Here is a 144,179-nt window from a genome sequence, read left to right as displayed (position 1 = left end):
TACCCGATGGCAGGTTTTCTGTGGAAACCGCATCTGACGAAGGATGCTGAAGAGGCCCCACTAGCTCTTTCTCCACCAGGAACTGGGGAGACTCTGTGTTGCACAGTCTTGGGGACGGGGAGGTGTCTCTTAGCCGGGTCAGCCTCCCTCAGGCTTCTTCTCCTTGTCCTCCCAGCCCACTCTGCACACGGGGCTTGTCTTTCTCCTCTACACATCCTGGGCTCCATCTTCCATCGCACGGCCCTTCCCCTTCACCGCTCTCCTCTCACAATGAAGCATCTGTCTCCAGCCATCGCCACCTTTGTCAGCCTGCAACTGTCATAGTGACACTCGGGCCCATGCCATCACCCTGTCTTCTCTTTGACTCTGGGCTGGCTCCCTGCCTCCCCTGCCATGCTCAGACCAAAGCAGAACTTGACACTGCCACACGCATTCTTACTTACTCCTTCTATCCCTTTTGTTACCCATAAATGTCTTCAGACAGAGGGCATGCACCCCCATATGTCTTCCTAGATTCTCCCAAGAGTCCTTGCAGCTTTGGGGGGACTGCTCTCCAGCCACACTCTATAGATGAATGCTCTGCAGAAGTGAAAGTCTGAGTAGCTTCCATGTCAACATCAGATCCCTGGAGGCAGAGCCCTGGCACCTCCCAAGGCTCACACGAAGGAGGTCCCTTTCAGCTGTCTGCATGGCTTCTCATCTTCATTTTAGAGTGAGCCTATAACAAATACCAATGCATTTTAGAGTTTTCCTAATAACTGGGTAACATGAGTGCTTAATTAAATAACTACAGTGGTCATCTTGAGTAACGGCAGCAGTTCTGAGTACTGTGTGCGTGTGTGCGTGTATGTGTGTGTGTGTGTGTGTGTGTGTGTGTGTGTGTGTTTCAGATTTGGCGTGGGAAGGCTGTGAATTTGTGTATGGTATACTAATGACTATGTGATGCTCACACCTATAACACCTATGTGTGGGTTTACATGCATATGTGTGGAGGTCACAGGCTGATGTTGGGCTCCTCCCTATCAGTTCTTCATCTGTTTCCTGAGTCTGGGTCTTTCACTGAGCCCAGAGCTTGCCTGAATATTCTAGCTGCCCGGTTTACCCTGGGGATCCCCTGTCTCTGCCTCCTTCACTGGAATTTCAGTCAGGCCGCCCGCCGGTCCTCACGTGTGAGTGACAAGCACTTGGTCCACTGAGCCATCGACCCAGACTCCACTCTGTGTTTTCATTGTTATTATAGTGTGAGAAAACCAACTACGAGTCTCAATGTTCCATATTTAAGTTATCTAAGCCATTTACCTTACCACAAGTTCTTGAATGTCTTTCTTGGACTTCTCCCACAAACGGATGCTCATCTGATTCTGCTCTTATCTCTGATGACTTCCTTCGTGTATCCCGTCACCCAGCTCACCCCAACCAGAGTACAGAGGACCCTGAGCAGCGTGAGCTGGTGCCCTTGTCCTCTTTTCTTCCTTCAGTCCCAGGCTGAGTAATTTCTCTGGACACCTGGATGAATTCACTCATTGCTTTTCCTTCCTGCATTTTTTTTCAATCTACTATCAATCCCAACCAGGAAGACTTTCATTTCTAGTAGTCTGCACTTTAGTAATACAGACATATAATTTTCTCCCTTTTGGCAGTTTCACTTCTCAACTGAAGACACAGCCACACTCATTCACTGTGTACACACCTTCCTGTAAGTCTCTGAAAACCTACCAGCGGTTGCACCGGGGCGTCTGTGTTAATGCCGGTACGTGTTTCTCGATGGTGTGTTTCCCCTGCTGTATTAGTTGCTTTCCTCACTGCTGTAATGAAGTTCTTGAGTAAAGCAAAGAAGGGCTTCTCGGGGCTCAGGACCGAAGAATGCAGCTCACCACGGCAGAGAAGACACGGGCATGAAGTGAATGATTGTGCTGCGCCCGTGGTCAGGAGACACAGAGAGATGGGGATGAAGCTCGGCTCTCCTTCTCCTTTCCCTCATCCCAGAACCACAGCGCAGTTCTACTCACGACCCCTCAGCTAGCTCTCCCGAAATGCCCTCACGGACACACCCAGAGGTTTGACATCTTCTCATTCTGACAATTTCTCCTCATCCTGTACTGTCCTTATTACTTGAGAAGTCCTTACGTAGAACAAAGGCACGGAGGGGCCCAGCATGTCTTTTTTTTTCTTTAAACTGCTGCGACTCACCATATAGTGCATACATTCCTCATCTTTACCGGTGGAACACTATTTCCAAAATTCATTAATTCATCCTGACTATAACTTTCAATCCCATTTAATGCTTTATCAGCCATCTGTGTCACACGTCACGAGGCTTAACCGAATGCTAAAGGCGCGACTGGAAAAAAGGAGAATAAGGCAACATTGCCTGACTCACAGGCCCGGATGCTAATAATCGCATAATGTTTGAAGCCGCCTCTCAAGGACTGATGGTGTGGTGTGCTGTAGAGACCTCACCTAGCAATGATGAGGGCCTGTGATCCAACCTCAGCACCAAAGTAGAGAACTCCCTCATCTCACTCTTGCTCTAAGCTGAGGAACAAATTGCAGTTCAGACCCAGTTTCTGTAGAAGAATAGAAACTCCAGTTTACTAAAATCCTTCAGCACGGGGTTTAACACGCGGAGCGTGCTGCCCAAGAGCTCAGCCTAGTCCCGTTGTGTCATTTCATTCCGGTATCTGTGTTTACGACCACTGCTTCCCGAGGATCACCCTAACACCCATAAAGGGTTCTTAAGATCTAACGAGACAGAAAAAAAGACAGGAGTGCAGCATATTGGAAGCGAGAATAAAGTGAGTTTGTAGCATATGACAGAGGGTCCTGATGAGAACGTGTGTTTATTATGAGCCTCGCTCTCTTGTGATTTTATCGGCGCTGTGGTGGCTTTTGTATTTACTCTTCGGAAGACAAGCAGGCCCTAAGCTTTAGAGTAGCATTTACACAGAGTTTTCAGGGTTGGAGAGGTGGTTCAGTGGTCAAGAGCACTCACTATGCTCCCTGGGGACCGACTCGATTCTGAGCACCCAAGGCAGTTAGCTCCCAACCACCTGAAATTCCATTTCTCCCAGCTAGAAAGGGGAACTAACCGGCTCTCAGATGGTTTCTCCCCAAGCCAGGACCTGAAATGTGGGTCTCTGGGGGTCCACGGAACCCCGCTTTCCTCTGTCCTGGCTGCAGTGGGCTTCTTGCTGCGATTTGGCTTTGTAGTTTCTCTTGCTGCCGGGAATCCCTTGAGTCAATGGCGCTGCCGCGGCAGCCACTCACCCATTCTGCTCGACGGCGTGCCGTTTTCAGCAGGGAAAGCAGACCCATGATCCATTTCTGCTGTCCCATGTCAGCGACCACAGGAGGTGTCTGTGTCAGCCAGCGTCTGGTGTGTAACCAATGACTCCCAAAGTGAACAGCTTAAGGTACCGTCTCCTCTAGTCTAGTCAAGACTAGAGTGGGAAAGGAATCTACACACAATGACGGTCACTGTTTCTCTTGAGTTTGCTGCGGGGGTCCTGGCTCAAGGAGCTGTTGCTAGCAAAAGTCTGACGGGCTCTCTTCCGCTGGACAGCAGCAGACATCCATGATGGCCAGGAGGTCTACAGTCATGTCACACGACAAAGCGCCACACCGGGGAGTCATGAGAAGACTCCTGGGCGTCTCTTGGCAAACAACTGAAGGGTTGCAAAATAGATGCAGCTGGCACTGCCCCACAGGGAGGTCTAGAGCCCATGGGTGGCAAGAGTACGCAAGACTTGGGCTCAGTGTAAAGGAAAAGATTCCTATTGCCCCACGGAAGTGGGCCTTCATAGTTAGGTAGACAGAGTCTGCTGGGTACCCAGTGTCTGCACACCTGCTTCCTACACTACAGGTGTGGTCAGGAGAGAGGGTGTGCTGGGGTGAGGCAGAGAGCTCACTGGGTGCCTGTATCTGCCAACCTGCTTCCTTTTGTGAGGCTACAGTCACCCAGATACCCAAACCACACAAAGATGCAACAAAGAAAGAGAACTGTAGGCCAATCTCCCTCATTAACACCGATGCGAAAGTACTCAGTAAAATAGTGCCAAACTGAATCCAAGAACACATCCAAAAAAAAAAAAAAATCAGCCACCATGACAAAGCAGGCTTCATCCCTGAGATGAAGGTTTGATTCAACATATGGAAATCTGTCAATGCAATCCACCATGTAAACAAATTGAAAGAAAAATAAATAAAAAACCCACCACATGATCATCTCATTAGATGCTGAAAAAGCCTTCCACAAAATCCAACACCCCTTCCTGATAAAGGTGTTGGAGAGATCAGGAATAACAGGAACACACCTAAACATAATAAAAGTGATTTACAGCAAGCCTCAACAGCCAACATTAAATTAAATGGAGAGAAACTCAAACTGTCTCTTTGTGACACGCTGCTCTGTAGAGTGCATATGTTAATGTGGGTGGGTGCACACGTATGTGTGTGTGACACAGAGGTCAGAGGTAAAATGTGGGTCTCATTCCTTGGCCTCTTCTCATCCTGGATTTTTAGACAGGGTCTCTCACCGGCTCAGAGCTCATCCACTCAACTAGGCTGGCCAGCAACCCCCAGCTTCCTAATTGCTGTGATTACACAGGGGCGCCACCACGCTTGGAGTTTTCACATGGGTTCTAGGGTTCAAACTCAGGTCCTCCTGCTTGCGGTCAACACTTCTCCACTTGAGCCATCCTCCCAACCCCTCAACCAGAATTTCCTGATGCCCCTTATTATCTTTGGAGTGAAGCCCAGACAGCATAACTATACAGAATGGAGGCTTGACACTCCCCGCACTGCTTCCTGGCTTTTCTCTGCTCCTTCCTCATTGTCTAGATTAGACCAGACACCTCAGCATTCAACAAGTGTGGAATCGTGTAAACACTACGGGGTGTATTTAACCAGAGAGTGCTGAGACACAAGCTCTGTGATCAGGGGCCTGGTTAGTGTGTGGGATGAGGCACAGAGACAAAAAAAAAGAAAAAAAGAAAAGAAAAAAAAAACAAAGGAAAAAAAAGGCTTAGTATCCTGGGAATGGAAAAAAAAGTGTCTCTTGCCTTAGAAAAGCAAGAATTTTCTGGAAAAATTTGTAGAACTTGAGCAGAATGAAATGATGGAACACAGTTTTATCTAGACTCAAGAACTACTCTTTCTAATGGTTGAAGAAGACCTAGGCTCCTGGAGTCATCTGCATTAACAGGACCCATCCACGTGAAGAGAGCTCAACCCTGACTGTTCTTCCAGGAAATGGAATGTCAAACACAGTGCCAGCAGAACGGCCACGTATCTAAGACTCATGTTAAACAAAGTAGTATTCTGATGTAGACACTCAAATGTGATAACTTACCCTCTGAAGACATTGTCAAAATTCTAAATGCTGAGCCCCTCTGTGAAGACAAGTCCAAAGAAAGTGCCCTTCCCCATCTCCGTGGGAGGCAGGAATGGAGCTTCGCAGCTGTGGGAACTGAGACCAGATGGGCGTGCCATGAAGATGGCTTCCTGGGATGCTCTGGTAGACTGCAGTCATCACGCTTACACCATCCCAGAAGTTGTGGGCTCTCAGTGTAGGACAGCTCCCATTTCTCCGTGAGAGACATGTCCCAAGGGGACAACTGGAGCTCTACAGTGCCCAGCCCCTTTAAGACAACAGTTTAATTAATAAATCAGGATGGAAAGAAGTTGACAGCAACACCTAGTGATAAATAAGATGACCGTCACCTGCACAGCATGACAAAAGTGATGGGAGTGAACTCGCTCTTTCTTCCAACCACCCCCCCCATTACCTAAATAGCTCACGTCACTGGACTCAACTTTTTCAGACCATGGTTGAACACGGTTGACCATGCATAACTTTAACCACAGAAAGTGAGATCATAGGTAGATAGCTGACATGACAGAAAGAGTAAGAAGCCAAAATTCCACCGGAAGATTAGCAGCCGTGGGACTGGGGTGGGACAGAAACTGCCCTAGGCGACAGCGCCCAGCTACACTGAATCATGTATTAAATAATAACAGCAGCAATAACAATAGTACATTAAACGATGATGATGAAGGTGATTCTCCTGCCTCCTCTACTTCCTACTGTCCCTCCTCCTCCTCTTCCCTCTCCCCCCATTCCTTCTCCTTATCTTTCTTCTAAGACATCCTAGGTAGGCCAGCCTTGAACTCACCCATGATCCTCTGGCCTTGGCCACCCGTGTGTAGTGTGGTTATATGCACGAGCCCCTTGAAATTCCTTAAATTCTGACACTGATAATTGTGGCAGTATCTTCAATACAGATGAACATGTCTAAAACTCCACTGGCATAGTAACTAAAACTAGAATAATTTTAAAGTTTTTAAAATTTTCAGTCTTTTAAGCTAGCATCATCTTGCAAATTGCCAGAGTAGCAAACAGTGAGACCACGCAGATATGCTGGTAGCTCAGCATTATTTCCGAGTGAGGAGCCCCCATGGATGTGCACCTGTGACATCAGATAGACAAGGCGGCTGACCAGGCATCAGAGTGACATGGAACATGGATTCCAACCAAACCATCACAGGACACTGACACCTTGACTCAAGTTCCATTAAAATCCACTGAAAAATCACCCCTCACCCCAAATATCACACGTGGCACCTCTTACGTGGGGTTGAAAAGTTAGATCAAAGTCAAGGCACAGATTTGATTGTTTGCTACTTTGGTCAAAATTTGTCAACACTACCCAGGGATCCTGAGGACTCGGGGCGAGAAGGAAACCTCTGGCAGAGAGACTACGGCAGGCTCTGGCTTTGATCAGTCAGTGCTGATTACTCTCTGAGCCCTAAATTATGTGTTCAAAGCTTCCTGTTCCTTCCACATAACACTGTGACTCCTCCCTTCCTTCCCCCTCCCTTCCTTCCTGGCTAGAGTAGCCTTTGGAATACAGACAGGCTCCCCAAGTAATGACAGAAGTTCTTAGGAGACGTTCCCAGTGTATATGATCTGGTAAGAACTAGGAGACCTGCCTCTCACCTAAGGCAGGTGGGACCTGTGGCCCAGACTGACCAACTCAGCTGCCTCCAGGCTCACAGCTGGACCCTGGGTTGGCCCGTCCTAACGTCTGCCCCATCTAGGACCTGCTGGAGCTCATGAAGGAGATATCTACAGGATCTCCAAAATTCAGGGCGAAAACAGAGAATACCCCAGAGGAGTTCCAGAGAAGACCAGTGATGATGCCGTACCAGAAACAAGAGATCTTGAACCAAACCAGTGACTCATTGCAATGACCATTTGATAGCGGAGCTGTGACACACGGAGGCCACCAGGACGGATGAAGAGGCAGTGGAGAGGCAGGGAAGGAGGAGCAAAGGGGGGGGAGTGCTGCAGGGGAGAGGGGAGGATATGGGGAGCTGGGAGGGGAGCTGGATTGGGGTTCATGATGTAAAACTCCCCAAAAATCAATAAAGAAGTTTAAAAAGAAGAATTAAGAGACCCAACGCATAACTGATCCATAAGTTGATCTTTTTCATTAACTAGTATATCAGACATTCCACGGGAATGCTTTCCCTACCCATCTGTGAACACCTTTTTCTCTTCCTGTAGTGTTACAACTGGGTGACCACAGAGACCCGGGCTCCTCTGGGCATGTGCCAGTTGGGTCTTACTCATGCTCTGCATGCTTCCTGAAAACTGACCTTCACAGTAAGAGTGTCTTTGCTACGTTAAACTCACCCAGGATGAGAGTGCAAGGCTTGATAAATACCCCCAGTTGAATCCCGTTCAGAATGTAGGCAGACGCCTGGACGTGCATCCGAGTGCTAACCCTGCATCTACTCACACTCGTTTCTGCTGTCGGCTGTCGCTGCTTACAACTCTGTACTGCGTCCTGTGCCATGCTGGGCAAGGTAACGAAGCGTTAAGTCTGGCCAGGGGTGAAGGGCAGCCCTGTCTCGGCTTCATGCCAACCGGGGAACATACATCAGAGAAAAGCACTACTGGAGCGGCTGGTACGTTTTCTTGACAATCCCCACAGCAGATTTTATGACTTAAATCATTATGAATATCTGCATGCTCCAATATGTTGTCTTGAGTAGCACCTTACAGACATAAGTCATATCTTTTGTTCACACATCTACATGTGTGTGTGTGTTCATGCATGTGGAAGCACATACGTGTGCTTGTGGCTGTGGAGGCCACAGGATAACCCCGGGTGTCGTCCATAAGAATGCTGGCCTCCTCCAGGAACACTACGTCAAGTACCACAGTATGAAATTCACAGAATCCTTTCAGAGAGCTTCCAGTATGACTCGGCCAGTTTTTGTGGGTACTTCACAAAAGTGCTCCTGTGTGTGTGTGTGTGTGTGTGTGTGTGCACGTGTGTACATGAGGAGGGTAAGCTCTCACTGGGGATCTGGGGGTGTGGATACCCACGTGTGAAGGCAATGGATCAAACGCTAGAGTCACTTCTGAATGCTGTTTACCTCGATTTTGAAACGGGATCTCTAGAGCACTGGTCTAGAACTCACCTTCTGGGTGGCTTTTCAGTCCAGGTTGATGCCCCCCAACCCAGTGCCAGCAGGAAGCATGTCCACCCACACTGAGAATTTTTATATGGGGGGATTGAACTCAGGTCCTAATGCTTGAAACTTAAAGACTTTACCAACTGAGCCATAACCCCAGCCCCAAAGCATTCATTTTAGGCTTTGACTTTCCCTTATTTCTTAGTGGGTGTCTATAATTAGGATGTCAGTGGTCAAGCACAAGTACCATCAAGGATAAAGTCAATCAGCTTCTAGAACGTTCTTAAGTCACTACACGCTTAACACTTCTTGGCGCATAAATATACTGTTGTGATCAAACGCATGGAAAATAAAAATAGCTGAAGGAAAAAGAGGGGTTCTTCTGGCTCCCGATTTGGGGGTACAGCCCACTGTGGCGGAGAATGGGAAAAGGAGGCTCACATCCTGCGCAGTCCGGGAGCGGGGAGAGGAGTCCCTGCACGCAGCACCTCACTTCCTCCCTTTGTTTCTCACCCCAGGCTCCAGCCAACGCGAAGTCCTGCCCTCACTGGTCATCTGGGAAGCACCCTCACAGACACACCCAGAGCTGTGTCTCCAGGGTGACGCTAAGTCCAGTCAAGTTGACAGTGAAGACGAGCAGTGCCAGATGGGCTACAGAGTTTTAGAGTAAATGCAACCAATCTCCATCCAGTTGGTCCCGTCTCTCCTCTGTGCCTTTTCCTTGTCTTAAAATCTGCCTCCCCAGTGTCCCTCCCTCCCTCCCTCCCTCCCTCCCTCCCTCCCTCCCTCCCTCCCTCCCAGCAAAACCTTTATCTGTCCTTTCCCTTCTCTTTTATCAAGATATCTTAGATGAGGATATTTCCAGCAGCCATCCAGACTTAGTATAAGCTGCAGTGAATGACTCATCTTGACGCATCCACGGCGTATGACCTCCCTCTGGTATCCAGATAAAAAAGAAGAGCTTTGTAAAAAGAGGGGAACCCTGGACTTGCAAACTACTCTCTCAATGTCAATACTCGCTCAACTCTCTCCCAACGACTCTCTCGTGCATCCAATCTCTTGACCAACAACTGTGAGACAATTCACGAGATAAGACAAGATGACTGGGTGGTGGGGATAGAGGAGAACCTCCTCCCTGCTTGGAAGAAGCCCCCCCCAGCTCCCCCCCGAAGCCTTCTCACAGGGGGCAGAGTTAGTGTCAGGTCTTGGGGTACACGTTAGGAGCCTACTGTGTGTCAATGCAGCTAGAACAAAGAGCATGGAGGACCCTGGCCCAGTGCTGGCCACCAGGGTTTCGAAGCTGTGCGGAAGATTGGACAGGAGTAACTCTAGGCGTCACCCTGGGCTATACCTTGAAAACAACCAGTCTAGTACAAGCTTCCCCGCCCCCCTGCAGCCTCAGGCCCACCAACCAGTGCTGCCTCTGGGGGAGCCAGACACAGCCGTCTAGCATGTTCTTCCTCTTCCTCCTTCTCACTGGTCCATAACCTTCCACATCCCTGGCTAATGGAGACACAGTGGCCCTTGAGTCTCTAAGAGAAGGAAGGATAACGACATCACCGAGGGGCATCTCATGGAGCTGTGGGGACCAGGGCGGTGAGCTGCAGGCAGTATGTTTGGATTGAGCACTTTTTTATTTTCCACGCTGAAATCTATGAGTCCAACAGAATCACTCTGTTGAATTCTGACCCCCCACACCCCAGACCCCAGAAGATAAACAAGACCCAGTGTGGTCCAACCAGTTTAGGTGAGATCTATGGGTGGGTAGCCTTGTCCAACATGCTGGGGGCACATGAAAAAAGGGGCCTAGAGTACAGCTGTGCCTACAGCCACATGAGGATGGAGACAGAGACGGCGACCATCCTTTCCCAAGCCAAGGAACGTCAAAGATGATCAGAAATCCCAGAATCCTGGAACGGGTCCTGCCTCACAGTCCACAGAAGGAAACCACCCTGTTTACACCTGGAGTGTAGTGACCTCTTAGCCATGCATTTCTGTTGCTCAAGCCACCCAGGAAACTGATCTAGAATGAAGTTTCCAGAAAATCCCTCTTCTGGGGCATTGTCCAGCTAGAGGACCCTGACCAGGCAGCTGGAGGGACAGGGTGCTGGGACCACGCGGCGCTTGTGAGAGTGGAGAAGCGTGGTATGGGAGGGCTTTGGAGCCACTTGCCGGAAGGCTCAGCGGGAGGAATCCCGGGGAGAGCTTAGTCCCAGCTTTGTCACGTTCTGGGTGAACGTTACTTTGTCCACGTTGTTTCCTGAACCACAATAACAACTTTTATCCCCCTTGGGGTATTGAAGGTGTGAGTGGGGGGTATCTCAGAGTTCCTCTAAGAATTCACCAAGTCTGAGGAAACCCTCAGTCCTCCCAAATACTCCGCGAATCCGTCCTGATGTTCTAAAAGCTAACTCTCAGTACACACAGGGCTGGCCCATGCCACTGTCTACTGCTTCCTTGTCTTAAGGCTGCCAATGTCCGTGCTGACCTGAGCCATCGTCTGTGCGGGGGGGGGTGTCGGATACAGGGTTAGCCACTGCTGGCTCCTGAAGGGTGGGGCCGGGCAGTTTGAAACCCCTTCAACATCCCATGGGCCCTCCCTTGCGGCTGTGGTTTATAAACACCTCTCTCTGATAATGATTATTTTTAAGAGATGGTTTCAGAATATCACCTGGTTGGCACTTCCATGATTTTCTGTAGCACTAAAGACCACTTTTGAAAATTACAACCCTTCTTCCCACTGTATCACAAGAAGGTTTTTTCCTCCACGGTAATCACCACCTTCTCCAGGGTTATCTGCTTCATACACGCATGGAGCTTAGTCTGTTTCCCTTGATGATAACGTCAGCTCCAGGAAGGCAAGACCTGTTGGCTGCTTTGATCACCGCTGCTGTACCCTCGGGGATGAGTGACTTAGGAGATCTCCTGGCAATTGCCACAACCTCCAGGCATCTAGTTCAGTATTTGGCCCATGGTAAACACTTAACTAGGGTCTGTCGAGTGAATATATGATGATCATAACCCTGGGAACGTATGCCATTTTTGAGAATAAAGATAGGAGTTAAGGAGTCCACAAACAGGACGGGCTGGTCAAGCTCACATGGATTGAAAGTAGCATCTGCCTCCTGCTTAAACTTTAAAAAGAAAAACACCAGAAACAACCCAGTAGAAACATAGCATAGCAATTAATGTCCCGCCCCATTTGGGCTATACGTTCTTCATTCTCACATAGGGAAGCGGTGGAATTCTGAAATGTCCCCAACATGCCCTGCCTCTGTGGGTTGAGCCTTGTGGAAGCTCTTCCCCTGAGTGTAGGAAGAACTTATGGATGTGGGATCAGCTGGTGGTTGGACCACAGGCTGTGGCAAGGACAACCCAGTTGGGGTGACCCTAACTTCATCGGGGACATATATAAGACAACCCTTATCCCCGCAGACCACAGACAGGGCAGCCTGGAGGAACCAGCGACAGCCATCCAGCATCCATCCTACAAGGTCTTACAGGTGTCATAGGCGGTTTTCTCATCTCTGTCACCAAATATATGACGGTCCGGGGGGGCCACTGTTTGGCTCAGAGTCTCATAGTGGGAGGGGCATGATGGCTGGGCTGCGGCTTTGGTGCTGGACCTCACAGCTCTCTCTCATCTGGCAGACAAGTAGCAGAAAAGTCAGGCCTGAAACAGGGCTAGACTACCACTCAAAAGCTCGATCCCAAGGACCTACTGCTGAGAGACAGACAGACAGACAGACAGACATCAGCTCCTCCAAGTGAGTCTAAAGTTTAAGTAGAGGTCAAGGGCATGAGAGTCGCAGTCAAGTTGTGACCTACGCACCACTGAGCCATCCGCCTCTGGCCTTCAGTCTCGTGCTGTAAGGCTCTCTCGTAAGTTGATAGAATCGCATTCATAAGTTGATAGAATCGCATCTCTTTGAGGAGTCAAGTGCCTCTCTGGCTGGCAGCATTTCCCTCTCCCAGCCTGAGACTCTGGGGGAAGTCCCCATTCCTTTGTGGCCATCGCTTCCTCAGTCTGATATTGAGACCGAGGGACACAGTGTCTTCATTGCCGCCAGACCACTTAAAAGGGTCTAGGTTCAGACGTGAGGACGCCTCTGCGGCGTTGTGACTCCAGGAAACGCCACGGAGCTGCGGATGCGTAGGGATGGAAAAGCACACGGTACCCGTATGTACAAGTGAGCATACTTTCTTTATAGAAGGAAGGGACACAGAAATAAAGTAAAAGGTACCGCGTTACTCTACTCTTTTTATGGCTAAAGGCATTCTCTTTACAACTCATATATGCAAAATCAATTCTAGTTTATTCAAAATACCCTTTAGTTTAAAAACAAATTCTATCATGTTCTTAAAACGCTAAAAAATAAACACTGTCAAGTAACGATTGAATGCCACTGATTCACATGGTTCAGGAATTAGAAAAAATTCATGGAAATTAGTAAGAAAGGTAAAAAAAATAGCTTAAATTCCAGGAATTGTCTCCAGCTTCAAAGTACAGAGACAGAGTGGGAGAAGTGCCCAGGTGGCCCTGCTGGGGAGAGAGATGTCAGGAGGAGGGACAGACAGCATGGGCGGTGGAGAGCTGTCACACTGGGAGAGCCCTGAGGACCTCCACTGCGTCTTCTTAGGGAAAAACGGTCATCAAATGTGTATCTTTACAACCTGTCCCCCTGAGCTTGGAACCCAGCTCCCCACCCGGCTGTGTTGCAGCAACAGGGCTGCAGGTTGGGGAGAGGATGTCCCAGCGGCTAAGTGCTTGTCCTGCAGTGTGAGGCTGCTATCCCGGGACCCACATTTTAACAAGAGTCAGGCCGGTGGTGTACGCTTGTAACCTCAGACAGGCGCATCCCTGGGCCTTGCTGGACAGCAGGACAGCCTAATTGGTGAACTCTAGGCCGAAGAGAGACCCTGTCTCACAGTAGGTGGATAATATCCCTGAGGACGACACCAGAGCAACACCAGAGACTGTTCCACGGCCTCTACATGCAGCTGCACACGCACACGCACATGTGCACACATGCACATGCACACACACACACCCTTGACACGTCACTATCTTAGCGGCAGCAGTACAAAACCAAGGTCGCCGGTTGGCCCCGTGTCACCACGGGCCAGGCTTCCATTCCGATCATTCAATAGGCCTCAGCTCTGTTATTTCTCCCCAGCGAGACACTGCTTGGAGGGGCTTTCGCAAGGCCTGCCTGGTTCCAAGGCCTGTGCTTCATTCAGTACTGGGCCGCCCGTCTCTCCGCCACCTACAGTCCCTGGACGGTGGCCCACAGCCTCCTCACAGCCTTTCTTTCCAGACACTGGGAAGCTTTACCTTGTATCAAGGATGGAAAGGAAGGAGGACTCTGTCCGCTAGAGAATGTAAATAGACATCCAAAGACCCGCCAGCCCTAAAGTGCAACACCCACACTCGAGCTGGTGCTCCTTGAAATAGAAGAGAGAAGTGTTTATGGTGAAGTGACGGGACATTTTCAAACAACAGAAAGAAGAGCCCTTCTTGGAAGGAGCGAGGCCTCACTTGGTCTGCAGTGCGTGCGTTGTCACGACTACGCCAGACCGTGGTCCACAGAAAGCTCTCCACACGGCACATGCATTGCCACTCAGAAACAGTTACTCATGTTTCTAAAACCGCAATTCCTTTTTTTTCCACGACAGAATCTGTTACTTGAAAAACGAAATGAGGCCATGAAGGCTGCCGCTAGCTTCCAGGACGCTCTCCATGTCCCGAGTTCCCCTATATGCATGCACATACACCAGCACACGTGTAACCCCAGTTCTGCAAGGGCCCTTTATCTCTGGGACATTTCTGCCATGTTTTCCATAACCTGGGATATTTCTTGTAAAATTTATCTTGACAAGCTAACAGACTTTCCCAGAGAGTTGCCAAGAATAATCTTAAAGAAAAAAAAAAAAGCTTTAACCCAGTTTTCGTGTGTATTTAAGAAAAGACAGGATGTACATTTATACCCTTAAGGGAAACCATCCAAACCTTTTTTTTTCCGATATGAGTTTAAACATGTTTGGTAGAGGAAAAATAATTCAACTAGATTAAGCCTGCCATTTTACTTTGCCTGGCTATCATGGAATTTCTTAAAACTGAGAAATGAAACCCCATAAATGTAAATTATCAAAAATCCTAAGATTAGCTGGACAATGGTGGCGCGCACCTTTAATCCCAGCACCCAGAAAGCAGAGGCAGGCGGATCTCTGTGAGTTCGAGGCCAGCCTGGTCTACACAGCAAGTTCCAGGACAGCCAGGGCAACACAGAAAAACTCTGTCTCAACCCCTGCCTCCCCCCACCAAAAATCCTAAAAGTAACTTTCTGTAATTTTGAAGATAAAAATTCCAACCATTTGTTTGTACATTCAGATGTCATTTTTATCTCTCAGATTTTCAAGTTGCCTCTGCATAATAGACAACATTTACATCTAGCAAGCCTGGCTGTAGACAGAAACCCCCTTATCTTTAGAACGTAGTTTTAAAAGCGAAACTCACCTTTTAAAAAATACGTTTTTCCTTTTAAGGATTTCACACATGTAAACAATGTGTTTTGACTAAATCCACTCTTGCTACCCTTCCACAGCGCCCCCTCCCAACTGCAAGTCCTTCTGCTACTGTTTTAAATGACTGCTGCTGCGTCTTGTCAGCGCTACCCGTACGGGCACAGATGTGGAACCATCCACTGGAGCATGGGAAACCAGCCCGGGGACACGAAAGGAAACTGTCCCTTTCCAGCTTCCATCAGCTCCTAACAGCTCCTTTGCTAGGGGTGAGGGCGCATGAGCCCCTCCGCCATCCGAGGTAGAAGGCTTTTGCTAGGGGTGGGGGGGCACATGAACCCCTCGGCCATCCGCGGTAGAAGACTGCCTGCCTTGGTCTGGTGCAGGTCCTAGACAGAGGACCACAGCTGGTGTGCGCCTCCGTGTGTGCGAAAGGCACCGTCTCCAGCTGTTCTCAACACCTGGCTCTTGGGATCTCTCCACCCATCTTCTACAATGTTCCTCGGGTCCGAAGGTCTTTCCTTGAATCTTTCCAAAACCAGCCTGTTTTATTTAAATGCTGTAACAAGTGGGTTATTGTTCTGTGGCCCAACAAACAAGGAAACGTGGCTGCCGCCAAGTGCGCTTGCCGTTCAGAGGATAACTCCAAAGAGCTGTGGGTAGTTAGCACTCCTGTCTGACATTTGCCTTCCTTCTTCTCAGGAATGAAAAGCGCATGAACCTGACTTGAGGTGAAGGAGCTGAAGCCAGGGCTGCTGGCTGCCCGGTGACCCCGGGGTGGCACTTTCTGTTAACACTGTCTGTCTTCCAGTATTACCCACACTCAGACTCCAGCCTCTGGCATTGCGGTTACCACATATTCAATGGCTGGGTAAAAGAAACCTACGAAAACCTTCCCCGTAGCAGGCAGCTTAGAGAGAACCACACGGAAGTGTGGAGAGGTCCACACCTCTGAGAGCAGCTTGACCAAGAAGACGCTTCTCGGGAGCGCAGAGTCCACTTGCCTGACTTTGTAGGAGGTGGAGACCGTCTCCAGGCATCCAGGTAGAAACTGGAAAGAGGGGATTGGACTCTGAAGGCTGCGTGTCCCAGGCTGGGGCGATGGCTCAGTAGGAAAAGTGCTTATCGTGTGGACATGCAGCCTGGAGTTCAGATGCCCCTCACCACGTAGATGCCGGGATGGCAAGGCAGCCTGTGTGCAACCCCAGCACTCGGGAGACGGAGGCAGGGGATTGCCAGGAGCAAGTACACCAGCTAGACTAGCCAAATTGACAACTTCCTGGTTCACCGAAGAGACCGGCTGTGGTAAATAAAGTGGGAACATGCACACACATAGACACACACACACAGAGGCACACACAGAGGCACACATACAGACACACACACAGACACACACAAACATACACACAGACACACACACAGAGACACACAGACACACACACAGACACACAGAGACACACAGACACACACACAGACACACACACAGACACACACACAGACACACACACAGACACACACAGACACACACAGACACGCACACAGACATGCACACACACATTCACATACACACAGAGACACACACATGCATGCACACACACAGACAGACAGACAGACACACACACACACATACACCCATCCATATTCATTGTGCACACATGGATGTCCAGACACAAGGGAATATGTGTACACATATGCATACAACACACATACAAAACAATAAAGGCTGTTCCTTGTGACAGAAGGCAGGGAGGAAGGTAGGACCCCTTTTTGCTACTCTGTAGTGATCACGGGGTTCTGTAATCTGCTTAAATCAGAGTCGGGACTCTGGATCTCTGAGAAGAATCCTCTGGTGTATCTGAACATGTCTCAGCCGCACCATATAGTGCTGTGGCTTGGCGGCCCACCACACAACCTGGAGCGTGAGGCCTGCCAGGAGAGCAGACAGAAGGAGCGACAAATCTCTTACACCATGGTGCTTTTAAAAAGAACCGAAGTCCTCAGAGGAAACACCAGCGTGTTTGAGATGGTCTTATACTCATTTTTCAGGACAGCATAGTTTTCCATTGTGTGGAGGGTGGAAGCCATGGCCCTAGGGTGGTCCTTCATTCTTCCTTTTGCCTCAGATTGTTTACGGCTTCATTCTTCCTTAGACTTATGAACTTTTAATCATGATGGGGTCTCCTTCATTCCGTTCCACTTAGTCTTTAAAAATTTATTATCTGCATTCATTTAGTGTTTATTTTGTTTATCCAGAGTGTTTGTTTTGTGGGGTGTTTTTTTGCTTTTGTTTTTGTTTTAAGTTTGGTTTTTGGTAATCCTTAATGATATACGCAAGGCAACCACCACCCTCGTTCTGCTGCATTTGTTTATTTATTTATCTGTTTATTTATTTATTGCGTGTGCACTATGTACGTGTGTGTGTGTGTGTGTGTGTGTGTGTGTGGGCACCCATGAACCACAATGCCATGTGGCCATCCGAGGACAACAGAGGGAGTCAGCCTCTCATTTTACCTTGTATGTCACTGGGTTGGAATGTGGGTGGCCAGACATGGCAGCAAGTGCCTTTCCCCACGGGCCATCTCACCAGCCCCTTGTCTCAACGGGATCAGAGCCAAGGGTGGAGCCAGAGAGGACCCCCATGCCTTAGGCAAACAATCCCAGAGTCTACCTGAGACATAACAAATGCATGACAGCCATAAAGACTCCGGAGGTCACTCTGGAACTGCCTTCCCAATTTCCATGTGTGTGTGTGTGTGTGTGTGTGTGTGTGTGTGTGCTTTCTCTCTGTGCAGCTGCTGGAGTTATTATGCTTGTATCATTTTTTAATGAAGGACAACAATAATAAGTCAGCAGCATGCGAAAGTGAGACTGATAACAGGGAATTCCTAACCTGATATCAGCTCTCAGTTCTATTTTTAGTCTTTTAAGGAGACTCACTTCTCAGGTCCCTCCCTAGCATGTGTGTGGACCACTCACAGGGGTTTGACTGTGGACACTGACCTCCAGCTCAGTCCTCCACTATGACTCTGCTGTACTGTCATGAGGGATGTCATACTGCCGTGGTTTTCATGTTCACCTCTACATGTCAACAGAAAAGGAAATGTCCTAAAAACACAAAACAAACAAAGGAAAAAAACAAAATCTCTAAACACAAGAAGGCACAACTTAAGGCAATAGATGTGTGTCTGTGGGTATTCTGGCTAATTGTTCTGCATCCTGCTATTTCAGCTGCCTGTAAATATTTTTACAAACTTAAGCACTAACCTGTCTGAATGGCTGGACTATGGGAAGAACTTTAACTGGGGGGGGGGGGGGAGAGGCGGTGGTGTTGCAAGCCAAGACACTCAGTTGCTGAAGCCCTGCTACAGACCCTGTAGCGATTTCCACCGTGAGGTCTAGAAAAGATCACTCTGCCACCTATTGGCTCCCGTGTGAAGTGTGTCTGCACACCTGGCAGATGGCAGTGCTGTCCCATCAGTGATCAGGCGGGTCAGGCGATCCTCCTGGCCTCCGTCCAGTGTTTGGTGGCAGAGCACTCCCATGGTACGGTCCAAGCTCCTCTCTGATGCCTCGGCGTTGTCCTCATTCCGAGAGGGAGCACACCCCTTCCCTCAACCAGTCCTGAAGGGGACAGATGTCCACAGTGCAGGAGGCCACCCCTGTGAAGCAAACACTGGCTGGCATATCCAGGATGCAGTTGGGCCACACACTGGGCAACCTCAGATTGTCTGGGCAGATCGCACACATGGAGGACACCTCATTCTACAGGTGTGGAAGAATCCGCCTCGACCCTGATTCTCGTCCTGGAATTCTTCAAATGGACTAGAAAAAGACTTCGGATGGGAAAGGCCAGGGCTGAATAATGACACTTGGTTCTCTTTTTTAGGCCTCACGAACAGCACCGGCCACTGTGTTTTCAAAGCTACGAGTCAGGCGGCCACGCAGTCCGAGGCTTAGCACTGCAACGGCCAACACGTGGGACTCGGGGTTCACACATCTTGTTAGAGGTGTTCCTCCATCCGCTCTAGCCACAGGGCCAGCATGTGTCTTTCCCAGCTTCCCATGCCACTTGAAGCAGCTCCCACCATGGCCTTAACAAGACTCGGAATCTGATGGCAACCTTCCCTTGTGATGCGTTCTTTGGTGGCTCCCCTTGCATCAAAGGGGTCTTAGATCTCTATCCTGGGATTACAGTTCCCCTGCTCTCTTCTCCTCTGCCCTCCCCCAGTCTAACGCAGAGTGGGAGTGAGCGAGAGACGGGGAAGTGAGAGATATCGTGGGAGCATGGAAGCGTTTCGCCTGCATGTTGCTGTTCTCGGTGGAAGACGGACATTTCAAAGGCTCTTCTAAAGTCTGTGAACAGTTAGTAAAACAGGAGAAAATTAAATACAGGACAGCAAATCTTTGGCATTAACACTGGAATGGTGTGTGGGTGGGGGGGAGCACTGGAATGTAATCTCGCATTTTTCAGGAACTTGTAAAATCATGCCGGTCCTCTCAATAACTTATATTCAAAACATAATCTTCAGGCTCTAGTAACATTGCCGTCGCTTCACTGAGCTAACCCCTCCACAAGTACAGCTAGGTTTATAACATCCATCTATTAAGGAAAAAATGCACAAAAGATCAAAGTATTGCCAAGTGCATTATGGAGAATTATTTCTGTCTTCTAGAAGATTATCCCTGTGCAGTTTCACGTGATAAGGACCTGGGTTGACTTTGTTCTACAGCGTCGGAAAGCCTCTGTATTAGACGCTGTTCTGGTGCCTCCTTAAGTGCAGTTGAAAGAACAAAGCGTTTTCCAGAAAGAACGGAGCTGTATCTGTCCTCGGAGCTGCCCAGAGATCAAACGACTCTTTTAGCAGTTTTATTAGATATCTTCAGAGGCCTTCAAATAATACTCGGTTTTATAAGTGGTGAGAGCTGGTGGGTGGGGACCTCCTACTTGTAAACAAGTGGAGTTGTCAATCACGACTTCTGAAAACACACGTTATGTATTCCATAACAGGACTGCAAAGAAATGCTTCTGGGTTCTCTTGGTTTGTACGATTCTACAGTAGTTTAGGGGTCAGCTTTCCAACCACTGAATTGCTATTATTTATCTTGCTAAGCAGATAACTGCAGTGTAGCATTCTGGGTTGTTGGGCAGGAAAATGTACAAAGAAATTTCTGTCCCTGAACTTATTCCCTGGAGTGGATCTTAGAAAGGACCAGTGTTGAGTGTCTTAAGAGCAAGCCTGTGTTGTAGCAGGATTTGTTCCTTGTGAGGTTCTGAGACGAGTCTGCCCCAGACCTTTCTTAGACTCTGGAAATTTCTGCTGGCTGCCTTTGGTGTTTCTTGCATTCTAGACGCTTCACTTAACTCTGTCCCCATCTTGACTTGAGATGACAGAGCAGAGAGGGGAGGAAGAGGGAGGGAGAGGTGGAGGGAGAGAGAGAGAGAGAGGGAGGGAGAGGTGGAGGGAGGAAGAGAGAATATGCCCACTTTTCCAATGAAGGGCAGATTCTGAGGGACTAGGGGTTAGATCTTCTATACACCAAGTCAAGGCAGCCTTCACAATCCAGTCCCAAACAGCCAGGGATATGATGATGTGATTTAATGGAAGAATGTTTGCCCAGCATGCACAAGGCTCCCATTCAATCACCAGCGATGAAGAAAAGGAGATTGAGACATCAGTCACAACTGAGACACGTGCTTGTGACCCCATTGCCCGCCTTGGCTCTTGGGCCATCAGTGACAACTCAGAGCCAGCTCTAGGAGTCTGCAGTGGTAAAATACCTACACTGTCAAGACCATTCACATGCTGAGAAGGAAAAACTTAGAACAACTGAGGCTTGAATCCTTCGCCTTTTAACATAAAAATAAAAAGTCCAAAGTGATAAAACATGGAGAAAAAAATAACCATTCTGGACAAAATACCAACTATCTACAAATTCAATGTTATTTTATCACTTTTATCTAATTGCTGTTATTTAATCATTATAAATAGACGGATCAGCGCTTAAGTGAGTTCTGCCCCTTTGGAAGATGTGAGTCTGGTTCCAAACCCACAAGTAAGTCTAATTCCAGGAGGATGGGATGCCCCCTGCCTCTGCGAGCACCCACCCTCGTATGCACAGACGCACCCGCCCACAGACACACATACACAGTCAAAAATAAAATACATTTTGATAAAAGAAAGCCCCCTTGTCGAGTTGGTCCACTGACTAACTGCTTCCACGACACAGTTGCCAATGTCCAGACATTTTAAAAACCAAAGGATTAGGAACGAATAATCCGTCTTCCCAAACGATGGTTCTGATTGCGGCTCTCTCTACACAGACGGAGATCGGAGTCCCTGTCACACTGAGCCACCTCTCCGAGCGCTTGCACTGCACTAATTGATCTTTTAATTGGTTCAGTCAACACGAGGGGCTTTGCACACAACAGAGACTAATTGCTACAAGCGACTGCAGCCACGCTGGCCCAGCGCTGAGAAGACAGACGTCATCAACTGCTTAGACGCGGCAGCATCCACCCCGGGATGAGCCCCAGCGAGGCCCACTGTGCTCCCAGCAAAGGGTGTTTCCCCCAGCAATGTGCAGAGCTAATTATCAAGACGGGTGGGGCCCCACAGCACAGGAGCCCACACTGTGCTCCTAACTTACACGCACCTTCTTTTCTAATGGGATGTGACACCATTGGCTAGTCCCTGTATTCCTTCCAGCATCTCTTGTACCCCAAAACCTTAACCCACTTGCCAGGTGTGTCTGTTAACACTGTTCACTAATTGGGATCTAGAATCGTCCAGGAGGCAAACCTCTTTATGCCTCCCGTTTTCTTTCCCTTTTTGTTTTTTGTTTTGTTTTGTTTGGACTAAGTTCTCCAGTGCCCTAAATCAACGTAAAATGTTTCCACTTAAACACTGTTTGTGAGAGGAATTGTTTAAAGGAACCAAGATCGGGAACTCATCTTGGCTGGCTACCTGGTGATCTTTCAGAGGAAGACCTACATTAGTTTCAATTGTCTGTGCGGGTGTGTGTCTGTGTGTGAGTGTGCATACGTGAGTGCCGGTGTCCATGGCACCCCCTGGAGTTGGAGTTACAGAGAGTGTGAGCTTCCCAGGGTGGGCGCGGGGAACTCTTGCTCCAGGAGAGCGGTGTGCACTCTCAACACCCAGCAGCTCCCCAGCCTCCAGAGTGATCAGTTTAAAACTGGAGGGTTAACATTCATTTATCCACAAGGGCATTTAAGAGGAGGTGTTTGGAAGTTGGACTTTGACTGCTGAAAAAAATCGCTACCACACACACACACACACACACACACACACACATACACACACACAAGAAAACACACAGGAGTTGAAAAGAATGTTTGCAATGCATTGCGGTTACTTCTACATCCAGTACTTATAATTACTTTAAAATATTTTAAATCAAAGCACCGGCCACCCTGTCTCCTGCCACGCACACTGTGCCCCACATCTGATTAAACATCATGCCCACAGAGTTCCTCACGAATCAGCTCCAGCTGGCCCTCCCCCATGCCGTGTTCTTCGTCCATCAAAACCGGGGGCCGCTGTGCCTTCTTTCTCTACACCTTCCCCAGTCTCGGATGCTTTGGTAGAGCAACACCGCGTCTACTGTCACCGCTGTCCCCACTACCGCTGCTGCCGCCGCTCACGCCCGGTGCCTTCTCCCCGCTCCCTTCTCCGTATTTATAGAGTGTGCCCACCATCATCAGCTTCGTCTCAGCTTGCTGAAGGGTGGGATGGGAGCCCAGACCGTGTAAAGACAAACGAGACTGCACACACACCGTGGTAAGGACCCAGAGCTCACGGCCGAGGTTCCTGTGGGGAGAAGCTCGCTGAGCCAGGGCTCTCCAGCTGAAGGGGCACGTGGTCCTGTTTTACAACACCGTGCGTGCAGGCGCTGTCCTGCCTGAGCTTGCGTAATCCTCACAGATGCATTTTCACTTATTATTTCACAGGAGATATCTCAGGATTGGCCGGGGAAAGCTGTCTGGGTGTAAAAATACATGTGTCGGGAGTGGGGGTGGGGATTCCTGTCTCTTACTGTGCGTTGGATAGTAAGTATGAGATAAATGATTCTTATTTGTGTGTGTGTATATGAGAGAAAGAGAGAGAGAGAGAGAGAGAGAGAGAGAGAGAGAGAGAGAGAGAGAGAGTGTACATGTATGCTGCCCGTGCATATGTGCGGATACATGTGCATGGGTGCATTGTATGGAGGTCAAAGGATAACTGGACGTCCGTTCGTCCTTAGGTGCCATCGACTTAGTTTTGTGAGTGAGGCCTCTCGCTGCCTGAAGCTGGCAGATGAGAATGAGCTCCCAGAGCCCCCAGGGAGCCTCCTGCCTCTCCAAACGTCATCACCGGGATTACACTCCCACACAACCACCTCTGGAGAGAGAATATTTCATATATGAAATTGAGGCAGAGAAGTAAAGTCTATGTGGAGGTAACGTGTTTTCCACAGACTCTGATTCCTGAGCCCAATACTCAGCCACTGCGTGAATTAGAGATACATCCATGGCATCCTGTGGGGTGCACAGACACGTTGTCCAGGGGGAGATGTCACATTTGGGGACCTTCTCCTTTCTCCTACACTCCCTGGGAGCTTCATGCCTTACTCTTCTGTGAGTCACCTTCAAGGACAATCTTTAGGCACCCAGTCCTGCACTGTCGTTACATGCCTTTAAAGCCAACACGTCTACGAGGCTTTGGGCTTACATGGTTGGGAGTGTTGTATAAAACCATGGTTGGGAGTGTTGTATAAAACCATGGTTGGGAGTGTTGTATAAAACCATGGTTGGGAGTGTTGTATAAAACCATGGTTGGGAGTGTTGTATAAAACCATGGTTGGGAGTGTTGTATAAAACCATGGTTGGGAGTGTTGTATAAAACCATGGTTGGGAGTGTTGTATTAAACCATGGTTGGGAGTGTTGTATAAAACCATGGTTGGGAGTGTTGTATTAAACCATGGTTGGGAGTGTTGTATAAAACCATGGTTGGGAGTGTTGTATTAAACCATGGTTGGGAGTGTTGTATTAAACCATGGTTGGGAGTGTTGTATAAAACCATGGTTGGGAGTGTTGTATTAAACCATGGTTGGGAGTGTTGTATTAAACCATGGTTGGGAGTGTTGTATAAAACCATGGTTGGGAGTGTTGTATTAAACCATGGTTGGGAGTGTTGTATTAAACCATGGTTGGGAGTGTTGTATAAAACCATGGTTGGGAGTGTTGTATAAAACCATGGTTGGGAGTGTTGTATAAAACCGAAATTGGGCCTTTGCCTTAAGAACCTAGAGGCCAGAGTACAACCCAGATGACCAGTGTACTATCTAGACGAAGATGCGCTTGGTTTATCACGAAGGCTTCTCCAGAAGGTGTTGAGAGGTGGGGCCCAGATTGGGTAGACCGTTGGTAGAGAAAACATTGAGACAACAAAGGGGAGGCCACAGCCGAGCAGAGCGTCTAGACACAGAAAGTATGAGAAATGCTTATTGTGCTCCAAAAAATAACTTGCTCAGCTTTGGCTCGATGCCATCCGTGCCAACGTATCTATTTGAGGGTTTGTTTCCCACCTCTGAGCACCCGTTTAAATTTATAGTGGATAAGAAGAGGAAAACTAAATGTATTCCACAGCCAGCACTTTTGCAGTAAAAGATAAGAGAAACAGACCCTTTGAAATGACCACATTCGGCATGGAGGGATGGGAATTCCTTGGCCCAGTGGCTGGGGTGGCTGAGAGGCACAGGGCAGAGACACACTGGTGTTTGCTGCTTTTCCTGTGGGAGGGAAGGAAGGGGAGAAGGAAACGTTGACACAGGGGTGAAAGAGAAATATCAGGAAGCGGTCATATTGGATTACCTCCCAGGGGACAAGACAAGGAAGCAAGAGAATGCTCTCATAAGTAAACCCCCTGTTATATTTTGATTTCGAAAGACACGCTGATGGAGCTCACATTCAGAAATAAAACAGGAGCAGCCAGAACAGGGAGTGTATATTTGTGTGTGTGTGAGGGGGGGTGGGTGCTCAGGTCACAGGCAGAGTGGGGACAGAAGGAGTGGAATTCTATCTGAAGTGAGTGTCGAACCATGGTAAAGGGAGACAGAGAAGGAAGTGGGAGAGAGGAGGAAGAGAGAGGTATGTAACTGATGGTCGTGACCTCAGTTTGGGAAGAACTTACTAGGTTAATGTCTTGTGGTGAGTGCAGCACTAGCCGGGGGGTGGGGGCGGGGTCAGACAAGGACACTGTTTAACTGAGTTAGACATCCTGGAAGGACTGTGTACACGGAGGTTGGGGGCAGGAGGGGGCGGGGCCAGAGTTTTCACTGTGGGAAACGTCTTACAAGCATGTCCTGGAGGGAGGTAAGGGAGAACTCTGCAGAGGCAAGCGTGGGTTTCTAAAACAAGTGTGCTTACACAGGAATGCACGCATACCTCATTGCTGGTATGACACACACAGAGACAGACAGACAGACAGACAGACAGACACACACACAATTTGCCTACTAAATGAGCAAAGAAGCAAAGACATTTTGTTTCACAAACAGCAACCCTACCCAGACCCGTCAGTCCCACCTAGACCTTCTCTTTACTTCCCACTATTTCTGTTAGCTCTGATCAGCTATAGTCTGGAAATACTGGATGCAGAGTTCTGGAAATGAATAATTCACATCTTAGGACGCATAGAGTAGCCTAATGAGATTTTGTGTCCCCCTCTTCTGTCCACCAACGAAGGAGCATGCTTTAATCCAGTGTGTCCATCTTGCATAAGCCACCTGCCCACAGGTCCTTTATTAACTGTCTTGGCTGGAAGGCCAATTGTATGTCTGGGATTTGATATTATGCATACCTCTTGGCATCCATTGGAGATCTTGGGATACGTCTTCCAGGGATGCATAGAGAGGACTGTGTCCAGACCTTGGTTTTAGGACTATTGCCTATTCAAAAGAATCAAGAGAAACAAAAAAATTCCAGGGTTAATGCATGGTAGAGATACGAGGAGCTACAAAAAACGTGCCCAAAACAAATGAGACTATGTCACAGGGACAAGATAGCCACTCACAGGAGCTCCTGTTGCCAGATCTGGGCAATGTTGACACCAGAATAACAGAGGGAAGAACAATGAATAACTAAGAGTTAGTGAACAGAAGGGAGGGGCCAAGCCCATGGGTGAGATCAGGAGGGAAGTGGAGTTGGAAAAATAACACAGATCATTCCAGAATAATCTCCAGTAAATGCTAAATACGAGGGGGAGTGAATGACAATCATAATGTTTGTGTGACCTTAAAATGTCATGTCATTGTTTGTTAGATGTAAAGCCAATTTTAAAAATTTCAAGATCACCTTGATTGGCTAACTGATGTTAACATCAACAGAGAGGGGTGTGGAGTCTTCCCAGATATAGCTCCTGAGAGCGACACACAAAGACAGGTGTTCTATTTCATCACGGGTATCATCGCCTGAATCTGCTCACCAGGAAACATCCAAGATGTCCAAAGTTCAGATGGCTTGCCAGCAGTGGGGGGTGTGGGTGACTTCAAAATGTGTCCTGGAACACAACAGCAACCTGAAGGAGGTTATCTCGGGGTAAACAGAGAGGCTAAAGGGATGGGGTAATTAAATTACTCCTTGACTCCTAGAGGCGTGCTGGAGGGAAGTGATCCTGGAACAGAAATGATAGACCAGATAAATTATTTTTATCAATGTTAAAGTTTCTGAGAATTTTAACTGTAGGGTGGTTGTGTAAAAGAATGTCCAATGAAGAATTCAGGCATGAGATGATGTAAAACTTTCTCCAAGACAGTTCAGGAGAGGTGGTGCACGCATGTGTGTGCCCATGTGCATGTGTGCTAGTGTGTATTTGCACGTGTATATGTCTATGTGTGTATTTGTATGTTTGTGCATGTGTCTGTGTGAAACAAAGAGAAAGTACCAAAAAAAAAAAAAAGGTAAAACTGCGATTGGGAACACTGTGTGCCCCAGGAACACTTGCCTTCTGTAACTTGTCTTTATGTCTCAAGTTACTCCTGTAGATGAGAGGCTGGAAAGGACGCTTGTGCGAACTGGATGGATACGTAGGTGGTTCCAATGGGACAACACAGAAGATGAACACGCACACATGTGTGCACTCACACACAGGCATGCACACACACACACAGAGGCACACACACAGCCACACACACACAGCCAAGCATACACACAGAGACACACACACACAGGCACACACACAGGCATGCACACACACAGCCACACACACACAGGCATGCACACACACACACAGGCATGCATGCATGTGTACATGAACACATACACAGACACACACACAGTGACACATGCACACAGGCATGCATGCACACACACATGCACACACTCACACAGGCACATACACACACACACACAAGGGCGTTTCATTTCTGATGTTTCAGGCCTGCTAGTCCACTAGGGCTTTGATTTATCAATGCTGCTTTTTAATGGGCCCTATGGGACTCTCCGAGGGTGTTTTTGAGATCATGTCTATCCTGGGCACTCGACTACCTAATATACATGGCCTCCAGTGGCCTAGGAGTCTCCATTTGTTAGAATCCAGCCAGGGGACAGCAGGTGTGCCTGTTGAGCTACACACCATGTATTATCGCACTGTCGCTGTGTTTTAGGGCACATTCAAGCCATTCACCTTTTCGCCCACCTCTTGTTTCTTCACACAGACCATCACAGCCCTGAGGGCGGCTGGGGCCTCATCCACACCTGCCCAGAGCACTCAGGTAATCTCTGGACATCTTTCTCTGGCTACATCATTCTTCCCTCCAGTCTGCTGTGACTGTAAGTTGTCACATGTCCCCCTTCTTTCACTTGTGATGACCCCAGCTACCCAGGAATAAGGTCTTAGCTGTACTCAGTCCCCAAGCTCCACTACAAATTAACAAAAGTCAGAGGAGGCCTCCTTATCCCTCCAGCTGCCTCCACGGTGCCAAGTGTGCCTGCAACTTTCTTCCTGGTTCCTGGTGTGCCCGCAACTTTCTTCTTCCTTGCTTTTCTTTCTTTTCCTCTTCTCCTCCATCCCCCCCCCCCTCTGTGAGCTATACCGGAGATACATTACCCTGGTTTCATCTCGGCAATTTGTTAATCTGGTATCAATCTGAAGCATGCGTCGGTGGGAGATAACGACGGTTTCGCAGTGAGGATGGTCAGCCACTCTGGCAGCCTTTCCCCTTCCCTGCCTCCTGGGACCACCCAGATAAAGGCCGGTCTGCTACGCGGAGTAACCACAGCACACCCCCACCCCCATAGCTCGCGATCTGCCATTTTCCTTCTTTAGCTGGTAATGTCTTTGATTTTTTTTATGTCAGTTTCTGCATTTGAATTCAATCCCTAAATAAAAGCTCATCCAAAGGAACAACACAGCAACAAAAGTAGGTGAGCTCGGTCTATTTTGTGGATACTGAGCAGGACCCATGAAGTGTGCGGTGCCTCTCAGCCTACGGGTCTGGCATGGTCTGCACTGCATTGAACGTGCTTACAGCTAAAACAAGCTGAGGCAAGGTCAATAGGCTGCCTAGGAGAACAGGAAGAGGGGATGATTTTTGTTCGAGTTTCTACTGTAAAAAACACAGCTGTGAAGATTCATCTCTGACCGGTGGAGGGAAATAAGAGACCTGCCCAGAACTCATCCTTACCAACCTTCTCTCCGGCAGAACTCACCCTCACCAACCTTCTCTCCGGCAGCTACAAAACGGGGTTACCATGCAAGACCTCTGTGTCAACCCATGCGCCCATGTCAGAACACATGGCTCGCAATCCAAGTTTTCACCTGGGTTAGAGGTGACAAAAATGGAGGCACAAGGAACTGAGGATGATCCCCAAGATGATGAATGAAAGAGCCAGAGGTTAGACCAGACAGCTGGGCCCCAGAGTCACCACATCTGCCTCGGTGACATTTCACCTGTAAGCCAGGCAGGGCTCAGCAGCAAAACAAGTGTGAGCTGCTGAAAGCATCCAGAAGTCTGAGAAAAACACGACGTACACACACACCGCATGGAGCACCCGCAGGGCTCCAACTTTCACCAAGGCCTTGGTGGCCCTAGAATAGCGGCCCTTTGCTGCGTGAGACGGTGGCACAATCCCACCTCTTGCCAGGAAATGTGCACCGGCCCACTGGACAATATGTTACTCTAATTTACATAAAATCATCTACCCAGGAGTTCACCTGGTGCATTTGATAGGCCAAGCAGCGTGCCGAGGAGAGCCGGATGCCTCACACACTTTCCATTCCACAGAGACCGTGCTTGGGGATCAGGGTAGGCAGGACCTGAAGATGAGAAGCCAACACGGGTGACTGCGGTGTGGTGTTGACTCTGCAAGGCTGGGTGCTTCAGAGAAGCAGGCAACATTCTGGAGAGAACGCCCAAGGCGGCCTCCCAAAACCTGGCTGCTTGTCCCAAGGCGGCCTCCCAAAACCTGGCTGCTTGAGCTCAAGAGTCTGCGTGAACACAAGGCGTGTCCTTTCAGTTTCGGTCTCTAGCTTGAAGGGAGGAAGTGTGTGATGCAGAAATCATGCTCGCAAGGGAGTCACGCAACATCTTCCGGGCAAGTGCACGGATCTGAGGCTCACACAGTGTCGGGGGAATCTGGACAGCGGTCCCTGAACAAGTAGACACCTGATAGCTCTGTGTGCTGGGCATCCACACCTGCTGTTGCTATAATGAATACCACCCTCACACCCCTTGCTATGAGCTCAGACTGATATCACCGCTCACACCAACTGTCATGGAAGACCCTGACGACCAATCAAAACCACGGATGCTGCAGGTGACATTGATGCCTTCAAAACTGGCATAGCTTTGCCTATCTGAAGCCCGGACCCCATTTTGCAAACTTCAGGGCTGCATAACAGCTATTCTCATGCCCTACTCATCTGTCAGACAGTTTTTGATGGAGGATGGAAATTCTAGCATGTCATACATCGCTATAATGATTCTCTATATTAACTCAATATAGCAACACCCAAAACCCATACTGAGTAGCGAGGCCCTGACAGAGCTTGTAGAGATTCCTTAGATGCAGTCCTTGGTAGACTGATGATAGATAATTATTGACCTTTGGACTCTGAAAGTACATGAGAAATCAAACTTAAAAGTCTCTTTTAATGTCTTTCAGAAGGCCACTAGAAACTTCTAAGAAAAATAGTTACCCACAGTTATATACATTCTATTCTCTACGTAATAAAATTACTGGAGACTTTTTCAGATATAAAGTGTCAAATCACCAACAGTTTTGGAAAATACATTAAGCTTCCTTATATTGTAAAAAACAAACACAATCTTTAAATGCAATTTACAAAGCTAAACTCATATCAAAACTGCAACTGACTGTACCTCATCAAAATACATTTTCCTTTCTTAAAAGCAGAAAACCCTATCTGATCTCAGTTTACGTTTGTAACTTTGCAGAGTCATTATGAAAATAAACCAAGGAAGAAATCACTGACTATACCTATCAAAGTTTGGTGTCCATATGTCGCCTTCCGGGGCATATGACATGAAATTTGGTAGGTTAAATAAATTACATGAAGAATACTCTGTTTCAAGAAAATAAAACACATGCAGGTACACACTATCCTTTGCTCTGTTGATAGCATGGTCTGCTTGTTGATAATGAAGGAGGGGTAACATCATGGTGGCAGTGGGTACAAACTTAAAATGACCCCAAGTACCCACAAGTCTGCAGCACACATGCCGCTGACTTCCCCTCAGAGAAAGCCCTGGAGGTCATGGCCATTTTGAGTGACCAGAACATCACCTCATTTCACAGTTACCACACAAAACTCCGTCTATGAATTCCAATAAGTATGGCCTCTGAAGATGACCCCCCCCCCCCAGCTGCCGAACTCTTTATGGAATATTTTAGCGGGGATGATGGCATCCGTAAGTGAGCTGGGCCCCCAAGCAGCTCATTTTCAAGAACACACTTACATCACTAATTGCTCTCTCAGTCAGAAAGCTATTTAATGCTCTGAGATGCTCCGGCCCCTCCCCACTCCCCTGCCTTTCAAAGTCAGGCTGGCCTTCTCCTAAGGAGGCTGTGCTTACAGCATCAGCCATCAAGAGGCGGCCCTGCCCTCCCGTGTCCAAGCAGGGTTGCAGAGCCAGGATGTGGATGCATGCAGCAAACGACTCTCTCTTAGTGAGGAGGAAGGCGCATCGTGGCGCATCTTGACAGGGTACCAGGGCATCTCATGAAGTCATGACTAACCATGCAGGCACAGACACAGAGAGCAGCAAGCTGTCCACCAGACTTGGGTATGAAGAAATGTCTCCTAAGTGTGTAAAAATGAATTCTCTAAACAGGCAACTAGCAATTAAAAGTAAGCACAAACTAACATTTCCTACCCCAAAGAAAAGACAGCGCTGACCTTAGAGTGTTTTATGTGTTCATATACAAGTCGGAAGTCAAAAAAGAAAAAAGCGAATGATTGATTTTTATTTTGAGCATCCCAGTCCTGGTGAAAGAAAGGAAGATGGCTTGAGGGGGTGGTAAGTACATGTTTGTGGGGACAATTTGCCCTGCATTGAAACCACCTTGAGGAAGACCTGAAGAAGTTGATATTGTAGATTTTTCAAAATACTTAAAGCTGCTTCTTCTTAACACTCAAAGAGGAAATTAATAAATTGAGTGAGAACGGAACCAATAGCTTGCAAGAATTTTCTTTCATGGAAAAAGTGGGATTAAGGTTCCCTCCATCGGGAGCGTGGGAAGGCGGCACGCTGGTTAAAACTGGTTGCTACTCGGTTTTCTGCCGCACTGAGGCAAATGCATGTAGACAGTCATCTGTGGCAGCCAGCTCAGAGCCCCGCCTTCCAGAGCCAAGCGGCTGAGAGTGCTGTGCTCAACCCAGGAAGGCTGAGAACATGCTAGAAGGGATGGGGGTCATCCTCCTGCAGGCCCACGGGTCGGTTTACATGATTCCATCAGCCATGAGTTCCGAGAGATTTTACCGTCCTATAACCAGTCACAGCTAAGTGAAAGCTGAGCTGGTGGCTCCTTTGACTGAGTTCTTGCTGAGCAAGCACAAGGACCCCAGGCGGGGTCCCGGGGACCTACTGTTAAAAGGGCTGGATGCAGTGGTACTGCCTGGTAAGCCCTGCACTTGGGGAAGGCAGGGGTGGAGATCTGGAGGTTACAGGCAGATCCCTGGGGCTCACTGTTGTCATGGCTTCTTGGCAAGCTCCTGACCAATGGGAGTCTATCCCAAAAGAAGAAGAGGAAGAAGAAGAAGAAGGAGGAGGAGGAGGAGGAGGAGGAGGAGGAGGAGGAGGAGGAGAAGAAAGAGAAGAAGAAGAAGAAAAATAAGGTGGATGGTGCCTGTGGCACAGCATCTGACCTCTGGCCTTCACATGCATGTGACATACGTGTGTGCATGTGTGCATACCTATACACACACAAAGACACACAGACAGGCACACACACAGACAGACACACACAGACACATGCACACACACACATGCACACACACACAGACATAGAGACACACACAGACACATGCACACACACACAGACATACAACACACACATAGACACACACAGACAGATACACAGACAGACACACACACAGACAAACACATACACACACACACACACACTGCTATCTTTGTGTCCAGTTCTGAAACTCAGAACCAGAGTCCCTTCCCCATGGGGCTTATCAGCCTCCTGGGAGCAATGGCACAAAGCCCTGGGGATGAATATCACTTGGAGACAGCCTGGTCAGGAAGGACTTTAAAGACGGAACCACACATGGCATGGATTCCAGAGAGAATACGGTAGGAGGCCTCATACGTAGCAGACACTGGGGGTGGGGTGGGGGATGGGGGCAGGTGTGCACCGCTCCTCGCTTCTTTAACGCTTTCTTGGGAAACAATGCCATAGTTATGGAAGGCTGTTTTTACCTCTGGTCCTGACTTCTCAGTCATTGCTCTTCGTTTGCTAGTCCCGTGAACCGTCTTAGAGCAAGCTGCAGACAAACTGTCTCATTCCTAAGTACCCCAGTGCATGTTTCCCAAGAAGGACAGGCTCTTGCATAAGCCAGGTGCAGCTATCAAAACGCCGAACAGACCTTGATACGGCCCAGCCAGCTAACCACAGAGACGACTTCCCAACCGTCCTTCTGACACGTGCTCTCTGATCCTGTGGGGTAGCTGTGTCTTCAAAGGAACCAGAGAAGCGCCACACTCCTCGTCAGGTGCTAGCACTGGCCCAGAGGGAGATGGCTGGTCTCGCGCACGCGCACCATGTAAATGTGACTGGAAAGGTCTATGACCAGATGCCACTCACCCCTCTCCTGGGACAACATCTGCCTCGCTCCACAGCCCACTCCTTTCTCAGAGCTACTGAAGACAGGATTTTAGAGAGCAGAGCACAGCTGCTGCCAGAGAAGTCTAGTCAACAGTTTTTCCCTTCCTGTCCCCTGCTTCCCGGTGCCAGCTTCCTCCCCCTCCCTGTCTGCCCTGTGGCTGACACTGAAGCCACATCAGAAGCTGTGGAAGAGGCAGACACTCACCCTGTCAACACCTCTTTGGCTGCCTGACTCCAGGCGAGGCGGGCACTGTTTGTCGTGGGGGGGGGTTGTCAGGAGCAGACAGAGTACTTCTAACACCAGATGACTTAATCCCTTCAGCTGGTGAAGGGCAGGACCCCACTGTCTGTCTGCCCACCAGGTGATGGGGAATTAGGCTGGAGCAAGGGTGGGGATGTGCCCCGCCCTGATGTGACGGTCGCCGTGCCTCCTCTCGTGGGGGTCCAGCTAGCCCAAGATTCCAAACACCAGGCAGGCAAAGTCGTCAGTGGCTAATCTGGGATTTTCATTTTTAAAGATTTTCTGGGCCCTTCTGTGAGGATGTGGAAATCATTCCAGCACGCACTTGCTTCCCTACCAGACTTCGCTCCGCACCGACTTCTTGTGTTTAGTGAGAGACATGCCCTAGGGCTGGCTCCCTGGACGGCCTGCTAACCAACTACACCCACGTGACTTTTGTAATGACGCTTCTGGACCTTCCAGAACTATGAAAGGAAGAACAATCTAATGGCCAGTTCCTGGAATCAATCGCAGGTGCTTTTCCAGAACTTTCTCACAGTCTAATACAGATTTGTGCAGGATTTGTTCCATTAACACAAGGCGTAACATTTTCTTGGGCTAAAAAAAAAAATGTTGTAAAGAATGCACAAAATCAGGCAGAAAAAAAGTGCACAGGGAGAACATTTTGGTGAGGGTTGCATGTTTCATTTATATTCAGTTGAAAAGGAGACTGGGCCTGTTCGATGTGGTTTACAGCATCCAGCTCCCAGATCACCCAGGAGTTGCCAGAAAAGCACACCCCCACCCAGCCCCAAGAAGCCAACAAGCCGGAGTGGAGAAATCCCCCAATCAAGCATGGGCCACGCTACAAGTCATCAGAGACCCTCAAATCCCCCACAGAGAGCAAGCATTCCATCAAAGACCAAGTAACTCTTGTCATTTTTGCAGAGTAGAGTTACACAGATTATGCAAATAAAAACACAACGAACTCACTCAAGTTTAAAATTGAGATAAATAATGAACCACGCTCTGTTATATGCCCCATACAATGTGTGGATATTTGTAATTAGCCAGAAATCCATGCCAGCCTGGCACCTGCTGTTTAATCACTGTGAGGGGACTCCAGAGCTTAAACTTGTCTGACTCCTTCACCTGACCTTCTATAAGCCAAGCGGAAGACGACGGTGGACCAAGAAGAAAGATGTGACAATTTGTGACACTCTCAAAAGGGTTTCAGTTGTAGAACACTTAAATTTCTAAAGAAATTACCACCTAAAATAATCCTATTAAGTGTGTGTGTGTGTGTGCACGTGTGCAAGCGTACCTGTGAGCAGTCACAGGCTAGGAAAGCAAACCTTGGGTTTTGCACATGACTGTTGGTAACTCTAGCACTGGGCTGTATCCCTAACTCACAATTTTCTGAAAGAATACACAAGGTACTGACTCCAATCGTCACTTCTGAATTAACGACATTTGTGAAATTGAGGATGACCACGGCCCAGTCTGCTCTCCCAGTCCTAGACCACATCACTTCTTCGTTAACGTTTTAAATATGGTCTCCAAGAGCAAACGGCCCTGAGAGCTGGTGTCTGTCATTCCCTGGTGTGGTTTGTCATTTGGTCGTTAGTCTTTGACCACAGACTCCGTCCCTGGGACTATCACAGCCTGGGGTTCTTCATTCCAGATCACACAAAGGAAGGAAGCGCCTCTCACACCTGATGGGTTAGCCTACTGCCACGCTGCTCTGCTGTCATGCCACACGCCACGCCCTTCAGCTAGCCTTTCCCGAGGGCTGCGAGTGAGCAAAGGAAGTCTTGGTCAGGGAAACCTGGGAAGCCAAGACTTCCCTTTACTTCCCCTTCCTGGGAAAGGATCTCGTCCAAGACTAAAGGATTTCTCTAAAAGACCTTTACTTGTCTGCATCTTTCCTTCCTGGCATCTGAACTCCATCACGTTCACCGGGTGTGCCTGAGACCAAAGGCAGTGCCTTTGCCTACCTTTTTTAGAACCCTGGTAAACGGCCTTGGCTTGGAATTTCTCCCACTTCCTGAAACACGGAAGTTGTTCACAGTTGGAGGAAGAGTTTCACTGCTCCGGGAAAGAACTCTCAGTCACCAGCAGTCAATGACAAGGTGCCACACACTTCCACGTGTGCCTGTTTCGATATTTCAGTGTACTTAATTACTAAATGGCATTCACAACCGTGGAAAATTAAGGAACAAAATAGAATATTGTAAATAGGCCAAATCAGAGTTCCTCCATAAGAAAAATAAAAAAGACAAACATTGACAAAACTCAAGGTCAATGATTTCACAGGAATGGGGGGGGGGCAGATGCTATGTGACTAGGGTCAATGAGGGACATAAAAGGCACAGGAGGTCGCAGAAATGGAAATAATTCAACTGTGTGTTAAAAGGAAAATGGAAATAAGAAAAGCACGTGAAAGTATCCCAAGTAAGAGAAACTCTGAATTGGGTTTCTATTTAGTTGCAAAATGATAAAACCATCAGTTGGCCATGATCTCCAGAACAAAACAGAACACTGTCAAAACAAAATAAGGAAACCTTGGAAGCCCCGGCCTCCAGTTCCCATGCAACCCTAAACACACAGAACAAGGGGCAGCTGACACGCTTCTCTGTCGCAACAGGAGACATTGGATCCGGCAGAGAACAAAACAGTTTCCATCCAGTCATCTTTTTTTCCCCCAGCTGCTCTTCATATCATATTTAAAAAGTCCCCCTTTCAAGTCTTCCAAGGCCTCTAAAGACCAAAACTTGGCAGTAGGGGATGGTTGCTAAGAACCGGGAGTGGGAAAACCACGTTCTTTGCCTGTTACCAAAGTCCTGGAAGAAGGCACCATGATGGTAATAACACAGTTGCACTGGTTCATTTAAAGGGACACACACGGGGCAGATGGCGGCGGCGGCGGCGGCAGTGGTGTGGTATCTTGGAGCCAGACGTTTGGAGCTGCTGAGACCTCTGGTCTCCCTGACGCCAAGCCATTCCTGGGATGGAGTGCTGGGTGCTTGCTTTACAGGAAGACTAAGAAGGTGGCTGCGACCTAAACAGCATCCTCGTTTGACCACAGGCCCCACCAAGGACGCAAGTTTGTCGGTGAGAGTGTCGGCAACCCCAGAGGACATGTCCACTTCTGAGCATCAAACGGGGCAATGGAGCTCACGACACACCCTTTAAAACACGGCCCCGGTGGCCCACGTTTATTTTGAGCCACGACAATTGGTGATTAGCAGATGTGAGAGATGTTCTCTCGGCTGAAGTGGTGACTCCCGGGAGCTTGGTGCTGTTGTAGCAGACACGAGCTTGGTTTGTGAGCTGTTGTGACTCTAAGAGACCCAATGCCTCTCCTGGCCTCTGCCAGTACCCGAACTCGCATACGTACATGGTTGTTAAAATCAGGAAAGCAATTTTAAGAAACGAGCTTTTGGAGAATGTTTGGAGAGAGTGTTTGAACCCACACTTTTTGATTCAAAAGCATTGTTCTTCCAGAGGACCCGAGTTCGGTTCTCAGCACTACACCCACGTCAGGCGGCTCACAGCAGCGGCCGGCAACGCCAGCTCCAAGGGATCCAGCGACCTCTTCTGCCTCTACAGACGGACACAAGCTCACACATTTCACAGGACGCGTGCGCACGCATTTAAAAACTAATAAAAATAAAAGGGAATGTTATCTGTCCTGCTTTGTCAGCCTGAAGATATCAGTTCATCTTACGAAAGCAGCGCACCAAAAGGAAAAGACAGCAGCCTTGATCCCTGGAGACAAAGCAACCAGTCCACATAAGCCGGACTGACCGTAAGGACTCAGGTTCCCCCTGATCGGCTTCCAGTTGGTTCGTGGTTGCTTCCCCATAACTTACTGCCTTTCCTTAGAATGCTGTGTGCACCCCGTTTGCTTGTGCTCTTCTGCTGGTAAAATCTCTGTGAGCAAAAGTATTGACATGGATGAAACATGGCTGCATTTTCTCCTGCGGACAGTCTCAGGCTCAATGTCTGTGTCACAAGGGGACGGAAGAAAGGTTGTGTGAATACGCCCAACTCCACCTGAGTCAGTTTTGAGATTTAATGATTGTGGCTTCCTTCCAAGCCCCCGGGACTCTTCCCCATAGCCTGGATATGTTAGGACATACCTAACAAGCGTGTCAATAACAACTCCTCACCAAGAAGAAGCTAAGCTGCCACCCACGAGCATTGCATTCCCAGGGGTGTGGCCCCAGAATTTCTGAGCTTCTGACTGGAAGTCAGCCTCGGCTTCCCCAGCAGACGCAGGAGGTAAGTTGATGCAATGGGGATTCTGGGTAGGTCCCTCGGCCTCAGATCTACCGCCCTCTCTTGTTCCTAGTAATTTCCCTAATAGAAGACGACAGCTTTTCATTGCACAATCACAAAACCAATACCTCTGTGAAAGGTTACGCTAGACAAGCCCACACTTAGCTTTAAATGGTTAATGAGATTATCTTCCCCAGAAGAAGATGCTGAGGAGTCAGAGAGGACGGGGCAAGGACCCAACACGGGTCAAGCCACAGGGAGATGAATCTCCCCTGCTCCTGAGCCAGGTGAAATGTCAGCCACCACGAGGCACTCACCCATGAACCCAAGAAGAGACTCGTGCACCATTTTCTAAACACCGTGTGGAGGAAAGCAATTAGTTCAACCGTTGCTCGCAAAGAGTCTTTGAAGTTGGATGAAAATGCAAAGGAAACTGATGATTCCCATGAAGGACAGGCAGGAATTTCCACCCTTCTCAGCACCAGCTACTGTAGAATCCACGTGGCTACATCTCAGTATGAAAACACAGCATCATACATCTTTACTTCAAGACTCCTCCCTAAGCAAAAGTGTGCAAAAGTTGATGTCACCATTGGCGTGCCTCATCATGAAGGTTAGCAAGGCCTCTCCGTTGCAGCTGGGACCATGTTTCTTTTGTCAAAATGATATATTTTTATTCACGTATGTGTGTGATTATATGTACATGTGGTTATATGTGTATATGTATGACCATATGCCATGTAGGTGCAAAAGGCACCCACAGAAGCTCGAAGACAGTGTCAGATCCCCAGAGCTGGGGTTACAGGTCGAGGGCCATCCGACTGGGGTTCTGGGAACCAAAATCCTGTCTTCTGGAAAAGCAGGAAGCACCCACCCACCGAGGCGTCCCTCCAGCCCCGGACCGTGTTTCATAGGGGCGTCCGTCTGTGTGCTATGTCACTCTCTCTTATTATACTTCCATCTCTGAGCTGTAAAAGCCTCTTAGATCTTGTTTCTCCTCTTTGGAAGCCATGTTCTTCCTCCCTTTGTCATCCTGCAGCTTCACAAAAGTCAGGTGCGGACTGTGGCTTACACCTGAGTTAAGGTCTGTGGGTAGCACACCCGGGATGTGCTGTGGCTTCCCGTTTGCATCACTGCTGGTGACACCAGCTTCAGTCTCCCAGGAGGCGGTTTCCCTTCCGCGCCTTGCCTCAGAGTCTGGACCATCAGCGGTGACTGTCAAGGCCTGTGACCACAGGCTGGTGGCCCTGAGGCCGATTCCTTCTTTGTTTATTCGTTCTTCTAAACAAAAATCAAGGAGTTTACTGCCCGCCCCCAACTATTTGACTAGCCTGAGACACAGCTCTGCCTGGAAAGGGAGGCTCCATGTTTAGTTATTTTCCTTTAATAGGAGGTTTTCAGATTAAGAAATCTGATTCCTAGCATGCTTGGGGGTAGGGGGAAGCTAAGCTGGCCCAACGTTGCTGTGAACTCAGGAATCTTAACACAGGTAAGCATTTCAGTACATCGGAGACAATCATTCCGTATCCAGCATTGCATGTCCTTGCTTACCTTGGCCAGTAGGGCCTGTGCACATTGACTCCCGTGTTCTCCAAATGTTTTGCCACAGTCTGTTAACTTCTTTGCCTTCCTATGTGACAGGACACCTCGGGCTCATGGTGAACACTCCTAAGGAGCATTGGTAGGGAAGATGTGTAAAGCCAAAAGGGAAATACTGAAGTGTCTCCCTTTGGACTGACCATGAGTTCTAGGTCTCTTTGGGAGACAAAGCCAGAACATATCATTTGGAGAGGAATACATACAGAAATCAATCTCAAGATCCTTCAACCAAAATTTTAAAGTTATATGCTTTTGTTTGAATCCTTTAATTTTTTGTTTAATTCTCTTTGTCTAGTGTAAAAAAAACTTTCCTTTAAAAAAAGATTTTTATTTGCTTCTTAGTTATCCTAATGTATGTGTATCTGTGTGGGATTATGTACAAACATGAGTGCAGTGCCCATGGAGTCCAGAAGAGGGCAGCTGTGAGCTGTAGGACTGGAATCCTGCAGGCTCTGGCAGATGTCAGCTTCCTCACCACTGAGCCATATCCTCAGCCCAGAAAAACCCTGTTTTTCTATAACACAAACATAATTGTCACATGCTTTATCTTTTATGTATGAAAAAAAACCCAAACCTACACGGTTCGAATCTGAAGTGTCCTCCAGGCTCATGGTTTTAATACTTGTTCCACAACTAGCGGTGTCACTTGTGGAGGCAGTGAACCTTGTGAAAGTGGGGCCGAGCTGGCCGAGCACAGTCTTCTCGGCAACTGAGTTCCTCCTCCTGCTTTCTTATGACTCCAGCTCACACTGAACCCCGTGGTTATGACTCAGCACACACTGCAGCCACCGTGGTTATGACTCCAGAACACACTGCACCCCGTGGTTATGACTCAGCACACACTGCAGTCACCATGGTTATGACTCCAGAACACACTGCACCCCGTAGTTATGACTCCAGAACACACTGCACCCCATAGTTATGACTCCAGAACACACTGCACCCCATAGTTATGACTCCAGAACACACTGCAGTCACCATGGTTATGACTCAGCTCACACTGCACCCCGTGGTTATGACTCAGCACACACTGCAGCCACCATGGTTATGACTCAGCACACACTGCAGTCACCATGGCTATGACTCAGAACACACTGCAGTCACCGTGGTTATGACTCAGAACACACTGCAGTCACCGTGGTTGTGACTCTAGAACACACTGCAGTCACCGTGGTTATGACTCAGAACACACTGCAGTCACCGTGGTTATGACTCAGCACACACTGCAGTCACCGTGGTTATGACTCAGAACACACTGCAGTCACCATGGCTATGACTCAGCACACACTGCACCCCGTGGTTATGACTCTAGAACACACTGCAGTCACCATGGTTATGACTCAGAACACACTGCAGCCACCATGGTTATGACTCAGAACACACTGCACCCCGTGGTTATGACTCAGCACACACTGCACCCCGTGGTTATGACTCAGAACACACTGCACCCCGTGGTTATGACTCAGAACACACTGCAGTCACCATGGTTATGACTCAGAACACACTGCAGTCACCATGGTTATGACTCAGAACACACTGCAGCCACCATGGTTATGACTCAGAACACACTGCACCCCGTGGTTATGACTCAGCACACACTGCACCCCGTGGTTATGACTCAGAACACACTGCACCCCGTGGTTATGACTCAGCACACACTGCAGTCACCATGGTTATGACTCAGCACACACTGCAGTCACCGTGGTTATGACTCAGCACACACTGCAGTCACCGTGGTTATGACTCAGCACACACTGCAGTCACCGTGGTTATGACTCAGCTCACACTGCAGTCACCGTGGTTATGACTCAGCACACACTGCAGTCACCGTGGTTATGACTCAGCACACACTGCAGTCACCATGGTTATGACTCAGCACACACTGCAGTCACCGTGGTTATGACTCAGCACACACTGCAGTCACCATGGTTATGACTCAGAACACACTGCAGTCACCGTGGTTATGACTCAGAACACACTGCACCCCGTGGTTGTGACTCAGAACACACTGCACCCCGTGGTTATGACTCAACTCACACTGCAGTCACCGTGGTTGTGACTCAGCACACACTGCACCCCGTGGTTATGACTCAGCACACATTGCACCCCGTGGTTGTGACTCAGCACACACTGCACCCCGTGGTTATGACTCAGCTCACACTGCAGTCACCGTGGTTATGACTCAGCACACACTGCACCCCGTGGTTATGACTCAGCACACACTGCACCCCGTGGTTATGACTCAGCACATACTGCACCCCGTGGTTGTGACTCAGCACACACTGCACCCCGTGGTTATGACTCAGCACACACTGCACCCCGTGGTTATGACTCAGCACACACTGCAGCCACCATGGTTATGACTCAGCACACACTGCACCCTGTGGTTATGACTCAGCACACACTGCAGTCACCGTGGTTATGACTCAGCACACACTGCACCCCGTGGTTATGACTCAGCACACACTGCACCCCGTGGTTGTGACTCAGCACACACTGCAGCCACCATGAACAGACCCCCTCCACCATGCCTACTCCACCTTGGTGAGGCAAAACCACGAGCCAAAAGGACTATTTCTTCCTTGAGTTGTTGCTATCTGTCATGCTGCTTACACTGATACGGAGGTCGTGACTGCAACATCCGCACAGGGGCTCGCTAACGGCGCACTGACCGAGGCAATTTCAGGTTTCTTTGCAGTCAGGTTGTGAGGCATGGATCCCACTGCCGATAGTCCAGCCCAATGCATCAAGGGAGGTCTAGTCCATTTTGAGTATTGCTTCTTTGTGGTCACTACTCGGTGCACTCGTTTAATTTTTCCTTTGAGTTAACGGATTGCAGCCTTTGCATTTGTTTTGCAATTTCGTAAAGCACTGGCATGCTTCCAAATGTACACAATAAAAATGCATACTTGTTATTTTATTTTATGCACATGTTTTGTCTGCATCTGTGTATATGTGCCACATCCCTGCTCAGTATCTGTAGGTGCCAGAACAAAGGGCATTTGATCCCTTGTAACTGGAGTTACGGATGGTTGTGAGCCACTGTGTAGGTGCTGAGTCTCCAGCCTAGGTCTTCTGGAAGAGCAGCCAGTGCTCTTAACTATTGAGCCAGTTCTCCAGCCGCCAAACGCATGTTTTAAAAGCTTTCAAACTTATTTTAACTGTTTTCTCCTAGGAGAACTCAGAGCTGCTGCTGTGTTTTGTGCCTGTCACATCATGTTTAGTATGTTCCATATATAGCCACTTTTCTTAGTAAAAAGGTGGCAGACTGCAATACTACACAAGCTCATCCTTGCTGTTCTTAGTATTTACATGTGAGTACCATGCATGCATGAGGTATGTACATACATGCTCACATGTGTGTGAGTGGTATGTGAGTGGTGTGTGTTTAGGACTGAGGGTAGACTCACTAGCATGTATATACATGCTCACATGTGTGTGAGTGGTGTGTGTGTGTGTAAGACTGAGGGTAGACTCCACTAACATGTACATACATGCTCACATTGTGTGTGAGTGGTGTGTGTGTGTGTGTGTGTGTAGGACTGAGGGTAGACTACACTAGCATGTACATACATGCTTGCATGTGTGTGAGTGGTGTGTGAGCAGTGTGTGTGAGTGGTGTGTTTGTATGTAGGGTAGACTAGACTAGCATGGAGGTGAGATTTGCGTTCAATGAGCTCTCCTAAGGAAAAACCTATGGAGTGAGCAGGTCATCTATCATTGGCAGAAAAGTAAATGCTCCATTAGTACCAAACTAAGAAACGGGCATGGATTTTATATATACATGCCTACAACATGGATGGGTATACCAGATGGCAGAAAGAGACCAGCTTCCAAACTCTGTCTTACAATAGTGGTTTCCACAAACTGTCAAATCAAAACCCACCAATAATTGAAGGGGTTATTGCTCTTCTCTTCTAATTTTTATGAACTTAATCAGATACATATATGGATAAAATACAGTATCAAATGGGACATACCACCTATTAGGTTCTGGAAACAAATGGAATTTATTTCAGTCTGGCAAGATGGCTCAGTGGGCAAAGGTGTTTGTTGACAAGCCTGACAATCTAGGTTCAACCCTTAAGAACTATATGGCAGAAGGAGAGAACCAACTCCTACAAGTTTTCCTCTGACCTCTACAATTGTACCAATCATATCACACACATTAAAGAAGTGAAAAGTTAAAAAAGAACCCATTCAATTGGCTTTTTTATGATGTCAAATCTCACCACATCGACACCTTTAAGCATACAGTTCACTGGAACTGACCCCACTCAAATCATGGTGTCACTTACATGATAATTATCCAGCCTCAGAACCTTGCTCACCATCTCAACTGACCTATAACACACTTCCCCATTCTTCCCTCATCCCAGACCCTGACAAGAACCCTTTGGCTTTGCATATTTTTGAAACAAGGTCTTACTGTATGTCCCAGTTTGGCCTATAACATGCTAAGAGCTCCAGGCTGGCATTGAGTTCAGTCTTCCTGCTGGGACTATAGCCATACACGCACCACACCTGGCCTCACCCACATAAATTTACTGCCATAGCCCCTGCATGTTAGTGAAGTCACGTTATTATTTGGACTTTTGCAGCTGGTTTCCTTCTCTTGGGATAGTGTCCTCAAGGTTTGTCCACATTGTGGCATGTGTCTGAATTTTATCTTTTTGTAACGTAGACTAATATTCCATTGTCTGGTTCTACTCCTTTGTGCTTTTCCTAAGAATGTTTACGGTATTTACAGAAATTACTGAATAATAAACAAGCCCACAAAGGAGATAGATGGGGGGGGGCGTGGAGGCGGGGAGAGTCCTAAGAGACACTAAGTTTTGACAGGGCTCTCACATTCAAGTCCCTGTCTGTAACTAACAAATGGTCAGCACCCCCCAGAGCAGTAAGTTTCTGCAAAGGTGTCTCCTTGATTAGCTCCTTGAAGAAACAGAGGTTCCCCCCAGCATCCCAGAGGCAGAGTTGTGGGCAGCGCCATCTCCACACACAATACCACTCCACCTATATGCCCTTGCTTTTATTTTCACTTACAGGTAATTTGCTTGATGAAGGCTTAACTTGGTCCTCCTGGATACATTTTCAAGCACTTGCGCTCTTCATGGCAGTCAGTCTCTATTCCTGAATGCAGAACCTTGGCGGGATGTCTCACACTTCGCACAGAAGCATTTTCAAAGGTTCCCATGGTGACTGGGCAAGGATGGTTCTCTTGATGTCTGTGTCGCTATAGTGAAGATAGTGAAGGCCAGAGAAGTTGGAAACTGGCCCGGGGGACATGGGGCACAGCCAAACCCAGGTTGGGGCTGCAGAGCTCCCGGGGGGGGGGGGGGGATTCCATCTGTTTGTGAGCTGCCTAACGCCCCACACTCACGCTTCTGCTGTAAGAAGTGCGTTCTCTAAATTCCAGCAGACTGTCAGCTCTCCGAAAGTACTACTTCATGGGAGACGGTGTTCCACGGATAGATATCAGCTGGCTGCTAAACCCAAAAGCCATTTGGAGAAATTGTGTTTTCACTTGTTTGTTTGGTTTTTTTTTTGAGTTGTGTTTATTTGTTATCGTGCTGGAGACAGAGCACACGCATTTCACATGCAGCGGCTGACACTCAGCTCAGCCACTTGCAGCTCTCACCCGTCAGGCTGGGAATAAGGAGCAAACGCTGTCGCGGATGAGAGGGGAGAAGAAACCTCAGCCTGTGTCAGACGTGGACACGTGGCAATGGTGTTCAGAGTCAAGTAGCCATTAGAACTCACCAGGGAGCTGAGGGAGCCCCAGACTACAGGACCTTAGATTCAGTAGGTCTGGAGTGGAAGCCAAGAGTTTTCATTTCTGGCAAATTCTGCATTGTGCCCCTGATGTCACTGATATATGAATCACACCGGAGACACACCTGCCCAGTGTCAGCTTAGTTCGTGTCTCTGGCAAATGGGACTCAGAGACACCTCCTCCCCCCGACACACACCCAGCATACGTGCACACCAGAGTTTACACAAGTTAGAGTACCCAACCATGATTTGCATGGGATGGTTAGTATTGTCAACTTGACAGACACTTGATGACCTATGAAACAAGCCACTGGGCATGCCTGTGAGACGGTTCCTAGATCAGGTTACCTGAGATAGAAAACCCATCCCCTTAGCTTCCCATCTGCTGCTGTGATAAAATGCCCCCAAGAAGAAGCAACTTAGGAGGAAAAGGTTTTTAGCTCACAGCTCCTGGTCACTGTCCACCACAGCAGGGAAATCAAAGCCGTAGGACCTAGAACCACACAAGCAGAGTAGTACATCCATGCCATATTCCCTACGCATGTGTGCACGTGTATACCATCTGTCCATGACTGCTGCTGCCTCTCCACACGCAATATGGCCCATGCCTGCGGCACGCCCACCCTTTCCACCGTGCTCCGGGTCACCTCCTCCCCCCACTTTGTCTCCCGCCCCCTCCTTGTCCCAGTTCACATTCTGGGTGGTTTCCTTCTCTCAGAGTTTACCAGCGTGGTCATCCGGCAATTGTATATCTCCGTTTTTCTTCCCAATTCCATGTGACCTAGCTATTCTTCAGGAAAAACGTTCTTTCTGAATTCTACTCTTAAAGAAAATGTAGCAAGCATCTGCAGAGCCCTTCCTGACAATGCTTTTGACTCAATGTGTGCGGAGGAAAAATATTAAGGAAGATAACCTTGACTTCCATCCATCCATCTATCATCCATCCATTCATCATCCATCCATCTATCCATCCATCATCCATCTATCATCCATCCATCCATCCATCCATCCATCATCTATCCATCCATCCATCTATCATCCATCTATCCATCATCCATCCATCCATCTATCCACCCTTCCATCCATCTATATCCATCATCCATCCATCCATCTATCATCCATCCATCCACCCACCCTCCCACTTACTCTTTCATGCATCCACCCATCCATACATTCCCTCAAGAATAAGCCAGGTACTGATATGACTGGATACTAGAACAGCACACCCACACCACTGCCTCATGTGTTAAAACCTGACACCCACACAGAGACTAGAGTCCCTTATGGCCAATATTAATGGTGAGAGGGTTCCCAGACCCAAAAGAAGTCAATACGAATAGGAGCTATCAAAGGCACCCTCTAGAACCCTTTGAATAGCACAGAATGAGCATTCAGGCTCCTTTGGCCCTAAGGAGAGTGCCCAGACTCTGCTATAATTTGATTATTTCTGATGCTTAAGGAAACCATTCAAACTAGAGATGAGAATGCCAATGCCCATAGTAGCACCACCACCACCACCAGCAGCAGCACAGGTAAAACAAAGCCTTTTAGTGAGGACGCTTCTGCTGTGTGCTCCCCCCGCAGCTCCTAGCTGTTACCTCAGATGCTGCCATGGCTTTCCGCACGACCACACAGGGCCTCCTAACCACTAGCCCGAGGTCTTGCAGATAGTAAGTTGGGATGGGGGAATCCATCATGGATGTCTGACGTGAGTGGCTTCTCGCTATAAAGTACCAGAATGCAGAGACCCACTTCCCCATGGAGTCAGAGGTCCCAGGCTGGGGACAGTGGCAACGACATTCACAGGCACACTTCATCTCGGTCCCTGACTGCTCTGTGTCTGTTATCAGCCACATGGGAGAAGAGAGTCAGGAGGAAAGAGGTGGTATGGCTGACATTTGAGATGACCCGATGAGACCAGAGTGTTATGTCTGCTTGTTTATTTCGTTACTTACAGAAAACGCACTGGGAACAGAGAGCTTCAGCCACAGAACCCTTAAAATTGTGACGACAGACCCCTTACTTGAAGAGACCCACACGCTAGTGGTTTGGCATCACAGTGGGCAGGGAGTTGGGAGGGCTTGATTTAGCTTCCCCATGACTCGGATTTGTCCTGACATTTCTCCTCGAGCTCTATTGAGGGTGACAAGGGTAAATAGTCCCTTGGCCCGAGGATGCTCCCACGGTCATCTCCGCACTTGCCCTGTCTGCTGACCTCGGATGACAGCCAGCCCGGCAGTTAGCATCTGTGGTCCCATCAGCGGGGCTGGAGTAAAAGGTACTTAACGCAGGCAGCTCGTTTTGCAAGGTTGGAAAGAATCGATAGGAGATGTGTTTAATGCGGTATCACTATCAGGCCTCATCGTGCTTTTAAAACTGAAATACCCACGGCGGTATAATCTTAGTCTCACTGGAAAGAGAATGGGTTGAGCGTGGTCCCTGATAGACATCGCAACCCATGTGGATGACAGTAAAGCTGCATGGAGCCCTCTAGAATTACACTGCCACTATTATTTCTCCCCACTTCCTTCTTGAGACACCGTCTCCCAAAGCAGCTCAGGTTTGGTTTGAATGGTGAACTTACTCTGTAGGTCAGGCTGGCCTTGAATTTACGGCAATCCCCCTGCTCCCACCTCCCTTACACATATGTATATGTACCGTCAAACTTGGCTGCTTTTCTTCCTCTAATCTTTCTCTTTTTTGTCTTCTCTTATTCTCCACACCCCTCCCTCCAACATAATCTCCCTTCCCTCCTTCTCTTTGTCACCCGATCCCATGGAAGACAGCTTAAGGGAACCAGCTGACCCCTGCAACTTCCTTTGAACAGTAGTCAGCTACACAATTAAAGTTTGGAAGTACATCACGAAACAGAGCTGACTGGAAGCCATCAGACCCACAGTTAACACAAGCTTCCATGAAAGTATTTTGAGAAAGGAACCTGTTTGGGCAGAGCAAAATTAAAACCAGTATTCCCTTCTGGTGTTAAGCAGGGACAAGGTGAAATTCTTGAGTGAGTTTCATACAACAGGTGATGGGGAAAATATAAACAGTAGGTGAAGACTGTCTGTGGGCGGTGGAGGCACCGCTCAACTTCCCAGTGTCCATTGGGAAAACTGGTCCACGTTGAAGCCAAGTGTCAGAAAGGACAGAACCAGTGATGTCAAGCTCTAGTTGTCCACTCTGGGCCAGCCTTTGACCATGTGTGCAGAAGCGTGTCTCTCTGCTAGAACTTACCAGAGCTTTGGACACTGGGGATTAAAATTTTGACCCGCCTGGTACATTTACTCCAGGTGACCCTTCTGATGAGGACGGTTGCTGGTCTTAACTCAAATGACTAATCTGAGAGTTAAAGAGCTCTATTCATTTCCTGGTGGGGTTTTTTGTTTGTTTGTTTGTTTGTTTGGGTTTTTTTTTTTTGTAAGAAATGGGCACACAGCTCCTGGCTGTAGAAACTCCAAATCAAGGTCCCGGTGGGTTCACTTCTGAGAGCTGCTGTCTTTCTTTCTTGATGGGGGAATGTCCTTCTGTATGTATATTTCTCTTATTGATTGATGAATAAATCATGGATTGGCCAGTAGCCAGGCAGGAAGTGTAGGCGGGGCAACCAGACGAATAGAAAGCCAGGGAGAGAGGACACAGAGAGGAGCTGCCAGAGCGGACACCACGTAGCTGCTGAGGGAGAAGACTCTCTGGTAAGATGACACCATATGGAAATACTTAGCTCAATAGACGTGAGTTAATCGTTAAGAGAGAGCTAGCCAGTAAGAGGCCCAAACCATTGGCCAAGCAGGTTCTAATTAATATCAGCCTCTGTGTGTTTATTCGGGATCAAATGGCTGCAGGCTGTGGTGGGACAGAAACCTCTGCCTACACTTTCTAGCTTCTTGGAGCCTAGGAATCGTTCAACCGATAAATGGCCTTCTCTCTGTGCCTGGCCATGACTGTCATCCTTCTGTGTCTATCTGGATGTCCATTTTCCCCCACTCTTAAGGACAGCGGTCAAAGCGGATGAGGATCCACCCTCATGGACTCGTCTTTGCTCATTTGCGGGGATTCTGTTGCCAAATAAAGTCACACTCACCAGCCCTGGAAGTTCCCTCCCTCCATGTATATAGTCCAGGATCCCAACCTGGAAATGGTGCCACCCACAGTGGGCGGGTCTTCCGACCTTAATTAACTCAATCAAGATAAGCCCCACAGGTGTGCCCGGAGGCCTCTGAGAGTCTGTCCCATCGTTTAGACTAACCATCATAATCCTGTAAATACCAGAAAAAACAAGTCTTTCCAAAGGCACGGATTCAAAATGGAGGCTGGAGTGAGGCTGGGGAAGACTCTGCCCCTTCCTGGGAGGGGAACCTTCCTAGTGAGAGTAAAACGATACTGTGTAGCATGTAAGTGGCCAAAAGCTTCATTGCCACACTACACAGACTAGACATAAAAGTGAGTCTTGTACAGTGTGTGTGAGGAACATCACCTGTGTTGTCCTTGGCCTCCATTTCCAAATATACACACACGCACACACACACACACACAAACACCAAAAGTAAAGGAATAAGGAGTCAGACATGGTTTATATCTGTAACCCCAGCACTTGGGGAGACGGCTGCCGGTTCTAAACCAGTATCATGTCTGTTGTGAATCCAGCCTGGACTACAGTTTGACTTTATCTCATAAAAACAAAAAAGAGCAGCACACACACAAAGTTTCTAGCAGGCTCGTAAAAGAATGTCTTTACCCTGAAAGAGACAAAAACTCTGCGTAAAGGAAGATTAGAAACAACGGAATTGCTACCAAACCCCGAGGAAGAAATATACAGGAAGGGAACTGTGTGTCTTTAAGAGTAGAGACTTCCCCCATTTTGGGTTTCATAGTGAAGACCTACTGTCCAGAATAAAGGGAAAAGATGTCAATATTCCATTCATTGTAGCAAGACAACTTAATATCCTTTGAAATATGTAGGTAACCTTGGTCCCCTTGTAGCCTTTGGTGAACATTCTAGTAAAGTGAATATGTGAGGTTGTCTTTAGGCTCTCATTATGGCCACAGCAGAAAACATTAAGTCTCTGTGAACTTATTTCCTATAATCTAATATATGCAACATAGTCAGATAAAAACATTTGGGAAACTCCCGTGTTGTCATACTGGATCCAGGTAAGTCTGAAGACTATGCAGGCACCTGGCTGGGAGCTTCTCACTGCCTGGTTTCCTGTCTCCTGAGCGACATCCGAACCGCTTTTCCTCCTTCTCTGCTCTGGCCTCACTCCCATCCAGCCATGTGGTTCTTCAGTCCAGGAAATCCCGAGTCAGCGCCGTCCCCTGAGGGGTTCCCAGTCCCCCAGTCTCCCTTGGGCTTCTCTCCATTAATCACTGGTTCCTCACCAAGGCCCTACTTGCCACCCACAGATTTCAGCCGATGTGCTCCATCCAAGATTGTTCAATTGGTGCCTGGAAAGGGGGCCACCAAGCAGGGTGACAGAGCCCTGAAGTGAGCTGCTTTGTGCCCTCACGCCCTTCCGCTATGGTTCTCTGTCCGGCTACAAGCTCAGAAAAGTTGGAACGAGGCAACCGCAAGCTGGACCCCCGCCCCCCGAAACTACAAACCAGACCCCCAACGTGCCTTCCTTATGTATTTATCACAGTGGCATCAGCGACAAAAGGCCGCTGGAAATCACATTTCTAATCTTCAAGATGTTCTCCTAGGAACACAGGAGTTGCGTGCTTGACTTTGTCATGCCAACGGAGCACTGGAGAAATGATGGCAAAGATAACATCATTTGACGCTGTCCCAAGTCAGTTTCTTCCATAAGCTTCCCACACATCTTTAACAGTTTAAGACAGCGCTTTTATTCTGGTTGAGTGAATATTTCTACTCTTTCCTTACACTTCCTGGGGAAGAGCTGACCCCCTACACTCACAAACTATTCTGACACTAAGTGAGGGGAGAAACTGTCATACTGAGTGTGTGTGTGTGTGTGTGTGTGTGTGTGTGTGTGTGTCAGGCTGAGGGATCAAACCAACCATGGTGCCAACATATTAGCCCAGTCTGTGAGTGATGGCTGTGCTCCTGAACACTAGCTCTAATCTGGGCTTCTAGGATACCCACTCGAGTTTGACAGCTGCTAAAGATATAGGAGGCCCGGCAACCTTCTCTCACAATCACTCACTTATTATAAACATGGCAAGAGCACAGACAAAAAGCCAGCTGAAAGATACAAACAAGACTGCACACAGCTACTGTGGCAAATACCTTTGCTCACACACATACGTACACACATACACACACATATACACACATGCACACACACATACACATACACACATGCACACATGTGCACACGCATGCACACATAACATGCACACACACATACACACATGCATACACACGCACACACATACACATACACACATGTGCACACATACATTATACATGCACACATGCACACATGAGCACACACACATGCACACACACATACACACACATGCACACACACATACACACACATGCATACATGCACACTCATACCCATATACACACACATGCATACACACATATTCACACACGCATGCACACACATACACGCACATGCACACATGCACACACACACACACAAAAGTGAGAACACATGTGTTAGCTTCCTGTTATTATTGTCCCAAGCTACCCAGATCCACAGAGACATGTTATCTCACCGTTCTTCAGGTCTGAGGTCTGACAATGCCCCTGTAGGTGGAGTACAGGGGTCAGCGTGGCTGTGTTCCTTGTGGCACGCTCTGGAGAAGAATCCCACTTGCTTGTCTCTTGCTGTCTGCTAGAGTCTGCCCAGGACCCTGCCTCCATCCTGGAATCTAGGGAGAGATTCCAGCCTGTTTCCTGTCTCTTCCCTGACCTCTCCAGCTTCACTTTCACTTTTAGAATCCCCTGTGCTTAAATTGGACACATCAGGGTGATCTCCACCTGAGGTATAGAGCTCCTGATGGGAGAATCCCCCAGAGGCTCTTAGAATCCGGTTAGCAGGCTTGTCTGCAGGGGTTCAGGACGGGAGGAAGTGCATCTGTGGGAGCAAGCAGGGTTTAAGACTTTTCAGCCTCGGCCACCTCCACTCCCATCTCTCTGCCGTGCACCAGGGTTTGAAGGCGTGAGCTCTCGGCTTCCTACCCCTGCCACCACGCAGCCCGCCATGGACTCTCATCCTTCTGGAACCGAGCCCAAGTAAACTCTTCTCCATAAGTTGGCAGACTCATGGTGTCTTATGACAACAATGTACAGGTACCTGACACACGAAGCCCAGCTAATGTGTAGCCTTCAGTCCATCTGCAGACTTCATTCTCCTCTGTCATCTCCAGTAACATGCTCCCATATGATCCCACAGAAGGGACTGACCCACAGAATACTCTGAGTCAAGTTATCAGAACCACATTGTGTTATCTGAAGCTAGTCAACATCTAGTCTTATAAACATGAGCTTCTTAACAACATAACAACAAAATTTTCAGCCAGAGCCCTCCTGCACCCTCCCTCCCCCCTTTCTTCAGATCAATGCATCTCTCAACCCTGATCTGAGAAGTTTCTATTTGTGAGGGACGGTGACCTACCCAGATACGCACAGCTGCTCAGAGAACGAGACTGCAGATCGTACAGCAGCCGAGAGAACATATACATTGCCTTCTTCCCCAAAGCTCAGAGATCACTGGGGAGAGGGGGGAGAGACAATCGTAAGAGCTGGAGGTGGAGGGCCACTCTAAGGACAGTGTCTTCTGGACACAGCAGAGTAGCTGTACCTGCAGACTCATGGTGGTCGTGACAGCGTGCACAAGAACTCTGGAAGCTCAAGCCAGACAGACTCCCAGCTCCAGGACGGAAGCTGGGCATAAAATTGACCAGTAGCCCTGCTGGTTTGGGCGATTGCTAGTTGCTGTAAGAAGGATAGACTGTCTCCTCGAGGAGGAAGACAAATCCCTGATAACCCGATCATATTCCAGTGGAAGGCCACCTCGCCGACGGTATTTGGGCAGCACCACTGGTGTTGATGGGGTGAAAAGGGACAACAGCTGAATGTGCAGGGGGTAGCAGGTGGGAGTGGGTGTAGGAAATCTGTGGTGGGTGAGTACGATAAACAAACACAATTCTCAAAGAACTAATAAATAAATGAGTGAAAAGCAAAATCAGAATTGTTGGCGAACGAAGCACAAAAAGCATAGTCCATATTGAAAAGACAAGACTCGCTAGAACAAAGAATAGGGAGCATTAAGGACCAAATAAAGTAAAATGAGTCCGAATGGCTGAGTATGATGATATAAGTGATAATAACCCACACCACGCATGAACTGCCACGTGAGCTACGCTATGGCGGTTAACGTTCATCGTCGGCGTCACAGACGCCAGTGCTGCTGAGGAGGCGGGCTTTTGACAGGCCTTTAGAGGGTGGCTTTAATTGAGTTAACTGAGGTGAAAGTACTTGCTCACTGTGGGCGGTTCCATCCCTTAGGCAGGGGATCCTGGACTGCATAAAAGAGAGGAAACCAACTGGGGACTGGACAGATGCATCTATGTCTGCTCCTGATCACGAGTGCAACCTCGACAGCAGCTTCAAGCACCTGCCACCTGGATTTCCCTCCACAAAGCACCGTACCCTCAAACTACTGTGAGTCAAAAGAATCCCTTTCTCTCTTAAGTTGCCTTTGCCAGAGTGCCTTATCCCAGCAACAGGAAAAGAAACTCAGCTATTCCAACATTTGGCAAGTCAGTTCGATCTAGTGTTATCACGAAGTCCTAACACATGAAATTGGCACGCATGTGCTATTAAATAGCTAGGCAAGTGCATCGTAGCTTATATCGGGAAGAAATGTAACAGATTTAATCAAAGAAAACTGGTGTGGCTGAATTCCTGTCAGACAATGGAGAATCTGACATGCTTTCTTCCCATGAAGACTTTTAATAATATTTTGACAGTAAGTAAACTCCAGAAAAGGAACATAAAAGCCTTTATATTCCAGAAACACTCCTCAAAATACAGTAGCTACAAGTGGCTGAAGGCACAGGCAGCAGGAACACGGAGACATCAGAGACATCTGTCTCTGCATTTGCACCTTTTATGGTTGAAGTGTGCAAATATGTAACCAGGTGGCGGGGGTGGGGGGACTCAGGGAAAGAACTTACAAATGACAGTAAGAATTAGTAGGCTTACAGAAAGCATGCAGAATGGAATGTAAGAAAATACACCTCTTATCAAGACTGGGTCCCATATTGGTAAACATGAATTATACAGTCATCTATGTCTCCCATTGGTCAGTAAACGGAAACATAGACAGGCTTTAATTCTTACGGGGTCTGTGTTGTGGCGGAACTGTACACTGTGCGAAAATGTATTTCTGTGATTGGTGTACTAAAAACCTGAGCAGCCAATAGCTAGGAAGAGGTGAGGCGGGACTTCCAGGGACAGAGAGGACTCTGGGAAGAGGAGGGGCAGAGTCTCCAGCCAGATGGAGTAGAAGCAGGAGTCGCAAAGATGAAAGAGGGGTAACGCCATTCAACAGAATGTAGATGAATATAAATGGGTTAATTTATTTGATAAGAGCTATTCGAGACAAGCCTACGCTAAAGGCCAAAAGCCCTCAAAAGGATTAAGAAGTCTCTGTGTTATTATCTGGGCTGGTAGCAGAAAAGAAAGGCCATCTACAGGTCTGAAAAATGATTACATTGAAAATCAGGGAAGCCATTAAATGTCACTTAGAAACGGGTGACAGAAATGCATGATATGTAGACACATCTGGGATGCCAACTAAGTTTCACACCAACGCAGATTTCTGGCTAATAGGTCTTTTATTAGGGCACAAGAATATCCTAAGAAAAAGTTAAAATGAAAATGATTTTGAAAAAAATCAGCAAACAATGAAATCAGAAAATGCATAGATAACAGAAATTAACAAATTTAAGAACTGATTCTTTCTATAAAAATGGTTCTAATCAAAGATTAAGTAGAAATAATGATATAAATGGCAGAAATGCAAATTCAGTAAAAATTGACGCAGACCAGCCAAAGATATAACTGTAGATAGTGCAAAACCTCAATCTATGGATTTTGAAAACAAACAGATTGTTACTGAGAATACAGACGATGATGAAAAAAATACAAAACCAAGAAACAGCTAGAGAAGGAAACTTTACAGATGTCTGTATTTCCCACCAAGAAAGATGCAAGACTTTTCAGTTCCTTGGACTAACTGACACATGAAAATTTCCAGAAAAATAAAAGTCTCATTCCCCCTAGAAAATATATTTTAAACTTCTAAATAAAATATTAGCATTTTAAGCTGGAAATGACTCCAAAACTACTATCTTTTATTTAAACTTTTACTGTAAGAATGAAAGAATGAAGTACTCTAAAAATGTGACAATAATTCACATTTGCTAATAGGTTAAAAGAACAGAGGCTCAGAGATATTAACTCATTGACGGAAGGTCATTTAGTTATGCTTAACATTTAATCCTGACTTTCTCAGTCTTCTAATATACTTGGAATAGACATCAGTTGATGGTAAAGAACACCGTTGCCCATTTTCAAACAACTCTCTTTACTCTAGCAAACACATATTCACAGTCCTCTTCGAACAAGACATCGCTCTTTTGAACGCGATGACTTTAGACACAACTCCTTTCCTCTGCTTCCCTGCTGTATGTCTCACATTTTCTCAGCAGAATACATTTAATATCTCAAAAGACACCCACTTAGATATACAAGTGCCCAGCAGAAAGGCTGTATAATTCTCTTTTCAATTTAGTCAAAGGGATCTATGAAATTTTCGGGGAGGTCCAAAGAAAAAAATGCACTATATGCAAAATAAGGGCCAGAATTTGGAGCCACGGTGGAGAATCAGATATGAACAAATGTCAGATGTGATCATCCCCATTCCATTTTTCGCCAAAACGTTGTACACTGGAAGGGTTACCATTTTTACCATTTTTAAGAGGTCTCAGAGACATTAAGCAGATGCCCCTGGGAAGAACAAAATTCACACAAGAGGTCACATCTTCTTGGCTTCCTATCATGTGCTAAAGCACAGGTTGGCCTCTTGGACACTTCTTTAAGATATTGTCAAATAAACAAAGGCAAAGCCTGTGTTGTGGCACAGTCACGTGACTTCGGGGAATCTCCTGACCTTACAGTAGCTTGGCTTCTTCATCAGTAAACGGGGATAACCATACTTTCCCGACATAGGCTGCAGAGTTGTTATGAAGATTAAGTACAGGGAAAGCACTTGCAGGCATAATTCATCATCATTATTATTATTAATACATGACCATGTCTATTATGAATCTATTACAGCTCAGGCAGTTCTGGGGGTGGTAAGTGCTGATGGGACCTAGGTGGGTGATGAAGAAGACACACATCTTACTAAGAAGCAATTAAAGCGCACCCTTGTTGCTGGAGAGCCAGTGTCCACGGGTAATTAGCAATCACTGGTGCACACCCAACAGTGGTTTGCCGGCCGTTATATATCAGCTCTGTGTGGCCATCCCATCAAGCGAATCTACACAAGGCAGAGTTCCCGGCGAGCAGACATGTTTGCTTTCCCAGGAAATCCCCTCTTACTTATGGCTGCATTTTAATCTTAATCATTAAAAAAAATTGAGAGAATTCCAAAGTCCATTCTTTGACCACTGCCCTCACCAGAGCCTCGCTGGAGACCACAGGACTATAAAGGGACGGTATTTCATCTTCTTTGATTCTACACACCACACACTCCCAACCAGAGGCCACTTCCTTTTCTGACTCCCCTGATGTTTGCTACCTAAGGGAGGCTCTCCATTTACAACATATGAATGAAATATTGGGTTACTCTCAGATACGTGTCAGTGGTATTCACCTAGAGGCCATATGAGCTCAGTGAGACTCGGTCCCTCATCAGTAGCCTGGGTGTCACAAAACTTGCAATCGTGAAATGGGATCTCTACTGTATACGATACACTACAGACATGAGAGGGGGCATTCTTTATTGGTTTATTTTCTCAACAGAATACATTCAACATCAGAAAAGACATCCAGCCCATCTAATGCAAGTGCCTAGCAGAATGGCCGGATCATTAAGAGTTATTCTCACACTCTTGTTTGCTTTTTACTGTGGATTGCTCTCACCTATTTAGACAGCACTCTGTTCTCCAGGGGGCAGGGCATCAGGATTAATTATCTATTTCATTTCTATGGCTGCCACAGAGAGTAGTTAAAGCTCCGAGCTTTGTGTGAGATCCTTCATCTTCAGTCGTTACAATCTTACAGTCGCTCCAGAGTGATGGCTACAGAGCCTGTAAGTGTGAGATCACTCCAGGCTGTTCCTCCAACCCCTCAAAGGAGCTGGTCCTCGGGGATGGATGGGATTTCACTGCATTTCCCCATTTCATTTGTGTAATGAAATCGTCATTTGGCCTCCATTCTGCACTTTGTCCTTTTGGTTTTAAGGTGGACTGTTCAGTAGCCCCCCCTCCTCCTTTTCTAGAAAACCTAGAGACTTTAAGTAAACGCTCATGGTGTCTCACACTTTGATCTCCCCACACCTGTCAGTAAGCCTTACTGCAGTACATATACTCCACGTGTCTCTATGCATGTGGGGATAGATTGTGCACATCGCTAATGTACGTGCTTAGTCAAACTCACATCGCAACCTGAAAATATATCTCTTAGTCATGTCATCACATTATCCTTGTGCAGTCAGATTGGAACCCGCAGAGCAGCATACAACCAAACCTGTCTTCCCTGGAATCCTCCGGGAGATTTGTTAAACTGGAGGCTACTTGGTTAATTACTTCACTCATTACTGTAATCAGTACCTGAAAGAAACAACTGAGAAGGGGTGTGTGCATGTATGCGTGTGCATGCACGCGTGCATGTGTGTGCGTGCGTGTATGTGTGCATGCATATGCACACACACGTGTGTGTGTGTGTGTGTGTGTGTGTGTGTGTGTGTGTGTGTGTGTGTGTGGTACAGTCCACCACGGAGGACAAGACCGAGTGGTGGGCCGCTGCATGGCAGAAGGAGAGGAAGGCGTGGCTGGACTGCTCAGATCTCAGGGGGCCGGGGGTAGGGTAAGGGCTGCAGGAAGGGCTCCACCACAAATGCAAAGACCCTTTCTCCGGGTTTCCATTTCCTCCACTGAGCCCCACCTCCCAAAGCTTCTACAATCTCCAGGGACAGCACCACCAGCTGGGGACCAGGTGAGTGACATTTCACATTCAGACTTAATAATGACCAGACGTCACTGCAGAGCTACTGAATCAGACCCTGGGAGGAGTTCAAAACTATGCAATCGTATAAGGGCTATCATGTTTGGAAACAAAAGTCAAACAAAAGACACTGCCTTATAGGACTGCTTCAGCTGAATGGCAGAAGTGTGTCTATACATGGACTATTTAGGAGAAAGTGAATGTTAAACCGAGAGGTCCCCCGAAAGGGGCCCCGACCTGTGATTCCAGCTATTGCTCCCCTCCTCCCCTAGCTACAAGTGGGAGATGGTGGACTGTATAAGAAGCACAAGTTTAAAAGTGGGATTCCATAATGGAGCCCGACAAGGTCATCATCTATGACAGGGCAAGACTTGTGGTGATGCAGCTCTTTAGGGGCTACCCACACTCCTGTGAGAAACGCTTCACCCATGCTCTGTAAGAAAATCTAACAAACTTATTGGTCTCACCAAGTTGGACTTTGGTGAAACAGTACTTCAATCTGTCACTGTTGCCCATCTAGAGTGAACAGACGTTCCTTCTAGAGTCCCAGAAAAGTTAACACAACAAACGCAATGACAGAAAAATGCACATGCAAAGACTGCACACGTTTAATGAACTCTCATTCTCCATGTCATCACCCTTTGAAAGGAGACTCTAGTAACGCACAGGGAAGTAGGGAGCTGCCCGGGCTTTTTACCAGCATGAAGTGAAAGCCAGTGCTTCCGTGAGACAGAAACAAGGCAGGAAACACAAATCCTCCCAGCCGCTTGCCATCCTCTCTTACATCTTAAGTCTACGGTGGAAAGTCATCTGAGTAGACACATGCACCAGGGCTTACTGAAGTTTCCTGCTCCACACTGCAAATCGTAACGGTGATCTCACGCACAAGGGCCGTCCGCCTGAATGACTGCATTCACCTTACTGACCCCTCCCTTCTTTTTCACACCAGTGACGTGAGCTGCCAGGTGATCTCAGGGGAGTAACTGCAACCTTGCAGTGCCTCTCAATCTCAGTGCAGTCCAGGAAGGACCTGGGTCACGTGTGCTAATCTCAGGTTAGGTGACAGTCTCAGATTTGATTAAGTAACAGTCGCACACAGAAGTGCGGGCCACTGTGTTCTAGACATCGAGACATACTTCCTGCAGAGAAAGGGTCCCCTCTGAGTCACTCACAGGTAGAGGCCTTGTTGCCCGTCTCCAAAGGTGGCTATCCTCAGTCAGTAAAACAGGCCAAGACCCACGAAAAAGAAAGACGTTTCTGAGTTGAAGCGTCACTTCCGCACCTGCGGACAGGAGTGGCTATTAACAGCCCTCTGTCTCCGTGACTCTCAACACGGGTCACGGGATAATTGGGATAAAAATGAAAGCACTAGAACAGGCCAGGGAAGAACGCACATGTTAGTGCTGTTTTCTTGGAAATCACAGCCAGGCCAAAAAAAAAATATATATATATATATATACCGCCATCCCAACCCACGCTTTCACATACTGCTAAATATATACGTGTGCAGGATTACCGCCAGGTTGATTAGGTCAGTGTCTCTGAGTCACATTCAAAATGGTGCTGTCCCCGCCCCCCACAAACTGGTTTCAGTACATATCCCCAATTCATGGGATTCATTTCCAAAGAACACTTGGAACTGAGTGTGAGGATTCTCTGCAAACCTACCTGGCTTCTAAAAAATCCGCGTCTGTTTACCCCCCCTCCCCGCCCCCTCCCCACTCCCTGCCAAAGCTGAAGTGTTACTCGGTACGCGACAGTGCTGACCTGTGACACACACACAGGTCAGATGCAATGCCCTGGCATGTCTGTCAGCAGATGGCAGGCAGACAGATGGCAGGAGAAGACCGCCCTCACACGCGTGGCTTACAGAACACATGTGCAAGGTTTCAGAAGACACGCTGTTGATCTATAGGCAAACTCCCTCCGGGATTAAAGGTGAACAAGAAGGAGAGCTGCCCGGTACGACACAGAGCACCCACCCGTGGTAATTAACACAGCGATTAGCGAAAGGCACAGAACACACACAAGGCATCGTGACAAGTAAAAGCTTCAGCCGGCTGGCTGTGTTCATTGAGTCCCAGTTGGGAGTAAATAAACTTAACAGTAGCAATCAATTGTAATCAAAGGTAGTAATTCATATAAATAGGTACAACTGCGTCTTAAAAACAGTAGCTGGACAGCCGAGCTGCACAAGAATTTTTCACTCCTCCCTTATAGTTACATCAGTACAAGTACAGAAGCACAGATGAAAATGAAGCCATTAAGAGCTGTGGTTCTCAACCATCCCAGTGCTACGACCCCTTAATGTAGCTTCTCATGCTGTGGTGACCTCCCACCGTAAAATTATTTCCATTGCTACTTCATAACTGTAATTTTGCCACTGTTGTGAATCATTATGTAAATATCTGTTTTCTGGTGGTCTTAGGTGGCCCTTGGGGAAGAGTCATTCGACCCCTAGAGGTAAACCCACAGGTTGAGAACCACTGCGTTAGAGTGTCGTGAGCAAGCATAGGAAAATGCCATCTCCAGGCTGGTGAAGTGACTGTCAGCTGATGGTGTGTGTCGCCACGCTGAGTTTGACCTCTGAGACCCACACATTGGAATGGAGAGACCAACTCTTACCAGTTTTCCTCGGACCTCCACATGCTTGCATAAGCCCCACCTCAACAAAGTGAATAAATAAATACAACTTTAGAAAGAAAAATCAGAATTTCTAAGTTAGAGCTTTCCATAGATAAGACAAGACCCAGAAATCCACAAAATAATTGAGCAATCTGACTGTGTCAAAGTACATCTTCACAGTTGCTCACAACTCTCTTCCTGGATACACGAAGAAACTCCCAAGGCAAACAACAAAGAGAATGGTATGTGTACAACTTTTAATGTGCAGGGATAACATAATGGGTCCTTAAAAGTCATTATTGTAAAAACCTCAATGAAGCAGTCAGATAACAGCAGATATTTAAACATTTTTTAAAACCATGTTCTGGACTAAGGGTGAGTCATGGGTGAGTGCCTGTGACACAGACCTAAGAACCTGGGTTTAGATCTCTAGAAAACCCAGACTCAGTGCATTTGTAGTGCAAACACTTGGGGACAGAGACAGGCACGTGCGGGGTGCACTGGCCAGCCAATCCTAAATCCTCAAGTAAAGACACAGAAGGATAACTCACGGTCAAAGTCTTGAGGCAGAAACATGTTACCACCATGAAGCCACAGTCTGAAGTCACTGAATTCTACAGCAATTCTTGCTGTTGGGGTGATAGTAGTGATACTCTTTTTTTTTTTTTTTTCGAGACAGGGTTTCTCTGTGTTGTTTTGGAGCCTGTCTTGGAACTTGCTCGGTAAACCAGGCTGGTCTCAAACTCACAGAGATATGCCTGCCTCTGCCTCCCAAGTGCTGGAATTAAAGGTGTGTGCCACCAACGCCTGGCATGTAGTGATACTCTTACAACTAGCTAATCAGCAGTAGCCCTGCCTTTCAGGAAACCAGCCAATCAGCAGCAGCCCAGGCCTCTGAAAACCAGCCAATCAGCAACAACCCAAGCTTCTCAAACTAATCAACCCATGAGAGGCCGGCAAACTGCCATCGCTAAACTCCACACTCAACCAATCCCTGGACATTTTTCTCACACTCAATGTTCACAAAACCGTACATAAAATCAGCGCAAACAGCAAGCAAACTTGTGAAGGGCAATGACATCACAGAACAGAGGAATTGGGAGAATCCAAATACTACTCAGGAGTGAAACCAAGAAAGCAGCTTCTTGTACCCCTGAAAGGCTTCAGGCCAAGCCGGGAGGCTCCACAGAGGCCGGAGGCTCACACAGCCCTTCCAGCCGCCTAGACGCACAGAGCAACAGGGATGTTCTCTGCAAAATCCCAAACACACGGCGCATGTTTGCTCCTCACCCATTCTCAAGCAAACCTGGTAATAAGAAAGCGAACACTTTGCTTCGTTTGAGCTCAGCTCTGTCCTCTGTGACACACTATGAAGCCAGAAAAGAGTTCACTTACAGTTCAGTGTCCAGCAGGAATGTCACACTCGCCGGATCACTCTTACAGCTTAGGGATGTGTGATCTTGGAATTCCAGTGCCAAACTGCACATTGTCTTTTCCAACTGGAGAAGTCTGTGAAGGGGGAGACAGCAGAGCAAGTGAAAACATGCTGCTTGGAGGCCAGGCCAGGCTCTGGCCGAGGATTCAACAACCACTTACATGATCCAGAGTCTTTTTTTTTTTTTTTTTTTTTTTTTTTTACGAAACAGGGTTTCTCTGTATTGTTTTGGAGGCTGTCCGTCCAGCCTGGCCTCGAACTCACAGAGATCCGCCTGCCTCTGCCTCTCGAGTGCTGGGATTAAAGGCGTGTGCCACCACCGCCCGGCATGATCCAGAGTCTTAAACAGAAAATGGCGCCCTTAATACTGACCCGATACTCAGACTGCACTGTGCTGAGCAATAGAGTCAGGTCCAGAGCTCCAGGTGCGCATCAATGCTAAAGGAACGTACAAGGTGTTTTAAAATTATTATGTCGCTTAGTATAACTTTAATCCAGACCCTCCTTAGACCTTTTCTTCTTAACACGGGTTATGTTGGTTATGGAAGAAAATGACACCATAGACACAGTTTCTCCCGCAGTTCGTTCACCGATGGTTTCACTAAAAAAACAAAACAAAAACAAAAACAAACAAACAAAAAAACTAACATGATTTGAAGGCTCCAGCAACTGCACTGAAATCCAAACTTCCTCCAGCGTATGGAGTTGCTGTTTTTAGGACCGAACTTTCAAATACATTTGTGTTTCTTTTCCTATTTAAAAAAAAAAAAAACTCATCCAAATAATCCCATCCGTTGTCCGCTGAGGTTTCAGCACCTGACCAGTCTTCCTCAATTTAAGCGGGAATTACAGCTCCCTCTGAATGCTAACATCAGATGGTCTGCTAATTATCTTTTTAAATGAACAACAGCCTTGACACGGTTCTGTTTCCGGGAGTCTCTGAGGGCTCAGCTACCACGACGCTGGCTGCAGCCTAGCATTTTGGAGGCGAAGGACTAAAACCTATGCAAAAGCCTGTGATGAAAGAATGGTAGGATAAGCTTGGGATGCCCGCCACCCTCACACAGTATTAACCAGCCATCCAAAGACATTAAATATGATGAAAATTTTGTCATGTTTTTGTTGGTGCCATGATTTTTGCATTAGAAGAAATAAGATCTAGAAGGGTGTACAACGTGATTCTTGTCTTCCAGAAATTAAAATTAAAGGTAAAATGAAGCCTTCACTTTTTGTTGTTGTTGTTCCCGCATAGGCATTTGGAACACCTGGAAGTGATGAATCTGCCTGTGAAAACCTGCAGGATGGCAGGCGAGATGGCCCAGCAGGCAAACCACACAAGCAAGGACAAGGGTTCGAGTCTTCAGCCCCCGTGTAAGTTCCGCGCAGGCATGACAGCCTTGCTTGCTGTACTCCCAGCTCTCGGTAGGCAGAGACGGGAGATTCCAGGGGCACGCTGGCTGGTGAGGCCAGCGGTATGAGCCAGCTCTGGGACCAAGTGAGAGACCTGCCTCAGTGAATGAGGAGGAGAGCGGTGCAGAGAAACTCCCACTGTGAGCATCAGGCGTCCACGCGCACACACGTGCACGCCCGCTCTCACACACGCACACACACACACACACACACACACACACGCACGCACGCACGCATGTCCCCGCACATGTACAAAAACACAGCAAAACCCTCGAAGGAGAATGCCATTAGCAGCTAGCGGGTGAAGATCAAGGACACAGCTGAACACCCTGCGGTGCGCAGGGTCATGTATGTCCCAAGAAAAAGAATGTCAGGTCCAGTGTAACAGCACGGCTGAGACTAAGACACTTCGGCGTGCGTAATGACCGCATGATGCCATGGTGATTAAGTTCGGAAATGGCAAAGAAAAGATCGTGGCAACCGGCACACCAGGCTGCCCACATAACCCGTCTTGGAGAATAGGAGCAGAGATGAGGGCTGAGTTGGAAGGAGAGGAGGTGCCCATGCTGTGATATTGTCTTCCTTCTCGGGCCCGAACCAAAGAAAACACGACCCGCCCACCAGTTTCCCATTATCCTCTGGCTTCTTCATCCTGGACCCTTAGACACAGCTCAGCGAGGGAACCTCACTGAAAACTGACTTTGCCCAGATCCAAGATTATAAGCGGAAGCTGGGGCAAACCCAACTTACAGGTCACGAAGGTTAAGGAAACGATAACTTGGCCGGCGTGACCTCTGGCAAATCTGTGCACAGCAGTGCTTGGACTCCTGTGGATAATCTAAATTAACACACGTTAACCTCGGCGCCTTCCAACCTTCATATCAGGGGTGTGGTATTTTTATTGCACTCGAGGGAATTCAGTTTTAGACAGAGCAGCAGGCCACGAATGTGGCAAGTGAGTCACTGACTTCGGACATATGAGCACACTCCTTTTGCTATTCATTTCCTGCAGGTTAACTTACATCCTTGCCAGGGAGAACACACGGCCCCCATCAGGCCCTCCTTATCCGCGGATATACATCCCAGTGTGAAAGTGCCTGCTGTTCTTCTCCTACATGTTCATGCTCGTGATAAAGCCTGACCTACAAGGTAAACACAGTAAGAGCAGTCACCAACAATAAACATGCTCAATTATAACACAGCCGTGACAAAGTCAACACGGCCCTGTGCTTGGGCTTTGAGACAATTAAAGTAAAATAATAAACTGAGGAGTTTTTGAAGACGTTTGCAAACATGAAGTACTACAAAGCATCAGGCAAGCTCTCTCTCTCCCCTCCCTCCCTCCCTCCCCCTCCTCTCTCTCTCTCTCTCTGTCTCTCTCTGTCTCTCTGTCTCTCTCTCTCTCTCTCTCTCTCTCTCTCTCTCTCTCTCTCTCTCTCTCTCTGTTCACTTCATGCATATGGAATCCAGGGAACTGCTTTCGATGCTGTCTGCTTTACTTTTTGAGGCAAGGTCTCTCATTGATCTGGGGCTCACTAAGGAGGCTGGCCAGAGAGCCAGAGGGGGTCCACTGCTCTCCACCTCCCCATTGCTTTTGATGTGGGCTTTGGGGATGAGACTACGGCCCTTGCACTTATGAGACGAGCATTTTAAAACCTGAGGCATCTCCCCAGATCTCTAAGTTCTTTCTTGCTTACAGCCCCATGGGCATCCTATGTAGCTAGAGTTGTCCCCAGCCAAGGAAGGACACAGAGGGCATCCTGAAGTAAGCCATGAAGTAGCAGCACTCAAGTGGCAAGTGGGGAGAAGCCACCCTTGAATGTCACATGTCACTTGTATGGATAATACATATAGACGAAACCCCAGGAAGCCACTGGCTGCTATGGGAAGAAAATACATTCTCTCATTTGTCTGTGAAAGAATATAAAGTTATTGTGATTTCTAACTCTTCCAGACTCCCAGCCTTCCACTGAGTTTCACACCCCTCCTCTGAAGCCCCGGGATAATCGAGAATCACTCCTTTCTCTCCATCACTCAGTGCTATTCTCTCTCTCTCTCTCTCTCTCTCTCTCTCTCTCTCTCTCTCTCTCTCTCTCTCTCTCTCTCTCTCTCTCTCTCTCTCTCTCTCTCTCTCTCTCTCTCTCTCTCTCTCCCTCTCTCTCTCTCTCTCCCTCTCTCTCTCTCTCTCACTCTGCCTCCCTCCCTCCCTCCCTTCAACCTTCGCCACCCTTCTCTCCCTATATCTTCACAGCCGTATTTTACTCTGGGGTATTTCCTCACTGGCCTCAAAAGCTCAGTGATTCTCAGCATGGAGGCACATGAGGGCTCTCTGTACACACACGTTTCTGCCCCCCTGCCTCCTTAAAGACTGACCTTCCGCAGCCATCCCTGAGACACACGTGATCCGGATCCGAGTGCTGACTTTCTGACGTCCCTTCAGTGTTGGCATCTTCTGACTCAGAGACTTCAGCATCGTTCACATGGCTGTCTCTGTCCTGTCCTGACTTACAGGGTGTACCTGGCCTCTCCTCTCCACCTGGCACGACACAGGCATAGGACTATCAGAGGAGACTCTGAGGATGGGCTCACGGAGGCCAAGGCTGCGGCTCCCCCCACAACCACTCATGGAGAGTTGGTCCTCAGTGAGTTGTCGAGGATGTACAGTGGAGGGAGGCGTCAGGACAGACTGGCAGTCTTGGCAATGGAGCCAGTCGTGGTGAATGATGTGCTTGCCCACTGTCTATTGTCCCCAAATTCATCCTAAGGCCTCTTCACATAATCAGCCCAGCTCTAGAGTACACACGAGCTTCTTGTACGTGCCTGAGGCCAGCGTCAAGGTCTGTCTATGCACACAGGCACACACATGCACACACGCCGTACACAATCTATTATCTGTGTATGTTTCACAGGGTGGACGTTAGGGCTGGGAGCTGGAGACGAGAAGCCCGTCGGAAACATCTCCTTGTCCTGCCGTGTCCCCGCGTCTGGTCTACCTTCCCTCTGCTCCGCTGAGGTGCCTCTCGGGAGCCCACCTCAATGTGGCCCTGCCAGCTTTCAGGACTGCATCCTTTGCTGAGTTGTTCACATCTCCTCTGACGTCCCCTCCTTCCCGAAGCCTCTTCTCACCACTGTCTTGCCTGTAACTGGCCCTCGGGCTCGGGCACCCCGGACATACGCTATTCAGCTTCATAATTTTTTCCTGTAGCGTAGACCACCGCCTGACACGCCATCATCAAAGCTCACTTGGCTATGGACTCCCTGGCCTGGGCTCACCCTTCCTCAATACGATGGTTAAAATTGGTCGTCAGCCTTCCAGGACCTAGGATCACCTAGGGGACAAAGCCTTGGATACGTCTGTGAGGGACTGTCTTAGGTTGGGTTGACAAGGTAAGAAGACTCACTCTAGATATGGGTGACAACATCCCACGCACTGCTGTCCTGAACTGAAGAAAATCGGTGACAGGGGCTGGACATCAGCATCCGCCTCTCTCTGCGTCCTGACTGAGGGTCTAATGCGACCAGATGCCCCCCACTGCTGCCACCCGCCTTCCGTGCCTCACGGACTGTACGCTCAGACTGGGAGCCTGGTAAACTCTTCTGTGCGGGCTGGTTTTGTGTGTCGACTCGAGACAAGCCAGAGTCATCGGAGAGGAAGGAGCCTCAGCTGAGGAAATGTCTCCATGAGATCCATCTGTAAGGCGGTTTCCCAATTAGCGATCGATGTGGGGGGGGGCCCAGACTATGGTGGGTAAGGCCATCCCTGGGCCTCTGGTTCTGGGTTCTATAAGAAGTTGGGCTGTTCAAGCCTGAAAAGAGGAGAGAGCTGACATGGACTGTTCTTCCCCAAAGAGATCCCAGGAAAGTAGCAGTGTACTCTGCAAAGGGCATAACTGGTTCAAGGAACGAGAGTGAACGGCTCACACCCAGCGATGCTGTGCGTTAAGGACCCCGGCCTCCCTCCCCTGCTGCTCGTGCCTCTGAACAGTTAACACTGGAAACACAAGCATGGTTCTGACACCTTACCCCAAGCCCCTGGGGCAATTAACCTCCTTCCTTCAAGGCTCTCATATTCGTCTTTTCTTTAATTAAATTTGCTCTCTGACAATTTCATGTATGTACATGATGCATTCTAATTGGCCTCCTCTCTCCACCCTTTCCCATTTATACGTCCTTTGTTCTCTCTTGTGACCTGCTGAGTCTAACTGGGACCAAGCGAGATCAAGGTGCTATCTATCCAGTGGACTCCTCCATTCTCCACACGTCCTTCTAAGCTCCTTGTGCGGTTTCCGTTACCCAGCCCGCGACACCATCTCACTGCTTCGTGCTTAGCTGAACACACAGTGAGCATCCCAGATGTTAGGAACAACCGGGCACCAGATATTCTCCATATCACAGCACTGAATGCATCATCACAATGTTTCCCAGCCGATACTGGTTTCCAGCTATGAGTGTGACCAAGTTGGGAGAGTGTCACGGAGACTAAACAGCTTTCTTCTTGATAATGGAACACAGCATGGCTGATCCCTGAGTCCACTCTGTCTCATTGTGAGTCAGTGTAAATCACAGCGACCCGCATGTGCCTCCGCATGGTGACCGCGCTGAGGGGCCGAGAAATGAGGGCGGTTTGGACAAGGCCAGAGCTCAGACATTGGGAGAAGCTTTCTGTTTGAGTATATGACTTACAAAGTTAATTATTTTCAGATTTTTAGCCCACCCCACCAATACTGTCATCATTTTTAGAGATTTTGTCATGTAGCCCAGGTTAACCTCAAACTAGGGACCCTCCTACCTCAGCCTTTTAAGTGTTGGGGATTTGGGCACATACCATCATACCTGACCATAATTCTTGCTTCTCTTTTAGTTTTTTTTTTTTTTTTGGTTTTACGAGACAGGGTTTCTCTGTATTGTTTTGGAGGCTGTCAGTCCAGCCTGGCCTCGAACTCACAGAGATCTGCCTGCCTCTGCCTCCCGAGTGCTGGGATTAAAGGCATGCGCCACCACTGCCCGGCCAATTCTTGCTTCTCAAAACCAAATCATACTGTTCTCTCAAGACCAAATGAGACAAAATGTGGGAAGCATATTCTTCCTGTGTCTGACCAAAAGGCGGTACATAAATGAGTCATCAACTAAACACCAGGAGGTGCCCAAGCAGTCACATACAGTGAGTACTAAGCATCCCCAGTATCAGACCTGTGAGCTTCTGTAAACAGAACCTCTTAAACTGTAACCAATGAACATCTCTGATCCACTTTGCCTTGGAAACAGGGTATCAAGGTCAAATATAATATTCCCAAATTGTCTCAGACCCAGCTACTTCCAGCCACCATGAATGCCCTTGGGGATGGCTGGGAGGATGGCAATATCTCATAGTGGCTGGTGGTGACCTTGAGCTCTTCCAGACAGTGTCAAGAACAAGGGCCCCGCCCTCCACATGAATACAGTGTAAGAACCACTGAGATTCGGGTTCTCTTAAATGTGACAGTTCCCTTTTCCAAGGAGCAGGCTCCTAGATCTAGTCTACAATAACAGTAAGCGTTGACAAACGATGGATGTGCTTTTATTTTGAATGTGCCCCCACTCAAGGCTTGGTAACCCAAGCTAGAAGGAATGCTAATGGCAATAGAGGAATCTGTCTTCTGGGTCAGCCATCATAGATGCCCCTGGAACTAGGATCACTGGTCCTCAGATGTCACAGTGATGGCTGCTGAGTGATAGATGGCTTTTACAACAGGGAAGCAAAGGAAGGTTTGTGAGGCCACTGGAGCGTGGCTGTCACTACTCATAATTCTCTCCATCATGTGGACAGAAACCTCTCACTCTGAACGCACGGAATGTCTCTCAAATGTAAGTCATTCATTTTCCTCTAACTTCCAAAACACATATTCTTCTCATAAAACAATCAAATATTCACAGATACTGTATCTCTTGCTCGTGTGTGTATAAAACAAACATTTCCTCTCTGTCTCTGCTCTCCCCATCCTCTTGTAGAATACGTATCAGTCCCGGTTGAAATGCCCCACAAGGCCAGTCCTGTCTTGTTTTGCAGTACCAAAAGCAACCATCCTGGCCTTCCAGGAATCACAAATATTTAAGATTTCGCAAGCACTGTACTTTCAAAGTTTGGAAATTCTAGATCTGTACAAAAGACTATTTCGAAAGCCCCTCCCCAAGTAACCATGAGTCAAATGCGGTGTGGAAGCGTCAGGGCAGCCTATCTAAATGGAGCAATACTGTCTGTCACACAGGCCCCGTCTTCCAGCACAAGATGCACCTGGAGACCCAAGCCGATGTGAGGCTCCCGCTGCTGTGTCTCTCTCTGAGGATCTGTTCTACCCTCACGAATGCTGTTGACAGTCTTGGCTCCTCCTCAGAAAGGGGTTCAGTCCTTGAGACACGTGGCCCTGACACCGACCTGTCTCAGTAGAACATGGCCAGGCGCACACGACTATCAAAGAGTTATACCCATGTAAGTCACAGCAAGCAGAGTCAGAGAGAGGGCTGCCTTGTAAAGGGCTTGCTGGGCAGGTATGAGGACCTGAGTTCAGATCCCCAGCACCCCTTGTCTTTGGCACAGGGGCCTCTCTCAGGAGGAGGCAGGCCAACCCCAGAAGCTCCCTAGCCAGCCATCCTAGCCTAACACTGAGGAAAGGACTGAGAATGACAACCAACAGTGACCTCTGCACCCCTAACCAACACACACACACCACTCTAAAACACACACACATACTAAACCACATACACACACTCTAAAACACACACACCTATGCATATACACACTAAAATACATACATACTAAACCACATACACACATATACACACACACTCTAAAACACACACATACTCTAACACACACACATATTGAACCACATATACACACTCTAAAACACACACACATACTAAACCATATACACACACTCTAAAACATGTACACATGCATACATACACTAAAACACACACATACTAAACCACACTCATACATAAATATACACACACACTCTAAAACACACACACACACACACACACACACACACACACACACACACGCACACCTCACTAAACCTGGAAACATAGTAAACTATTCACAGATTGTGTAAAGAACCCTGTAAGATGAAATGCCTGGGACCTGCATCTTGAGCCTGATCTGACCCAGAGCCAGAGGCCCTCAGACACATGGAAGAGTGAGTCCCTTCCAGTAACTACTTGAAGGTCTATGAAGAACCTGGCAAGACTCCACAGGTGGCCTGTAGATTACAGATCTCAGCAGACCGTCCATGTAGCACTATAGGGGAACAAAACGGGCCGGGGGACGTGTCGCTTGCTACAGTGCTGGCCCAGCAGACATGGAGCTTTGGCCTCCATTCCCAGCAGCACAGGATCCAGGCAGAGTGATGCGAGTCTGTAATCCTAGCACTTGGGAGGTGCAGGCAGGAGGTCCCTCCAAGGTAATCTGCAGCTACAGAAAGAGTTTGGGGACAACCTAGGTTACATGAGACCCTGCCTTGCAAGGAAGGAAAGAAGGGAGGGAGAAAGGAAAGAAAATTTGAAAGCAATTTATTTCCCATAATTCAAACAAGGATTATCTACCTTCTGTGTGCTCCCTCCCTCCCTCCCTCCCTCCCTCCCTCCCTCTCTCTCTCTCTCTCTCTCTCTCTCTCTCTCTCTCTCTCTCTCTCTCTCACACACACACACACACACACACACACACTTTCCAAAGTGGAAACATACTATCAAAAAGGAAACCTCTAGCTGGATAATCAAATCTCCTATCAGTAACTAACCATCTTTATTTCATATGATTTTTCCAAACTACCCACACGGACGCAACTAAGCAACTATACCATCTTTTCAGAGACTTGCTTTCAACCACCCATTTCCAGAATCCTCTTGCTCTTTCCTAACCCATGAACATCCCAGAAGAACAGAGGGATCTGCCCACAGAGAAGCCCCCGGGCCTCCTTGTGACTAGCTACGCTGGGACCAGCACTTAGGAATATGCTCTCGGTTGCCCACCAACACACCTCCTGAAGCTGTTTGCCCATCACCGTGGGAGAAGGAGCACAGAGATGTTACACGCCCACCTTTGGGGCTTCAACTGAAAGCATCCCACCCATAAACGGGACTTCTCAGGCTCCCAAAGTGGAACAGTGAGACACCTGCAGAAGACGTCATCGGAAGACATCAGGAGGAGAGCCACACGGAGGCTGCTGAGCACGGGGCTTTTTTCAGAGGGAGAAGGCAGCTGGGGAAGAGAAAAGGGGAAGAGAGAGGGGCTGAGATCATAAAGTGTCTGTTCTCCTCAGAGAACACAAACATTTCCTGGAAACCCGGGCGGGAAGTCGGCTGTCAGAGGTACTGACATTTCACAACGTCTGGGGGTGTGCAGGTGGGTAAACGGACATGCCTCCCTCTGAGACAGCATCTTCCTGGCACCTGAACTCACGGGAGGACCATGTCCACTTCTCTGGGTCACAAAATGTCTGGAGTCCCTGGCACTCGCTTCTCACGCAAAAATGCTCTCTGGAAATGAGAGCGTCTTGGAATTCATGGTGAGCTTGACTTATCTAAATCTCCCCCTGAGAATTATTTTTCAAAACGTGACAGCTTGTAATTATAAAGAAAAGTATCTACGGTTTTGAGATCATGCAGAAAAACATCGTAATATCGCATACTTTCCAATAAGCTAGCGTGTAGAGAACTCTGATTAAGGATTCTAAAATATATTTTTTGTCATTTTTCTACACCCAGGGTTTCATAAGAATAGTAATAGAAATGTAAGGGCTTAGCTAGGGGACACAACTCACATGACCGAATACAAGTGCGTACTAGCTGTAACTTAGGATCATTCTTTTTTTTGCATGTGTTTATAATGCCCAGTGGGAAGGGCATCTGAGGGTCTGGGGAGATGACTCCGTGGGTACAACTCAACACACAAACATGAGGGACTGAGTCTGGATCCTTGGAAAGAACCCACGTGAGAGTCAGACGTGGCGTCATGTTCTGTAGCCATCGCAGCATTCCACTGCAGAGAGGAGCAGCAGAAACGGGGAAACCTCTGGAAGATCCTGTCTCAGACAAGGCGGGATGTGAGGACCAGCACACGACGCTGTCCTCGGACCTTCACGTGCATACCACGCATGTTCATTCGCGTGCGTGCGCATGCACACCCAGGCACAGCGATGGGAACTGGACATGGAAACTTAGTTTAAAAAAATCTGATTTGCGATTAAGATTCTAACTGAAAGGAATTGAACGATAAGCTTAGAAGCAAAACACTGTTACCCTATTGTAATTTTCTCCAGAAGTGCAACATTTGGCAAAGGGATTTTCTCACCTAGCTGGTACTGGAAGTGACGGAGCACAAGGAGACTTTTGCCCCACTTACAGAAGCTCAGGGACATCTCTACCCAGAGACCTCCATGCGGGGTAGTGTCTGTCCCCTTGACTAGCAGGACCAGGGGGACGCGGCAGGCTGGCTTTCTCTACCAGACAGGACTTTCTTCTGTTGTTTGTGTTTCTAACAAGGGGAGCGCTTCCCAAGCTGTTTGAGGAACTAGGGCTGCTGGATGACCTCAGTGACATGTGATGGGGACTTCAGTTCTCCATCTCTCAGTCACCACAGGAGCATCAGGGATGTGACAACAGGGTACTGTCCTAAGTACACATTTCCAGCGTGTCCCTCCTTCAGTGCTATCCTCCGGAGGCGGAACCCAGTGTGGGTTCCTCTCAGCTGAGCGGGCATTCAGGACACGGATGCCTTTGGTCTGATTTCGCACTCCTCGTCCTTCTGAAATAAAACTGAAATCCATCACTTTCGGAGGTTTCATTCACTTCCTACTGTGAGAGGGAAATTAATGCCACGGGGTAAGTGGCACCTAAGACACAAGGCCAGTGCCATTTCCACAACAACAAATAGAAAGTGGGGGGGGAATATCACAGGATACCAAACTAATTAGCCAAAATATAAAGCTGAAATGGTATGTCAGCAGTGTGTCTGTATGTCTTCTCATAAAGACCAAGAGGAATCCACACAGAGAGAGACTATCTGTTAGCTTTTAAAAATCAAGGAATCATTTTAGTAAGCTCAGAGAAAAGCGAGAAAGGCCTCAGAGACAGCAGATGGGTTGAGCTGATTTTGTCTTAGACTTTACCCAAGGAAAGAGGCTGAAGAGTTGCCTCATCCTGTTATCATGCTTCTGGCTATGACAGGAAGAGACAGATATAAGAGATAAAAATGAAAGACGCGAAAGAAGTTAACATTTCTAAGAAAGGCAAGATGCACAGTCCAGTTGCAGGCCTCATTAAAGGAAGTGCGTGTCTAAACAGGAGAACGTTCAACCGTGTTCCAGTGTGGGACAGGGGGATGGACGGCAGTGGTCTGAGAAAGCCAGAGGCCCCCTGCACCATTCACAAGCCCCAGGATCTGTGTGAACAACATGATGCCCAGTGTCCCCCTTGGAATGTCTAGATATGCTATCCAAGCAATCCCTCGTGAACTTGAAAAATCAATTCCCCGTCTGAGCTGCGATGGGAAAGCAGAAATTCCACCCGATTCCAGTTAGTGCCTCAAAACTCAAGCAATGTTGCTACACCGCTCCTGTGAAACAGTCCCAGCTTCTCTGGCCTCTACCCGTGAGTCATTATCCAAATTGTAAACGATTCATTCCCTTGCACACAAGCTCCTGTGATAAGGGCTCCAGCATAGAGTCTCATCCATCCCAAGGACTCAAGGGGTTCCAAATTAAGAAAACACAATGCTAGGGATTATCAGTTTAGCATCCTCCTCAGGGGAAAGAATGTCAAGTTCTTACAAGCAACCCGACTGCCCAGCTCAGGGCAAACCCTGGGTGTGGGTTTGCCAGATGTCTGGGCCCCCCCAAGGAATGTATGAATTGGCAAATATTACCCAGGGCAGAACTCGCCTTTTCTCATAAGCCCATCTGCTCTGTTCACGTGAGACACAAGACTTCCCAGAGAGATGGACAAGTTAGCACTGGGAACAGGGGGAGCCTGTGTTCTTGGAAAAACATGATAGCAGAAAGAGGAAGGGGAAGTGTGGCCATCGTTTGTTCTGAGAGAGTGGGGCCTAAATCAAACATGTCTGATGGCTTCAATGGGGTCCAAAACAAAGACAGAAATATTTATTGCCCAAGTTGCCAGGCGGCCTTAGGATGAGCAGGGTTGTTTGGGTTCCCATTCACAGATGGAGCACAATGTGCTTTAAAAAAATCCTGTGGATAACTTGGAAAGAGATTGCCTGGCTGGTGAGAAACTCTCAAAATAGTAAATCTGCTTGCAACGACCCTTCAGCTAACTGGCTGTTCTCATTAATATTTACTTTCAAAGTGTGACCACCAATCCAGAAACAAGCTCCTAGGGTCACTAAAGCAGATAGTATTCATCTCTGTGAGTGTCACATGGGTCACTGACAATTATACCATGGCTTTCTCTTCAGTCTCAGCAGAAATTTTAAAAAATCAGAATTGGGATCTAGTGCAGCAACAGTAACCAGATGCACTTTACTTTATAGTATGGATGTGCGTGTGTCTATACATCAAGATGGATGGATGGATGGACAGACAGATGATAGATTGGTAGATAGAGATGATGGATAGACAGACAGACAGACAGATGATAGACAGACAGATAGACAGATACTTCTCAATAAAAGATCGTGACACACCTAGGAGGTAGATATGTCACATATTGCAATTCCCCACTTAAGACATGAGGACCCCCCAGACCAGAGGGATCACTTGGCTTGTTTCCCAGCATCTAGTCTAAAGTCTGGATTCTTGACCAACAAGCCTCAGATGAGTGAGCATCTTCCTGACCGACTGTAATGACACAGCAGCAACAGCTTCCATCCTGCCTTCCACGTAGGGCAGACACCTAAATTAGGTTGAGAACCTAGAGACTCAGCTTGAGCCTATCAAAAATGTAAGGTAGGCACAGTGGGGAGAAATAGACGATTAAACGGTAGCGGAAGAGGGGGTACTGAAGGGGGGAAGTGGGTGTGAGGACACACATTCCCATCCACAGATCCCATGTCACAGGCCGATGCGGTGACTCAAGCCTACAATCTGAAATCTAGAGAAGAGTAGTGACAGGAGGAACCCAGATTTCTGCACTGTGACACTGTGACACTCCTGTGAGAGACCCTGTCTTTAGACACCAGGAGCAAGAAAGACCCTACACACACACACACACACACACACACACACACACACACATGCACACACACGTGCACACACACACATGCTCACACATTTATGCACACATGCACTCACTCACATACACACATGCATGCACACACACGAGATATTACACATACATATGGACACGTATGCACACACATGACCATGCCATGCACTCTCTTAAAGGGAATTATTCAGCTGAGGTAAGAGGCACCTTCTTAGGTGATCTGGCCTGAGATGATTGATTCCACAATGGAAAAGAAAGTTTGCGTTACTAAGTCATTATCATGCAGATCCTCCTAAATTATATGTGAATGAGAGAGTCCCTTCTAAGACACGCACATTCTTAGAACTAGGTCACTGGAACACTGCTAAGAAACAGCCCCTGCCACTCCTCTCTGCTGTGACTTTCTGGTTCTCAGCCCAGGTCCTCCTCCACAGTTGCTGTGTGCTTCCTGGATATTCACGAATGATGCGGGCGCCTTCTCCTTCCTTTCTGAGAATTACACCACTACAGAAACTTGTTTAAATTGCTTTCATCTTCCACTTTCCAGGCTTATATAAACAAGATACTTTAAATGTTAATAATACTCCAGAGACACAATGTGGAGAAACAATGTCCCCACGACATTGGGCCTGAAGGTTTAGTGAGTCAGGAGTCTGTAGAATGTGACCAAAAGTTGACACATCTTTATTATTTTATATTTGCCTGTGGATTTATTCCTTCATTTGTGTAGTGTGTGTGTGTGTGTGAGTGTGTGTGAGTGTGTGGAGTGTGTGTGTGCGTGTGTGTGTGAGTGTGTGAGTGTGTGTGAGTGCGTGTGAGTGTGTGAGTGAGTGTGTGAGTGTGAGTGTGTGTGAGTGTGTGTGTGTGAGTGTGAGTACACACATGGTACTCACAAAGGATGGTCAGGTCAGGGGATAGCTGGCAAGAGTCAGTCCTCTCCTCCATGTGGGTTTCAAGTAAGAGACTTGGGACATCAGGCTTAGTGACACCTGACCTTAACCACTGAATCATCCTGACAGCCCAAGGGTGAAACTTTTGAAAGAGACATTCTTATGCGTGAGTGGCTTTGTGACATGACCAGAGAATGGCCTTCTGGTTACCTGGGTTGTTAGTTCCCATGAACATGGGCAACCTTCAGGCCCAAGGCTGACTTTAGAAACCTTCAAGGTACTTGGGGTGCTGACAACACCGTAGACCAGGCCCTTATGGAAAACCCAGTTCAATAAAGCAATAGATAGGATCTCAATAAGAGGTGAAGTCGTAGCTGATGATGTAAGAACAAAAGTAATACCAAGATTTCCAGGCTGAAGAGAGAGGCCGACAATTGGCCTCTCAGGATGTGGAGGCTAGCTTTTTGGCTCCCTTGAGTTAGAATGTTTATGCTAAGACATTTATGGAAACTCGGGATTATTAAATGTCCTCACTCAGATTCCTCACTACCAGAAAGTCAGGATTGCAGGGAGGAGTGTCTACCTGCACGGAAAGAGAAGGATTCTCGGGGAAGAATTGAAATCACAGCCAACATATTGTATAGGTTGAGGGCAGGCACCCACTAAATGTAAGGCAGGCAAGTTCTTAGATTGAAAACACAACAGAGAGTTCAACCCGGCCGGAAGGGCATGCTGGGACCGTCGGGGCAAACGCGTCAGACACTAGACCAGAGAGAACTTGCTTAGCCCTGGCCATCGGGAAAGCCCTTCTCACTGAAAATGTCTGCTCACTGATCTTCAAGCCACACCCACACGCCACTGTGAATAAACTCACGCCACCTATCGGTGTCACCCGATGGAAGTGGGCGAAACATCTTCAGAGGAGTCAGAAAAAAAAAAAAACAGTACAAACTAAAAGGAAAACGGTTGTCCCAACTGTCATGGTGGACGTGTGTGTGCATGGAGACACCAGGGATGACTCAGAACACGCAAGGACTCAGAGGAACTCATACTGCCCTGTGTGTGTGAGACGTTTCTAAGCATGGCTGCCATGATAAATGCTGTCCTGTGTGAGGCGGACACTTCGTAAAGAACAGCAGAGGCTGAGCCCTCGCCGTGAAAGTGGGCAAAGTGTCTCATCTTTCTTGGCCGGCAGACCACGCAAGAAGCCAGGCCACGTCAACTCAGAAAAGGAGTCCTTCAAAACATCACTTCTGTTTTGACTTCTCTCGTGGCTTGCTCTTGGAGCCTGTGACAGTCACTCATCAGTGTCGTCTTGGCTGGATTTAGAATCCCCATGGGCACACACCCTCTCAGTGTGTCTACAACAGAATTTCCAGGAGTGCAGCTGGTACCCTTCCGAGGGCTGGAGGTCCCAGGCTGAACACTCACATTTTCTTCTGGCTTCCTGGCTGTGCTTGCAGTATGACAGGCTGCCTCGTGCTCCTGCCACCAAGCTTTTCTGAGCCAAAATGAACATGTCTCTCTTTAGCTGCTCTTGTGGGTATTGTTGCAGCAAAGAAAATAGTAACAGATATAAAGCCCTGTTCATCAGATCAAAAGGAAACCTCAGCCATTAGAGAGGTCCCATGACATTATCCCAGCAGATTGTCTCTGTTGGGATCCCAATCAATCACCAACAATGACTTCCAGATCTGGGTGTATGAGTGACAGCAAGCATCCCAGTGACCCCACCCACACCACCGTCTGACTCAAGCTGCACGAGGAACCCAGTGGGTACACCCTGCTTCACTCGGGCAACGCATACAACTATGAGGGGGGTAGTAATGAGGTTGTTCATGGAATATTCATAGCTACTAACTTCGACACAATACTTTACATAGCAATGTATAAATGACAAAGAAAAATTTCAATGTAAAAATATCTTCAGAGTCAATGGACAAGCAATTCACAGAATCACAACACATGTGGGTGACAGATATACAAAAGACTGTTCACCCTGACTTTCACAATCTGGGGACGGGTATGAACAAGCTAAATGAACAACACAAGGCCATTTTACGCCCATCTCCTTGAAAAAAACTACGTCCAATTCTTTGATGGCCTAACAGAGTAGCAATCTGCAATGATGAGCAAGATGGCATCACATTCTGATTCCACTTATAGACTGTGTGACCACGGCTGTACACCACCATGTTACAAAATATGTTTATAATATATAGTACTCGGGATACAGTCTGCCAGGGAGGGAGGCGGTGTACAATAGTTACAACGAAACATAAGGAACAAGAGGCTATGGGCAGCTCTGAGGACTGGATGTCATCCTGGCCTAAACTTGGGGAACAATTTTAAGATCCCAAGATCCCAACAACAACATGTCTCCATGAAGGACTTTACTATTGCGCCCATGACATAGGAAGATGCCAGTACCTATGCCCCTAAAAAGATGAGAATTTTTTTCTTTCAAAGCAGCACTTTGTAACTTTTTTCAAATGGAGGAATAGTCCTAGAATTCTCAGGGTAACTTTTTAAGTAGAGTGGTGGATGTTACCGATTTCTAGGCGGGGGTGTCTCTAACCTTGAAGATACTGTCCCATTCCTGGAGCGGAGGGTACAGCCTTACCATTGAAGAGTAGCAAGAGAAGAGGACAATTCCTGTACTATCAGTACCCCACCAGGATTGTCTAGAGGAGGAGAAGGAGGGATGGAAGAGGAACAAGGGAAGAGAGGACCAATGGAGAGAAGAGGGAGGGAGGGGGCACACCATGGAACAGAGCCTGGAGCTCTTCCCAGTCCTATGGGGAGAGGTAGAGCTGGCAGATGGGTCCAGGCCAACTGAAGCTGGGACAGCAGCCTTCCCTGGGCTTTGCATGCTGTCACCCGATCTAGGCTCTCTGGCTGTGTGTCATCTTACCCCATCCCGGAAGTAGGGAGGAATTGTAAGTGTGAGCCACCATGCATTGTATATAGAAGCTCCAATTTTATTTTTGGTCTTCTATTCAATATACACAGTGGGTGAGTGCTAGCCATGGTTAGTTCTGGATTCATCAGCAACCAGCAGTAGCTACTCTACCTCTCTGGGTCTCAGTAGGAATCTTGAGTTCAAATCCCTACTATACCATACCTCTAACTATTGTGAGTTTCCTTAAACAACCTAAAGAAATAGCATATGTGACTCCAATCAAATGACACACAGATGTTCAAGTGCTTCCCGAACCCCCCAAACTATCATTTTGCTTACAATAGGATCCTTGGGGTCTTCCAATCTATCAGTCCCACTTAGTATAGCACGGGTGGGAGCATAAACATCAAAACAGCTAGAGATGATTCAACCTGGCTAGGACCCCCATTATAAAATTTGCATAGCCCCGTTTTTAGGTGGTACGCGTAATAACTAATCATATTAGTCATTGACCTTGGAGGCCAAGCTATTAAGGCAATAGAATTCTTAATTCATTTAGTGCAGAGTTTATCAGCCTGTGTACAGAGCCCACTACATCACTCAAGCATGCGGTTGGATAAAGCCACCCCCATACAGAAAACCTTATCTCGTGCCCTGCAGTTTCCAGAAGCAATTCTTCCTACACTGGAGATCTGTTATCTGCTGGCTCCTTCCTAATGTGTTTCCTGGAATAGGTCATGAGTAGTTGAGTCAAAAGCTTCCAAAGAATTGGCTCCACAGTAAGACTCACAACCCTCGGACTCACAACCTCCCAAGGCAGGCCTTGAAACTAGACTTCGCATGTACCAAAACAGACTGCACACTGCGTAATCAAAGTGCTAATGTTTGGAGTACCCCATGTTTAAAAACTATAGTACCAGAAGCACGGTACCAGGAACGTAACCGTGGGAAATGTCTTGCCTAAAGAATATTCATTTGCACAATTACGTTGGGTTACACGGCATGCTTTCCAGTTTCAGTCCTCATGCAAACCAAGTCCCAGGTGGTAAACTGAGGATGTGAAACACACATCAGCTCTTTCACACCTTCAGCAAGCTGGGTGGTACTTGAACACTTTCCTGGGGCCTGGGTTCATGGCAAACACTGATATACTCTCTCCCTGTTCCAGCCTTCCCTGCCCCTTCTTCTCTTCCCTTGAGACCTCCCACAGAAGAGTGAACACGATGTGTCTCATGGAAGGAGTCAGATGGGGACTCCTAGGGGGATGGAGGTTCCCTGATGCTTATTTGACCAAGCAAAGGGCAGGTCGAGCTGCATCCGTTGATAAACCTGCCCTACATCTTCCCTTCAGACCTCTCCCGACCCTTTCCCTGGCCCTGATATTCCTCAGATGACGCCGTCTCTGTCCTACCCCGAATCCAGAGGGCACAAGGAACAAGTCCTTCATCTTCCTTTCCTCCTGTTTCTCCACTAGTCCTTTTCTCTTTGGTGTGCTTGTGAGGGGAGAGATGGGGGCGCACATTTGTGGTCAGAGAGCAACGTTGGATGTGGTTTGAGCAACGTTGGAAGCAGTTCCTCAGGTGGTTTCCGTTCTTTTTAAGCTTTTATTATTTTTTGGCCTGGGCTTTCTCACTGACTTGGAACTCTCCTAAGAGGCCAGGCCGGCTGACAAGCAAGTGCCAGAGATCCACCTGTCTTCGTTTTTTTTTTTTTTTCTCATTACTGGGATTGAAGGCTGAGACCATCATACCTGGTTTTCTTCCCCATGTGGGTCCTAGGGACTGAACATTGGCTCTCATGTTCCCAAAGCAAGCACGTTAACGCCTGAGATAACCCCAGTCCCTTTATGTGACTCTTAACTACCCCCCATCTCTACAGCACACATCATTTTAGCAAGTAACATCTTCATCTGGGCTTTTGATTCTGTCCTCCCCTTCCCCTTGGAACCTGTCCCTGGAGATCACTCCTCTTGCTCTCCGTTCCAACCCGGAAGCACTCCCTGCCTCCTTGCTGTCCGAGAAGCCTGCTTTGTCTGGTCCATACTACCTTTGCATTTTAACTGCGTTGTGTGATTTTTTTTTGTACACATTCACACCCTCTACCCATCTCTTGCCCTTCTTGTCTTCACATTTCCCAACGAATTCCAGTCTGCCTTCCCTAGCATCCTATTGAGGGAGTTCTCTGAAGAGCTACCCACTAAGCAGTTACGGCCTTTTCTATCATACTTTACCTAGGAAACCTTTGGGGCATCTTTTCCTGTCTTCTAACCCTGGTCTTCCCACTCCTCGCCATCTCCTGCCCTTACAGCTGTTCTCTTGGCTTCCCAAACCCAGGAAAATCTGAGTCACTCCTCTCTGCTCCCCTGGCTGCTGCTTTATTCCCATTCCTCTCTATGGCCACTTTCAAACAGATCAAGGGCCTTGCCTGGCCCCCCTCCCCATTGTTCTTTCTGCCTAATAAATGACAAACATGCTCTTGACCCCAGCTATTCCTTCTCTATTCTTTCTGACAAGGATAATTTATTTTCAAAGTATTGAATACCACACACCCACCCCCCAGCCCTCAAGGTCAAGGGCCCATCTTTAAACACGTGCCTTCAGTGTTCTTGACTACTCCAGACTTAATCAGGTCAGCTCAAGTCCTGCCTCTGCCTCAGCTCTGACCCTAATGCCCCCCCCCCCGTTATTTCGCTGACACCCAGAAGCCGGTCAACCAGGGCCGAAACCCAGGACAAACCTGTACATTCCCCACATTTGGTCCCTACAAACATCTAAACCCTGAATATTTGTCTGCCAAGTGTTTGCATCTTGTTCTTGCCACACATTCTAGTTTCCTTCGTGTGGCTCTGATGATCACCATGACTGAAAGCAATGCAGGGAGGAAAGTATCTACTTCAGCTTACACTTCCAGGCCACGGCCCGTCGTCACAGGGAAAGTCGGGGCAGAAACCCGAGCAAGAGCTAAAGCAGAACGCTGCCTCCTGGCACATGGTCAGCTAGCCTCCTTATATGGCCCAAGCCCACCTGACTAGATATGGTGCTGCCCACAGTGGGCATGGCCCCGCCACACCCATCACCAGCCAAGACTAGATATGGTGCTGCCCAAAGGTGGGCATGGCCCCGCCACACCCATCACCAGCCAAGACAATCTCTCACAGATGTGCGCACAGGCTAGTGCCATCAAGTCAATTCTCCAACCGGGGCCCCTTCTTCCCGGGTGACTGTAGGCTGTGTCACGTCGACAATCGACACGAACCAGGATGCCATGATTTTTTTTTTTTTTTGTATTCCTCTCTCTGGTCTCTACTGCACTTAACCACATATTAAGGGATACTAAGGCTATCTTTTGACACAGCAATCATCTCTACTAATGATACAATTACAGAGCTGAAATATGGTCTTCTAAATCTAGTAAAAATCTGCCCGTCCTGGCTTCCAATTGCATTTTACAACCCAATTTCCCATAGTCCCTAGCATTGCCGTCACACCCTCCCTTGTCAAGTTCCTGTATTTCCTGGACTTTAAGATGGTCCTTCTGCTGTCAACGCTCACTGTCCATCTCCACCTGGACAGGTTCCTAGGCCTTTAAAAGTGAAGACAAACACTTCCTTTTCTTGCAAAGCCCATCCTGATCCTCACAGCTGGCCATTTTCTCCCCATCCTGTGCACCCAGCTGTCACTTTGGTAACCTTATTCTGCATTTTATAACATACGGATAGAGGCATCTGTTTTCTCCCCTCCCCCCACCCCACCCCAGATTAGAAAGTTCTGGAAACAAACATGTTTTTCTCTCCTGCACCCACTTCCTCCAGTGCCCTCAGCTGATGCACAATGCATGTGGACGATAGGACAGCCGTCAGTCACAGTGGCGGATGAGAGTTGAGTACAGCCTTGAGCTGACAGTAGACTCGTGAGATTCTTGAGCTGACAGTAGACTCATGAGATTTTTGAGCTGACAGTAGACTCATGAGATTCTGGTCCGATCGATTACAGCCGTCGGTCACAATGGCGGCTGAGAGTCACGTTCAGCCTTGAGTTGATACCAGACTCTGGTCCAATTGCATCAGGCTCTCTGGGCTTACTAATTATACACAGAAGATGCAAATAAAAGGATGATGAGGCCCTAAGTGAAATAAAAACATGTATGAAACCTACTGCTTAGCTTAGCACCTAGGATGTGGTATTGTCATGGATACGTATCATAAAAGCTTGTTTTGAGCCAGAGTCTCAGTAGCCCGGGCTGACCTTCTCCAGATAGCCAAGGATAACCCTGACTGTCTGACCCTGCTTCTGCTTCCAGAATCCTGGGAATGTATAGATGCACACTACTGCAGTGCCTGATTTCACGTAGCGCCGGGCAGAGAAACGGGAACTTCATGCGCGTGCGGCAAACACCCTGTCCGTGGAGCTTTTGTTCTGTGCCTTTTTAATTTTCCCAGTTCTTATCGGGAGACTGAGATTTATGTCAAGATAACTGATAGAGGGTAAAAGGCATCAAGAACAAAGCGGTGGTGGCGCACACCTTTAATCCCAGCATTCGGGAGGCAGAGGCAGGGGGATCTCTGTGAGTTGGAGGCCGGGCTGGTCTACAGAGTGAGTTCCAGGATGGATTCCAAAGCTACAGGGAGAAACCCTGTCTCCAGAAACAAAACAAAACAAGCAAAAACTGAAGAGTGAAACTCAATGGAAATGCTGGAATGAACAGAGATCCGGCTAGACAGGACTCACCATTCTCAATAGCATTCTCAATCAGGAGGGGGCGTTCACGGGATGCAGAAGGTAAATTTCAGTGGTGATTGAAAAACTAACAACAACAACAGCAACAAAAAACATCAGGAAGCTAGCATTTTCATAAACTGCCTCAAAAATCTTGTAAGTTGCTGCTTAGTTTTATTTTATTTGTTATGTCTGGGGCTTTGAGGACAGGGTACCATGTAGCCCAGGCTGGCCTGGGTCTACGGAGCTGAGGATGGCCTTGAACCCTTGATCCTCCTGACCCCATATCATAAATGCTGGGTTACAGGCGTGAGACACTCTGCCTGGCTCCTTATGCTATCTCTGTAAATGATTTCCCTTCTGGGCCACAGGTATTACCATCCTAATGAATATGCATGGCATTAGCGCTTGCAGCTCAATTCTGGGAATTTACATTGAGGGAACAAGCAAAGTCATCACCGTGATCATCACCAAGCACAGATGCACACGCTGATGCTGTGCTAATGGAGGGAAACTGCTTAAATTGCCAGCGGGATGCATCGAGGCAATAGACCCTACCGCTTCTGTAGGAAGAGGCCCTCCTGATGCCCCGTCTGGGACTCTAAGCATGTGCTGCCACACCCAGTATGTGGTAATAGGGTGGAATCCTGGCATCCACTCCCGGCAAGCATTGTCCCAACTGAGCCAGATCCCAGCACCTTACACTTTGAACCCACAGTTACTTTTGATAAGTGATCAATAATGCCGGCTACTCATATCTGTATTCATTTTCCTTTTGTTCTCGTCCTGCCTAAAAATAAATGTAACATGCTCTTGGCTCAACTCCAAGGGGATCTCAACTATATCTGTCCCCCTCAACCTCCCCAACTGTCAAGCATTCTTTCCGTGGGTTGTGGATAAAACAAATTCAGGAAAGCAAAACCAGCTAGAGGAAATTGAGACAAAACGCATGTCAAGAAGCACTCTGAGACCAAAGTCTCGCTGCAGAAAGGCAGTGAGTCCCGTATCCAGGCCGGGGTCCCAAGAATGTTGGAAACAACCCACTGTTCTGAACGGCTCCATCATAGCACAGCTGGCACTCATCGTGACGATGGAAGAAACCCCTGGATTAACGTCACAAGCATGTCCAGAAATGGGAAATCCTTGGAGATTTTACTGAGATCACGAGACAGTGGGACAGGAAATCACCCCATTTACAATGCATACATTGATTTGGGGTTATCAAGCCAAACTAATTATTAAAACTTGAGTCAAAAGTAAGAATGCAAGAGTCACTGGGATTGCATAAGTACAAGCAACGCAGACACACGACACTTCAGGTGTGGCCAATGTTCAAACTACAAGCAGTTTGCACTCCAATGCACGGAAGTGAAACTGTGTTGCCACTGACCTAGGAAGTGATTGTGTTTTGTGCTACCTCGGTACTGAGGAACAATAGACAGCCGGGCTCTTGTTTTTAAACTCTGCAGAAATGGGAGCCTAACCCAGTGCAATAAAGTAGCTACGGGAACACAATCAGAATGACCCAGACCAAGGGCAATTCAGGCACTTTTCCACGAACCAGACCCCATGCGTCCTGCGCTGGGTGACGGTTAATGCGTAAGTGACATGGGGTGGGGGGAGGAGATACCCAGATGCCCCCACTGGCCACAATGCAGTTCTGACATGAGAACCGAGGCTCCCCTGGCACGGACGAGCATGTGCCACCTGTCAGACACAGACCTAATCACTGTTATGATTTAATTACTCTTATTATTAGCCAGCCTTCATGGGCGTGGTGGTCCTTTCTCAACACATAGCAAAAGCAAGATGACTAACTATTGGGTATGCAAGTCAAAACCTAACTGGAGAAAAGCAGACTCCAAATGTGTGTGTAGGTATGCGTGTGCATGTGTGTGTGTGTGTGTGTGTGTGCATGCAGGTGTGTGAATGCTAGAGGACATCCTCTTCACCTAGTTTTAAGACAGGGTTTCTCATGGGCAAGGAACTCAAGTTCTCAGGGCTGGCTGGATCACTACGGGTCTCCTGTCCCCATCTCTCCGACTCTGGTATTGTGAGGACACGCTGCCACACACCCAGCTTTTTAAAACATGACTTCTGGAGCTCAAACTCCAGTCCTCACACTCTAACAAAAGTGATTTACCAGGTAAGCTACCTCCTCAGCCCAGACACTTCTGATTGGACACCGTCACCCATCGCTGATGGCATGGGGTTGCCATGGTGATAAACTGACGAGTAACCCTCCTTTTCAAAATCCATCCCAGACATTGGTGTCTCCTATGGAGGTCAGGAAAAGGATGTGGCCGGCCAGGGTTCACAGTGGGCAGGTGGGCACCTGTGGTCCTCACACTTTTTCTCAAAAGCGTTGAGGGAGTGGATTCTCCACTCCCGCAAGAGCCTCGGGACAAAGAGCAGCAACTCAAGGCCAAGGAAGAGACAGCCACTGGGATCTCAGCCATGGGATTCTATGCAAGCATCTCCTTCTTCCTCCAGGGCATTAGAAAATGAGATGGGGGTACAGGGGCTGAACCCCCGAAAGATGGACTTTTAAGTGCTTTTTCCCCTGGAGGGCAGAGAGGAGGAGGAGGAAGAGCTGGTGAGTGTGTAGGGGGAGGGAGGAGGGGGCAGCCTCCAGGATCCATTTAATAAATGACTGCTTGTCCCTGGGTATCTGAGCGATGTTGGAAAACAAGAGGGAAGGCTAAAGAGCAAACCGAGCCCGCTGCCCCACCTGCGAGGGCAGGCGAGGCTCTCTCACGGGGGGGGGGTTGGAGGCTGTGGGGAAGCCGCATTGAAGAACCAAGCCAAGACCCTCAGGCTGATCATTCATTTCCACATCATCCCATTTCTCTGCCCCCTTTTCAGTCATAAAATACACATTTTAATTACACTGGAATTAATAGAGACCATTTCCACCGAGGAGAGATTAAACTACCCTTCCATTTTGTTCTTGTTCCAAACAGAACTAAAATAACTTTTCAAATTTCAAGAGGCCTTAAAAACGAGTGTGCTCAGGGCTCATCTTGAGGTTGGATTTTTTTTTTTTACACAAGGGGAAATGACCTGGGAAGGTCAAAAGCCTTCCTGGTGGGAGAACAGGTGTTAATGTTTTATTACATTTATTTATTTGTTTAGGTGCGTGTGTGACACAGATCAAGGTCAGAGGGAGATTTGTCGTGGCCAGTTTTCTCCTTCTACAGTGTGGGGCTCCAGGGATTGAACTCAAGCTTGGAGACAAGCATCTTTGCAAGGAGAGCCATCCATCTTGCTGGGCTCAAAGCCTGCATTAAAAACAAACAAACAAAATAAACCCTACAACAACAACAATAAACCTGTAGCTATCCACATAAAGTCTAGTGCCAAGTAAATATCGAGGACTTGATTCTTAAATGAGTCTAAGAGAAAACAATCATGAGGTGTTTACAGTGATAGCCAAAGACAAATATGGGAAACTGAGGCTTTTTCACACACACACACACACACACACACACACACAATGGCACTTCCGACCTAAGTCATTCTTAGTACAGTTTTCACAAGGAATGTTCATGGCGCCCTACAGCTTCCTGGATACATGGCAAAAGCGGCTTGACCCTGGTGCTGATTTAGTCTTTCTTAGAGAGAGGAGACAACACAAAAAGCCCAAGATCAGATAGAAAATATGTGCAAACTCCATTACTGACACAGCTCAGCAGAGGGCGGGGGTGGGGGGGGGCTGTCTCTCGCTAAGTTACTGTGTTGTGTTGTTGATTAGGACAGGATGCATATGCCTGCATCTGCTGCACTTTCCATATTTAAAGGGTCCTGAGAGGGCACTGCATCCTGGGCTGGCTCTAGTGGCAGGCAGCTCACACCATTAGAGGCAGCACTTGGTAGCGGTGTCCGTCAGGGCAGCTGGCGTCATTACAGGATGAAATGGTCCCTAATTGGGCTATCGATTTTTCCCCCTTCTTTAATGGATTGCTCTCTCCCAATAAACTCTAAGTTGAGACTTTCCCATGCCACAGCCGTGCCGCCATGAATGCAGGTGAAATTGTTCGTTCTGAGTACATAGGACATTGTTTTGTGGGTCACTGAGCCATGAAACACCCAGCAGAATGGATCTGGACCACTGTGACTGCATTTAGTCCTCGGAACACTGTCATGATAGGGACATCCTAGTACGCCATTTGTGGTTGGACAGTAGGCGCTCATAAAGGCAAGGCGCATGTCCATATCAAACAACAAGATGCCAAGCCAGCATTTCCCTGAGGAATCTCAACCCCCATGTGTGGAAAGCAAGGGGCAAGAAAGGAAAAGAAAGAAAAAAAGCACAAACTGCGCAGTTGGTGAGGCAGGTAAAGGCTTTTCAGTCCTCACTCAAGGATGCTGCTAGGGCCTCAAAAGTCTCGTATGTTGTAGCCTTACCTCCTAGCAGGATGAGAATTAGAGATGGGAGATTTGCGAAGTGCTTAAGGTTATACTGGGTCGTGGAGATGGGGCCATCACGAAAGGATCCGTGATTTATGAAGAAAAGCAAGGGGCGAATAATCTGTCTGAAAGGGCTACAGAGAGCAGGGCAATCATGTAGAAGCCAAGGAGAATAGCCAGCAAACTCCAAGCACACTGGGGTCCCTGCTGGGCACTGGGAGCCCCCAGAACAGGGCGTGAGAAACACCTTTTCTCCAAGGCACCTAAGATCTTTGCCACCTAGTTGAGTCATTTCCTCGTCCGTGTTCAAGGGCACACCCCCACAGCCATGAGTAAAGATGAATTGTCAAGAAATTGAGTGATGTGTGTGAGCCGGGCAGAGCTCATAAAAGAGGAGAGAGAGAGAAGTATGAGTAGAAATTGCTAGAACTGACCCTAGGAGAGCCAGCCCATAGGCTTCACACTCCCATCTTTTCGAAGCCTTAGTGGCTGGGAGAGGAGGGGAGGTGGCAGCTTGGCTCTCGATTTGAGTGGAATTCCTGGTGCCTCGGTCAGCTTCAAATCCTATCCAGCGTAGCACAGAGAATACTCTGCGCCCACTCCTCACATGCTACACAGCCCAGGACACTTTTTGTCTTCAGACGAGTTGTGGAGAACACAGCCCTTTCCACGAGACCCCTACCTCATACCCTCCATGTTAACATCTTTTCCTATGGTGGTACACGTGTCACTCCTAACCCAAAAGTCACACCGTGACCAAGCCCCAGCATGTCAGGCTTCTCACTTGCTGATAAACTTCTCATGAGTCTAGACAGAGCTTTATCTGTCTATGCTGCTACAGAACAGCGCCGGTGCCCTGGAAGCGCCATGTGTGCCAACACGCTGCACTCTTCTCTCCAACCACAGGAGCACTTAGCAGCCTCCAGTCTCCACGGTCGCTCTGGTTTTGCCTCTTCTAGAATGTTGCAGAGCGAGAGCCAGACCCTCTGCCTCCTTCAGCATTGGTGTCTCTGCCCATTGGAGCCTCTTCATTCGTGGCTTCTCTTACCTTGACAGCTCAGTCCTTTTCGGGGTTGGATGCTCCCTGGCTGTGTGGATGCGCCGCCGCGGGCAGAGGATTTTTAGCACATTTTTTTTTTCGAGACAGGGTTTCTCTGTATTGTTTTGGAGGCTGTCCAGGAACTCGCTCTGTAGACCAGCCTGGCCTCGAACTCACAGAGATCTGCCTGCCTCTCCCTCCCGAGTGCTGGGATTAAAGGTGTGCACCACCAACGCCCGGCCTTTAGCACATTTGGGTAACTGCTGCAGCAGGCATCACTGTTACCGGATCCCGCGCTACATTCGTTTGGCTTTCTAAGAAGCAGCCTGATTTGCGCCATGGTTTCCTGATGCCCATTGTCCCTTGGGTCTCCATCTTCAGTGCAGGGGTTCGTGGGATCCACACTGGTCTGGTTTCTCCCACAGAGAAAACGCTGTGGGGCGCGAGGAGGGGCTGGAAGGGAAGGATGGAACCTGGGTGAGAGCTGGGTGCTCTTCGGGACTCCCAAGCAGCCAGTGGAGGGCGAGGCTACCTAGAACCCTCACCTCAGATTGGATGCTGTGGGCTGCATGGCAGGCCAGACTCTTCCAGGAGCATTCCCAGGATTCAAGAAGGGCCCAGCTGCTCACGAGGCAGAACACTCACCTTCACGCCCTGAGTGACATTAGTTTACCCAGTGGCTCTGAACTCGGGTCTGTGATCATGGACCTTGCCATTCAGGGTCAACGTCCAAACCCTAGTCTGCAAGCAAAGCTACAGCTTGATAACGATCTACGCAGTCTAGAGCTGAAGTCACAGGTTCACGTCGCCCATGGGAGACGAAGGCCAAGACAATACCCCAGCTTTGGGGCTCTCCTCTCAGAATCTGAGAAACTCCGCCGCCTCCTACCTCCTCCGTGGGTGGATGAACTTGAACGGGGATTACAATGACAACCATGCAAGCAAGGCAAAGCCCAGATTATTTTCCCATCACTACCAGGCCAGGCTAACTCTGTCCAATACAAACTGCCAATGCATCCTCTTTATTCTGCTCCCAGGAATCCACAAATCCCTCCTTTTTTTTTTTTTTTTTGGTTTTTTGAGACAGGGTTTCTCTGTATTGTTTTGGAGGCTGTCCTGGAACTCACTTTGTAGACCAGGCTGGTCTCGAACTCACAGAGATCTGCCTGCCTCTGCCTCCCAAGTGCTGGGATTAAAGGCGTGCGCCACCAACGCCCGGCCCACAAATCCCTCCTTGAAACCCCGGCAGCAAAGACTCCAAGAAATCCCACCAGGCACACGCCCGTGTGGAAACACGGCTGAACAAGTCAAGCCTCATTCCGTGGAGTCAGACCACACTGAGCTTTGCAGGCGTTGCCACAGACAAACCTAGAAATGGCACATGTGTACAGAGAACACGTGACGGGAGCACGTGAGGGCTCTGAAGCAGGGTCCTCAAAGGCACACTGGAAATGGCAGACTTTTGAGACTGGTCATCTGAGCTCGTACGTCTCTTATGAATGAGTTCCTCCGCCCTGATGGCTTGTCAACATGCCATCAGGTTTGGACGGGGGCTCCTGGGACCTCATCTTCCCTAGATACAGGCAGCTAATGGTGGCTGGCATCGCCGCCATTAGTGTGTGGTATTGCCAGTAGCAGACTGCCTCGGCCAAGTAAATGATATCCCTACCCACGCTCAAGCCCCCCTACTAAATAAAAGAGAAGTGGGCATGAAGAGACGTGTGGGGAGGAAAGGGATTTGGTGACAGTAGTAGAGGGTAAGAGACGATAATGGGGGAGGGGAGGGGGGAGCATGAACGTGGTCCAAGTATTTTGTGTATGAAATTATGAAAGAATAAATTTATTTAGAAACTAGGAAGCTAGATTTTCTCTTCCTTGTTTCATAGACGGCCATAAAAGCCCTTTGTGCTGGAACTCAAAATAGGCTTCCATACTTTCCTACTTGGAATGATTCTTGGGAATTCTGGGGCCTCTCTATGGAGCTCTGGCTCCCGAGTGCTTGAGCACACCTTTAGAAATTCTCGGGAACTGCAAGTCACGCTTCCTGGCCTTCGTGGGCCACGGCAGGCCTCGGCTTCTCTGGTGGCATGCCACCATCTAATCACTGGACTCAGAAAGCGGGCAGGCAGTGGAGACCGACCCATTGCCTCCTCTGCTCCTGCCTGACTGGGAGTGTGGGGCTCGGCCTAGCACTGTAGGGTCCAGCTGTGCCTCTGGACCCCATCACAAAGCGGGAGGGCACGGAAGAATGCGTCCAAGACTGGGCTTTTAACGTGGGCCCAGAGGAAGAAAAGCCCAGACTCCATGGCCAGCTGCTCCTGGCTCTGGAGGCCTGGCATTGGAGCTGAGGGGGCTGCCATGTGTATTGCCAGCCCATGCCCCGGCTGCACCCTTGGGCCTTGGTCGACTACAGTGCGTCCCCAGCCTGCAAGCCAGAGGCTGTTTCCCATCCCAGAGCCCTGCAGCTGGCACAGAGATGCAGCTGTGCACATGGTTACGGCTAGCACAGAGATGTAGCTGTGCACGTGGCTACGGCTGTCCTCTGATTTCATCAAACCTTACTGAATGACAGTCTAATCTCAAAGCTAAAAGATCACAATAAGCAGGCCAAGGGTGGTGACAAGTGCTTGTCATCCCAGCATGGGAGTGTGGAGGAAGGGGGTCAGAAGTTCAAGGCCATCCTTCACTATATGACAAGGCCAGCCTGGGCTAGATAAGACCACATCTCAAATATTTTAAAAAGACTGCAATAGCGTATCTACCTAATGTAGTAACATTCAATGTCCTATGGGCAAAGCCCCTTTGTGCTCATGTGCAATGAGGTTTGAAGTCCTCAGCGTCACCCAGCCACCAACCAAGACAAGTGTGGGGAAAACGGCCTCTGAGCCGATCACGTTCAGTCCATTTTTCATCTTTCTTCCTAAACAATACAAGAGAACAGCACTGACATTGTGCCATGGTTGTTAATACTCTAGAGATGACTAAGGTACAAGCAGGAGAGACAGCTCCGTGGGTAAAAGTGCCTCATGCGAACCTGGTGACCAGAGTTCACTCCCTGGGCTCCACAGCTGTCCTCCGATCTCTACACACATACTGTGGCGTGAGCACACATACATGTACTACACACACACACACACACACACATATACTGCATACACACACACTGTGGCGTGAGCACACATGCATGTACTACACACACACACACAAACACATATACTGCATACACACACTGTGGCATGAGCACACATGCATGTACTATACACACATACATGCATTGCATACACACACAGTGGCAAGAACACATATGCATGTTGTACTTCATGCACACACACACACTGTGGCATGAGCACACATACATGTACTACACACACATACATGTACTGCACACACACATACACATACTGTGGCATGAGCACACATGCATGTACTGCACACACACACATACACACACTGTGGCATGAGCACACATGCATGTACTACACACATACATGTATTGCACACACAGTGGGAAGAACACATATGCATGTTGTACTTCATACACACACACACACTGTGGTATGAGCACACATACATGTACTGCATACACACATACACACTGCGGCATGAATACACACACATGCACTTCATACACACACACACAGTGGCAAGAACACATATGCATGTACTTCATGTACACACACACACACTGTGGCATATACTTCCCATGCACACACATTTTTGAGGCTGAAATAAGGAAGAGGGGGCCCCTGCACAGGATCAAGCACAGCCATTTGAGTATCCCAGTGTGGCTTGGAACCAGTTCCCTGAAAGCACTGTGCAACTGATATGTTAGCAAATCGCAGCCCATTATCACAGCCTGTGACGTGCAGCTCATGGAGACGCTGGCTTCGGACATAAGACTCTTTTTCCCAACTGGGGGGCGTATTAGGTATCGCTGTAAGATTTTAATATTTTATTTTCATTTCCCATGCATGCCTGTTTTGCCTGCCTGTATGTCTTGTGCACCACAAGCTTGCAGGGATTGAAGAGACCAACGAGGGCATCAGATTTCCTGGAAATGGAGCTACAGATGGCTGAGAGCCACCAGGTAGGTGCTGGGAATTGAGCACAGGTCCTCTGGAAGGCCAGGCCACTTATTTTCTCCTAAATACTGTTGTTCTGGTCCTATTCCTTTGTTGACTGGATCTCACATGTATAGTGATGAACAAAAGACCCATGAACAAAAGACCACCTAACTACTGAGCTACCTCCCTGAATCCCATATATGATTTTTATATTAAAAAATATGTTAGTAAAACACTGACATGGTTATGTGAAATACACACACACACACACATATATGTAGCACACACTTACAATGTACTCATTGTCATATTTCAATTAGGCACAAAGTATAGGAACTAAAAAAATAAGTCACTATATGCTTAATATTATCAGCTAAGAAGGATCTAGAGTCACCCTGGACACAGTTTCTGGGCATGTCTGTCAGGAATTATCTAAATCGGGTTAACCCTTGGCTATGTCTCCGAGGGATTACGTTGATTGATCTTAATTAGGTTCTTGGATTTGGGCTGACACCCCCTCCCCAGAAGTGGGCGGCGGCACCACTCCCTGGACTTGGGTCCAGAACTACGTTAAAGAGAGTCCACGAGCCAGCAGCAACATCTACGTCTCTGCTTCCCAGAATCACGCGAGTGACCTTCTGGCTCAGGCTCCTGCTGCCTTGACTTCTCCACCAGGACTGTACCCTTGAACTGTGGGCCAAAGCAAAAATCCCTTCCTTAAGCTGCTTTTATCACTAAGTCATAAGCCATAACTAATTCAACCACTCTAAGCAAAGTCAGGACGAGAAGTTCGGCACAAGGGCTTTCAAAATCAACGGGAGTGCGCGCAAATCCAGCTGGGTCGCCGGGCACATGGGCATCTCCGCCATGGCGCTGGCACTGAACGCTTTGTCCTCGTGTCTAACATGCACGGTGCACGCTCAGGGTTGCTTCCCCTCGGTTAGATCCGGTGTCCGACACATCCACCACCAGCTGAAGCGTTGGAATTTCTTTACAGACCACAGTAAAGGCTTCACCTTCGGTGGCTTGTTTCACCTGCCGGCCTTGGCGAAGCAAGTGTCGCCAAGTAGCAGTCTGGGTCCCATGCAAGACCAACGCTGCAGACTCTGGCTTGCCCGAATGCTGGCCTGGGCCCAGCTGAAGCTGGGATTCCAAACAGCGCATCTCATTTCCATGTATGCTCATCGATGACAGATGGCTCGTCACTGGGCCTCCAAAGGAAGAGAGTAATACAGGCTAGAGCGGAGAAGCTACTGTGTGCATGCGTGTAGGAGCCCGTAGGAGCTCGTTGATTGACACTCATGTGTGCACACACGTGCCTGAGCCTGGAGGCTGGAGAAGACCTTCACTGACATTCCTTAAGGGCCACTCACCTCCTTAGTGGGAGACCAGGCCTCTCGCGGGCCAGGAACTTACCAATTTGCTTAGACTACGCTAGTCACAAGCCCCAGGGACCCACTTGTCTCTGCTGTTCCCAGGGCTGGGGTTCCGAGTGCACATTGCCAGGCCTGGCATTTTAAACATGTGTTCTGGGGGTTGAATTCGGTCCCTCGTGCTTGCAACACAAACGCATTCTTAAATGGGCTAACTCCACAGGATGGAGAGTTTGGAAACTGCCAGTGACATGTTCCATTAGATTTGGTTAAAATCCATACATTCCTAAGTGGGCTAACTCCACAGGATGGAGAATTCCCAGATTGCTGGTCCCTTGTCCCACTAGATTTGGTTAAAATCCATAAACCAGAGTTCAATCCCAGTCTGAGCTCTCTTCGTTGTGTGGATAGGTTCAAGGAGGTCTCACTCCTAGACAGTCTCCTCTGTGACCCACATTTGTTATTGATTAATTTGTCAACCCAAGATGTCCCCAGGGATGGGGTTTACTGGAAACACCTTTAATTCTTTTGTTTGAATGTTTCAGCCCTGCTGCTATTCATGGAAACTGCTGAGCCTTTCATTCCTGTCTGTCTTGCCAACAAAGTAAAATATGTTTTAGTGTTTGGAAACAAGAGAGGGACAATGTGTTTTAAATGTAACATACACACACACCACATGTGTGCACATGGGCACACACACACACACACACACACAATTCTCAGCCATCCCCTGAAACCAGAGACTGAGAATTTAGACTTACCCTCTGACCTCCTAAATTATCAGAGGTGAAACCCCTTTTTCAATATGATATACAGCTTTTGGGGTGTCCCTAGCCCATCTTTAGTCTGAAAAGTGTCAGTTTTAGGACATGCAAAATTCTTCCCAGGGCAAATCCTCCCCACATCACATTTTTAGGGAGGTGTTTGCAAGCATTTAATGGTAAGGGTGAAGGAGGTCTCACCAAGGTTCGCAAGAAGCCCCTCTGATGGGAAACACGGAGTTTACTGCTCGCGGGCTCTGCCCACCACCCCGTCGCCGAGGCTTACTTTAACCCCCACCGCGCTGAGCAGAGAAAGCTGATTTCACTCCCACAACCACATGACCAAATGATCATACCAGCAGCAACAATCCTTAAGAATCCATGACTTTCAACTTACAAATCTTCAATAATTTGGATTTCCAGGGGCGGGGGGGGGTATAAATATGAATTGGGAGGTAATTGCAAAGTGTCTTGTGGAAAGCCTGAGCAGTTACTGGGAGAGACCAGACCATGTGCCCATCACTTAAAGAGGCATTAACCATGTGCATACGGGCCCAGTTTCTCACAGACTTCCTTACAGGAAGTAAAACCTTACAGCAGAGGCCAATGATTGTGGCTTAGTGGGTAGAGTGCTCACCTAACAAGCATGAAGCCCTGGGTTCGATCCCCGGCATCACATGAAATAGTGCAGGCCTGTGATGAGGAACATAAGCTCAAGGCTAGCCTCAGCTACAGATCAAGTTGGAGGCTAGCCTGTTTCAAAAGGGGGGGAAAGGCTGCAAAAAGATATTACTCTTAGCACGGGATACAAATTCTTACATGAAGCGTGGAAAGTGAAGCGTGCTGGACAATTGTTTCTGAGTTATGCATTTCACTTTGTTTTCTAAACACCAGCCCTTACCCAAAGCTCAGAGACTGTGTACTAGCTTAGGAAACAATAGCAATGCTTCTAGAACTAAAGCCAGTGGGAAAGCAAGCGTTCATCAATGCTATCCTTTCTCTGTTTCAGAGTCTTTCATAAATAAGGTAGCATTTTTATTATTAGGGAGTTTATAAGATATTTGGGTATGTAAAGAAACATAATGGAGTCCCAAAGAGAAACATGTTTACACATATGGGTGTTTGCCTGCACATGCATGTACGTGTATTACATGTATGTCTGATACCCTCAGAGGCCACAAGAGGGAATCGGATCCCCTGGGACAGAGTTAGAGACGGCTCTGAGCCTCTGTGTGGATGCTGAGGATGGAACCCAGGACCTCTGCGAGAGGTCCTTTAACCGCTGAGCATCTCTTCAGGCTCCCCAAAGAAAAACTTAAAGGGGAATTCTGCGTCCTCATGCCTGCTGCACTCAACTAAGACTGACACTGATCTAGCGTTGGGAACTGGAGGGGTGGCTTGGAGGTTAGGAGCTGCTCTCACGGAGGACATGGGCTTGGTTCTCAGCACCCATGTAGTGGCCTACAACCACCTATAACTCCAGTGACAGGGGCTCTGTTGTCTTCTTCTGGCTTCCAAGGGCAACTGTAGACATGTATCATATATTCAAACACATAAACACCTAAATTTTAAAAAAATGCTTAACTCTAACCTGAGTATATGCGTGTGAACTCTGGGTGTATGAGTGTGAACTCTGGGTGTATGCGTGTGAACTCTGAGTGTATGAGTGTGAACTCTGGGTGTATGCGTGTGAACTCTGAGTGTATGAGTGTGAATTCTGAGTGTATGTGTGTGAACTCTGAGTGTATGAGTGTGAACTCTGAGTGTATGAGTGTGAACTCTGAGTGTATGAGTGTGGACTCTGAGTGTATGAGTGTGAATTCTGAGTGTGTGAATGAAGCCAGACTCCACGGTGTGCACTGTGAAATTTGGAGGAGGGGCTAACCTGCTCTAATGACACAGGTAGAGCCCTTAGAAATTCATTGACGCCAACTGGACTGCTCTGTTGAGCACCTCTCCACCTGGAACACAGACTGTAAATATGGGAGCCACAAGGAAATGGAAAGGCCACTGTGTTAAGCTGGGGCCATGGCATTGCATACCTGTGGCCACAGAACACACTCGGCAGAGTTGAAGTGAGTGGTGCCCCCTGGATCAAAACCTGTCTGTCCTTATTTCCTAATCGTTTCATGTCAGACACATTGCTAGCACAGACCACACAGTCACATACTGCCATCACCGGTCATGTGCAAGCAAGCTCGCTGCTCCCAATGTCACCTCAGTACACAAGAAAATGCAACGAAAGAAAGGAATTAATTCACCAGGTTAAAAAAAAAAAACAAGTCAAAGGAAGTCACATTCCTAACCTCCCGCGACCCAAGACTTTTTTTATAATATGCATCCAAGTACCCATGAGTTCAGACCCTCCAGGAGATCAAAAGATGCTGGGCTCCGTACAACATGGCATCTGGCAGCCCTGCTCCAGGGCACAGGGATTCAGCCACCATGCGGCTGCCAGGTCAACCTTGAGTCCTTGCAGGAAGCTCAGCCCCAGGGAACCCAGGAAGCAAGACTCCAGGGAATGGAGGTACATGCTCCGAATGTCAAAGACGCCATGTGACTCATCTACCAGGCATTCTGCACTGGGCTTATGGAACCCAAGGGAGTTCCAGTCAGAGGAGTGGCGACAATGCCCAGGAGACCCCACTGCCTTGAGCACTGCAGACAAAGCAGCGGCCACTGGAGCTTGTTTTGGGGTACAGAGCAGGAGAGAGTCCGTGACCCACAAGAAGTGTGGCCCAACATGCCTCTCCCCACCTTCCCTGAGACACATGAAGGGTAGACACAGCCCTCTGAGAATCCAGTAGTTACAGACAAAGGGTGTGGACTGTCCTGGCCTCAGTGTGCGGCACGCAGATCAGTCTTCCTTTAGGGCAGTGGTTCCCAACCTTCCTCATGCTTCTGCGTCCCTCTGATACAGTTCCTCAGGCCGTGGTGACCCCAGCCAAAAAACTAATTTCATTGCTACTTAATACCTCTAATTTATTAAGTTATGAATCACAATATAAATATCTGTGTTTTCCCATGGTCTTAAGCAACCCCTGTAAAAGGGTCGTTCAACCCTAAGAGGGGTCCCGACCCTCAGATTGAGAACCACCAGTTTAAGAGACTATGTTACTCAGGGAAAGTTTATACCCCTTGCTGCTTTTGCTCTTACCCAACACATGCATTTTGCAAATACTTGGTTCCTCCTCTTGACTCAGGACAGAAAACTTGAGGCAGGCAGGCAGGCAAGTTTGAAAGTCTACACTCCCCATTGTCTGAAAGCAGCAGCAATAAAACTGTCCGTGACATGCCAGACTTTTCAGAAACCCTTTTCACAATAAGCTTGCATCATTTACACAGCTTTTGAGGGTTTTTTCTCTCCTCTGTGCTGTTTTCGTGACAGCTTCTCCCATCACTGGAAGACTGAGGTTGTTGTTTTTACAGCTGTTTGTAGGGTACGTGTAGTTTGTGTGACTCTAAGTGACGCACCCTGCTCAGTTTTGGCCAATAATCTCTTTCTTGTTTTACGACAAGGAAAGCAGTGTCTGTGATCACCCAAGTCACCCGTGAACACGGGAGGGGCCAGCTCCCAGGACAGGGGCAGTTACAAAGGTGGACCTGCGAAGCTTCTTTGCCATTGAACTACAGCAGCCCACTAGACGGCTGGAGGAGCCAGGGTGTGGTAAAGCTACAGCGGTCTTCATGTGCCATGAATACAAAGTCTCATGCAGCCCAGGCTGGCCTTGAACTCACTGTACAGCTGAGGATCACCCTGAGCCTCTGATTCTGTGGCCTCCACCCCAAGCGCTGTGATTACAGGCTTATACCACCATATCTGGTTGACCCAGAGAACCCAGCTATTCAAGTATGCCACTGAGATATGTCCCTAACCCAAGAAGTTCTTCTGAATGTACAGAAATTGTAGAAATGGCCAGCAGGAAGAAATAAACTTGGAAAGTGGTAGTCATACATAATTAAAATTATTTAACTTCCCATTGTATCTTTCTGCACAATTTTTAGTGATATTTGAATCCTGAAACACATACAGTCCTGTCTCCCGCCTTTCTATTTGGCTTTGTGACAAGTGTTTTTGAATGTGAGACCAGCACTTCTTACAAACTGCATTATAGCGACTGTAGAATAGCCCATCCCCTGGTTACACCAGAGTTTTGCCATCGCATTGCCATCACTGGGCAGCTTCCTAAATATAAAAACCTCAGTAATGAGCTCCTGTATGAAAAAAACTGGTTTCCTGTGACTTCCCAAGAATGGACCTCACCGGCGGAGTTCCTGGCAAGGTGTATGCCTTGGTGCAGGGCCCTGGGTAGGCAGTGTCCCCTAAAACTTCAAGTGGATGAAAACTTGAGTCAAAAATACAGGTGTGTGTGTGTGTGTGTGTGTGTGTGTGTGTGTGAGTGAGTGTGTGTGTGTGTGTGTGTGTGTAGAAGAGTGTGCTTTTCACAGTGTGACTGGGGAGGTCAGAGGATAGCTTACAGATGTTAGTTCTCTCTTTCCAGCTTGGGGGGCCTGGGGATCAAACTCACATACTCAGGACATCAGACTCGGCCACAGGTGCCTTTAACACGCTGGTCCATCTCCATATCTTGTGCTCCCTCCTTCTTTTGACTCATATTAATCTACCTGCCGGCCTTCCCTATATACATCAGTCTACCTATCCGCCTGTCTGTCTGTCTGTCTGTCTACCTATCTTTCTACACTGCATCATCTATCTACTTACCAGCTCTAGACTTACATTCTGTACCTATTATTCTACACACCACGTCAGAGAGAAGGCACTTGTGTGTGTGTGTGTGTGTGTGTGTGTGTGTGTTTGAGACAGTGCCTTGAGTAGCTCCGCCTGGCCTTAACCTCACTATGCAGGAAAGGATGGCTTTGAACTTGCGGTTTGCCTGCCCCCCCCCACCTCCCAAGTGCTAGGATTACAGACATTTGCCACCCTCCTGGTTGACGCAGCTCAGCGAGCACGGACAGGTGTTCTCTTCTGACATCCAGCCACGATCTAGCGTGGGCGGACGCTTTGGGTGCCCAGGTAGCCAGTGACTTTTACGCCAGGTAGAGGTGGGAGCTGTGTCTGTAAGCGAGGGAAGTAGAAAGGGGTGTCGTTGTGGACGGGGTCATGTGTGAAGAAGGGACACTTGGACAGGGATCTGAATAAAGTGAGGCAATGTCTGAGGGCGACGCTAAGACCCAGGGAGCAGCCTGCGCAGAGGCTCTTGGCTCTGGGCACGCCATCTCATGACAAGACACAGGCGGTAAAACTCAATGGGGAGAGCCGGAGGGTCAGGGCCTTGGTGAGTTCTGTCCTGGCCTTGGCCCTGCCATTAGCCAGCTGCTTTAGGCGGGGCGGGGCAGTGGGGGGGGCGACACAGATCTCTTCTCTGCCTGTGATGGAGGTGGGCATGGCCCTCACCCGGGACAACAGAGGGGTCTCACCAGCTGGGGTTCCCTCTGTGCAGAACTGCTTTTGTTAGTGACTGTAGTTTCTCAGCCCACCCAGGCCTGCTTTGATTTTGTCTTCTAACCTGTGCAGAGGCCTTTTGCTTGGGGATGTGCCAGTAGAATTTCCCTGAAAACTCCACTCCCATGTGGCGATTCTGCATCGCCATGATCCCGCAGAGTGGGAATGTCAACGGACCAACAGAAAGTCAAAATTACCGTGAGTTATCCTTAAGGTACGTAATAGTCACTTATTCCCATCTTGATATCTGACATAATATTTTGACTAACACATAAACTCTTTAGAATTTATTAACTTACCAAAAAAAGAAAAGCCAGGTGGTGGCGGCATATGCCTTTAATCTCAGCACTGGGGAAGCAGAGAGAGGCAGATCTCTATTAATTCGAGGCCGGCCTGGTTTACAGAGTGAGCTCCAGGACAGCCAGAACTGTTGCACAGAATCCCCGTCTCAAAAAAGAAAAGCAAAACAAAAACAATCCACAGAGACTGCATCAACTTAGCAGGCCTCTATCTTCTACTAACCCCAAAGCTCAGAAACTCACACAAGCACCAGCAAACCAAGACCTATAGGAGACCTTGCTGCTCAAGGTCCCACCGGAGAATTTGGCAAATGCGTTCATTTACGACTTCCTTTGTTCTGTGACTAGTAAGACCTCTTGTGAACCCCTCTACAATGGAAGATCTGAGGGACCCTGAACCCCTGTTCCAGGCTGTGTCACTCACAGGTGGCTCCCAACAATCGCCTCTATGGAGAAGGGAGTTTTGTGTGGTGGGTTTCATGCAGAGACATGTCCTCAAGGGGCGCGGGATGCTTGCTGGGAGCTGCGGGTGAAATGCCCTCTCCTGTCAACACACTGGACCCACACGTGTTTCTACACACCCTCTGAAGAGCACAACGCAGGAGACTGTTTCCCAGAGAAACACTCAGAGAAAACTGGAGGCAGATAATTTACAGCCTCGTGTTAACAGTGAGTTGGGTGGATTCCCACAGTCATGTCCCCCAGATAAGAACTGCCTTGGAGAGTGGGCCCCACACAAATCTTAGATGTCACAACACAGGGATCAGGACCTCCTTCTCTTTGTCTCTGAAGAAAACTAAAGGCAGGCCCCTTTTAAGTGAATGCATGTAAGATACTAGATTATCTAACTTGGCTTTATCGATGAATTTTCGGAAATACTGTTGGATTTTACTCTATTTCCTTTTATCTCAATGAGGCTAAAACATAAAGGAAACTGGCAAGGTTCTCGCCAGAAGTCCTTCAGTCCTGTTGAGGATAGAGTGAAAATTCTAAATGAGAGCGAGCTCCCACCTGCTGTGGATCCGGAAGGTAGACAGAGGAGCAGATGGCCAATCTCCTGCTTCCTCTGGGCTACAATCGAGGAGGCCTGAAGTTATCTCTGCCCAAAACCTGGTTGTTGTGGCTGGCAGGAAGGAAGCAAGTTTTCCCAGGATTCCAGCAGGCAGGGACCCGAGGTCAAGACTGGGGGAGCAGGTGGATTGTCAGCCCAGCTCCCTAGCATCAGTGGGAAAGAGATTAAAGGATTAAAATTTGCAGGCCAAGCAATGGAGATCCAAACCCTCCCTCCCACCCCTCCGTGTAACTGAGAAGATAAAAGCTGTGTCCTTTCAAAGCTTCAGGTTAGAGATGCGAGTATTAGCCGATATGTAATCTTATATCTGGCACTCAGCTGGGAGCAGGGAAGCAAGGATAGCCAGTGGCAATCGGCATTTAGGGGGGAAAAATGATTAACCCTTGAAATACTGCATCTCAACATGAAGGGCCGTCGTCGCTCAAGAGATGGGTCCCGAGCAGGGAAGGATGATTGGAGACTCTGTCTGTTGTCACACCTGGAGGGAAGCTGGGTGCCAGTGGCATCTAGGTGGGGTAGATCCCACTGAATTCCTATAACACGGAGAGCTAGCCCAGTAGGAATACCGGGCCAGCCTAGGAGGTCCACAGTGCCTGGTTTGGGCTAGAGATGTAGCTGAGTTGGTACAGTGTTTGCCTTGAGCAGAAGCCCTCACTTTGATGAAAATAAAACCCTGTGTGAAGGAACACAATTGTAACCCCAGCACTTGGGAGGCCGAGACAAGAGGGTCTGAAGCTTAAAGTCATCCTTGGATCCAAAGTTTGAGGCCAGAGTGGACAACGCAAGACCCTGTGTCATTAAAAGGGGAGGGAGGGAGGCCGGGAGAGTCAGGGTTTTTGAGAATCCCAGGTGGAAGGAATCTACTCCGGCCTAAGTCCTCATTCATCCAATAGGGGGCGTGCTCCCTCATCACAGCCATTCCCAGGGACCCCCAACCTAACCCTCTAAGGGCATCCCCAGGGCTCCTTGCTGCTCAGCTCTCCTCCTGGACCACAGCACCTGGGAAAGTACACACCCGAGGATCCCCTGTCTCCCCACCCAGGCTAATTGATTGCCAGGAGAAACTGCCTTTGTGGTCTGAGAGAGAGGATTTGTGGCGCACGTGGAAGCCTAATTCGTAAACAAGTTGTTTAGCTGTCTCGGCTTCCCATCTGAACAGCTACATACTCAATCAAGACTGGGTGTTTGCAAAACAAGACCCTGCACTTACCACTTGGCTGGCGCTTTGGAAACAGACAGCTTGGCAGCATTGGCGCCAGGACAGCTTGGTGCTTGGTGTTAGTGACACCATCAGGGAGAACCCGGGACATGAAGCCTGGGGAGAGCTGTAGCTTCTGATTGCAGGAGGGCCTTCTTGCAAAGGGCCGCCAGTGGGATGGGGGGGCGCATGACAGGGGCACACTCAAGATCCACAGCAGCAGCAGGAGGCACAAGGCCAGTTGATGGCTCACAGCTCGGTGTTCCAGGTGGAGAAGCAGGAAGCCGGAAGCCAGAAGCCGGAAGCCGACAGTCCTCCATGTAGTCTGGCTGGGACTGCTTATGCAAAGATTATTGGTCTTTCTATTGCTTTAATCCGCTGAGAAGAGGAGCTAGCTACATTTCTGTGTTCTGTGTTGCTGACAGTGTTAGACCAGGACAAAACAGCATCTCTGTGCCTCTCCCTCCACAGAGCCTTGCGGACCCCTTTCTCCCTGACCGCCCCGCTAGGAGCCCCAGATCAACGCCAGAGAGGCTGGTTGTGAGCAAGACCCTCATAAGGACCACATATCACATATTTACTTTGTTCTGAACTCTGCCTTTGTCCCCTGGGGGGCGGACATTGACCCTTTTGAGAAGGAGTGGGCGAGCTACATCTCTGTGTGATCCGTTTCTACTGAAAAAGACACTTAAAGCAAAACTTGGGCTCACCAAAGCTTCACGTCTTCGTAAGCAGCTCCGCAGAAGCACTGGGAGGAAGGTTCACATTATCTGCTTGTGGGCTGCCCATTTAGTATCTGCGTATGCAACTCTGTATGGATTTATAAAACTGGCCGACTTAAAATGTGCTGTTTAACCTGCTGTCTGCCTACCACTTGAACGGTGCGCTTGATATAGTGACACAAATTGCTTGTGTCGCCTCCTTTATGGGTGTGTAGTATTGTGCACTAAGTGTGTAGGGTATCGGGTTTAAAGGGCCAGTTTTTATGGGCTGCTTGTGGCTGGCCTGATGTGTCCCCATCACGCCGCAAAGAACGTCCATTGGGGGCTGCCAGGAAGGAGTCACGTGGCAAATGGTAGGATATCTTCTGTCTTTCTCATTAAAACGTAGCAATACTTAACAGTCTGATACCACGCAAAATGGCACTTCATAAATTACAGTAACCACAGGACTTTGTGTATGCATGTGTACATGTTTGTGCATATGCCTGTGTGTGTGCGCGCAGACGCGCATGCATGCACATTTGTGTCCGTATGTATGAGTGTGTCCACACGTGCACATTTGCCTGTGTGTCTTTGTCTATGTGTGCACACACACTCAACTTAAACTTTAATTTATTTGGCTAACAGCTATGCATTCCTAAACACTAGTCTAAGAACACAGAGAAATTTCCCAGAGGAGACCCACCTTTCCCATTGCATTAGGGCTCTCCAGAGAAGACCGGGAGGAGACGTGCACTTTTACAAGACAATTCAGCAAGACTGGCTCACGCAGCTGCAGAGGCTGACCAGCTCCGCAGCTTATCAGAAGCAAGGGGAAAGCCAGGAAAACCACTGCTTAACTTGATTCATCCACGGGATCGATACCCAGAGGCTTTATGATATAAAGGCAGAAGGGGCAGGTGTCCCGGGGTGCATGGGCAGAAAGGGATGGATTCCAGAATCCACGGACAGGAAGAATGGGTATCCCCAAGGTCAAGGGTAAGAAAATATAGATGCCTGAGTCCAAGGGCAGGAAGGAATGGATGTCCTAGTGTCCAAGGGCAGAAAGAAATGAATGACCCATAGTCCATGGGCAGGAGGGGTGGATGTCCCAGAGTTCACGGACAGAAAGGAATCGATATCCCAAAGTCAAAGGGCAGGAGGGATAAATGTCCCATCTCATAAAGAAAAAAGAAAGGCCCCCTTCCTCCAACATTTGTTTTCTTCAGATTTTCAGGTGAGGGCCATCTCTACCCCTGACACTCATCCGTTCCCAAAATGCCTTTGCAGACACACCCACACATAATGTTTTACCTGACTATTGACATCCCTGAACACATCAGACTGATGCACAAAATTAACCATCATATCCAACTGAAGGGAATTTTCTTCTAGAAGATAATTCTTAGGTTTCCCTATTGCTAATAACACGAGAATGCTTGATTTTAGAGCATTATCAACTGAGTTGGGTCCCCTCCAGACTTACATACCAATGTGACCTTACCAATTAGGCTAGGCTGGCTAGTCAAGCCACACACCACCAGGCCTGGAATTTTTATACAGGTTCTGTAAGTGTTTTGTCAACTGAATCATCTTGGCAGCACCTTGACAGGACTCTCAAAAATTCAAATTTTGAAATCTTTGTCCTCACAATGATACTTTTGGGAGGACACTTTGTGAAGTAACTGGGAGTATTGTTAATGGGATTTATGCCTTTCCAAGAAGTTTCTAGTGAGCTTGTCCACATCTGCCACACAAAGTCACAGTGAGGACACCATCTTGTAAGAGGTGGGTCCACACCAGACACCAAACACACTGGTTCCTCAATCCCAGGCTCCCCAGCAGCAAGCAATGAGAGAATCAACCCTCGTTGCTTCAAGTTGTCCATTCTATGGTGCTTGTGTTAGAGCTGCCAGAGTGTCCAATGTCATTGACAGCAAAGGGGGAATGATGGAGGGTCTTGATCTCAGAGACTGTCCTTCTCTTGTCCATGGACAGACACAGGAGGGAAATAATTAGCAAGAGAGGATGTGAGCATTGGACAATGAGCCCTTATCCTAAAGTCACAAAGTGATATGAGATCAGAGAGCAGCAAAACAGTTCCAGGGAGATGTCTCTGCCAGCAAAGTGCTCACCACTCAGATGTGAGGACCTGTGTTGGGTCCCCGGCATCCGTGTGAAAAGGCTGGATGCTGTGGTGTGTGCTTGTGATCCCAACACTTGAGAGGGAGAGACAGGTGGGTTTCTCTGAGGCAAGTCAGCTAGCCTAACTGAAGCAGTGAATTTCAGGTCTGAGTGAAAGAGTCTATCTCAGAAAAAAAAGAAAGGTCTAGTGACCAAGAAACCCCTGTCTTCCTTCTATACACCCACCCACCCCACACACATACCACAACACATACACACACACAAACACACACACACATATATACAAGATACATACCACATGCACAGACATAACCATACATACCACCTACATATGTACACACATATACATACATAACACACATAAGCACATACACACAAATATATGCACACATACATACATACATAACACACACCTATACACACACAACCATATATAACACCCACAAACCCATACATCACACACAAACCTATATATCATACACACGCATGCATGCACACACTCACGCACACACATGCACACACACTCACACACATAGACACATACTCACACACACACACACGAACGCACGCACGCACACATGCACGCACAGAGCTAGGGACTCTTCCACACTGCTGAAATTGAGCTGAGGTCTAGGACTTCAGCATTGGCTCCACTCATAACGTGTGCCAAGGGGGTCTCTCTCTGCGGATGCTGATATCCTAATGAAGACAAGATATCAGCCAGTCAAAAAGGAGGAACACGAAGGAGGCCCACTGAGCTCCGAGGCTGGAGGCCCCGCTCTAATTTGAAACACGACCACCGCTCCAGGACTGTTCTAGTTCTGGTTGAGCACTTCCTGTCAGGATGTGAAGGCTGTGGGTCCCCCTGGGACATGAGGCGGAAGCCATCGCTGCTCAAAATTCAGCAATCATCCGGCTCTCCCAGTTGGGCTCATTTACAGTGAGTATCTCCAAGAGTCGGTCACGGGGAAAGAGGAAACACTGAGTGACACCCCCTAATACAGCTTATCCCCCCTCCCACCCTACCCTCAGCTTGTCAAACTCCCAGCCTTCTAGAGAGAGCCAACTCTGGCTCTCCTGTGAGACAAGAGGGGGCTCTCCATTCCTGCCTAGCTTGCTGAGATTGCTGTCTCTGTGGGGGGAGGGAGGTGTAGGCTAAATGGGTCTCCAGTGGGCCAGGGCTCCCCAGCAAAGGCCAGACCACAACAATCAGTGGGCTGGTTATTTACCATAACCATATGCAAACCACAACACTGAAGTTACCTCAGATACATCTGAGACATTCTATACCTCTTCATTAAAGCCTCTCGGTTTGTTATGGCCCAGCTTGCCCTGGAATCACAGATAAACCAGGCTTTTGGAGATAGGAACTGACATTGCACACACAGGTAGAAGCAGGGACACCCTAAAGTCGAGCCCAGAGGCCAGGAAGAAGCAGATCTGTCTCCCAACCTCTCTCACTTTCCCTTGGAACTGACCTTAACCAACACTTGATCCTTGAAGTGCACAATGATATATGGCTGTAAAATATTTTAATCATTCATAGATAAAATGTGTCCTGTGTGTCACTCTCCTGGCCTCCTTCATGCTATGGAACATAGTGACCACCACAGTACTCCTTAACTGTCAATCACGAGTTTGACTTAGGCAGAGGGAGAACCTGGAGGCTTTGACAACTGCCAGGCTTCATTGCTGTTCCAATTTGCTTGCTTTTCGTTTGTTTCTCTGATTCTCTGGCATTCTCAGAAACATTATGTAAATTGTGTCTTCTGTGACAGCAGTATCGTTTCAAGTTTAAATGCATGTTTAGTTGAAAACAATGTTCTATGGAAACTGAAGTTTTTGAAGTGATGTCCATGGGCAGAAGAAACAGTTCAGCGAGTAAAGTGCTTGCAGGGAGACCTGAGTTGGACCCAGAGTTTGGAACCCTTAGCTGGGGAGGCAAAGACAGGAGAACCTTGGGCTCACTGGCCAGCATGGCGGACCATTGGGCTCCAGGAAAAAGTGAGATCTTGTCTCAGAAAGAACCACGGTGGACTGAGAGTAACAGCCAAGAATCAAGTGACATCTGATTTCCATACACACAGGGAGAGGTACACAAGAACATGTACACACACACCTCACCACACCCCCCCACACTCCCCCCACACACACCAGACCCCCCCCACACACCACCACACACACATACACACCTCACCACACACACATACACACACGAACCACACTACACACATATACCACATAAACACACCACACACACACACCGCACATGCACACATGCACCACACACACTACACCAAACACACACACACACCACTACACACACATACACACCTCACACACACATACACACACGAACCACACCACACACACACCACACACACGTGCACACACACCACACATACATGTCACTCACACACACCACACACACCACCACACACACATACACACCTCACCACACACACATACACACACGAACCACATCACACACACATACCACATACACACACCACACACACACACCCCACGTCTCTGCTGAGAAACAACTGATCAGTGATGACCAAAGGGGCGGGGCTGTGACCGGGGGCTGAGAGAATGGGAGGTCTTGTGTTCTACTTAAATAACACTCCTCTGAAATCCTGCTGTGGGACAGGGGGCCTATTCAGGTTTGCCTGGGCCCTTCCTGGTTTTAGCCTAGCATTTTCACATTCTGAGACTCCTCCCCCGTCCCTGGAAGGGTACCCTACTACAAAAGCCTGGGTTTATGTTCTACACACATATTTTCAAACTTCATGTAAATAAAATAAAATAACCCTCACACCTCTGCGTGGGCGAGGAAATACTCCCCACTCGCAGAACAGGCTAACTATTCACAACGGCTTCTGCCCACCTGGGTTTGGTTAGCAGGAAACGGGTCAGCAGACAGCTAATTCCCAGAAGCCCCCATGGGCCCTCCTGGCACTACAGTTCTCCCTAACTGTAAGCACTGCCCTTCTGAGCTCTCACAGAGCCGCACAGGTGGAATCGTCCCTGACACACTCTTTGATGTTGCTCCCATTCCATAGGTTGATGCATTCATAAACAACACATTGCTAATAGCACGGGTTCAACCATTTTTGTGCCTGTATAGTATTCCATTGTAAGAATTATGTTTACAGTTTAGACATTCTACTGTGTGTAATTTTTACAAATGGGACTCTTAATGTTTTTGTGTATGCCATTTGGTCTACGTAAGTGTTTAACATAATTTGCTTTAAACTTCCACCCAACGAAACTCTGTCTGGTTATATACAGCAGTGCCATTCACGAGGCTCTTGGGGTAAGACTGCCTTTAAGTCTTCCACAGGCAAAGCTGATAATTTTAAGCAAAAATGAAGAGGTCGGAAAACTGCCCTAATACTTGACCTGGTGTGGGATAATGCATGCTTGAAGGCAAAATAAAGTTTCATGAATGACCTGAAAAGAGATAAGACATGTCACCCAGTGTCACCTTGTGTGTTGGACATTGGAAAGACAGAAGATGAACAGAGCCAGGAACATCTTTTAGGCTTGGTTGGCTCCTTCTAGAACGTTCTGTTCACTAACTTTCGAGATCTGAACTCATGAATTCTTGACTGTGTTGACCAAAGTCACAATGCAAATGAAAAGAACATGTTTCTAAATATACATCCTTCTGATTCTACCCCCCCTCCAAAAAAAGTTCACAAACCTCTGCCTCTCCCTTGCCCCCACCAGCCTGCTTCCCAAGGCTCCTCCATCTCCCTTGACGTCACCCTTGTTCTCCAGTGAGTTAGCCTGCTTCTGTGTATATATGTTTTCTGTGTATATAGATCCTGTTGTTTGTTGAGAGAGCCACGTTCTTACGGGGCCACAAGCGATCATGCCGTGCCTGGTTCTCTCTGCTTTTCTCTGAAGTTCCCTCCCCCATGATCTGATTGCCTTCATCTATCTCCAGTTACATGCCGGATGAAGTCATCACCACCCTTCGAACCTGGTTTAATTGTCCTCTCCGGTGTGATTCGGTCTGTGTGCCGATAGCATATCAGGAACCCCTCCTTGGAAGCAGCCACCACAGTTTTAATTCTATAGTTGACCTTTGTGTTGTTTGGTAGGGGAAAATGTGTGAACATTTGCACTCTAGCAGTTTTTGTCTCATTTTTTGATGTTTTACAATTCATCAACAATGAAGCTGTAGTTATCGAAATCTGCGTAGGTACTTACCAGAGTGCTATTTAAATAATAGGAGCTGTAAATATGACGGAGACACAAAGATAGCTTAAACATAAGTGAAGAATAGATAGAAAAAATTGGAATTTTAAGATTAGAGCAGATAAATAAATGCAAAGTCTTCTGCCAGGAAACCAACAGTGAATCATTAAATTTACAGCAAAGACATAATGGCATGCTCACTTTTATGGTCCAATAGGGAAAAGACACAGTGTTTAATATGAGATCAGATCCTGGTGGAGAGAGAAGATGTGGTCCACCACAGCCACCACACCAGCTCCCATCTGGTACAGAGTTACAAGATCTCTGCATGAAGACCTTTTGTCAAGGCTGACTGCTACTTAAGGCATTGGGTGATGAATTTTGCTTCATTTTATTTGTGGTGAAATAAACCATGTTTTAAATTGTTGAGAATTGTTCAGAAACCTTTAAATTTACTGTGATAAAACTTTTCATTTCACCAGCAATTGGGTATTGCTCTTCTAGTATGTTATTACTCTACCAAGAATTATCCATGTAAATACATTTAAATATCTATTACAGACATATCATCCAGAATAGGGCTTCCCTATGTGGTTGTTTGAAAGAAAATGCCCCCCAGAGAGAGTGACATTATTAGTCGGTATGGCCTTATTGGAGGAAGTGTGTCACTATGGGGGAGGGCTCTGGGGTCTCTTTTGCTCAAGCTTCCCTCACTCTGACTGTCAGCCAACTTCCTGTTGCCAGCAAGATGTAGGCCTCTCATCCCCAGCACCATGTCTGTCTGCACGCCATCACGCTCCCTGCCATGATGACAATGGACTGAACCTCTGAAACTGTAAGTGAGCCACCCAACTAAATATTTCCTTTATACGAGTTTCTGTAGTCATGGTGTCTCTTCACAGCAACAGAAACCCTAACTAAGACACCCCACTATCTCACAGACACCCCACTATCTCACAGACACCCCACTATCTCACAGACACCCCACTATCTCACAGACACCCCACTATCTCACTGGTCTCAGGGTCTTTTCACAGCCTGAGGCATAGCCTAGCCTCATGGGACCAGACAGCCATCAAGATGTCATCTAATTATCGTCGTAGATATTTCTAAAACTAGGGCCAGCCACTGACTTATGCACACCCTGACCTGTGTCCAATGAACTCACCATTGATGACATCCTGGCTTATAAATCATATAAAACAGAATTAGACAACTTTTAAAATTCAGAGAGACTTAAATTCTAATGTATGTAATTTTAAAAGCCTGCCTGAAGCTGCCTTTGTTATATGTAGAAATATAATTAGGGTGATCTCTATTGACCAGAGTATAGAGAATGCTCTATGTGCATATGAATCCCCATGACAGCCTAAATCTGGGCACCCAACTTAACTACCAAAAAGGTTTTAATTTACTTTTCAAAATAAAATAAGGCATCGAATATATTTTATAGAGGGGCTTCCATATTTCATCTTGGCTGGACTCCAGGGACACATAATTTTGCTCATTTTGGTTTCTTTATTTTAGATATTCCCAAATGGTTTTGGCATGACTAATTTCCTGTCCTCCATATCCCATGAGTTGAACCAGATAGGCAAATGTAGCTGTAAGAGGATGTTAATTCTAGACATCAAACCCCCAACAGGAAATTATGCGAACAACTTTTTTTAAAGCATTAGTGGTCACGTTCTGTGTTCTAATTCACATTCTCTCCAGGTAAAGCTGAGGGAATACAGTATAGTACAATTCCACTGGAAAGGAGGAAGTTACATTGAGTAAATGTCTAGAGGCAGAAAGAGCCTCCTCCTAAAAACACCTATGAGAATATTAGAAAGTGTGGGGAAGCCAGGCGGTGGTGGCACACGCCTTTAATCCCAGCACTCGGGAGGCAGAGGCAGGCGGATCTCTGTGAGTTCGAGGCCGGGCTGGACCGACAGCCTCCAAAACAATACAGAGAAACCCTGTATCGAAAAACAAAAAACAAAAAACAAAAAACAAAAAAAAAAAAAGAAAGAAAGCGTGGGGAAAACACAGCCCAAAACCACCACGGTGTGAAATCATATCTCGACTCCCTTTACTGCCTGAAGAACGCACACTCCGTGTGTTCATTACTGGGGGGCTGTGGCTGCCCTGTCCCTAACGCCACCCAATTACGTCCTCCTTCCTGACAGGGCTCCAGCTCCGTCTAGTAAATTCGTTCAGTTCTGTCAACACTCGCAAGACAAAATCTCGCTCAGTGCTCCCGTGGCCCCTCGCCAGTCCCTAAGTGGAGGAGAGATCAGCCACGACAAGGCAGAGTCAAAAGAGTCCTCCTGGTACAAAGTGTCGGAAGATGAGCTTGGTACTGCCCTCCTCCTGTGCGGATCATCTCACACCCCCGGGGCCTCATGGTCAGACCGGGTAAAACGAGCGGATGAAAGAGTCCCAGTGTGTGCCGCGAGAGGATGAAAGAGTCCCAGTGTGTGCCGCGAGAGGATGAAAGAGTCCCAGTGTGTGCCGCGAGAGGATGAAAGAGTCCCAGTGTGTGCCGCGAGAGGATGAAAGAGTCCCAGTGTGTGCCGCGTAGGTAGTGGCGGGGGACCACAGCTAGCGGTCCACGACTGTAACCCTGGGGTGCAGCATCTCTGCGGTCCACGACTGTAACCCTGGGGTGCAGCATCTCTGCGGTCCACGACTGTAACCCTGGGGTGCAGCATCTCTGCGGTCCACGACTGTAACCCTGGGGTGCAGCATCTCTGCGGTCCACGACTGTAACCCTGGGGTGCAGCATCTCTGCGGTCCACGACTGTAACACTGGGGTGCAGCATCTCTGCGGTCCACGACTGTAACACTGGGGTGCAGCATCTCTGCGGTCCACGACTGTAACCCTGGGGTGCAGCATCTCTGCGGTCCACGACTGTAACCCTGGGGTGCAGCATCTCTGCGGTCCACGACTGTAACCCTGGGGTGCAGCATCTCTGCGGTCCACGACTGTAACCCTGGGGTGCAGCATCTCTGCGGTCCACGACTGTAACACTGGGGTGCAGCATCTCTGCGGTCCACGACTGTAACACTGGGGTGCAGCATCTCTGCGGTCCACGACTGTAACACTGGGGTGCAGCATCTCTGCGGTCCACGACTGTAACACTGGGGTGCAGCATCTCTGCGGTCCACGACTGTAACACTGGGGTGCAGCATCTCTGCGGTCCACGACTGTAACACTGGGGTGCAGCATCTCTGCGGTCCACGACTGTAACCCTGGGGTGCAGCATCTCTCCTCCCACGACGGAGCCTAAAGTCCACGTCCATGGTGCACAGATGGTCCCAACCCGCACAGGGCCAGGGAGTGACTGACCGCATCCGCTGGCTGTGTTTCCATGACAGCATTTTAGCGTAGAGTTATAAGGGGGCGGGGGGGGGGCAAGAGCTTTTTGCTTTGACCTGTCTAACAAAAGGGCATGCGTTGGACCCACGGGCAGGTCTCAGAGAGCTCTGGGTTTGCAGTGTGAGTCTCAGGATTGACCCAGCACATTCACTGGTCTTCTTCCTCCACGGACCAAGGGCAACCCTGCTTCTGTTCGAGCGATAGTGTTCACTGTGGGTCACAAGGTCGCTTTCTGAGACACGCACTCAACCCTCATCTCTCAGCACTGAAGGGGACGAGAAAATGGTTCCTGGAGGGGGAGAGCGAAAAGCGTCGTCATCACTACTTTTGATGATGGGTGGCTATTCTTGGCTGTCAACCTGACTGTCTGGAACAAACTCCCATCCAGAAGTGGAGGGCCCGCCTGTGAGGGATTTTCTGCTTTGTGTGAAGCGGGTGAATCCGCTTCCAGACGGGACCTTTGAGGTGAGAAGGCACACTGTCTATCCTGATCGTGAAGCAGGAAGACACGGGCCTTTATCCCGGATCTTAAGGTGGAAGACGCACTATTGCGGCATCTCGCTTTGCCAGTGAACTTGTGGTGGCGGCCACACCCTTTGTGCGTGGTCTCAGGTTCAGAGGTGGCCCCTTATAAGGTAGAGGGGGGAGGGGCTCCAGTGCTCTCTCTTAGGTTACAGAGAGCATGGGAAGGGCAGAGACTGCATCTTCTGGCGCAGGAAGGCTGCGGCCGGCACCAGATCTCATTCAAGGTGGTTGTGAGCCACCATGTGGTTGCTGGGAATTGAACTCAGGACCTCTGGAAGAACACCCTCTGCTGACATGCAGGCAGAAGACTGTATACACACACACACACAAAAGGCTGCGGCCGGGCGGGTTATTTACTATTATCTGTGTGAGTGCTTCCCTAATAAACACCTAATTATCACTTATCTTGGGTCTGGTGGACTCATTTAAGCCCTGCCTTCAACATCTTCTGCAGGAAGCCTATACAAGGACGAGGAAGGAGGAGAATCTCATTCTTCACCCGCTTGCCCCACCTTTCCAGCACACCCTCTCCGTCACTGGCACTGGCACCTGCATCCTTGGGATTCCGCACACACAGAAGGCCACCTGAGGCACCAGTCTCGTGGGACTGAGCAACTACTGGGTTCTTCGGCTTCCCATTCACAGGCCGCCATTGTTGGACCACAGCCTGAAAGTCGCTCCAATAAATTCTCTTTACATGGAGAGATTCATTCCATAACTTCTGTGACTCTAGAGAGCCGTGACTAATAATACACGCTCATGCCAAACCTATGGTTACCTACGTAGTCTCTAAATCGATACATAACACAGGTGCACACGTAATGTCTAAGTCCATACACAATACCATAGGTGCATACAGAGTCTTTAAATTGATACGTGACATCATAGACACACACACAGTCTCCAAATCCAAACACATGTATGTGTGACAATATCATTTCACGGAGGGGAAGACAGGTATTTAGAAGACGTCTGGCAAAGCCCCTGAGAAGCAGAACCAAAAAGCCAATAGTGAAAACAAAATCCAGATTGTGAAACACTGGCCTAGCCAAAAGCTAGTTATAGCTACACAACCTTCAATCTAAGGTTGACTCATGCTGGCCAGAGCATTTTCCATACCTCACCAGCAGACTACATCTAATGCTACAAAGCACCAGGGAGCGCAGGAGGAATGCCTCCAAAATCAATCCTTCCTTTCCAAGGAATTGAAGGCTGGATTATTTGATCACCACTAACATCCTATTGTTAAATATATTGACCTTGCCTAACTTTTGCTAATCACCTCGCAGCAATGCAATGAACCATGGGTAGGCATCTGGTCTGTGGACCTGAAATGGCGACCACACCCCTTTGGGTGTGGCTTCAGGTGGAAAGAGAGGAGCTTGAGGCGTGGCTTTCCTTTGTGCTCTCTTTCTGTTGGGTCAGTGGATCCGGTAGGAAGTTCAGGGAACCACTCCAGCAGTTCTTTGCAGTTTTCTGTGTAATTGTTCCCCCCAAAACACCCATTTATCGTTTATCTTGGGTCTAGTGATATAAGTACATCCTCGCCTTCAACCATGGAGCATGCAGAGACTTGGTTTTGCTATTTCTGTTCAAAGTTTGCCTGTGTTCACGGAGGGATCCGTCACTTGTTCTGCTGCTGTTACAAAATCCCTGATAGAAACCACTTGGGGAAGTTTATTTCAGCTCTCAGTTCAAGGGAACGGTCAGTCCATCGTGGCAAGGAAGTCTGGGCTACAGAAGCTTGGGACTGTTGGTCACATGACATCCACAGTCGGGACACCGAGGATGATGAGAGTTCCTGCACAGTTCAAGTTCAGTTCCTTCTTTTTATGCCATCCAGGACCACAGCTCGTGGTCTGCCCCACCTTCCTTTAGGGCGAGTATTCCTACCTCACTTAACCTAACCAAGAGGTGTGATTCCCTCACAGGTGTGATCCCCTCACAGGTGTGACTGACTCCCTCACAGGTGTGACTGACTTCCTCACAGGTGTGACTGACTCTCTCACAGGTATGACTGACTCCCTCACAGGTATGACTGACTCCCTCACAGCTGTGACTACAGGCCTGACTCCTAGGTGATTCTAGACTAGACCCTGTCAAGCTGACAACCAAAATTAACAGTAAATTTTAAAATCAATATCACAGTAATTGAGGTATACTAATTAGCTTTCTGTTGCTACAACCAGACTCTTGATAGTAGCTATTTAAGAAAGGGATAGTTTGTTATAGCTGTAACCCAAAGAGATCATTCTATTATGGTGATGAAGGCATGGTAGCAGACGGAGAATATGGCGACTGGAGAGGCTGTCAGGGGCATACTGTACTTTCAGTTTCTGAAAGCAGAGGGAATGGGAATCAGAGCCAGAATATAACACAAGCCATGACTCATCTTCTAAGGGGTCCAAACATCACTCTGCCTGGGACCAAGTCCTGAGCCTGTAGGAAACATTGCACATTCAAACAATACTTGATGACCTGCTTGTATTTACTTCCTTCTAGAACATCTCTCTGCCATCACCACTAACCAAGCGACTGTGTGTGGAGGTCAAAGGAATCTGTGACTATGTTAAGAAAGACTTGTGACCATTGCTGTAACCACTGGTATGCTTGTATCATCTGACTTGGGCAACATAATATGGAGTTTCTATGAGCAACTCCTAAGAAACCCTTGAAAGTTGCACTCGTCTTCACGCATGGCAGCTCTGATATCGGAGGGCATGGTCTTTTATTTTGAATAATCTCTCAAAGATGCAAGTCATTTGAGATTTACCCTGAAAATCTCAGTCCTTCCTAGTTCCTTTGAAGATGATCAAGAGACCTCTAAAAGTTTTTCAAAACAGTTCAGGTTTCTAGTGAGCCCTAAATAAGCTTTACAGGCACACCAGACTTTTCCAAGAGAAACCAACTGAGGTTGCCATCAACCAACCAACCCAACAACTAGCTGGAGCCCAACAAGCAACATTGATGCCCTGGTTTTTAAGGTTCCTAAATGATCTACAACCTACTGTAGAAGTCACCTGCATCCCCACTGGAGACCTTGAAAAAAACAGACTCTGTAGGCAATGTTCAGTTTGGTTCCCTCATCTACATAAAGTACTACTTTCTTCCTAGTACTTAATACTATGTTTTAAAATGATTCTGATTGGTGGATATACTAGGACACACCTGTATTCTCAGCACTCAGGAGGCAGGAGGATCAAGAATTCCAAGTCAGTCACCATCATCAACATCATCAGCATCACCACCATAGGCACTATTGGCACCATCAGCACCACTATATGCACTGTCATCAGCATCATCAACATCAGCACCATCAGAACCACCAGTGCCATCACCACTATCATCAGCACCATCAGCACCGCCAGCACCATCAGCACCGCCAGCACCATCACCACCATCATCAGCACCATTTGCACCATCACAACCATCAGTAGCATCAGCACCATCAGTCTCACTATTGTCATTATTTGAAGCTAGGGAGTAATAGGCATCTCCGCTGACTGACAGATAGATAACCCTACTGAAATTTTACAAAAGCATACTCTGAAATGTAGTTGCATCAAGGGACATAGTCCTGTGGCCACTACTAACTTCCAGCAAAAGCTTAGAATGTCCGGTCAGTCTTCCTTATCTCTGGTCTTATGAGCTCATAGAGAAGGAGACTCTAAAAACCACATGATGACAATAGCAGTTCAAGGAATTATTTGCGGCGACACTGGAGCCATTCGGTGTCCCAACTTGGAATTTATCCCCCCAGAATGTGTTAGCATCAACTCATCGCAGCCACCGTCCTGAGTGATCAGCTCTGCCACCAACATTTCACCCATGCAAAATACAGACCTATCAGTGTGCATGACTACCAAATTCAGTTGACTCAGAGGGTCACTTAGAGGCTCCTGATGAACTGTGAGAGGCTATCTCAGCCGCTAAAACCCTTACAAGGAGCTGGTGGCCACACAGACCAATGATTCTGGGGGACAAGGGAAGCTTGCAGGACCTGAGACTAAATCACTGTTGTGACTCCACTTTCTAACTAGACACTCGCAGTTGTTCTCAGGGAAGCGGGAATTAGCAGATCACTAGTATTATCCAGATACTTTGCCACACTCTTCAGTCTTTTGCCAAGGAAATGAGATGATGATACGCATCAAGCGTTCTGGAACACCGTAGCAGGAGGCAAATACACATATGTCACCAGGATCCTTGTCTTCTCTCCTGTTCTCTAACCCTAGGTAACTCTCTTTCCAGGGCCACTAAACCCACTAGTGAGGGCTCTAGCATGGGTCGGGTTGACACAAAACTAGTCAGCACGTTGTGTTTGTTGGATTTTTGCCGCTATGGCACAATAGCTGATGGAAACAACTGAGGGCAGTCTCTTTCCTCTTCGTTTCAGAAAGCAAAGCTGACTTCCTTCAGTGATAGACTGCACTGCAGAAGTGTGAGCCTATCCTCCCCAGGTTTCTTTTGGTCCTGACTTCTGTCAGAGCAATAGTAACCCTAGCTAAGGCACGCCATGCATCATAGTCTCGTGATACACAAAAGGGACACCTTGAATCAACGGCATTCTAAGCTAGGAATGGAAGTCACAATTGAATCGGCCATCTCACACCACAGGCCAAGGTCCTTGCTTTGGTTGCTTAAATAAAATTAGCTACAATTAAGTCCTTTCTTAAGTTAAAAAGAGAAATTTGATTTAAAAAAAACTGCCTGCAACTAAATTGAGTTCTCTTATTAAATAAAATAAAGCCACAGAACAAGAGGATCCCAAATGCTAAGATCTTTCTAGAACTTCTCCAAGTAGCAGAAGGGGAGAACGAGATGGGAAATGCACATTTGAACCCCAGTAGAGGCCCCGGTGCAGAGCCAGTTGGGAGCACTATCTTATCCGAAGCTGCCCCCCCAAATTACATGAAATTATCATCTCCATTTCATCCCAGCCACTGCCATTAAATATCATTATCCCTGAATTGTTTCTCTGATCACATCCTGAGGGCATGGATTCCCCCCAAATAAAGAGCTCCTGATGAGGAAAGGTGTCCTAGACCACAGAGCCTGGAGGATGCTTCCTCTGTGGCCATGTGACATCTGCAAGTCTCCACAACGTGCGCTGCGGGCACAGCAACAGGGTGGGCTGGCAGAGAGGCAGAGCGGAGAGGTGCGGTCCCAGATGGGCGTCGGCAACATGCACCTAAAGAACGTGGCAGCACAGGGCGGCTCCATCCCTGCAGGTCCCAGGGCAGAATCAGCTCTCATGCCTGGGGAAGGCGTCTTCCAATAGGGCACCTTCAGAACCTTGGCCTCGGTGAAGAGCATGTCACGTGCTCCCCCTTCGCAGTCAGCCTCAGCATGTCTGTAGGGGAAATCCGCTGCTTTCTCTAAGCAGCATCCTCTAGAGGCGACTATTGCTAAGATCCGCACATGGGAATAATTCCTGTGTCTCTTATATCGCTTAGCACCGGTTCTTACATGTAGCAAGTGCTCAACACCTGAGTGATGGAATTATGGCATTCGGTTTAAGAAGCTAAATCCCAAGATTTGAAAGACGTTAAGAGTGAAGTTACTCTTTTGGAGTGGCATTACACCAAGATGATCGTTAAGACGATGAAGAATAAAAATGAACTTTTTGGCAAAAACCACAGACATCTATTAAGAAAAATCTTATTATAATACAAACCTGGATCCACATAAGCTTAATAAGATCTCCGTAAACACACCGCTACTGAAAGCATAGATAATACACCTGGCTTATAGCCCCCAAGTCACCCTCTGGCACAGGAAACTCAAGTTCTCCACTTTCTAAACCAGTGTGTGTGGATTCCCTCAGACCTGTGCTTTCTCCTTGTCCTATTTTCTAGCAGACTCACTGTCCGCCGTGTCATCACCGGGAGTGTTAATTTTCCCATTTTTGCACCGACCGTTTTGTCTTAGTTAGGGCTCCTATTGCTGTGATGAGACACGGTGACCACGACAAGTGTCACAAAGGAACACATTTAACTGAGGCTGGCTTGCGGCTCAGAGGTTTGGCCCACCTATCGCTACGGTAGGAAGCATGGCGGCTTGCGGCTCAGAGGTTTAGCGCATTATCGCTACGGTAGGAAGCATGGCTCTGCACAGGCAGCCATGGCCCCAGAGAAGAACTGGGAGTCCCGCGTCTGGATCCACGGGCGGCAGGAGGACACCGTGATCCCCTGGCCACTCGTGAGCATCTGAGACTTCACGGTGCACCCCACAGTGACACACTTCCTCCAACAAAGTCACACCTACTCCAACAAGGCCGCACCTCCCAACGGCGCCGCTCTCCGGCTCCCCGTGGGCCACGGCGCCGCTCTCCGGCTCCCCGTGGGCCTATGGAGGCCGTCTCTATTCAGACTACCACATCTTTCTGAATCCTTCTTTCCTCCCTCACTCCCCACCCCATCTCTTCCTACACATGTGCGATTTCTTTCTTTCCATGCAAACAGCTCCAGAGGCCTGTTAACCACAATGCTCCATGCCCTCTTCCCACAGACTTTTCCATGAAGCCTTTTTGCTGCGTGTGACCCCCCCCCCCGATTGTTCACTCTTCAGTGACTGGAGACCTCACCAGGCTGACCTTTGATGGTGCACAGGGTTGGTTGCAGGCCGCCTTTGATGTCAAGGCTTGCTCACTGCGTCACTTGGCCACGCCCACAACTTGGAAGTGCTCCGAGAGCTCAGTTACAGTCCCCACTCGCCGGCCTGTCTTGCTGTCTTTCTTTAAGTCAAAGTAGCAAGAAAGCAGCTCCTGACTATCAAATGAATAGACAGACAGTAGGCAGATAGATAATAGCTATTTGGATGAGTTTGGGCAAGTAGCACACACTCGTGGAGCACAGACTCCATTAAGGAGGGAACGGTCCTGACGACAAGGAAACTTCCCTCCCATCTCCTTGCACTCAGTCCTTCCCACCTCCACCCCCCACACAACCGCTCCCCCAATTCCTATCAGAGTCTCTCTTGTGTCTAGATTCTTGGTCAATGCCCATACAGTGTGGGATTTTGAACTTGATGTCTTTCCTGGGGTAGAATGTTTCTGAGATCTGTGACATTGCATGGATTGGTCCCTACATCATCTTGTTGCCAGGCAACATTTCAAAGTAGGGATTGATATGCCCAATATCTTATTCATTCGCCTATTGACGGGCACTGGGGTGTTTCCAGCTTGAGGGAACTAGAAACCTAGAAAGAGAAATAACTAGGGAATCTATAAGGTGTTTTGATTAAAATGAGAAAAGATAAGATTTTTAGTTGGTTCACTTATTTTACTTTGTATCTTTATGTTCAAAATCTGCTTTCACAGCATGATTAACAAAATTATCTCCATGTCTTGCAACATACATACCTGTGTGCTTATGCAATTATTTTGAAATAAATACTACTGATATTACCGTTGAAAATAAAGTTCTAGGAGCTGGAGGTATGGCTCAGCGGCTAAGGGCTAAAGGTACCCTAAAGTACTTTTAATTAGCACTTAGGTGTGATTTTAATTTGGAGCTGAGTCCTTTTCTTCTATAACGTCTTTGCTCATACTCACAGTTGCCCTCTGGTTGCCTAAGAGGATCGTATGAAGACAGCAAACCCCCTTCTCCTACAGAACCTGTCCAAATGCCCCGCTCAGTGGCACTGGCTGAAACACCATCGTGAGATTCAAAGTGATGCCAAAGAGACAGTGTGCTGGGGCAGAGGCGACTTACAAGGCGACAGCACGGCTCCACACAGCTCCTGTCAGACGTGTCCCCGCCCCCTCCTTGTATCTCAGAGCGCCCATATCACTCCTAGAAGATGCTGCTGTGATAGTCACATACGATGGACACAAGCTGTGACAAGTTAGACAGCTATGGCATCCAATGTCCTAACACCTAGACTTAGAGTTCCTGGTCTGGCAAGATCTGGAGTACCAAAGGGGATCTCTTGTTCACTGTTCCCTCAAGGACTTCGCTCTGTGGCCACAGACTGCGACTGGGGGAGAGGGTTCAGAACAAACCGTTTTAGGGCTTAGCAACAACTTCGCACAGCGGAGGTCGGGGAGGAGCGTGATGCAGACTCTGCTGAAACAGTGCTGTGAAATGAGCGCCCCCATCCACGACTTCTCCTGCCATGACTTTCTGGGAAACTCTGTCCACATGGCACCGACATGCTCAGCAGGGGAATGAGTCTTGGAAACCCCAGGAGCTGTCCAGGCCCTAACAGGAATTGGCCAGGCTGGCCAGACCTCCAAGGACTTGCCCACAATCCCTGTGTCAGGCCAGCATTTCTGTTCTTTGCTCCACCCTCTCATCTAAAGAGGTTCGGGCTCTGAAGCCAAAGCCCTCACTCGCCTTTCCAGCAAACAAGGCTTAAATAAAATGCTTTCATACAATTGCGCTGAGCATGTTGGGAACACCCAGTGGTCTGCTTAAAATGTCAGCAAGAAAGGAAAACGTGTTCACTCTATGGGTAGCAAAAACAAAAAAAAAACAAAAAAAAAAACGCCCAAGGGTCCTCAGGGAGCAAGCATGGACCTCTTCTAAGAACACCAAGGAGGCATCCACTAAGCCATGTGGGGGACGGCAGCGTATCTCACAAAGGGCACATGGGCTCAGCCACTTCAGGTCCGGTCTCACCTGTGCTGTGCTCAAAGGGAACATCCCAGCCAAGGAGGGAACAGTGGCCACATTTGTACCCGATCACCAGTGCGGCTGTGAAAACTCAACACCAGACAGTGGGTTGGCAGCGAATGACTTTTCCCCCCATTAGCCATTTGTGGACTAGGGCAGATCTCCAAATACTTTGTGGCTGTGCCACTGAGCAGAGACCGGGTTGTACCTCGGTTGCTTAACACCAACACTGACACATCCCCCATCATCTTCTTGTGAAAGGAAAAATATGAAATTACTTCGGGGTTAGATGAGCCAGGTCCTTTATCGGAATGGATTATTTAGCGTAACAGACTAAACCAAAAACCGTGCTGACCCTCAGGGGTGAAGGGTGGCTGGCATGTCCTCCTTCCCTTGAGGTTTAACACAAGCTAGAGGAGCGTTTGACACAAGTGGCCTTCACCAAACCCCAAAAGTAGCTATCGATACCCAGGGTTTGCCTTAACTAGGACATTCCAATAGTGGCTTCCCATAGTGGCAAAGCGGTGACCTCTGTGGTCAGCTTTCCTTGTTATTACAAGCTACATACAATAAACAGCCAAGGAGCTGCTTTGACTCACACCTACCAGGACTAACAATAACTGTACCAATGAGTCATGTTGTGATTAACTTGGGCTCTTGAGAACCACACCTCATGGTGATGAGGGAAGGATGGCAGACGCTTACTGATCAGGACGGGGGTTTCCTGTGGTCTGACACCCCACATGCAGAGAGCCTCTGTGGATCGTCTAGGCTCTCGTGAAACTCCAAACTCAGGTGGGCTAGGTACGAAAGGGACCCTAAGAGCCAGGACAGGTGTAGGTAGTTGGGATGTGGCCTGTGCAAAGCATCCTGAATAAAGCAAAGCTGGGAAACCCAGCCAATGGAGACGGAGACGGAACGGTGCTGGTGACGCTCTTCAGGGTGGTCCCGGTGCCAAACTTGCTGCCGCCGCCATGGGAAATACTCCTTACCTAGTATTCCCTTATGGAGTTTGAAGTTCTCAGCATTGTCTGACAGCTGTTCTAGTGTTAGTGTTACATGCTTCTGACTCTGACAATGATTCCCTGCTGGCTCATCAACTCTCCTTACAATCTTGGTGCCCAAAGCTGGGACTTCAGACGGTGCTCCCGGAGCCCCTGGGCAAGAGACTGGGTTTCTAAGCTCCGAGTGACAGCAGTTGCTGTTCCAGAGACTCGCAAAGACTTGAAAACTCAAGTCAAGGCTATCAGTTAAGTCCTCATCTTTACAATGTGTGATTCTGTAAGAACAATGATGGCAATGACAATCTGGGACTAGACGGGTCCATAGCACTCCTGGCCTTGAGAGGCGGCTCAGTGGGTAAGAGTGCGTCCTGCTTATTTGGGGTTCCAGCATCCATACTGAGTGGTTCACAGATCCCTGTAACTCTAGCTCCAGGGAGATCTGACACCCTCCTCTCATCCCTGGGAGCAATGCACTCATGTGCTCATACTCACACATAGATACACATAGCCACATCATTTGAAAATAAAAATCAACATTTGAAAATTAAAAAGCATTTTACAATTGACTATATATGACTACCAAAATTCGATCATTCATCTCCTGGTAGCATCTGGGAGATTCTGGGCGTCAGGTCAACCCAACGCCAGTGAAAGTGTAAGTAATGGTTGCATTTTATATTTGTATTATAATTTGTATTTGAGATTTAAATTTATGCGTGAGGTATGGGGGGAGCTAAGGGTCAAATTTGAATGTTGTTCCACAAGCACTCTCTATCTTCTTTTGTTAAGACAATGTCTCTAATTGGCCTGAGGCTTGCCAAGGAGGCTAGGCTCACTGACCAGTGCATGGCAGGAATCCTCCTGTCTCTGTCTTCCTTCCTGCCATTTCTTTCATTTTCTTATATGAGCTCTGGGACCAAACTATCTGTACAAACACGTACCTTACCTTCTTAGCTGTCTGTCTAAGTCAAGCCAAACACATTTCTTCCTTTTTAAAAGAAGGGCTATCTGTTATTCTTTGACAATTTCATACATGCAGTCAATGTGTTTCGATCATATTCACCCCAATCCCTCCCACTCTCCCCTAGGAGCCCCCGGGGAACTCTCCCTCTTTACAAAAGCTCCCTCCTATTCTTTCAGGAATGACTTGTCTGCATGCTTCCAGAGTTAGGCCTCCAGAGCAAACATGGGATAAAATACTGCGTAAACCACGTGCATGCAAACATGCTGTCTGTGGTTCGGGTGTAATTGTGTGGTGGTTACTTCCTCAGATGTAGAATAAGGGAGTGACTGTGAAGATGTGTTTCCCTGTCAGAGGACTGGATGGGAGGAAGGAAGAGGCTCTAGTATTGATTACTTCTAACCTGGTTGAAGCCCACAGTAAGGTTTGACAACAGATGAATCCGAATCGGACGGAACTGGGAAGGTGGGGGCTCTCTGAGGCCCTCACTCTGTCCGGCTATCAGCACGAGCAAACCCTGCCATCACCTGTGGAAGGTAGATGTCTCCTCCATAGCACTCTTAACATCCTAGCATCTGTTAATATTGGTACTGAGTAAAACTGTGGGAGAAGAATCAATACCTGCTAGCTTTAAAATTTGAAGTGTAGTCTCAATATTAAATAATGGTAGACTAAGCTAATTACTGACCTTTGCTTACACTTACCATATCTTACTTTTATATGACGTGCATACCTCAATAATGTAGGAGGCTATAAAGCAGCTGGAACAAAGCCAATGGTACAACCCATAGTATGTGGGGTCTATGATGCACACAGGCACATGCCTTCAGAGTAGCAAAATACACACTGACCAACCAAGACATGCGTGTGCATGTTGTGTGTGTGTGTGTGTGCGCGCGCGCACATGCCATTCACGTGATGAGCATGTGTGTGCTATATATGTGACGCGTGTGATGTACACTTGCAGGGGGGGTACATGAGCACATGCTTGAATGCAGAACCCACTCACTGATGTCCTGCTCTGTCAGACTCTGCCTCATTACTTGAAAATGACAGGCTGGCAGCCAGCAAGCCCTGCCCACCCTCCTGTCTCCATCCCCCCCAAATCTCTGAGGTAAAGGATGCTATACAATTATTTCCATTGGTGGTGGAAATTTGAACTCAGGTCTTCATGCATGTGCGCCAAGTGATTTTACCCTGAGTAGTTTTCCCGGGCTGCCAACCAAAGTTATTATAATGTCAAAATTTTATTAAAGTCAGTATATACTCACTTAATTTCCCTAAAATCCCCTTTGTCTTAGATATCTCACAGTTTTCAACTATTTGAGTAACGCATCCCAGCAACAAACTTTTCAAAATAAGGAAATTTGAAGATGACTGCTTAAAAGGAGATACACTTAAAACGAGAAGACTTCACCCAATGCAAAATGAACTGATTAGATTTTCATACAAAAACAACATTGCACTCTCCCATAAATTTTAATGTATAGACTGGAAAATAAATGAAAATATTCTAGTTATAAATCTCTTATTCTGTGTTAGGAAAGCGTTTGTTAAGTCATCCAGGTGTACAGAACGATATCTTAAAAAAGTAATCTGAACTTGTGTCCGCGCTATGCAGTAAGCATACACACTGTATATGTAGTAATCTTGAGATAACCGCATTAGGGAGTTGGAGAGATGGCTCAGCTGTAAAAGCCCCCGCTGCTCTTCCAGGGGACCCAGGTTCAATTCCCAGCAGCCACACGGGGGCTCACACCCGTCTGCAACCTGTGTACCTGTGTGTCCCACACTTCCACAGGCACCAGGCACCCATGCCACCCACATGTGGCACACATGCAGGCCACATATGAAATTAAATGAAAAAAATAATAAAGGTACTGCATTCTGCCACAAAAGATGAGATAGCCGTTGCATGAGTTAGCTCTCCTGCCACTGTGATACCAAAGTGTCTTATTACAGCAGAGAGAGTTTGTTTGGATCACAGTCCAGGGCTCACAGTCCATCATAGGAGGGAACCAGTGAGGTTGGTGGTGGAGGCTGCTGGTCACTATATCCTTAGTCAGGAAGCAGGGAGAGGTGGATGTTGCCCAGCTGGATCCCAGAGAGGGGCACTGTCCTTCTTTAGGGTGGGTCTTTCATCTCAATTAACCAATCAGGATCATCCCCCATACTTCTGGGGTCTACCTAATCTAAATAATTAACCAATCAGGATCATCCCCTTAGTCATGGCCAGGGGTTCACCTGGTCTTGGCAGCTAGGTGACTGTGGATATCAAGTAGACACTACTCTGCATCACCGCTGTCTTCAGCATGGAAACCTTAGTGTCCGCAGAAATGATTATCTTTCCCTGAAGGTTCACTTTTTGAAGTTGTAGAGAGTGCACCCTTCTAGGAAGGGCACCCTCATAGATGGGTAGTATGAGAAATTGTCAGGAAGACACACAGCCGCTTTGCCCCAAATGAGCACACAGAGACTTATATTATTTATAACCTGTTTGGCCGTTGTCTCAGGCTTCTTATTGACTAGCTCTCTCTTAATTATTAACCCATTAATATTAAACTATGTATTGCCACAAGGCTGTGGTTTACCTGTATTGCTCCAGCATGTTACTCCTTTTGGCCACTACATGGTGTCCCCCTGGTGGCTTATCTCTGCCTTCCTCACTCACTGCCTGCCTCTTCTTGTCTGGTAGCTCTGCCCATACATCCTTCCTGACTACTGGCCAATCAGTGTTTTATTCATCAACCAATAAGAGAAACATATATACAGAAGAACACTCCCCCATCAGTCTTCCCCAATCCAAGAGTAATGTGTATGTGTTTGTATGTGCATTATGAGCATCATATCACGGAAGAAGCATTTGGTTATTGTCTGGGTCAGCTGGAAATCCCTTGTAAAGCTCTGATAAAGACCTTCCGTAAAGTATCCCTCATTCTTTCCCATGTGATGCTTTCTGTGTTCAGCAAAATAGTGAGCAAAGCCCTTTGTTAGGGACCCTCGGGGCAGACAAAGGGAAATGTTTTGGTTTCTATCCTTAATGAGACAGTGACACACTATTGGTTACTCTGAGTTTGATATGCTTGTGTTCAAACAAACATACTACCCCAGTATTAAAGTCCAGAAACTAAACAGGGAAAAAGCATGACAGTTTGGGATTAGGTTTATCCCTTGTGACCAGCAGATATTAAACCGTCTCTAGAACAACTCATCAACCACACACCTTTGATGCTGGCCTGTTCCTAGCATGTCTTCCTAACTTCCCTCTGCAATTAAAAGTGTGCTTTTCTTTGCTCCTAAAGAGATTTGTGATCAGTAACAAAACTGAAAACCTGGATATTGGTCATTCATGTTCTTGGGCTTTAAAATAAAAGATAATCCACACTAAAGCCTATTATTGGCTTTCATACCTCTGATTTAATTTCTAAATACCCAGTACTAGCATATTGAAAAGTAGGCTGCTATGTATGGTAGACACAACACATGTGACATTCCAGAGTCTCACACCATGGCCAGGCCATTACTTCAACTGAAATATCAGTTTACTATAAATGGGTCCCCAGGCAGAGGGAGAGATTCTCTGAAAACAGAATGTTGAAAGAGATGCATCAGTACCTGGAAGCAGAATCTTGAACGTGTGATTGCTGGAAGGCTTGGAATGTTGATTAAGTGTGATTATTTCTGAATCTGGGGATGTATTTGAAGACTGCCATTCTTTTAGCAAATAAAACATGGCACTCATATTGTGTCTCTGTGATGGTGATACCTTACAGGAATTACAGTGGGGAAAATGTTTTGGGTCACAGATTCAGAGGGCTCCAGTGCATCAAGGCAGAGAAGGTGTGATGGGGTGAGTGGCCCAGTCCAGGGCCATGGGACATCAGACAGAGGCTAGTCACACAGTAGCACACAAGGAGATAGAAACATGGTAGAAACGATCTCTACTGTAACCTTCGAATACCCACAACTAGTGACCCATTTCCACCCGTCAAAATCCACTGCTACAGGTTCCCAGGTGTCCCTAGCTGCACGACCTTCTGCACGCATATCAGATCAAACTATAACATTAAAACCCCGCTTCCATAGGCTGGTGGCCATCTTATCACCCAAAACACACATTTGGTCCAACTTCAACAGCTCTCAAAGTCATAACCATTACAATGAGTTCCAAAGCCAAAAGTCTCCTCTGAGACTCAAGACAAACTCTTAATTGTGAGCTCCTGTAAAGTTACGGGATAAACAGTCTCATTACAAACCTCACAGGACAATAGCAAGGGAAGCCTGGGAAGTCTAGGCAGGAGTGAAACTGCACAGGGCAAAGATGAAATGCTCCATATCTGGGGTATTGATGGCAAGATATGAACTCCAACAGACTTGGGGCGTCTACCCCTCTGCCCCTGCTACCTGGAATGCACGTGCCTTTCTGAGCCATTTCCACTCACTGTCAGCAAGTCTCTAAGACATTAATCCTGTTTTCTTAGCACCTCGAACATCCTAGGGTCTCAACTGTAGCCTAGACTTCATCTTCAGAGTTTCACACATCCCCCTCTTAAAGCAGTCCAGGGGAAGCCAGCCCTGTTATACACTGCCTGGATTCATGGACTCTTAGTACAGCAAACAGCAGAGATTCATTATTCTGACATTTGTCACAAAACAACACCTCATGGATGATACCAAGTTCTACTACCAGGAGTAACAGGATCAGCATTCCCTTGGACTAGCCTCTGAATAATCCATAATCAATCAATCAATCAATCAATCAATCAATCTCCTCTCTGTCTCTCCCTCCCTCCATCCATCCCCCATCTCTGTCTCTCTCTCTCTCTCTCTCTCTCTCTCTCTCTCTCACACACACACACACACACACACACACACACACACACTTATTTCCCAGGGGAAGCATCTTTGGGGACACTCTCTTTTTAAAGAAAAGTTTTTCAAATGAGTTTTTAAGTTTTATACCTTGGGGTTCTTGAGCGTGAGCATCTTCTCCTAGAAATATCACTTAGCAAAGTAAAGGACTTATTAATGACACTGGCCTCTTTAGCATCTATGACCAACTTATAAGCACTTGCTTTCCCTAGAACTTTAGAAGTGCTCCATTCCTGGCCAAATAACATGGTTTTGCTACCAGTTCTCACTGCAAACCCAGCAAAAAGCAGCCCCAAGTAATCACACCACCACATCAATACTATAATGTCTTGAATTCTCCTCTGTTACATTAGTCTATTACTTCTGAATTTGGTCTCACTTAAGTTGTCCATAAAGGATTGAATACAGACAGATCTGTTGTCAGGATATAACACAAACGGCCTCTAGTATAGTTCTCAATAGCGTCCTTGTTCCCATCTGAAAAGCATCATGACCACAGTCCCTGGTGTCCACACTTGCTTTGGCATTCTGGGAGAATGATCCACTCTGCTCTGCTTGTGGAATTCTGAGGGTTCTCTAACCCACATCTCCAAACTTCCACATTCACCACTCGAGCCATTTCCACAGACCCAAGTGGTCGAAACCAGCTCCAACAGAGGCCCAACTCCTCATACTGCTTTCCTATGCTGGTTACTATGGAATCACAATGACCACAAATCCTAGCAGAAACAACTTGTTGGAGAAGAGAATTATTCTCTTTCAGAAGGCTTTAGTCCACCATGGTGGGAAAGGCTGCAAAGTAGCTCAGCTTCTGGTGGCAACAGTGTTTGAAAGGCTCTACTCACTTGAGAGAGGATGAGGAAGGAGATGGTGCCGACCAGAGGCTTGGAATGACCTTCAGAGTCCAACCCTACATCACAGCCTTCCATAGGAATGCCACCAGCTGCGGGACACGCATGCATTCATATCAGCATAGGCACAGGTATAAACAGTCCATTTACAATTGGGCCAAAACTTTTCTTTTAATTATATCCAAATTGGGTAAGTAATTCATGGCTTGCGAAGACGACGTGAACCGCCTTTTGGGTGATTTAACCCTTTGCATGTACACAAAGCATCTGAGACCAGGTGTTCATCTTTCAAGTCCACACTTCACTATACCAGCTCTGAAAACACAGCGTCTGGCCTCTGTCACGTTAGACAAGGTCTGTGTGTGGGGGGCGTGTCACCTTCCCAGCTGTCCCCACACAGAGCTTGTTCTAGCCCCTGCAGGGGCAGCAGACGGAGCACAGAAGAGCCCTTTGTAGAGCGGCCTCAGCCAAATCCCTCGGCCCAAGGAACCAAGGTCAGAGTCCCGGGAGCCTGCACAGGATACGCATCTCGTTACAGAATTCCTCTATGCCTCATTGCTGTCTCCCTAATGACCAGTTAAGTGGGCTGCCCCAAGGATGCTTGAGTCAGCGCCAGCTTGAAAACTGCTGAGGAAACATCCTGTTTTACTGGAAATGATTTCCATCAAGCTGCCATGTGCCATATTTAGACTCCCCGCTTACTAAGACCCAACAGAAGGGCCAAGGTTTGCAGGACAGGAGACTCTGGGCTGTGAGAAGAGCTTGCTGTTGTCTGGCCCAAGCGACCACAGGGGACAGAGCTGGCGAGTCCGGGGTGGCCTATGACTCAAGGGACAGAAATAGTCCATTCTTTCTGGCAATGTAGACACACAGAGGAGACCTCGGGTTGTGTCTTCCCAGACTGTTTGTCCCCAAGTCAGAGGTCGGATGGGAGGTGGCAGTTCAAACCCTCCTCCCATGTCTGCCTGGAAGTATGACCCAAATCCAAGGCCTTGGATAGAGCATAGCTACTGGGGAGAACAGGCTCCGCTGTTCTGTGGCGTGGCACGGGACCCCCAGGCTGACAACAGCACCATGTCTTTCTAATTTGACTAGAAGGGGAGGTTTCGGCATCTCACCGTGAAGCGATGATGATAAGAAGCTGAGGTGGCTGTCATTATACAGCATGTGGTGGCATTAAAACATCACGTCCCACGCCACAATTATGTTCATTGTAAAGAATGAGGCTGAAATATTCGAAAATTCTGCTCAGTGGCAGAGGCACTGAATTTTGGGGGCTCAAGATGTGTTTGTGCATACCGTAACAACGCAAGCAAATAACATACTGGGGCTATCTGAGTGTGATGCTGGCAGAGGGTCATCAGGGACAAAGTTCCTCTAATATTCCCCGGGTTCTCTCTTCATTCATCCTGCCGCCTTGTTCCACATCAGCCTCCCCCACCCATGCTGAAGCATCGACGGCACAGCGTGCACACTTCCACGCTCCTCCTCTCAACGCCCCACTCTGGTGTGGGGACACGTAAGTGTGTTTATGCGGATTCCTTACTTCCCATTGTTTTCCACCAAAAAAAACAAAGAAAGATCCTATCACATGCAGAGGTTCTCCGCATCCTCACCTTTCTAGCTCAAAAAGCATTTAGGAAAACCCTTCCACCTCAACCCTACAGCTGTGACTCAGTCTCTTTAAAAGTCCTGCCCCGTGGTTGCCCCGGTCTTGTCTATGGGAAATAACATCCCAGGAACCTAGGAGGTGGCGATAAGTCCAAGCTCTAGTCCCATCCCAGGGAGGAAACTGCGCTCTAGGGTGTGTGAGTTTCACGAGTGTTTTGACCATTTCCCTGTGGCTAGTGAAAACAGCTTGAAACCCAGTCAGGTTGTTTCTCTACCTCTCAGATAATTAATTCATGAAAATAATGAAAGTGTATCCAAATCTCAAAACCTCCTTTGAGCCTTAATACAAGTATATACATATACACACACAAATATCTGTGAATAGATGACTCTTTAACAATGTTGATTTTAATAACTTTTAGGCACATTGAGGGTCACGGATGAGGGGTAAGCTGCCTTTGGAGAGAGTATTTGTTATAGTTCCCCAGCAGAAGGAAGCCTTCCATGCCATGGAGTCCACCTGGGCTGGTGAAAGGCAGAAGGGATGAGGGGGACTGAGGACAGGAGTCTTCCGTGGGTGTTATAGGAAGATCAGGCATGTCTGGTTCATGGTGTTAAGCGAGTTCAACATTGCCCAGTTTGAAAGGACTCTGAGATTTAGGGTTTCTAGAGGGATCTGCTGTCTGACTGAGGTGAGTGGAGCAGACTGTTGTCTTGCAGACAGGAACCTTGTGGGACCCAGAAAAGGAGGCCACTAGGGTGGCAGGGCTTTGGAGTTGGTACATCTGTACAGAGGAGATCTGCTGTGATGTTAATAGACTGATTTTGTTTCTCTATGAATGAGTTCGCTGTAGAGGGACAGTCCCCCCTGGCCAACCATGAAGGCCCCAGACATCCCCAAATCTGGAAAATAACAAAACAGTAAATCTCACTATGTGCACACTGGAGCAGTGCTTGGGAAGTGGCGGGCACATTCATCAAGGAAGTGTGATAGCTCTGCCTCTGGCCCAGGTATGCAGCCCACAGCCATGTTTCTTACACCAGGCCTGGGACTCTTTGAGATGCAGAGAATGTTGTCCAGCGAGGAGCCACACGAATTGTCATTTTTCTATAGTTCAAGGCAACCGTGTGCGGCTGTGACACTGGAGATTCTCATGACACAATGGACTAGCTTGGCATTCTCAATAACTGCTTGTGTAGTTGAGAAATATTTTGCAATAAAATTGTTGGCCTACTATTATTCTTGAATATGTATGTAGGTACATTTGTTTTAAGGTGGTGTTTTTATTAATTTCATCTTCAAAGATCAGTTCCTCTGTTCATCATTAATAAATGACGTCATCAATTTCAGGTGTAAACAATATTGAAGTTTGGGAGAAATATACGATTTTCATATATTGTGTTCAAGTTGAAAATAACACAACATATTTGAATGCATAGTACACACGTATGTACAGTTGTTCAAGCCCTTGTGTGTGTGTGTGTGTGTGCGGGTGTGTGTACTTGTGTGTGGTGTGGTATGTGGTGAATGAATACAACACATGTATGTACAGTATGTACAGCTGTGCATATGCACATGTGTAGAACACAGGAGGGTGTCAGGTGTCCTACTGAAGCACTATAACAGTCTCTACGTTATTCCATTCAGACATTGTCTGTCACTGAACCTAGTGCTGTGGTACAGGCCAGTAAGTCTCGGGGACCCTCCTGCCTGGAGTTACAGACACATTCACCCATGCCAGCTTTTTACATGGGTGTCAGGCATTCAAACTCAGATCCTTGTGTCTGCAGTGCAGGCTGTTGAGCAATTGCCCAGTCACCCATGGTCTTCTTGCTAGCTTCAGCGAGCTAACCCTGCTCTGGGTTCAGTCTTTACTTCATTCCAAAGACCCTCTTAGGAACACACTGTGTTCCCAGTACCACGTCAGGCCCAGGAAGACAAAACACTGGGTGAAGGGGCAGACTGAACACAGAGTTGTCTGCCATCTACAGAACAGACAAGCCCCGTCTCAGCCAGAAAGAACCTGGGCCAAAAGTGGTGTCAGGGAGGTTGGGGTCACCACATGGAAGCACCTCTTCCCTACTAGTCTTGAGGTTCCTGGACAGAGGAAATAGGGGAGGAAATAGGGGAACGCCACCTGTGCGCATTACAAAGCAAAACCCTTGCTTATCTCAGAGGCCATGTTAGAGAAATCCCTGCGGACACCATTCCTCTTATTTCTTTAGCTATAGAAAAGCTGCCCAGTTTGACTCCGAAGTTGACCAGGACGATACTGCTGAGACTCGGCTATGCGATGGAAGAGGCCACCACGTGTGGGGTCCTGGCCACCCTGCTCCTCTAACGTCCACTCGGGCGGGAGCCACCATGTGCACTTCCAGGCAGGGATGCTCAGAAAGGTCTCTGCTGCGTGGCGCAGGTGGCACCATGCCTGGGGCTATTAAGCTGGAAATGCAAACCACTTTTTGTGGTTCAAATTGTCTTGAGGAGAGAGTTTCCTGGAAGTTTTAAGTCCTGTTTCTCATATCACCTCCATCTAAATTGATGATTTCTGTGACCTTCTCGTCTAATTACACCAGTATTTTGTACCTATTTTTATTAAATGGTTCCATTACACAAGCCATTATGAGAAGGGTTTTTTTTTCTTTTTCTTTTCTGCTCACCTAATGAGCCCACTCTGCGATCCTTTCCCACATTCACCCCAGAAAAGATGTTCTTAATAATGTCATGCTTTCCAAGACCGATATAACATCCTCATGAAAAATTGCACTAACAATTACATGAATAATCAGACATGCAGGTTCTACCAACATTATGTGCACCCACAAGGGCATGGGATTAGCGTCAGCAGGGAGAGGTGGTGCTGGGAAGAATTGCACAGGAGGGATTAACAATGTGGAAAATATGGTGAGGGCTAGGCAAATGATAAGAGACTAGAAAGTGTTCCTGAGAGCGCCTGTCACTAAAAGACGTCACAGTGGTTGCCACCGTGGGCATTTACATCAGACTGCATGCCGCTTTGAGTCGCAGAAGACTCCTAGTGTGCTGTGACAGTCTCTTTGGGCCTCAGTGATAGCTATGGACACAGTCAGCAACCAGGCAGAGGGGACTCAGGTTTCCACGTCTGGAGTCCCCTAACTAAGTGATCTGCAACACTGGTTTGCACATTGACATTCTATAGACTCTCACTGGCACCCATGCCGCTCACCTGCTGCGATTACATCCCGTGTTTCTGTTTCCATTTTCCTCCCTTCTGTCTGACACTTGCCAGCCAACATGAGAACACTGGCTGTGTCCGTGACAGTCATTTAAAAGTTGCAGAAGTCAATAACAGAGCAGTACTAAGTGTTTCCGAGGCAGCAGCCATTACAAGCACAAGGCAGGGCTCAACCTAGAAAAAAAAAATCAACCTACACGGTACCTAGTATGCTAAAGAAAGACTGCTGTTAACTAAGATGCTTTGGCAGAGGCGACAGGCCAGAGATAATGTTCATAAACCTCGTTAATTGCAGTTGCATCGCTAATCTCATTAGCATTTGCATTATCATTAGGTTTTAATTACCACAGTGAGGCCACCAAAGACTAATATCTAGACCTGATGGTGCCAATTCCCTGGATACGTTTTGTGGTTGCTGAGTGATCATTGCTCAATCTTTTATTGCTTTTGACAAACAGAAGCCAACGTAGGTTCCCAGATCCTGACACGACCAGTCACTTATAGTGTAGAGAGGCTAAAGCTAAAATGCTCCCCAAAACTTGAGGGGAGGGCTGGAAGGTACAAATTGTAGGCAAACACGAGCGATGGTGACAGTCACTCAGGGTTCCACCTTGGCTGTCTGAAGAAGCTCTTTGCTCTTACATTATGTGGCTTTTGTGTAGAGTGACATTTCCCAAGTCTTTCCCTGCTAATGCGAGGTATTTGGAAAAAAGATCAGTGGACAATTAGGTACAGGAGACACTAAGGGAAGAAGTAACGTTCCTACTGAAGACTTTCTCAGGGCGCTTGGTATGTTGCCATAAATTGTGGCTCTAGGCACTGTCCTAGGATGTACTTGGCCATCTAATCTTTTTTTTTCCTCTTTGCAGATCTTCTCTAGCTCTTATTCCCAAGGATGCACTTTTGGATAAGCTGAGTGAGGACGATATACTCCCAGCTAGAAGAGTCACATCGCTAATTGCTTACACCAGGGAATACGTCAGAAAATTCTGCTCTAGGGGAGACTCGCTGTCAGGAGGTCTTTCTGGAAATGCCCAGATGAAACCCCCATGGACACAGGGTAGGGAGAATCGACCTCCAGAGGTTCCCACAAGTTGTGGAGGCCTCACCTTCTCCTTCGCTCTTCCAGCCCTGAGACCCAGGTCCTCTGAAATGCGCGTCTAAATGGGTGGCATTTGGAATCACGCTGCTGCCAGGCAACCAGCTTGACTGAGCACTGGACACCTGTGTGCTTCTTTTTCCTACCCTCTGCTTCCTTTTGATGGAGTTTCACCTCATATACCCTAGGCCAGTCTTGAACTTGGAGATAGCTGAAGATGACCTCGAACTGCAATTTTTTTTTACCTTTACCTCCTGAGTGCTGGGATTACAGGTATGCGCCCCTAAAACAAGTTTACACGGTGCTGGGGATCAAAACCCAGAACTCTGATGGAGCTATAGATCTAGCATTTGTTTCCTCTGGAAAGGCTCTGCTGGGACGTGAGCTCATATCACAAAGTGCACTTGCAGGAAGCTTCCCCACGTGAGTGGCCGTCCCTAAGCTGGCACTGCCGAGGCAGGCCTGCCCTCGACTTCTTGGGTCACGTCTGGTCTCTGAGCCCTGTTTTCAGGTCCTGTCCCTCCCTCTCTGTTTCTCTGGAATCATCAAAGTCGGTTCCTTCCTTTTCCAACTCCGTGAATTTTCTATGTGCAGCCAACACAAGGCCTCCAAGTCTCAGCTTCCAGAACACATCAGGGTAACTCGATGTATGAAGACAGGTTTCACCCTGAAGGATATCTGGGATTTAAAATTTTAAAAATAGACAAGCCCTAAGCAAAAAATTTAAGCAAAAGCTTCATTGCACCAGTTTCTGCTGTTTAAAAGCCACAAGATACGTTGTCTCCAGGTCCCTTTGCTGTAGGGGAGGGGTCCTGGGTACATCCCCTTCAGGTCCCTTTGCTGTAGGGGAGGGGTCCTGGGTACATCCCCTTCAGGTCCCTTTGCAGTAGGGGAGGGGTCCTGGGTACATCCCCTTCAGGTCCTTTTGCAGTAGGGGAGGGGTCCTCGGTCCAGGCATCCATTGGCTTCTCCCTCCCTTGTAAAGATTTCACCGTGGTGTCTTATCATCTCACCTGAACGCACACTATGACTGCTCCTCCATCCCTGCCACCTCTCCATCCATCTCCCATCTCCATGTAGTTATGTCACTTGGAAATTTGACAGCAGTGTGGCTTTGCCATGAGATCCAAGTCCAAGGATGCTTTTTAAATCGTTAATTGTCATTGGCCTTCTTGTTCATTTGTTTTCTGGGTGTTTTGTTTTGCTTTCAAAAGCAGAGTCTATGGTAGCTCGAGCTGGCATTAAACTCACCATATGTAGCCAAAGATAACCTTGATTCCTAATTTCCATCCACCGCCCAAGTGCTGGCATTACAGGCATGCCTTACCACACCAAGCTTACAATTGGATTTTGCTTTATTTTACTGGATCTCATCCGTCTTTTAGAGACAGGGCCACACAGCACACCGACTTTGCATGGCATAACTGAGGGTGGCCTTGAACTTGTGATCCTCCTGCATCTACCTCCTGAGTTATAGGAGTATAAGCATGGGCCAACATGCCCAGTTTGCACCATGGTAAGATCTGAAGCAAAGGCCTCTCTCTGTCTACATGGTAGGCAGGGCCTCTACCAGATGACTTACATGTCTCATCCCTGCCACTGTATTTTAAGAAGTACAGTTTCCAGTATCTTCGAATTTTTTAGATGGCCCTCTACTATAGAGAGCAGTGATTTAGATAGCAGTTGAAGGATCTGAGGGGCTCATGGGAAAACTAGCTTGGCACTTTGTGTATGACCGCCCCCCCCTCTCTCTCACACTCTCTCTCTCTCTCTCTCTCTCTCACACACACACACACACACACACACACACACACTCACACACACACAGTGAACACAATGAACATGAACCCCAGGATCAGAGGCACACTGCATGGACTAGTATCTGCAGTAAGAACAAATAGTTTACCACATGTATTATCTTGCTTTTGTAGACAAGGGCGGTCAGGAGGTTCGTTTGCAATGGGCTTACGGCTTGATGGCTAACAGAAGAGCTGGAAGGCCGTTCTATAAGAAAACAATCTGCGTTTGCATATGCATCTCTCATTTGCATATGTATCTCTCATTTGCATATGTATCTCTCATTTGCATATGCATCTCTGCACAGAGAACTGCCAGCTCCCCGTGTTCTCTCCTTCCGACTAAAGCTGGCTGTTGGAGCTGCCTTAGGTGTCGGCAGCTGCACCTCTGGAAAGGGCTTTTGTTCAGGCCTGAAGGCATGTGGGCTCACTTGTCTGAGAGCACTGGAAGCTTTGTGTTTTCCCTGGAGAACAGCATGCTGCGGTGCTTAACCCTCTAAGCTTATTGTTATTTATTATTTTATTGAGCAATAAAGGAAAGTGTGATTGAGTCACCAGTGACTCTGAGATGTTGTTAAGCCCATGGTCGAATGACTGGCTGGCCTGAGAACTGACCAGATTCAAAGATTGCAGAAGACAAATGAGCCAGGAGCTAGAATGTCTCATACCAACTCAAGCCAATTAATGTCAACAAATCCTGGGGAATTTATTGCTGCCTTGCCTCTGAAAATGGTAGCCCTCAGCTTTCCCGTACCTGCAGGGCAGGGTCATTAGATGAGACATTGAGCTGGTCAATGGGGATTTCAACAAAGTCAACAAGGGGAAAGAGCCCAGTCCATGAGACCTGCAGAGTTAGCACAGGAAGGGAGGACTTGAGAGAGAGAGAGAGAGAGAGAGAGAGTAGAGAGAGAGAGAGAGAGAGAGAGAGAGAGAGAGAGAGAGAGAGAGAGAGAGAGAGAGAGAGAGAGGTGGGCCTGTGGCAGCTTCACCAAGTACATCCAGGTGGAACTTCATAACTCATGTCTTAGAGTTACCAGGAAGAATGGAAACAAGGTATCTGATTTACATTCTATTTATAAAACAATTATGCTTTATTAAGAGACTTGACATTTTGATTTCAGGTTCATACAAGACTTATACCTTTTTAATTTTCTCTGGTTTTGTTTGAGTGATAACCATCTGTGTTGGTTCAAGGCCACTTGTTTCAGGTGCCCTAGACTCATAACCAACAAATCTGAGAGTGATTGTAGAGCCAAAGTTCCTCTCAAATCATCAAATCCACCCAGTGGTAACATTCTTCTTCCATGCCTAACCATCGCCCCTGTGGACAGGGCATGGCGGCCTCTGAGATAACGCACACATACCTCAAGGCCTGACAATGCTCCCTGGCTCTAAGTAGGGAAGATGGGGGTGGAGGGACCATGTCACAAGGGGCTTTGTGGGCACAGACTTAACTCCCAGGGGACAGTAGGAGGAGAGGGAGTTGGTAGAGTAAGACCAGAAAACGTAAAAGAACCAGGGGAAGTGAACCAATCGACACAAAAGGCCCCCTCCAGAATGTTCAGAGACCCTTCTCACAGTCACCTCCCATTCCGGTTCAGTCCAGTCTTCATTGTCTCATACACAGATTTCAGGGTGCTCCACCAAAAATCTACCAAACAAGCTCAAATCACAATAAAATATCCACACAAATGTGAGCGTCGGGGCCAGTCTTCCAAACACATTTCCTCATTTCCTCATTTTAAGTCAACCTCGGCTGTCTGATGTAGCTACTGATGTGTGTTCTTGGATACCCTGACGGTGGGAATAAAGTATTCACTCCGTCAGTTTATCGCAGGCACGGTCCAAGGCTGCCGGACAGTAGTTTTTTTTTTTTTCTCCTCCACTTTTAACAGTGGCCAATGACAAGAAAAAGATGTGGGAGATAAAGAGGGCAGCACAGAGCGACGGCAAAGGCCTACTTCGAGAGAAGCATGCACCTGGGGATGCAACAGAACGTGAGCTTCCAGCCACCTTCACTCCCAAGGCCAACAGAAGAAGACAAGACCCACAGGGAATGGCGACTTGTAGATTTTTAGTGATGCCAAAGATAGGCGTCAGATTAATTTTCTGCAGGAAATTAGATCATTGCCATGCTTAGCTCGCTGTCACAAGGGGCTCCTTGGATGCAGAGCTGGGAGCATCAAGCACAGGGGAAAGATGGCTGTGACAGAGAAAACCCTAGGGAGAACACGGGCACAGCAGGGACACCAAGCTGGTAGGGCCCCTGCCAGGAGTTCCGGTGTACAGTGAAAGCCCTTGGCAAAAATGTCTATACTAACCATCCTCGTGTCTTCCCAGACTTATGGGCCTTTCTTTCTCTGACCCTTTCCTTGTTTATTTAGATGTTACCAAATGGGAAGAAAAAAAGAATGTAGAGATTCACAACTGATTTTCCCCCCCAGACCATTTACTCATCGTTGCCCTTGGCACCCTAATCCATAATTTTTGTCAGCTGAGTTCAGACTCGCTGCCTAGTTACTTACCAACATATGTAGGCTCCAGAGCATCGATCCCGGCAGAAATGCATCAGCACCCGGGCAGGGGCCTCCCTCTTGCATAAAGGATTCTGTCGAGGCTGGAGACCGTCATCTGGGAGAATCCCAGCGTGCCCACCTGCACGCACAGGCAGCCAGACATCAGCAGGGTCGAGGTGGGGGGCAGTCTTGCATGTTTGACACGTCACAGATTGGAGCCCCTAACCCGGCACTCTCAGGTGTAAGAAAGTGACGTCTTGAGTCCTCTTCTCTCCTTCGCTTCTTGCCTACTAATAATCACTTGGAGCCTAGAAAAACCAAAACGGGAGAATCAGAGATCAGATTGTCCACTCCCTGGTGTCACCCACTGCCACCATGGCAGAGCTGGGCCGTGGAGAGGACAGGGTGTGCGTGCCAACCCGAAAAGAGGCACACCTGTGAGGATCAGGCAACTGTCGGGGCACACGGTGTAAGATAACAGAGCAAAGGACAGGAGTGGGGGACACCGTGACACATGACCAAAAGTTGTAGCGTGAACAGGTCCTATCTGCGCTGCACGGTGACCCTTCTCTTCCACCATTTGTTTCTCCGTGGGTCAGCCTTGGCAACGGTCCCCAAGACAAGAGGGAGCCGCTCTGAGGCCACTCTGCAAATTCATGAGGCGGGGAGCCACACAGGCCGGGTGGCATATGCATGACTTTTACAGGAAGGGGCGACATCTGAGCTCTTTACCATCTCTCCCCTGGAGAGACACGGGACCGGAGAGACAAATGGGGAGGGGGAAACTTTCTAATCTTCATAAAATCTGTCGCCTTTTCCAGTAAGCAAAGAAATGAGTGATCGCGTGTCTGGTCCCGATTTCATATCATCAACTGGAGTGAGAAAGATGTGAGAGAAAATAATTAGGAGACCCGTTTTATGCCTTTCCCGGGCTATGCCTTAATACATGCTCTTGTTACCAATAAGCTGGTTCTATGTAAACAGGGTTTTCTCAGCAAGCAACAGCAAGTTAATCAGGTTGGGTTCTCTTCATGCCCATCGGAGCTCCCACACTCCAAGAAGGAACTTAGAGAAAGAGAGAGAGCGTGTGACTCCGGCTCTGCTGCTACTCTGTACGGACGCATCTTGGCAGGGAGGAAGCAGGTGGCGGAGGCAAAAGGAGCAGGGTTCGCCCTGCAGGTCCCTGCCTTCCACGCATAGCCCTGTGGAGGAGTGGAAGATCAGAAGACCATATGAGTACAGCAGGGCTGAGTACACACAGGGAAGATTAAGTGGATGTGCATCTGTGTGTGCACCTACGTGTGACTGCATGTATAGGGCAGAAGACGGCCTTGGGCCCCCATCATTCCTGAGGTGCTATCAACCCGGGAGGCCAGGGTGCTGCCCAGAGAGCCCTAGGATCCTCCTGTCTCCACCGCCCTCCTGCTGGACTACAGGCCGGTGCACATCGGTTCTTGGAAACAAAATTTGGGCCCCCCTCCCCTGGGTTTGCAAACAGAGCAGGTCACCCTCTGAACCATGTCCCCAGCCTGATTCACATTTTTTTTCCCTAAATGATTTTATTTTCTAATCCAAGAACGTGTTTCAGGTAGCATAAATAGATGGAGTCTCTAAGACAGGCAAATGAATCGTGTGGGCATAGAAGGCGCAGTTCTTTATTAAGTGACTTCAGTGATCAAAGTAAGTTTCTTCAAAGGCCTGCTGACTGGGGGGGGGGTCACTGAGCTGGAGACAACTGCTCCCCTGTCTCATTCATCAGCTTCAGGAGCAGCTCTGAGACAGAGTCCATTTGCCACTAACCAAAGCTTCTTAGCCGCTAACTGGGCAGCCATCTCTCTTTCCTCGTCCTTACTCCCTGGGAGAGCGAGGAGACATTTTTTAAGAGCCTTCTGAGGATGCCTCCTGCGCTGCCTGCCGCCATCGATACATTTCTACCGGCGACCCTGTGGCCTCACGTGGCGTTTCTTTTGCTTAGACTGGCAGGCGCTAACTTGGTGAAATGTAACGTCGTTAGGTCCATATTTCCAAGTGATGGAAGTGATCATTTCAGAAACTGTCCTGTAATATGATCCTCCAGGTGAAAAGCCAACAGCTGAGATGCTGCAGCAACTTGGACACACAAGGTGTCTTTATCTGTAAATGTCCGCACGCGCGCGCACGCAGTCTCCATGAACTGTCATCCAGATTGTCACATGCCACATCAGTCACTTTACCCATCAGTCACTTTGCCCAGGTCTCGCAGTAACGTTTTTAAAAGCAAAACCTTATGCGCATCCCCACCTCGTAGCCCACTCTCCGTTTCCTTCCTCTCGGGAAGCAAGTGTGATCTCTCTGGGGTTGCCACCCCAGACACCCTCAGACAAGCCTTGAGATGAAGGCAT

The 144,179-nt window shown here is 47.9% G+C and overlaps 6 long non-coding RNA genes across 7 annotated transcripts; 1 reads left to right on the top strand and 5 right to left on the bottom strand.

Moving 5' to 3' along the window:
* Positions 1-16,641: 16,641 nt before the first annotated feature.
* On the bottom strand, positions 16,642-27,157 carry LOC110341598. Of its 2 annotated transcripts, none has more exons than XR_005878807.1 (3): positions 26,491-27,157; positions 25,867-25,954; positions 16,642-19,359 (listed from the first exon to the last, which is right to left on the bottom strand). It is a non-coding gene; the product is annotated as an uncharacterized LOC110341598 (long non-coding RNA). The 2 variants fall into 2 exon arrangements; XR_002383566.2 differs by lacking the exon at positions 16,642-19,359 and adding an exon at positions 22,348-24,796.
* A 17,466-nt stretch (positions 27,158-44,623) lies between these two features.
* LOC121141880 lies at positions 44,624-63,243 on the bottom strand. Its single transcript, XR_005878806.1, has 3 exons — positions 62,886-63,243; positions 62,474-62,587; positions 44,624-44,701 (listed from the first exon to the last, which is right to left on the bottom strand). It is a non-coding gene; the product is annotated as an uncharacterized LOC121141880 (long non-coding RNA).
* Positions 63,244-63,395: 152 nt separating this feature from the next.
* Positions 63,396-65,180, top strand: LOC121141879. The gene is made up of 2 exons (XR_005878805.1): positions 63,396-63,543; positions 63,766-65,180. It is a non-coding gene; the product is annotated as an uncharacterized LOC121141879 (long non-coding RNA).
* Positions 64,957-68,257, bottom strand: LOC110341597. The gene is made up of 3 exons (XR_002383565.1): positions 67,325-68,257; positions 66,297-66,459; positions 64,957-65,065 (listed from the first exon to the last, which is right to left on the bottom strand). It is a non-coding gene; the product is annotated as an uncharacterized LOC110341597 (long non-coding RNA).
* A 19,397-nt stretch (positions 68,258-87,654) lies between these two features.
* LOC121141877 lies at positions 87,655-104,977 on the bottom strand. Its single transcript, XR_005878803.1, has 3 exons — positions 104,324-104,977; positions 103,053-103,256; positions 87,655-87,912 (listed from the first exon to the last, which is right to left on the bottom strand). It is a non-coding gene; the product is annotated as an uncharacterized LOC121141877 (long non-coding RNA).
* Positions 104,978-114,849: 9,872 nt separating this feature from the next.
* LOC121141878 lies at positions 114,850-142,982 on the bottom strand. Its single transcript, XR_005878804.1, has 3 exons — positions 142,758-142,982; positions 141,808-142,106; positions 114,850-115,019 (listed from the first exon to the last, which is right to left on the bottom strand). It is a non-coding gene; the product is annotated as an uncharacterized LOC121141878 (long non-coding RNA).
* Between the last annotated feature and the right edge of the window lie 1,197 nt (positions 142,983-144,179).

Source organism: Mesocricetus auratus, unplaced genomic scaffold (assembly GCF_017639785.1).
Source record: "Mesocricetus auratus isolate SY011 unplaced genomic scaffold, BCM_Maur_2.0 Super-Scaffold_100008, whole genome shotgun sequence".
Classification (NCBI taxonomy): domain Eukaryota; kingdom Metazoa; phylum Chordata; class Mammalia; order Rodentia; family Cricetidae; genus Mesocricetus; species Mesocricetus auratus.
Note: the sequence above shows the minus strand (reverse complement) of the source record. Positions and strands in the feature narration are given on the sequence as shown.